General features: G+C 42.9%; 9 protein-coding genes across 18 annotated transcripts in view; 4 read left to right on the top strand and 5 right to left on the bottom strand.

Annotated features, from left to right (window-relative positions):
* Positions 1-47,488: 47,488 nt before the first annotated feature.
* On the bottom strand, positions 47,489-53,574 carry cdca8 (cell division cycle associated 8). Of its 2 annotated transcripts, none has more exons than XM_069176660.1 (11): positions 53,464-53,574; positions 53,071-53,163; positions 52,613-52,741; positions 52,221-52,270; positions 52,052-52,130; positions 51,878-51,945; positions 51,649-51,731; positions 51,450-51,548; positions 49,447-49,576; positions 49,035-49,121; positions 47,489-48,879 (listed from the first exon to the last, which is right to left on the bottom strand). In XM_069176660.1, the coding sequence occupies exons 2-11, from the start codon at positions 53,159-53,161 to the stop codon at positions 48,844-48,846; spliced, it is 852 nt and encodes a 283-aa protein (XP_069032761.1). In that variant the 5' UTR covers positions 53,162-53,163; positions 53,464-53,574; the 3' UTR covers positions 47,489-48,843. The 2 variants fall into 2 exon arrangements, with proteins under 2 accessions (XP_069032761.1, XP_069032762.1); XM_069176661.1 differs by having other exon boundaries at positions 52,052-52,127; positions 53,464-53,572.
* A 102-nt stretch (positions 53,575-53,676) lies between these two features.
* airim (AFG2 interacting ribosome maturation factor) lies at positions 53,677-55,667 on the top strand. Its single transcript, XM_069176663.1, has 4 exons — positions 53,677-54,111; positions 54,335-54,514; positions 54,605-54,723; positions 55,254-55,667. Exons 1-4 carry the CDS (start codon positions 53,804-53,806, stop codon positions 55,292-55,294), a joined length of 648 nt encoding a protein of 215 aa, XP_069032764.1. The 5' UTR covers positions 53,677-53,803; the 3' UTR covers positions 55,295-55,667.
* Positions 55,668-56,028: 361 nt separating this feature from the next.
* Positions 56,029-57,528, bottom strand: cldn35 (claudin 35). The gene has a single exon (XM_069176662.1). The coding sequence runs from the start codon at positions 56,854-56,856 to the stop codon at positions 56,167-56,169; it is 690 nt and encodes a 229-aa protein (XP_069032763.1). The 5' UTR covers positions 56,857-57,528; the 3' UTR covers positions 56,029-56,166.
* Positions 57,529-63,873: 6,345 nt separating this feature from the next.
* ago4 (argonaute RISC component 4) lies at positions 63,874-87,376 on the bottom strand. 6 transcript variants are annotated; one of them, XM_069175757.1, is made up of 20 exons: positions 87,339-87,376; positions 78,134-78,305; positions 77,816-77,936; positions 74,433-74,614; positions 73,608-73,744; positions 72,236-72,370; positions 72,137-72,148; positions 71,378-71,465; positions 71,004-71,151; positions 70,741-70,860; positions 70,453-70,614; positions 68,798-68,931; positions 67,586-67,770; positions 67,334-67,493; positions 66,751-66,922; positions 66,069-66,212; positions 65,669-65,803; positions 65,460-65,561; positions 64,711-64,910; positions 63,874-64,168 (listed from the first exon to the last, which is right to left on the bottom strand). In XM_069175757.1, exons 1-20 carry the CDS (start codon positions 87,370-87,372, stop codon positions 64,060-64,062), a joined length of 2,652 nt encoding a protein of 883 aa, XP_069031858.1. In that variant the 5' UTR covers positions 87,373-87,376; the 3' UTR covers positions 63,874-64,059. The 6 variants fall into 6 exon arrangements, with proteins under 6 accessions (XP_069031858.1, XP_069031857.1, XP_069031856.1 ...); XM_069175756.1 differs by lacking the exon at positions 87,339-87,376 and adding an exon at positions 84,800-84,975 and having other exon boundaries at positions 68,798-68,946; XM_069175755.1 differs by lacking the exon at positions 72,137-72,148 and having other exon boundaries at positions 68,798-68,946.
* LOC138214283 (claspin) lies at positions 86,277-98,578 on the top strand. The gene is made up of 24 exons (XM_069175754.1): positions 86,277-86,498; positions 87,355-87,472; positions 87,706-88,130; positions 88,555-88,707; positions 88,961-89,017; positions 89,111-89,183; positions 89,393-89,495; positions 89,651-90,231; positions 90,711-90,899; positions 91,097-91,260; positions 91,380-91,588; positions 91,743-91,795; positions 91,935-92,128; positions 92,618-93,143; positions 93,364-93,397; positions 93,614-93,698; positions 93,801-93,955; positions 94,143-94,304; positions 94,520-94,641; positions 95,037-95,167; positions 95,316-95,436; positions 96,163-96,242; positions 96,864-97,025; positions 97,841-98,578. The coding sequence occupies exons 1-24, from the start codon at positions 86,472-86,474 to the stop codon at positions 97,964-97,966; spliced, it is 4,050 nt and encodes a 1,349-aa protein (XP_069031855.1). The 5' UTR covers positions 86,277-86,471; the 3' UTR covers positions 97,967-98,578.
* A 5,837-nt stretch (positions 98,579-104,415) lies between these two features.
* Positions 104,416-108,007, top strand: LOC138214779 (UPF0500 protein C1orf216 homolog). Of its 4 annotated transcripts, none has more exons than XM_069176581.1 (2): positions 104,416-104,706; positions 106,397-108,007. In XM_069176581.1, the coding sequence occupies exon 2, from the start codon at positions 106,419-106,421 to the stop codon at positions 107,463-107,465; it is 1,047 nt and encodes a 348-aa protein (XP_069032682.1). In that variant the 5' UTR covers positions 104,416-104,706; positions 106,397-106,418; the 3' UTR covers positions 107,466-108,007. The 4 variants fall into 4 exon arrangements, with proteins under 4 accessions (XP_069032682.1, XP_069032681.1, XP_069032680.1 ...); XM_069176580.1 differs by lacking the exon at positions 104,416-104,706 and adding an exon at positions 104,723-104,846; XM_069176579.1 differs by lacking the exon at positions 104,416-104,706 and adding an exon at positions 104,857-104,885.
* A 12,891-nt stretch (positions 108,008-120,898) lies between these two features.
* Positions 120,899-124,626, bottom strand: cdca5 (cell division cycle associated 5). The gene is given in 2 exon segments (XM_069176632.1): positions 120,899-124,230; positions 124,232-124,626. Coding segments are annotated over 2 exon segments (741 nt in total). The 5' UTR covers positions 124,423-124,626; the 3' UTR covers positions 120,899-123,680.
* On the top strand, positions 124,607-135,993 carry psmb2 (proteasome 20S subunit beta 2). The gene is made up of 6 exons (XM_069176633.1): positions 124,607-124,824; positions 125,294-125,416; positions 125,565-125,635; positions 134,478-134,640; positions 135,091-135,140; positions 135,760-135,993. The coding sequence occupies exons 1-6, from the start codon at positions 124,734-124,736 to the stop codon at positions 135,859-135,861; spliced, it is 600 nt and encodes a 199-aa protein (XP_069032734.1). The 5' UTR covers positions 124,607-124,733; the 3' UTR covers positions 135,862-135,993.
* Positions 135,994-141,212: 5,219 nt separating this feature from the next.
* The window catches only part of tfap2e (transcription factor AP-2 epsilon), a 14,101-nt gene continuing 12,511 nt past the window's right edge, over positions 141,213-142,802 (bottom strand). The window contains exon 7 of the mRNA XM_069176791.1: positions 141,213-142,328. Coding sequence (XP_069032892.1) covers positions 142,067-142,328 — 262 coding nt within the window. The 3' untranslated portion in view covers positions 141,213-142,066. The remainder of the gene's footprint in view (positions 142,329-142,802) is intronic.

Raw genomic sequence — 142,802 nt, 5'->3', positions numbered from 1 at the left:
TATTCAAGTTCACCTTTGCTGCTTCACCCATTTATTTACCTCAATTACTTTTTGGTGTTCGACTTCCTTAATGCTTCTGATCCATCACATTATTTCTTACTTTTCCTCCATGTACCACCGTTTTTCTTATTTTCAACCTGCCTTCTGGTTATTTTTGTGATAAACTTCTGTGTCCATGAAAGTCACTAAGTCATGTTTTTTTTTTTTCCTACTTGCAAAGCAAATGTTCTTCTTCTGCATACTGTAGTCGGGCAGCTGAAGCTCGTGGGTATTGTAGCATTCAGAGACGGCGACGACAATCTTTCTCATACAGTATATTCTTCTTTTTTTTTGACATCCTGATTATCTATGCTGTTCTACTCATAACTTCTACTGCATGTCCATCCTGGAAGAGGAATCCCTCCTCGCTTGCTCTTTCTGAGGTTTCTTCCACCTTTTCATGAGTTTTGTTTGGGGGAGACATTTTTTCTTGTTCAAATTGTCTGTTTGATTTGACACCTCTCGGTCCTTCAGCCCAAACTTCAAATGCCATTTGACCTCCTTCCTCTGCTCCTCCTATTTTTCATGAGGAGATTTGAAAGACAAAAAAAAAAAAAAAAAAATTTAATTTGCTTCCTGCACACACACACACACACACACACGCACACACACACACGCACACACACACACAGCTTTAACATGACTGCAACTTTGATTACATCGTGTATCTACACAGGAGGAGATAAACATGACCAGGTTGCAGAATGTATGTATTCTGCAGTGAACCACTTTGACAGCGACACTATCTTCATGCTCCAGCTGAACGTAAAGACACTGATAACAACATAACGTATATCTCTATATTGTGTGCTGACCCAGACTCTATATGGAAAAGCAAATACATGTACTGTCAGGAAAAAACATGGGCGGCACATGTACTTGTGTTTCTTGTATAACATACATGCGCTTGTCGGCTGTGTGGATGTGTCTATAATCACTCGGTTACAGCAACTTGGCAGAAAAGCCACGAAAAACTAAAATGTGCCGAAAGGATCTCTTTATCTGAGGTTTGGAAGTGAGAAGAGAAACTACTTTTTAGTGTAGAATACAAATATGGAAACATGGCTCTGTTTGACATCTAACAAAGTCTAACAACACAGGCCGCTTGTGAAATCTGGAGTTGAAAATCATGTGCAATGTCGCATGTAATGTTCAGCCAGACAATAGTGTTGCATAAAAAAAAAAAAAAACAGCCTCTTTAATCATTTCAATGTGACCACAACATTGGTGAAGGATGAGGGCTTTGACAAAAGTCTGGACTTCCTGGTCCATATTTATCTTCATATTTGTACATTTAGTGGCGCACACACACACACACTTTCCTGTATTTTTTTGTTGTTGTTATTTTCTTACCATGGGTATGAAAATTCCTTTACCCCACTTTTGAGAAAACACTGATATCCGATTCAATATCACTCTCAAAACACCCAGCACATTTCAGTGTAACTTACACAAAGACGCTATTTCCCTGAATTTGGATCTTGCCTTGATATCTTATCAGGGTAAAACGCATTGTAATATGAGGTGCGCTGCGATAAGAATATGATCTGATCTCCCAGACGACCTGTGAGAGAGAATATTTGTGCCTGGCTCACACTGAGATGGGAACTCAGCCAGTAAGCCAGACGCAAATGCAATTTTACCGCAGTGCACTGTGATCACATTTGTGACACGTGCTATAGAAATCACTCACAGGTGAGACTTGTAAACTAAATGTTTATTGTCACCAAAAGACCTCCCGTCATCTATACATTTACAGAAAAAGCAATAATGCAAGAACATTCATTACATTAACATTATTGCAGCAAAAAATGTTGTCGCCTTCTCTAAAAGGAGAAGAATTACCTCCTTGTGGTTGTACGTCTCCGCCAACCCGAGTGCCAGTTTACATCCATGTCTGTTCAGACATATGTAATAAAGCCTTTGAAGATCTTTTATGTGTTCACATGCTTCGCCAATAAAGCTGATTCTGGTAAAACAAAGTTGCATCTAAGACAGTAGACAATGCTTCAAATATGGATGTTGCTGCAAAGAAGCTTAAATTTGTGACACGGTGACATTTAAAAAACAGAATCTAATCCGTTCATGATGACTTGACACCTGATTCCCTCCTTTCATAATTACTATGATTTCTGTCTTGAATTCAACAGCCCCGAATTTGCATTGCAAAAACACGAATTACTATGTCTAAGGATTGATGTAGTTTTATCACACAATTGTATTTAACACTTGACTATTTCTCAGATTGCATTGTAATTTCAACCTGATTTCAACTGCAGATCGCATTCATAACTAAGTCTCACCGTCATGCTCTTAATTACAGAGTGGCAAAATAACGGGGTGACATTTATATTTACAAAAGTCATACTTCGAGATATGCTGTAATCATGGCATAAAGCATGATCAGCTGTTTGGACGGAGCCGGCCTGCATTGCAGCGCGCTCCCTCGGGTGATTCTGGGCAGAGAAAAGTGATATGTGATGAATCTCTCGTTAAAAGGTCAATACAAAATTTCAGCAGGCCAGATTGCTCGCATTGATTTGAACTAGAATGTTTTGGAGAGAGACATTTGGCTGCAGCCAGAAGAACGACACTGATGAAATACTTTGTTGAAATGCCACAGTGACAATGATGTAGATTTCTACCAGCGAAACGGCAGTAAAAGAGTATTTTCTTGGGGAAGAGACTGTCATATTAAATTGGCATTACACTTTTCCTGCCATGTAGGCAAGGTCCAAGTACTTTTTTTTTTTTTTAGTCTGCACTGAGCTCTAAGAAGTGACCAGCACAGGTCTCGTTTAGTCTATTAAGAGGTGTCTAACCTCTCTGGCTTGTGAATCAAAAACTGTGTACTTGTGAGCCCTCATTAAAAGTTTCAACGGTCTGTGAGCTGCGAGTCTCTTAACAAAAGAGAGATTTGATTTTCAAGTCAGAAGATGTTTAATTTAATTCGTTTTACAGGCCTGAGGTGGTACCGCTTTTCTGTATTTCCCATAACAAATCTAAATTGTGAAATATTTAAAGTTTGTACACACATTTTGGATCGTTATACTTTTTTTTTTCTACAGTGTATTTTCTAGTCATGCAGTTTAACGAGCATTTCTCTTAAGTTGTTTTCATAAAAACCAAACCTTTGCCGTCAACACATTATTTATCATCCTGCAAGACTCCACTCGCTTTCAAACTAATAATGGAATCATCAGAGAAACGTTTGGAGTTTTTTCCCCCACGGAAGACCGCTGCAAACACAAATCCTGCAAGTCAAACAAAAGCTAATGTGCTCCCTTTACTAATACACCAAACAGCAACCTTTAGTGTATACAGGGTACCACACAAATGAACAGTATAGTCCATTCTTCTCTTGGTGGTGATGACTAATCATGATAGTTGTAAAAGCTTGAGCAGGTCCCAGTAGATGCCTCTGCAAACATGAATGCCTTTGCACTACTGTTGCATACGCTCTGCACTGTATGTGTCTGTGCATATATTACGGCATGTGTGAGAGCATACGAGAAAGAGGCTGGAGAAATGGAAGAAAAAAAAAATGGGTATGAATCAGTTTTGACCCCTGAACCACAGAGCAACTGATGAAATTGCTCTGGTGCTGAATATTGTTTTGAATATAGCCAACTGTGAGATGGCTTTTAGACACACATAGCTGGGCTACATGCAATCACACACAAACGCACAAACGCACACACGCGCGCGCGCACACACACACACACACACACACACACGGTGACACTTATGAAGTGCAGTTGTGAAAGAAAATGCCCAATCGCACACGAGAAAAAAAAACCTGAAGGTGGAATTTGTGGAGAAGGGGAGGGAGAAATGGAAAGAGGGAAATTGAGAGGGGGAGATAAAAGACAGAGGCAAGTACCTGAAGAGGTGAAGAGAGACGACGATGACACGTATATGAAGAAAAAGAAATGAAACAGTCATCCAAAATGAAAAGAGAGGCAAGGACAAGCAGTGAAGAGGGTGAAATAGAGTGCATCTTATTTTAATGGCTCTCAGACTCTCGTTCTCCTTCTTCCGCTTTGACTGCGCCTGAGCCTGCTAATCCATCGATCTGGGACGGGGGACCGACAGAATAGAGGACCAAGTCATTTAAAGTTTAGTCTGACTTATTGTCGCTCACAAAAGACAAGACAAGAGTTAGCTTGCTGCAATTTAGCAGTGCCCCCCCTTCCCCTGTGTCTTCTTGGCACTGATATTTTCCTGCTTTTACGTTCCTCTGTTCTTCCCCTCTCCCATCGCTCTGTCTGTTTCAGCTGCACTTGTCATTTCATCTTCAGTGATCTGAGATCTGACATTATGAGACCACGGTGGGCATCCTTGTTTTGGCCTGAAAATGTCCGTTACAAGTCTCCTGTGGCTGTATTTATTTTCAGACTGCCGCCTCTCCGAACATTTTTCCTTCTCTTGTCTATTCCGCAGCTCGTGTGTTGTTCTGCATTCACAGCATGTCATGTTTTTGGTCATAAAATGAGACCGATCGGATTCAGGGTGCATTAAAACAAAAACAAAAATGACACACGCATCATCGCTTTTATCAACTCCACAGATATGTTTAGTGAAAGCTCAAACACCTGTCTGTTTTGTTCGTGTTGTCGTTACATATTTGTCATGCTGTACAAGTTTCGGAGCTAAACTGATTAGTTAATAAATCATTGAGCAGAATGATCTGAATTTCTTCAAAAAAGCTTTCAGACATTTCTTAAACAAAGCTGCCACAAATCCTCCAGCTTCCTAATGTTTGGGTCAAAGTAGAATTTGAATACCACTACCAATGTGGCTTCAGGGTTTGGTAAATAATAATGGGCCTTGTTTCTCTATTTTCTATTTTTCAAGATAATAATCACCACAGCTTGCCCTAAAGCAGCAACATAAAACTCTGTTAAAAGCCAGTTTTCCTGAAGTATTGATACTAATTTAGTGTAATCCTGTTAAATGCAACCTGTTACAACTCAGGCAGTTAGTCTTACAGCGTCGTTGGGTCAGATTTTCATCAATTATTTACACACAAAAAAAATGCTGGATTTTCACTTCTTAGGCCAACACCTACATTTGATTACCGTTCTGTATTTGCGGCAGATTTCAGTCAAAATATCAGGTCACAGTCAACGCTTTACATATATAACCCGAGCTCGGCAGCCTTACCCGTCTTCCTGCCGGCCTGCCTGGGGACGAGAACACTCACGGCGTTGTTGAGGCATTAAGAGAACATCAAAGAGACAATGGGAACCATGGCAGGGAATCATCATTGTGTGTTTTGATGCTATCATGGCGAACGATGAAATGACACATTTTTAACCAGTTTATAATCAAAGTCTGCTTGTTTAGGAACGTTTTAAGAAAATGAAACTTCTAAGGACTCAGATTGAACCATGATTTCTTTTTTTTTTTTTTTTTTTTTTTTCAGTCTTGATGATTATGATTCTGCCCTGCAATGACTCGCCATGATCAACTACATGTTTCAATGACTTTGACAAGCTGCATGATGTGAAAGTGATCAGTCCAGATGATAGACCTCCAGGGTCAGGGATGTCAAAAATCAAGATGCAGAAGTTGCATGTTGTTGTCATCCCCCCCCTCCCCCCCGATGCTAAACATGGGGGGGGGGGGGACAACACTGTAATAAACACTGTAATACACTGTAATACACTGTAATAAAATGTCACAGCTGACACACTTTATTAGGCTGGGATATTTTCTGGCTGAAATCATGCATCATGTCGTCTCATCCCACGTTTTTATTACCTGCACGCAGCTACATGGATCCAGTATCTCTTCATCGTTTTACTGCAGATACTGTGAACAGTAACACTTTCCCCTGTTACACCTCCTCCTTATGCGTGTTTTTACTGGCGGGAGATAAAGTGGAAGTGACACTTGTGTCAGTAAGATGATATTTATGTAGCGTGCAGAGTTCATTTATTAAAAGAAAAATGGCTTATTACTAGCCCTGCATGATGACTTGATTTATTCTCTCCTAAGGTTTTTACCTGTAAAAGAAAATCCTCTCCCTGGAAAACAACTGGGATTCTCGTTTGTTTCTCTTCCCCACGTACTAAATCTATACTTTTTTTTTTACTGACTGACTCTCACCTCCCTCACACTCTCATCCTCCTCTCTCCCGCTCAGGGCTGATTAACTCAGAGGACAAATTACAGCCTTGTCTCTATTAGTGCCGTCCAGGTGCTCTGGCCTATTGAGCGATCAGAACTAAAAAGGTCTGCAAAATACACCACGCCGCCAGGCCTGTTAGATTTAGATGAAGTCTCTTTATGCACCAGAGGACAAAAGAACACGACAGTTTGGAGATTACATCATTTTGGTGGCGCACCAGCTATCTGCTCTGCAGTCAGGTTGGACGGCAGATTTACGATCTATTCATATGGCTGCTTTCTCTGTCCTTCCAAAATAAATGGCTGTGCACAGGGAGTTTCAATGAATTTGTGCCATGCTGAGTCCCCAGGAAAATTAAACGGAGTGTTTACTAGGAATAAACACAAAATGGCCACCACACAAAAGAGCGACAAACTGTTGGAGCTCTGGCTGCAAATTAATGTAAAAAGGGAACAGTGTGAGCTCCACTCTCACTCAGCTGGGGATTTGTTGGAACCAAACACTTCGTTATTCTTCCTCGTCTTGAGAACGAACGTCGTTGGATATAATGTCCTCGCCAGACTACATATGGCCGCTGTAACATAGGCTCAGAGGGATTTTTAACATTGGCTGAGTCAGTCACACTGATCTTTTCAGCAAAAATCCATCAAGTCAAATAAGAATGTTTGTTATGTATAATTGAGAGACACAAACATGTTCTGATCTGACTGACCCCCAATCAGCAAAACAATATCTGTCACAGCTGCCTTCTCAAATGATGAAGAAAGTTATTTCTGAATTGATACTTTGGCTGAGGCCTTCATCAAAAAGAAAACAAGTTAAATGTCAGACAGCAGTCTCCCTGCCAAAGTCTGACTTTTTGTTGTTGTAAAACAACTTCATCCCATTTCCTCCTTTATTCACTACAGACTGAAATCATAATTCCTCGGGCTGCTGGAGAGCTTTGTCACTTGAACTTAAACAAAAGTCATGTTATTGAACATTCGCCAAAATGAATAATGCTGTTTTTCTTGGGAGGATAATGCCACTCTGAGGGAGGGTGATAAAAATAAATAAATAAATATTCTATTGCAGAATGTGACTTTAAACTGTGATACCAACAGCATGACAGCATTTTTACTTAGAAATTAAAGTAAGAAAACCAAACTAGAAAGAAAACTGAATAGTTTTTTACTAATCCAGTAAACTCAAGGTTGTCGCCATTATTTTAGGCCATACCACCACAGATAACGCACAAGCAATATATAACAGGAAATAAATCAGTATATTGAGAAAGTAGAGCAGCTTGATTTCCTCCTGCTCTATTCTCTGTACAGCCTCAGACGTTTTAAGTAAAACCAGCGACTGAAATGTTTCACGGTCCGATTTTTGACTTGGAGGTGAAAAATCGGCATTTTATGCACTTCTCAGCTGATCACAAACAAAAGTAGAGATTTATTTTACTCCTGTGCTTAAAAGCATTCCTGCAAACAAACCATTTACTACAGATAAGTTGCCTGTTACAGTGAATTAGCGTTTCCAGGCATTTCCCTCCGTGCTTGACAACCTTATTACACTCACGTTAACATCGTAAGGAATTTGTATACTCACTAAAAGTATTATACTCACGGAAATGGTAAATGGACTGCACTTATAAAGTGCGGATTTACCTCCCCAGTTTACAAAGTGCTTTACAGTTCTTGCCTCTCATTCATCCGGTCACACACACAGAGCAACCACAGAGAACCAAGCTGTTCGCCTGTCATCGGGATAAAAGACCAGAGGTGCTATTGAGCAAATGCCACATGTTTAATGAGTGTGGTTGTGCAGGATGATATCTACTAATTAAACTGATGACAACGAGAGATGCATCAGGGTGCGAGTGGTCACCACCTCGACTAAAATAGTTCCTGGGGAAAACGCTGAGAGGACCTGGAAATCATAAATCGACAGTGAGGGCAGGTTCTGACCTTGCGCTTTGATTTTTGGTGGTGTAGGGGACCATTTTGTTTCCAAATCGTGCCTACGCTTTGCTCTGGACTAGATATATCCAAAAAGAAAACATCTTTCAAAATGGGAGTCAAGGACAGTTCTGAATATTGTTCATATCAAGAACATGACATTTACACATGCACACACTGGCACGTGTATAAAATCAGATTAGATATAGACATGGAGTTCATTCACCTGAATGCCAAATGTGGAGCTACTGAACACATCATAGACACAAAACAGAAAAGTGGAAAATCAAATTAGACGGAGGACATTTTCATAAGTGCCGTCAAACCAAATCCCGTTCACATATCTAGAAGATTAACTCCTTCAATATATTGGCTTAAGTTCACGTCTCTGAAAACACACACGCACCCTGGCGTGCATGCATGTACAAAGTCCTGGTGCTTCATTACTTATTAATGCCTTCAGACAACCTTCGTAAGTGGAGAGCTATTTCGGGGGTGCAAAATGATCTTCAAATCATCTGCCAGCGAGCCAATCTCTCCCTGTGCTCATCACTCTCCTACCAGATTTTCATCACTCCCCCAACCGCTCATCACTTCTTTCCTGAGAGCCGGAGTCTGGCTATGGACAGGGCATGACAGGTTGGAGGGTGTGTGTGTGTGTGTGTGTGTGTGTGTGTATATATATATGTGTGTGGGTGAGAGAGAGAGAGAGAGAGAGAGAGAGAGAGAGAGAGAGAGAGAGAGAGAGAGAGAGAGAGAGAGAGAGAGAAAGAGAGGCTACAGCACATTGTGTGGTTACAGAATGCCAGGTCATGCTAGTCTGACTGTGCAGCCAGAAGGCGCCCTCTATAGCTCACTAAACAAACTACATCCTGCTACTAAGGGTCAAAAAGGTCAAAGAGGAATCATGCAAACCTAAAAAAAATATATATATATATGATGTCTGCGAATTGTTTAATCTCAATCCTGAATTTCTCCAAAAAGGATGTTTTACATATACATATTCATCATGCAAGTGCAGATTTATTTTGAAGGGGAAATATTGTAAAATTGTCCGATGCCTGTGCTGCTCTATTCCACCCCATAGTCAGTAATTATCCAGTCAAATCTGTTTCATTTCAGATTGCACACACAGCTACTGAAAGAAAATATTTTTCCAAGCTTTTTTTTTCCTGCACTTGCTGATCATCTTTGAGACAATGATCCTTTTGACTGACAGTTGAAAAGGAAACATAAACAGACGAGGGAGACGTGAAAGTGCATTCCCAAGGAAAACAAGCAGGAGGACGAGATGCAGATAGAGAATTAAATGAAAGTTGAATGGGGAGAGAAGAATGAGATGAAGACGAGACAAAATGTCTTTTCAAATGAATGCAGCCCAGACACACAAATAAAATTGTTGTTAGGCAGTTATTTCTGTCGTTACATAAACTATTCTGTTGACGCATGCAAACACGCTAAAATGGGAAGAGATGGAAAGGAAGGAAGGAGGGAGGGAAGAAGGTTTAAATGAGTGTGAAGGGGTAGAAAAGGAAGGTAACACGAGGTAAAAAAAAAAAAGATGCCAGTATAAAGGAGAGTAAGGAGATCAGAGGACTGAAGAGATGTAAAATGCAATTCCATCTCTATAAAAATGCATGCAGTGTATAGAGGTGTCCGACTTTGGAAATGACGATTAAAACAATTGGACAAAACACAAAAATAATCAAACTTAATTAATTCAACTCCTGGAAAGACAAATCGAGTCAGTTTATTTGAGACTTTGCTTTTGAAATGCATCACCACAGAAAACGCCGGTTAGAGAGAGTCAAAAGGTTTCGTGTCCGGTGTCAATCATACCAGCAGAATATAAAACAGCTTTTTATGAAGCAATGCGATTAATTAGATTAGAGGGCCTTTCTCGTGTCACGGGTCGTTTCCTCCTTGTAACGTAGCATACATCACCACTTATCTGGATATTCTGTCGAGTGCATGTTTGGTCTGCGTGAATTTTTGTTCCCAAAATAATCATCGCTGTCCTAACGTGAATTGAGAAAAACACCTCAGCATTTCAGATGAAAGTCGCACTTGGCACAGACAAACTTTTATTCTGAGAGCATCAGAGTTAAGTGTACACGTCGTTCTGTGTGTATTTGTGTGTGTGTGTGTGCGTGTGTGTGCGTCATGCACACATCTGACAAAGCAGTGTACCCTTTAGTTTCTCTCGAGGCTCGCTACCACTGCACCGCAGTTTCACCTCAAATGTACACTGCATCATCGACATCTCGCACTCCCTCTCTCTCTTACACGCTCACACTTACTCATAGCTGTCGAGCTGCCTACCCACCAAGTCTCCCACAATGCAAAACAACGAGCTGTTGCTACAAAAAAAACAAAAATACCAACGAGCGTGTGATCCCCACCCCCCACCCCCTCCCACTGCTTGTTTCTACCTCCTTTGATTTGTGAAATAGAGTTTACCCAGCTTTGAAGGGACGGTATTACTCCCTCTTAGAGTGTCTCGCATGATATTGGCAGTTAAGTTCAGCATCAAAGATTTTGTGAGATCATAGCTGTACCTGTTGTTAATAGCTTTTTTTCAAATTAATGAAATAATGCCGCTTTATACGGAACTTTTTTCTTTTTTTTAGTCGTGTATTGTCGTACAGAGGGAGCAGATTCATCACCAGAGCCAGATAAAGTACAATGCATCTACTACACACGTGCTAAAAAGCTGGTAAACGCAGGTAGAATAACAGGTAGAACTGGCAGCTTGTTATATGCTAGTCTTACTTGTAAATAACACAGGAGACAAACTGATTTTGTAGCAAGAAGTGAGTATTGATTTGAATGAAGTGAACAGATAATGAGCTTCGTAATAGTTCGAGCGAACAATGTGCCGCCCTATGGGAGCTCAACGATGCACTCTAATGTGAAATTTGCACATTGAACACAGTAAATCTGGCGTCTAAGAAAACTCGGATGGTGCAGCGGAATAGCTTGAGACACTGACGAAGACGGAGAGTGACGGAGGGAGACGCGACAAAGTCCATACTGTGTCCACCTGCTTCCTGGGGGAGCAACAGCCTGTCGTCATCAAGGTCCTGCGGAAAACTTAGGAGGGCTGTCGTACTGATCACGGTGTCAGAATCAGCCGCGATGCTCATCAAACCAAGTGGCAACCACGCTCCTCTGTGAGGTTTTCATGATTGCCCCAATCCAGGCCACACTACAGGAGCTCTCCCAGCTATATGCAAGGACGACCGGGCCGGTGATTTCTGAGATGGAGGGCAAGAATCTGATGGTCAGGAGGCAGATCACCTTGATCCTCACTGCTACTTTCTTTTGTCCCAAAAAACATCTTTCCTGCAAAACTGTAATGGTCGTATTCAAGATAAAAGCATGGGCAGTCCCGTATAGGAAGTCAACACATGCAGTAAGGAATTTATTTATACAGATTGAAATTATAAAGTTGAATGATTTTCTCCTATCTGCTGAGAAACATCAAGTACATTATAATAAATTACAACGCAGATAGCATGCGAAAGGAGCCCATTTGAATTTTTCTCTTGCTTAGCCACGTTGATTTATGTTTACCAGATTTTTTTTTTCTTCTTGCAACCAATGTAAAGACAGAATTCAAATGAAACTGTTTATGCTCTATTGAATCACATCATATCATTCCACATCGTGTCACACCACACGCAGAAAATAGGCAATATCACATCACAGGCGCTTGTAAAATATATCATTCATGAACTGCATCGGTGATCATATCTTCAAATGTGTAGCATATGACTCGCATAAGGAAATATACTCATCTGTAATAAGAAACAGGCAGCAGCTAGTGCTAGGCTGAGTGGGATTTCTGTGTGAGGCCTGTCACTCAAACACACAAAAACTCTCTCAACTGTGACCATCCTATATTTATGTAACATGTTCACCAGAGAACAAGCAGTCTGGGATTTACTTTTTTAGCCTTACTAAAGGCGCAAGAGTATGCGAAGTGGTTTAAACAGTGTGTTTATCTGCTCTAACATTTAAGCTGCAATTGTTCGCATGTCCAGCTAATGAGCTTAGCCACAGCAGGTAGTAACCAAGGGTCACTAACTACCTTATTAGATTGTGGGGTAAATCCTAGTTGCTATCAGAGATTGGTCTAATGTTAGCAACTTTTGCCAAATAACAGATACCTCTTGTCCAATGTTTTCTTTTGTGACATTATCAGTAAAAAGTAAAAATAGAATAAGCTAAGCAGTGAAGCAGGGTTTTGGGATGGGAATTTTACTTTTTTTTTCTTGCTCTACTTACAAAACAAGGACCAACTAGGTATCATGTATGTAGCCATACTCATAAAAAATTTTTAAACCAGTCAGCAAGGTAATTACAGCGTTGTCAATGTTGAATTTCTTTAGCTAGATAACTGCGGCTGAGAAAATCTGAAGTTTAAATCATCAGTCACCAGCAAGAAAAAAAAACGAAGACCACTGTTGTTTACTTCTGTGCTGTTTGAAAAGCTTGCTAATAATTTCAATTTAAAGTCATTGTAAAATATTTGCAGGGAAACGGTGAAGAGCTTGGCCGGCAGCAAGGCTGCAGGGCAGAAAGCTCGTCAGTTCCGTGTGATGCATCCAGTCCTAACGGAGGTGGTCCCAAACTACAGTGTTAATATGGTCAAGGAAGTACAAGGACGGCAGTCAAAGTCTGTCAAAGGTCTGCAGCAGAAAACTAAAAGTCTTGAAGAATCTCAAACAACAATTTTCTTTTAAGAATTTGAATATGAGGAGAAACTTTGCTTTGGTAACACAAAAACTAGTTTTGAAGTTGAACTTGGGTAAACCAGGTGGAAACTTATCACATGCCTCACTCTCTCAGTGCCACTCATGAGCGGTCACAATCAATTTACAACTAGACCCTCAGCACTCTGCTAGCTGTCAGTGTGATACAAGAGGTATAAGAGCAGCGCTGGCAACCTGTCGCTTTCCTCTTTCTTCATCCTCCTCTTCTTCGACTTCTCCGCCATCAAACCGGATTGCTCCTTGCAGGGTTACCTATCGAAGCCTGTGATTAGCGAGCTATTAGGCCTCCAGTCGGAAAGAGAGAATGAGACAAGGGCAAAGAAACAGAGAGACAAAAACACACCAGCGATTGCTGCCGTATGCCGGCCTATGGCTTTTTTTTTTTCCAGTAGGTTTCTACAGTATTACAACCCTCTTAGCTGTATGAGGGCTCCAGCTTTGTTTGCTACGAGCCAACTTCATAGCCAGATCTAAAAGGGCACTGCAGGGCAACAATAAACCAAAGCGAGAGAGCGAGTTGCGCTGGGAAAGAGACGGAACAAAATGAAAAACAAGTGCGAGGCTCTCAAAAGACAGGGACAAAAGAGCTTTCCCCCTGCTGCCTGCTCCTCGGACATGACTAATAAATCACCTTCACACCATCAATCACCAGGCATCAAGTGCAAGACTCACACAATCGATCCAGATGCCTTGTACCTGAGGAAAAACAGAGTCGATACAGAGACTGGGCTCTGTCATCTGTACCGTAGCCCATACAAGAAGATCCGTGCTGAAACAGACACACATAATATAATGCACAAGTATAAGAAGCTCGTACCTGCCATTACTTATCTGAGTGTCGACAAACGAATGTGCTCCTTGTGAGACTGCGGGCGCTTTTAGACACCCACAGAGACGAGCGTCAGAAATATCCTGGGTCTTTAGTCTTCTACGTTTTTTTCTATTATCACTATTGCACACAAGAGCATCATACTCACAACTACCACTGCAAAGATTAAATTTGTCTCTTTGTTGTTGATTTTTATTTTGTATTGTTGTTGACCTTTGGTTTGGTATTAGTATGAATGTATGTACAACCCCGAACCCGTGTCTTCATGAGGTGGTTTCCCGCTCTGAAGCTGCGTTGTAGACCACTGGACTATCTTCGGCGCCGGAGAACTAGCGAGCAACTAGCAGTTTCAGCTGGTGCCGCTTAACTATAAGGGACAACAAAAATCCACCCAGAGTTGGGAGACAGAAGCTGTCACTGGTGTACACAAGGAAGATCTGGTTTAGAAAAAAAAACAAGACCATGTGGGCATAGTTTGACCTTCATAAACACAGAATACAGAACAAAGCAGAACATCTTAATCACACATGTCACAGAATATGCCGAGTGCCATGTCCAAGAAAAAAAAAAGACACAGTAGAGGACAAGAGTTTGCCTTTAAAATTCGCACACTTTAATTTGGATTATATATTTTTTAATTTATAAACAGGAGACTCTGGCTGCAGTCAGGATGTAAAAATAAATGTCATCAATACTGTATATCTCAGCTGTGATGGACACAGAGACAGTCACGTGGATTGTAGGAACCACACAACCACCCACAGGAACAAAATCCTACACACACACACACACACACACACACACACACACACACACACACACACACACACACACACACACACACACACACACACACACACACACACACACACACACACACACGAGGGCGCCAAGGAGGTAAAACAAAACATATATCACAGACGAAGCAAAATGTCTCTCCCCTTGGAGGCGGGTTTCTGTAAGATATGATCAAAATCCCTTTCCTCAGGACTATACATTCTTGCTTCAAAACTTCCCTCATAAAAAGTATGGACTTTCTTTTTTTTTTTTTAACTCTGACCTCTTGATTCTCTGAGGGAAAAACAACCAGAATTTTCTCTGTGAAATGAAGTTTCTCTTTCGTGTCGTTCTCCCTGCAGCAAGAGGGGAAGAGAAGGGCGAGCAGAAGGAGAGGACAGCGCAGCACTTTGGTGGCCTCGATGGATGTTGCCTTCAAAATGCCTCCAACCGAACGAGGCAAAAGTGCTGAGAAACATGAGAGACTTTTATTTTTAACACTGCCTTCCCTAATCTAATTACCTCAGCAATTAGACTGCACTGACATGAAAATGAACTGGCAGAAGGCCGTGCGGGAGCTGTGACATGCTCTGTTTGCCTTGGCCAGCACAAAGACGGAAAAAAACGCTTCTGAGAGTTGGCATAAAATTTCATCAGTTTTTGCGCCTGCGGCGAGTGTGTGGCCGGAGTGTGTGTGTGTCTGTGCCACTGAGTGTCTGTTAAAAAAAACGACACACATATATCGGGGTGTCTCGGACGCGCACGTCTCCTCGCCGGTTTCTCAGACGACTGATCTGCCGTGAGCTGAAAAGCGTCGTGTCTTTCCGGCGACGGCTTTAGCTCCGTCTCACAGCTCGTCGCAATCTCCATCAGGAGACACGCAGTCAGATCACGGCTAAAACAAGGCTTTCAGGAACAGATCCATACCTCCACGGTCGTTGGCAGTCACGTGTTTGGACACTGGCCTGAGCTTGTTGGCAAAAGGTAGAGTCGCACACAGATGGAGGGATGAGAGGCAGCACACGGCTCGGTTTAAATACAGGCCTGGACAAACAAGGCAGAGCAGGGTGAGGAAATGGAGGACTGAGCAGAAAATGAGAGAGGACCAAGATATGGATGTTGACGTGTGCCCAAGAGAGAATGAGAGCAAATAATGCATGGTTTTCATCATCATGTCTGTGTTTAGGTGTGTGTGTGTGTGTGTGTGTGTGTGTGTGTGTGTGTGTGTGTGTGTGTGTGTGTGTGTGTGTGTGTGCGCGCGCATCAGCTCATGTCTTTACCACCCCGTCTCACTACAAAGTCAAACCAAAACTGATTTATTATGCATTTCCCTTGATGGGACATTATGGCTGCTGATAAGCATACTGGGGCCGATCCAGGATCTCTCTCTCTCTCTCTCACTCACACACACACACACACACACACACACACACACAAGAAGCAGTACATACAAAAGACTGATTTGTTGGCGCTTGGATAATATCATCCGGGCAATAAGTATAAAAATGTTTTGTGTTCACTTAAAAATGGCATCAGAAGTGTCGTCTCAGTTAAGCTCAAATTGAAAACAATATTTCCCGGCATAACATACAACAGATGCAATTCACACACAGTGTGTATAAAGTCAAGAAAAATATTTGTACATTAAAGCCAACGGCATCACTACTGCCAGTCGCAACTGTATCAATTTTTGTTCATGGTGAATAAAGTGTTCGTGATTATCAGGACACTCATAACACACAGGAACATCCCCAACATGTAAACGTACTGCCTTCAACCACACACACAAAATTGTACCATTTCATCTACTGAGTGAGAAAAACTCACACATGACTTGTTTTCATGGAATTAAAATGTACACTTTATACACTTTTGTACAAAAAGAAGTTTACAATATAATGCAGTTCAAACAATTATATAGAAAAGATTAACAGTCTCACATTTTTATCTTTTTGTTTTGTTTTGTTATTCAACAATATCCCTAATTAAAATGACCTTCACTGTGTTCCTCCTGCAGCTCAAACAACAGGAGACAAAAGTTTAGTACACAGCGAAGTAGTTATTTAATCAAGAGTCATTATGAAGAGCGAAAAGCTCTTGAATCAAATCGTGACACCAGTAATTGGTATTAAGATTGTTTGTTATGAGTGGCAATCTCTCTAAACTGTTCAGAAGTACACTTCTTCTGTTATCATTTAGTATTAAGTATTGATTCTGCTGCTATGGTTACGCACATGTAGGTGTTTGATTGGCCATTTGCTGTGATGCACCTTCAAAGTGATATCACTGACATAACTAAATAATTAACCATGTAGTTTCTAATCCGACCACTCATCTCTGTGCCTCCAAGATTTGAATTTTGTAATTTAGCTCAAATGTGCAAATTGCACTGATGTTTCAAACCGCATGGGCAGACTTAAAAAAAAAAAAAAAAAAAAAAAAAAAAAAAAAGTCACCCAGGAGTAAAGTTTCTTTGACATTGTTGTAAATGTCGGGGCTTTCTTTTAAAAGCGGCACATAAATTAATTCAACTGCACTAACTGCTGAACAATAAAAGGTTGGTTGTTAAACTTGTATCATCCGTTAGTCTGAACCATCAAACATGTGCAGACACGGCAACAACAAAAGATTAGAGATGAGAACGTATCAGAGCGATAAATCAGCCAGGAAACGTCTTTGCCTAACACACCTGAGGGACAGAATCCCTCTGAAAACAACGCTCTTGGTCTCGATGGGACGCAACATGTGGCTGCAGCCGAGTCCCGCTCGACTGTTTCATATTCAATGAGTCTCTTGTCAGCGGTGTACGACATGAGAAATAGTGGCACAACAGAGTTTTCTGAAATGTATTCCTTCACCTCAATCACGGCTTCCTCCATCTTTTAATTAAATCAATTTTCAGCCTCCTTCTCTCTACCTCCGTCCGTCTCCTCCTCTTTCTTTCTCCTTCTTTCCGTCTCTATCGTTTTCTCCGTCTTTCTCTCCTACTCTCAATCTCGCTCGCCCGCTCGCCGCCCTGTGCGACTCCCCGGCCGACGGCTGATTGATGATGGGGAAAATCTCCCAAGGACAGGCGCCTTGTTAAAGACAGGCCAGTGTGTTCTGTCTGTGGGAGCAGACGTAGATGGAGGGGAGGGGAGGAGGGTGGGGGGTGGCGGGGTGGGGTGAGATGGGCAGATTACAAAGAAAGGATCACCCCGATAATCTCCTGCTCTATTTCATCTCTTCCTCTCCTCTCCCGTTGTTTGTCTTTTCCTCATAAACGCCTGCATCCCGCTCTTCCATGTGTTCTTCAGCTTCGTTCTCGTCTTGTTTCCAAATCCCCCCTCACTACCCGGCTTCGCTCCCGGGACCCGTTTTAGGAACTGCCTCGTCACCATAGGGACGGCACGATGGGGTGAAAGCTGTCAGGTGGAGGAGGGTAGAAGGGAAGGGGAGAGAAGAAGAGGAAAAAAATGTTGTTTTTTTTTTTAAAAAGGAGGCTCTGTGGTCTCTGCCGAGCTGCTCCGAGGCCCCTCCAGGGGGGGCCGGGGTGTGTTGGACGGGGGGCCATCCCAGAGAGAGACAAGCTGCGGTCTGATTAATGACAAGGAAGCCATCGTATTCATCACTGCCCCACATCAGCCCGGAGAGAAACACTGTTTGTTGCCAAGACTGGTGGCTTTTCTGCCTCTCGATATGTTTTTTTTTTTTTTTTTTTTTTTTTTTTTTCCCCTTCTAGTTTTCCAGCAATTAATTTAGAATGATGAGGCGAGCAGAGCCAGAATACAGTGAGGTAAATATTAGATGAATGAAGAATAAATTAAATTCAGGAAGAATGTTTCGTATTGGCTGCGTATATGACAAAGGGGGAGACAAGGATAAGAGGAGGAGGAGGAGGAGGGAGGGTGAAGAGCGATGAAGGCACAGTAATTAGATAATTGATTGGCTGGTCCAGCAACAAAACATAATCTGCAACTATTTCAATAATCAACTAATAAGTCGTTTCTCGGGCAAAAAATTATGGAAATTCCCAAGCTCATGCTTGCAAATTGTGAAGATCTGCTGCTTTTCTTTGCATATAATAATGGTAAATTAAGTATCTTTTTTTACTCTGTATACAAAATGAATAATTGGGAAAATTATCTTCCAATTAATCAACAACAAAAATAATACATACCATGACTGCGGCTCTTTGAAATGAATGAAGCGTTGAAAGGATTGTATTTGCGAAGCATGGATGATGGGAAAATCCTGTGATGCTGTTTCTGTCAACAAATGGCTGGATTCTCAAAATATATTAGAGCATTTGTAAACAAGTCTTTATCCAAACAGATTTGTGGGATTCTCCAAATATGTCACACTTCCAAGGAAGCAAAAAGAAAACCAAGATGCCACCCAGTACCGAGCTACAAGCACCTGAACAAACTGTGATAAATTGATGCCGTCCGTGGGTAAATCGGAGAGCTTGTTGTGGAATCCATGAGCTGCTGGCAAATGTAAATTAATGTAAATAGCTTTGCTTTAATTTACAAGTAGAACTTATTGAGTCTCTGAGTGCCTGATTAAACCTACAGCAAGCAGTATACAGGACATGGTCATGCAAGGCAGATCATTACTTTGATGTTTTTTCTCACAACCGTGCACGCGCGCGCGCGCGCACACACACACACACACACACACACACACACACACACACACACACACGCACACACACGCACACACACACACACATACAGCAAAGTTTCTTGAGCGCAAACGCTCATTACAGCAGTCCAACGCTGATCAAAATGAAAATCCCTTTGATTCAGGAGACACTCTGTGACTCTTACATCTCTGATGTTTCAACACATTTCAGTAATGAAAGCTAGAAGGTCATTATGAACTGAGGCCAAAATCATTTAGGAGTCTTTCAATCCCACAATGCACGCCACAGAAGTTACAGCATATGCAAACTAATGTACACGTGTTAACAACAGACTCCTTGAAGATATTAAAAGCACATTACAGCATACTTCCTGGCCTTGAATCTGTTCGGCCGAGTTTTTCCCTCTACTGCAACCTCTTCCTCCTTTTCCTCCTCCTCCTCCTCGGCATCCTTTTCCTCTGCATATTCTGTCCTCTTTCTCTCCACCTCCTCTCCTCCTGTCCTCCTCTCCTCTCCCCGAGCCCTCCACAGACTCATACAACATTTATGACTGTCTGGAACATATGCTTGCAGCAGCAAACTGAAGGGCATATATTCCTATCTTCACACCAACACTAACACAGTCGAACAGCTTATCTGGTATCTGACGGGGGGGAGAAACCCTGGTATGTTTCCGTTCACAACCGGACAGCAATACACCAATTCTCTGGCGTGAAGTGAGCGCCTTTAAACTGCCGGAGAAAATGCAGGCTGGAGTCCGAGACAAATTTCCCTACGGAGGCAACAACCTAATCTCGTCGATCGTACCTCCCATGTGGACGTAAATCAGAAAACCTCTTGTCTGCTGTGTATCACAAATACAGTACAGAGAGCACGATGTAGCGGGGAGCAACTGTGTAGCAGCAGGGCGATAACTTTGTAAAAAAGTGAGACCTCTGGGACAGCTACATCAGTACAGATAACATACTTTATCATTTTACTCTGCGGGTCTTTAAATCTTTCACTCTGTTGTTCTCACATTATTTACTTACCAGGGAATCACGTCAAAGTAGCAACGTATGACTTCTCTGATTGCTTGATGATGACGAGTTCTCAACCCCGGTGCTGCACTGAGTTCGTTGACCCATCAGATGGTTTGACCAAAAAGAGATGCAATGTTGTAAGTCAGTGATTAATTCAGTTGCTATTTGCTGAATGATAAAGTGGTTTTAATTAGGAGTGGGCATTTTAATCAGAAATACCATTCAATACTCGCTGGAAACTACTTAACCATCATTCTTCTGTTTGTACCGTAGCACAAATCTCACCGTTTTTTAATGATTATTCAAAAAGCCATAGAGCATGACCATATATATATATATATATATATAATTTCTACTGTGTTGTTTTCACTTTAGGTTCTGTGGGTTCTGCAGCACCAGCAGAGCCAAAGAAGCAAATGCCAATTTCCTACGCAGCAAAAAACAAAATGAGTCCAGACACGGTTAATAAATGTCATGGAGCGTATACAGTATGTGGTGAAAACCCTGTACTGACCTTTAACTTAACTAGGAAATGTCATTAACCGCCAAACAAACTACCCAATGAAATTCAATAACAGATTCAAAAGGATTTTCTGAGGCGCTGCTACTCAGATATACAACAGAAGAAAAGGACCTTGTAAGTTGCTATCGGTGTGCAGGGCCATCGGCTAAGAAGTCATACATCAATTTGTTTTAACAAAAGGAGACTGAAGCAGTCAAAAACTGTGCATAACATCCATACATTTGTTTCCTGCAAGTTCCTGCCACAGTTATAACAAAATCACCTGATCACAATTATTTGAGCGGACTGCAATCATTGTTCATAATTGTAAGAATCTCCATTGATGTTTATAAAAAACAGCTGAATGACACTGATATATTAGTTTATATTCACTCATATTAGTTCTGTCATATCTGCCTTGTTTACAAAGCCTAACAGGCAAACACAGGTATAATTTATATTTATATGTTCAAGTTTTCAATGTCAAAAAAAGCCTCCTTCTTTATAAGGCGCATTTGTATTATTTAACTATGTTTAGACTTAAACTATAATAATGGCATAAAATGTATGAAAAATCATGAATCGCAATTATTTGTTTGACAATTAATCGTCACTTAAAATGTTATAATTGTGACAGCCCATATTCAAAATGAAAGGGAAAGGCAGACTCTGACAACTACAATATAACCAGAGCGGCAACTACAGAATGAAATGTTGAATCGCATTTAAAAAAAATGTGGTTTCATAGACTCAAAATCGAAAGAAATATAACATTAAAAACTTAAAATTCTCGACCTCTGAGGAACACCAATGAGCCATAATGACGAACCAACGAAAATAACAGATGGAGTCACTTTCGTTGCATGAAGCAGGGTGGAAAGATTGAAATAAGTAACTACAATGGACGACTTTTACGACGGCCGTTTCATTGGACCTCACACTCTTTTTATGTGGAGCGGAGGAGTAACAGGACGCCACTGAAGTCCTAAGTGAGCACACTGGTGGTGTCGGAAAAGAGTTTAAAGGAGATTCCAGCAGTTCATATTCCAGAGCTTCTTTGATTTCACGCCTTTACCCTGCCCATTACGTTCACTCATCTGCGTTAATAATGAAATAGGTGGTTTTCTTTTGTTACTAATCTATCTTATTTGGTATTCAGCCACTTAAGGCCATTTCACTAGAACTCATATTAGAATACTGGGCCCAGTGGGCATTAATATTGGATGAAGTGGGACTATAATAATGTGAGTTCCCCTCACTGGAGGCAAACCACTCTCAATGCCTTTCTCTGGAGCGCTGCGGAAAAATATATGGAGGAATATTAATTACTGTCGAAGCATTATGGTTATTATTATGATTTCACATTATGCAGCTTCTAGGGGCAATCTGTGGTGGGATGCTAAACAGGTACGAGCCACTTAAGATGATGAGAAGTAAGAGAAGAGAAGAGGGAGAGAAAAAAAAAAAGAAACTCAGCTTCTGAAGACGAGTCATTTTTCTTTCTCGCTCTTCCTCTGCTTGTTTTTTACTCCGTTTCTGCACGTGTTTCTCTGTATAATAATGTATTATTTCTTGGCAAGCAATTCAAAACCTTTTATTTTTTGATTTTTTTTTTTTTTTTTTTTTTTTTTTCTCATATACACCTTTGTTTTCTCCACCAATCCATTTTTTTCTCCACATCTTTCCACTTTCTTTTTTCCACCCTGCTTTTTGTGCTCTTTGGTAACTTTCTCTTTAACCCCTTGCTGTCTCCTGCTCTTTGTCTATCTGTTGCTGCCTCCCTCTCCCCCTCCCTCCCTCCCAAAGGCACAGTGGATCAGAGGATTTTAGGTGATAAATACCCTGGACCAAGGGCTCACCAGCCACCGATTCCTGCCACTTTACGGTGTGACATTGTGGCCGAGGCCTCATTAAAAAGGCATTAGCCTCCTCTTGGTCCCATGATGGAGGCCGTGTCTGGCTCAGCCACTGCCGCAGGGAACTATTTAAAAGTGGCAGCAGGAATGGATAAGGAAGAGAGCGATATGGAAACAGAGAGAGAGAGACACAGAGAAGGAGAGATGGCCATGTAATGAAGGGAAGATTTGCCTAAAGAGAAGGAAGCAAGAGGTATCAACTCCATGTCTGAGGATGAGCCGAGGTCCGGGAGTCCAAGGAGGCAAAAGAGGAGGAAGCTGAGATAACTAGCTGGAGCAAGGTCCACTTATGGTTCCCCTGTGAGTTCATGTGCTTTCAGAATTTAATTGATACCGGCCAATTAAAGCCACTCAGGTTTCACCTTGAGGGGGGTCAGGAGAGGTGGAGTTAGGGGTTGAGAAGAGGATGAAGGGGGTGCTGGGGGACGAGGAGAAGGAGAGGAGCGAGGTGAAGAGTGCACGACGAAAACACAAGACTAAGCGTTTGCTGCACATCATTAGTAAATAAGTAGTCTGGAGGTGAGGAGAGCGAGGGGGGGAAAGTGGGGGAAGGACGCAGGAAAGTGGAGGAAGAGGAGGAGGGTGTTGGCGGAGAAGAGGAATTTTGTTTAAGGGGTTCGGATAAATTATGAAAGGAGAACTATCAAACATTATGGCAACATCTGATGTGTTGTAAGACAGGTGACTAAAGACTTTGTGAATCTCAAAATGAAAAAAGTTTCAAGAGATTGATATTGTGCAAATTTCTTGTTGTTCTCAAGTAAAGTTGACCATCATTCAAAACACGTTCTAATGCTTCAATTGAAGTTTCATAAACCATACGAGACACCATATAGATGGGAGTGATACTGCGAACAACATTTCAACAAAACTGACAACCCACTTCTTTCACTAGAATTAGTGAACCCAATCATGAACAACAGCTCCAGCCGTAGCCTTAACAATCAATAACCTAAACCCCAACACAACAGTTTGGTTGATTGCGCTCCATTTAGCGTTGGTGATAGCTGTCTGACTGATTAAACTCAAGGCAAGAAAGTCAAATCAAAGACTTTTGGCCTTATTGCAGCACTGAGGAAAAGTTTATTTGTGCCAGGCAAAGATAGAAATCACATCAGGCTGGGTCTGCAAGATGAACTGCTACAGTCAAGAAAACATGAAATCTCTTGACGGGAAGATAAGTAGATATAGCAGACTTCAGGTGGGCTGCAAGAAACAGAGACACAACAGTCGGCAGACAGTCGGAGAAGCTGCTTCCTTATTTATCAACAGTGCCGGTTCCTATGTAACTGCCCTCTGCGCCCTTACGGTGATGGAAAGAAGAATAAACGAGCAGAAAGCTGTCACCACTCGCCTGTGTGTCTGTCCGTCCACTGACAAGCTGAGGAAGTAAGACAAAGAAAGGGGACGGGGGTCAGGCAAGCAAGTGTTCCTCAGGTAAAGCAGAATGTAATAGCCAATAAGGAATTCTGGATAAAATAGGGAACAGACAGACAGGCGGTTGATCAGTGGAAAGTCAAGGGACAGGTGAGTTTGTCTGGTGGACAGACGGATCGACAGTGCTCGTCCTGCAGGCAGCTCCGAGAGGAGACAAGGCATCGCAAGGGTAAGGGGAAGCTCTCGTACCGATGCAGATCAAAAAGACAAGGTCAGACAGACAGGCAGGACTCAGGTGGAAGGAATGGATCTGATTTCTTTTTTTAAGCATCATTTTCTTCTTTTATACAGTAACAGACAGGTAGTAGGCCGTCAGAGGTTATTTCACAGGAAATAAAGTCTTTGTTCAGGTGATGAAGGAGACGAACGCGAAGCGAGGCAGGCTGCGCTGGACCCCTCGGACCGCAGTACAACAATGAATAATATGCCGTGAATGATGCAGGCAGCAAAGTGAAAGGAATGATGAAACCCTGCAATCTGACAGACAGATTGCATTTTGTAATGATGCAAATCAATACACCGAGAAAGATGGAACTTTGTTGTTGCTTTCCTTCTCATCTCCAACACCTTTTGTTCCATTAGGCGCTTTGTTTAGCTTGTTTTCGTCTGTGATATTTTGTTTTTATGGCAATTAATGAGTGCTTAAACATTTGGTGCCTATTGTTTTTCTTGATATTGTCATAAAAGAGTCAAAATCAGAGATGAGACCGTGTATTTTTCTGTATCTGTGCACAGAAGAAACCCCTTCAGACGACAATTTCCAACAACCACATCTGTTGTTTACCGAGCTACACTAGTATAATGATGTTAAAGTTGTATCATTGTAAGACATTTAGCTATCGCTATGAATTTTTGCACTTTAGCTGAAAGTTTTCCCCAAACTCCCACAAGCTGTCATGTCTTCTAAAAAAAAAAAAAAACTTCAGCGATTCATCCTTACTTTGTGCTTCTAACTGAATCGCACTTTGTATTTGACTCGTGTTCTTCTTAAGGGTGAATTTAGGCCAGATTGGTGCACGCAGTCCTTCATGTGTATGCTGATCAAGCCTTTTAATGCCGAGCCGTAAAACTATTGGAACGAACTCTGAGGCGATGCCGTGATCAAAAAGGAAGATTCAGCATTCTGTATTATGATTAAAATAAAAAGATAGGGAAAACAGTGGCGAGCCTGTCTCTCTTAAATCTCGGGGGCCAGACTAGGGCCAGGTGGGCCTCTCAGACAAGCCAATAAATTTCACACCGACAATTAATGATCATTTTACCTGTGGCCTGGTTCAGTAACAAATTCTGGGGGAGACAAGCCAGACACATCATCAACAAACAACCAAAAAAAAAAACACAAAAAAAAACACACACAACATTCATCAAGTAAATTTGTGAGGTACTTCTAACGGCAGTGCAAGTTGGTGGCTTGTCCCTCAAACGGTCCTCATATTGAAACTGTTTATTTGCAAAACATCAAATCCTGCTCACAGTGTGTGTGAAAGTCATTTCGTATAAATGTGTTTGCCAAGATACATACATACAGTATAGCGAAGCTTTATACTGCCATGTGCAGTAGAGAAGATTTATCAAGAGAGAGAGTGTGCCCGTTAACCTCACAAAGCATAAATGCATGTATTAAAGACACGACTTCCATTCCTTTCATCTGTATCCCCGGCACTCAAAGATGCCCCTGAAGGCCTGATTCATGTTAACTTTCCATTATAATGCTCAGCTTAACAACAAAACAAGGTCTCAAGAAACTCACAGACCTCCTTCACGAGCTCCAAACGCTGTCAAATGGTGACTGCACAACCAATGAAAGCCATTCATTTATTTATTTATTTATTTATTAACAATTTTAATAATCAAAATAACCTCAACAGCGGTGTACGCAAAAATAAACAACACAAGTTTCCGGGTTTAGCCAAACAAGGCACAGGGCGAGATTTAACCACGAATCAAACCGGCAAGACAGACGGAGAGGGGGTGCGTTTGACTTATTTTTTTGACGTTGTTCTCCTTTCTTCGTGGAGGTGAACTGTTCTCCGTCCGTGTCAGAAAATGTCCCGCTGCACTCGTCGTGAAAGCTTGTCCAAATGTCCTCCTCCTTCGCCGCCGGCTAACCCACGTTCGCGTTTACCATTGGCAACGCAGGAAAACAACCACAAACTTCGGTCTTTGTGATTACCCCCAATGTAATTCAGCACCTCTCTGACACAGGCCGAAATAAAACTGACCAGTTGAAGTTTAAATTGAATGGATGAAATATTGCATTTGATTTTACAGGTATTAATGATGATACTGCATGACCAATTCTTGTGGGTGGTCCTCACAGCCGTGGACTATAAGATAGATAGATAGTTACTTTATTAATCCCCAAGGGGAAATTGTTTCGCTACAGCAGCATTTATAGATACAGGAAAGAAATAAAATAACAGTAAAAAAAAATATTAAAGCTAAAAATGCACAGTATATACAATAAAATAAAATAAAATAGAATAGAATAATTAAATTAAAACTAACTAAACAATAGCGCAAAGTTGTTTTTTTTTTATATATATTTAAACAACCAAGAAAAACACAACCAATGGTGTTATTATTGTGTGATGGATTTTGCCAGAGGTGAGTTATTGTACAGTCTTACTGCAGTGGGCAGGAATGATCTCCTGTATCAGGAATGATCTCCTGTATCTGTCCTTGTGACAGCGGAGCTAGAGGAGTCTTTTGGAGAACGTGCTCCTCTGTCCCTGCAGCAGGTGGTGGAGAGGGTGGTCAGGATTATCCAATGTGGATAATAGTTAATATAATAATAATAATAGCGTCCTCCTCTCCATCACCTTTTCCAGGCTGTCCAGATTGCATCCGATGATGGAGCCGGCCTTCTTAACCAGTTTGTTAAGTCTGTTGGTGTCGCCGGCTCCAATGCTGCTCCCCCAGCAGACCACAGCGAAGTACAATGCACTGGTCACAACAGATGGTAGAACATCTCCAACATCTTGCTGCACACATTGAAGGATCGAAGTTTCCTGAAGAAAAAGAGTCGACTCATCCCCTTCTTGTCGACAGCGTTGATGTTGGTCTTCCAGTTCAGTCTGTTGTCGATGGAGACACCGAGGTACTTGTACTCCTCAACCATGTCCACCTCCTCTCTCAGAACTCTCAGCGGTTGTGGAGCCGTTGTCTTCCTCCTGAAGTCGACCACCATCTCTCTGGTCTTGGCCACGTTCAGAAGGAGGTGATTTCTTCCCGCCCACTCCACAAAGTCCTCCACTACTGTCCTGTACTCGTCCTCCCGTCCATCCCTTATACACCGACCACTGCAGAGTCATCAGAGAACTTCTGCAGATGGCAGGACTCTGAGTTGTACTGGAAGTCAGTGGTGTATAAGGTGAACAGGAAGGGAGACAGAACAGTTCCCTGAGGAGCTCCAGTACCACTGACCACCGTATCAGACAGCACACTGCCCAGACGGACAAACTGTGGTCTACCTGTCAGGTAGTTAGTGATCCAGGAGACGGTGGACGTGTCCATCCCCACCACCCCCACCACCCGCAGCTTCTCACTCAGCAGCAGTGGTTGGATGGTGTTAAATGCACTGGAGAAATCAAAGAAAGTGATTCTCACAGAGTCACCGGTTCCATCCAGGTGAGACTGAGCTCGTTGCAGCAGGTAGATGATGGCGTCGTCCACTCTCACATGAGGCTGGTACGTAAATTGCAGAGGGTTCAGTGAAGATTTCACCAGTGGCCTGAGGTGCCTCTCCAGCACCTTCATCACGAGATGTGAGGGCAACCGGTCGGTAGTTGTTGAGGCCAGATGGAGTCGTCTTCTTAGCCAACCAAGCCTGTACTGTAAATAACACTGTCTAAGCATGTCTTGATTGAATGATTAAATCTGTAATCTATAGTAATAGTAAATTCATCTCACCCATTAATTAACATACATGTCCTTGATCGTGGGAGAAAACCTGGAGCACCCTGTAGAAACCCACATAAACCCCAAACAGGAAGGACCTGGGACGGTTCAAACCCACAACCTTTTTGCTGTAAAGTAACAATGCTCACTGCTGTTTTATGAATTATTGTGTCCCTCTGTGTGGTTCATTTACTTTTATTTCTGTTCAAAATGGTTTTAAAAGTGTATTCTATCCCCCTCTCAGCTCATGTCTTCTCATCTCAGCCCATTTTCACTGATCTTGCACAGACTGCAGAATCTTTAAAGGGGAAAACTTATCAGGTTTATGGCAGGAGAATGGTGTATGTTTTTATCAGCCTCAGGTCCCACAGGAACTCTGAATGCATTAACTGACAAGTAAACAAAAAACATCTTTAAAACCTTTGGTGTAACTTATTCTTGTTGAAGCGAAGCATCTTTTTAATCTCCAGTAAACTTTAAACAGCAAAAGAACAGAACTTTTCAGTGTCTGGAGGAAGTTGCTGAAATAGCCGTACGGTAATGAGATGACAGCAACTCAGACAATTTGCTGATGCCTGTAGAACTCTCCAATCCAATTAATAATAAAATCCCCCCCCGCTACATCCCTCCATATTCCATCTTCTTCTTATTATGAAACTGTGTTTAATTCATGCTCAGAGGCCGTCGAGTTCCCATGAGAACGCTCCCTTCCAAAAAAAAAGGTCAAAGAAAGTTGAAAGGCCATCAGTCCCCAACCTTATTCACTCACGGATGATTTAGTTGCTGTGTTTGTGTGAGGGCACTGCTCCAGGGATCAAACTGGGACAAGGGGAAAGGTACTATGACACCAAAGTCAGGCCGGTTGTTTATTAAAATAATAAATGGCCCGGGGTCAGTGAAGGGGACCCTCCTATTGGGGTTAATGATGAGGCACAGATGGAAAAAACATACAGGAAGTGCATTCATGAATGTAGGAATGTATATGCATTTGTGTTTCTATACGATTAGATAGATATGGATTTGTGTGTGTGTGTGTGTGTGTGTGTGTGTGTGTGTGTGCTGTCGTGTCTGGGTGGAATAAGACTGATTTTTATGAATTTTTAGGGAATTGCCACCTTTTTATCACATTGCCAATAATATTGATGTTCCACATATTTTCATTTATACAGGCAGCATTTAGCTGTAAGCGATTGGGGCCTATATAGTACAGAAAAGGCTTTATTAATGTATGTCAACAATACAAAGCTATACCCCTTTCTAATTGTTCATATTTAGGAAATGAAATATGGGTTGTGACTAATTTCTGCTTCATGGCTAATACTCAGTTTACCAATCCTTTACAGGTCAGTTCAGATCAATAAGAACTAGTTTTAGGCTTTCCGATTGTTAAACATTCGGGGGGTGTTTAAACTCTAAAATTGAAATTAGAGGAAGGTACAAAACAGAAAAGTGAGAATTCTTCATTCTTTCATTATGTGGATAAAAGCAGGAAAATAGAAAATGCACTTATGTGCTTCCTTGCCGAGATTAAGATAAGAAGATCAATACCACTCTCACATCTGTTCGGTATATACAAAACTAATGCCAGCAGCCATTCAGCTCCGGTTTCCTCAAAGACAGGAAGTACAGATAAACAACAAGCCATGGTAACAAAACTCCACAGGGGTTATTTATGCTATCACACTACTTCCTGGAGTTTTCTCATCACTACGAGGGTTGAGGCAGCTGACAAAAACTCCAGGAAGTGGCTACACAACGGGCCAAGAAATAGTCCAGCACATAACCCTCACCCGATAACACAGCTTGTTGTGTCTGCAGAACATACGTGTTTCCCACAGTTTGTGTATCAGTTTTGGTATCAGTCTTCCAAACTAATTCTCAACAAGTAATAAGTAAAAAAAAAAAAAAAAAGCACCATAAAAAAGGCTTGTATGGACTTGAATCACTTCATCAAGATTGAGGCCTTGCTCAAGCAGAATCGAGAGTTTAACACTTTATGTGTCTCTAAAAAAAAAAGGAAGAGAAAGAGGAAATGACGACATGATGATTACGTCATAACGGTATTGTATATACAGTATATAACCTCCTCCAGGATGCATTTCTCTAACTTTTTACCTGCTTATTCCATCTGGACTCCTCCAACGGATAATAAGATGCTTGCCATCTGGAAAAGACCTGCATGGCATCCAGACCGAAGCCCATTTAAAAACATTAACATTTAGAGAACTCAGGACACTCTTTATTTTATGATATATGTATATCATTTGGTTATCATGTTTAAACTTTAACACAAAGTGGTACCTAAAGGTATAATTTTTTTTTTTGTCTTGGGAGCTGAAAAAGCTCTATGAATAATAACAATAATAAACGTTATTTGTATTGCACCTTTCGTACAAGAATTGCAGCTCAAAGCGCTTTACGGCAAGAAATGTAATTTATAGATATAAAACGATTTCATCTTAAAGGTCTGAAATAAATAAGTGTCTGTGTTATCTCCTCCTGGTGGATTACAAGCACTTTTTTGATGATACTTATGGTACAGATGTTCAGTAGTATGTAACCACAACATAGCTTGGATAAGCTCAAATAGCATCACCCTAATGGTGTACAAGGAGAAGGGTGCGGGAATACATACTCTGACATGGAGGTCAGTGAGCAGTGTGTGTGTGAGCGGCTGAGTGTTTAAGCACTTAGAAGGACGGATAGAAACTGCCGAGAGCGTTTGTACCATTAGAGGTGAGGAAAGGTTATATAGCCTAGTGGGCAGTAGTTTTGAGTAATGGACAATGAACTGGCCAGGGTCAAAGGTTACTAGCTCTGGGCAGTGTAACCCCTAACCTGCTCTTTGGCAGATTTGTAGGTTTGCAGAGCAGTAAAAAAAAAAAAAAGAAAAAGAAAAGAAAAAAGCGACAAAGCTTTAATACCTGCCGCCTCATAGAATCAGACGTATGATGGATCGGGACAGTGCTGAGAAGGTGACTGCCATCTGGGAAGGTGTGATATAGAGGGGAGTGATTGACTGGAGTTTAGTGGAAAGTGGCCTGACTGTGTGGTCTGACAGGGACTGATAGCCTCGCTATCATCATTCTGGGTCACAGTAGGGGGAGGTCTGCACTCTGTCCGGGAGGTCGGGAGGGAAGGACGGCAGCAGTCCAGCGGACGGCTGCTCTTAGCATGTAGAGGAGCTTTGAGCAATATAATTATGTTACTTTATTAATATTAAAAGTGGGAACGAAAATAGATTTTCCACCCAAAATGAATGAGAGTTTCTTCGTGTCGGCGCCTTCTAGTGGTCGGTCAAGAAACCACTGGACTTTAACTGGGGAGGCTGCCGTTTGTTTCCTGTTTCAAAATAATACTAAAAGGTTGTGTATTTTAATTTTTTTTACCGTGACTGTTTAATAAACTGAACAACGTGTTTATTATTGTAACCATGATGATAACCATGATGGTTCTCTATTTCATCCCAAATCTTTATCTTTCTCTGTACCTGACTAATCTGTTATGTATACTGTGCTAAGTCTTCAAACAGAGACTTAGCACAGTATATTTGCGTTGCTTTTATTGCTACCAGTTCGGGCAATTACACAGGAAATGCTCCAGCTGGGTAAATAAGAGGATACAGACATGTGACCTATGTGTTCTTTCAGGTTGGAGAACTTGTTGAAGCAAAGTGTATTTTCAATTTGACCTGAAACCTCAACTCGGAGGCATCCAGTTCTGGATTTATTGTATACACAATAGTTGTATTGATACCAAGAAAATCTTTCCCTGCAACAAACTGACCATTGGTTGATCCTAAAGCATTTTATATTTATCTCTTACAAAATAAAAGAACGAGTTCAAAGTTGAAAACAGACATACGGACAGCACAAAATAAAGCACCGAGTGCAGATTCGGGTTGCCTGTCAGTCTGACAGAAAAATTCAAGTTTTGCTTTGAGGTCACACTCTGGCAAAGTGGTGATGTAACATCAGGTATACAGAAACTAGTTATAACTGTAACAAAAATTCTAAATTGATGTTTACATTTGGTTTACAGCTCAAAGGCAAATAAACTAACTCGTGAAAAGGATCTATGAAAATACATTAAATATGTCTGTAACAGTATGACAGGACACTGAAATTATGATAAAACTTTACTCACATATTGTTGATGCTTCATGAAGAGTTAGTTGAGTTTCTGCTGTTTTAATATCTGAAAACAAGATCAAACAAGATCAAACAGTTTCTCTGGTACATAATCATCACATACGCCATAAGGTCTCTTTGTTGTCAGAGATAAAATACCTAAAAAGTATGGAACCCAAATGTCAGCTATAATATAATATACCACCACAATGTTCAAGAGATTTAATCTGTTTAATTAGCAAATTAGTAAAGAAAAAGAATAATGTGACTCATGTTCATGACTGTGAGAAAGTTCAGAGAAAGCTATGAAGTGCACTTGCTTTGTAAATGATTACTTTTCTTAATATTAGTTTATCTGATTGCTCTGCCGATGCTTGGTGATGAGCGTAGCTGCACGAGTAACACGTGAGTTGCTCATTAAAATAAAACCAGTTGTCCTTAACATCTCCACACACTGTGAGCCATCCAAACTCCTGCCCGAACAATAAACTCATTGTAAAAGTCGGCTGATGAAGGTTATAACCCTTCTCATCCGCAGATTATCTCTAACTGTGTGCACATCAAATTTAAATGAGCAAAATAGACAGATAATGTTGTTCAGCATAACCACATTAGTGCATTTAACCCAACGTGCAATTAAAAATGGGATCTGGTGTTGTGCTGCAATAAAAGTAATCAATCCAACATCAGCAATTAAACTCTGTGAATATGATGTTCATGTGGCATTTCGCTCTCGGCAATACTAATTTATAGTTGTGCCCTTTCTTTCAGTCTAAGATGTTAATCCGTTTGTAATAAAGCTAATCAATGACACAGTAACGAATGTGCGCTTGCTGTTGTCTCTGCCAGTGCAGGGATAAAGAAATTATGAACAGTCGAGATTATTATTATCTCGACTGTTTGAATCTCTGTGTTTTATTTTACTGCACTTGGTTTTTTTTTTTCCCCATCTACACCTGCATTCCTACTTCTTACTCCTTCATTTTCTCTTGCTCCATCTCTCGTGCACCTCCACCCGGTAAAGCCTATAAATCACATGGTGATAGATTGGCCCCTTTGGGAATGTCTGAACCTGAAGCTGGGAGCCACGGTAGCTCACCAGATATGACTCCTCTTTGTTCTGAAACCATATCACGGGGGGATATTTACATGAAGGGCACAGATCCCAGTTATCCCGGCTCGAAGAGGGGGAAGGAAGGGCTATATTCAGGGAAATAGTCCAAGGACAATAAAAGGCTACAATAACAGATATTTTCAAGGGACCAAATTGCAGGTTATATTTGGAGTGAGACCTCTGGTGGGACTGAACACAACCATCGTCTACATTTATATTGCAGCTTTGTGACTTCTCTGAGAATGGGCCGTCGAGGCAAAGTGTGTGTTTGAGTTGAAGAGGCGTAACTTATAAAGTGAAGCATGTTGCTGCCGTGTGGAAGACGCACCGGGCGAGCGTCGGCCTGGGGTTTGTTCGTTTCCTGCAGCTTGCATCTCTGATAAGTGGTTTATACCACGGGCCAAGAGACTCTGAGTCTTTTTACATCATCATTGCTATGTTGACAAGAGTTCAGTTTGACTCGTGTTTCACACAGTAAATTAGACACTTCAGTTTCAAATGACCTTCATCCCAACATGCTGCCTCGCTGCGTCCTCTCGCCAGCGATCCACCGTGGAAAGCTTGCGAAAATGACACGCTGCGAGGGGCTCGCACCATCCATCACACCTCGCAGGAAACGGCGAGGTGGCTGTCACACAATCCTAGACACACGTCTCACTTTTTAATGTATTTATCTCTGTGCAGGAATGCCAAATGCAACAAGGTCACCTCGCGTCATCACAATTTGCCAAAAGCTCCTCCTGCCATAAGTCAGTCATCCCAGAATTTCAACGCAGGCATCATTTCACAGTGAGATTAAATATTTATGCAACGCAGCGAGGGTTCGCAGTTATAACAGCAGGAGCAGCACAGCTTAACACAATGCCAGGAGGTGTTATCACCTCATTGTTAATGACTATAGACATTATAGACGTCAGGCTATAGACAGGTGTGGCTGTATGCACAGGACACCCAGGTGCTTCTAGGGTACAGCCAACTTTCTTTGCAAAGCTGCCAGTCTTTGTTAAATATGTACTCCGTGATCTTTCCTCACAGGTTTTGAGTTTCAAAACAACACCAGTTGGAGGCAATATTAGATCCTGTACCAAAATCAGTGAGTGGACTTTTAAACTCAGAATATAAAAGTTTGAATAGTGGGTGCCCTCCAGTGGCGGTATCAGAAATGTAATATTATGCACCTGTTTTTACCAGGATTGTCTCAGTTTTCTACCTTTGCCACGGACGTGTCTGAAGACTGTATACAAAGATGGACAAAGTCCATAGAACTGTGGCCCGTGTGGAAGTGCCCCAAAGTGCAGTACCACTGAGGGACACTGGGCGCTGGCTCCAAAAAACCTTTGGCTCCATTAGATAGAATCCAGGGATTTCCTTTCAGACCAACCCTGGGCTCCTCCCCAGCTCGTCCAAATACTGGCTCCAAAAAAAAAAACATGATGGCAGCGCCCAGAAAAAGTCCGACTCAAGGCTTCAAAACAGTAGTTTACAAACCACTCGGTGACTTCACGGTGGGTTGCCACTATGGCATGGCTCTAAACTGTTGGTCAGTCAGTAGGCCCACCTCTTTTGGTCCAATAATCCTAACTAATGTTGAATGCGTTGCCAGTCAGTTCCCATCGGATGTTTCCTGCTGACTTCGGTGACCCTGATGTTTCTTCTGAAGCCACTACAAGGTTGATATTCGTGGCTTTCAGAGACAAATGTGTGTAATTATAAACTGGATCCCTTTTGGTGATCACCTGACTTTTTATCTGGTACAATCAACTCATACTTTATATAGCACCAAATCACAACAAGTTTCATCGCAGGGAAGATGCTAGCAGAAGATAACAACTCAATTAAGATGATGAACATGACAAACATTACAGCGTGTTTAGCATTGTCAGCGCATGCAAGCATGCTAATGTTAGCATTTATCTCTTAACACTTCTGTTAGTAAGTCGAGCAGAATCGAACATACAAAGTCTACTAATAGTGGCTTTAATATCATCATTATAAACATACTGTATAGGCTATTACTTTTAAAAGGCATTTAAAATCAGAGATGTTATCGCTAAAATTATGATGAAAACATACAATAAACATGCTTACATCTGGTTCACAGATTACAAATGTAAGATGTATCCCAAAGGGGCCTGTAAATTGGATGGTGTATTTGAATGTCCCTTTGGAGTTTAAAAAAAAAATTCTCCATCTGTTCAACAAGTGGAGTTCAGGCGTACAAGAGGAGAAACATAAACATTTCACGGAGATGCTTTGAGGGAACCTATAAAAGACACGAAAGTCAGTGGAACAACAATATAGAAGGCACTTGCTCACAACTGTCCTCGACAACATGCATTAGACATCCAGGACGACTGGGGTTCTTTGATAAATAAGAACAAACAAACTCACTTCGGTAAGCCTGCCTGCAATTGCTTTCCTTTATTAAGTGGTCAAAGGCAGTACCTAATTTAGCAGCCCCGAAGATTCATCCTCCCTTTCCTCTGTGCCTTCCCTCCATTAGCCTCGAGGCCTCGTGGGAGATCATTCCCTCGGAGAAATCTGGTGCAATAATGTACAATGCACAGTGACAAGGACTACGACTTTTTAATAAACAAAAATAGGAAGAAAATCCCAGCAGGAGACGGGACCTGGAACCTTTTTGCACGCTGTCTGTTGAAAGAGTCTTGATCTGTGTTATAGTGTCGAGGTTTTTGGGGCTTTGCTCCAGATAAGGGTAAATAAAGCCTTTTATTGCCTTTGATTGCTTCAAAGATAGACTCAGCTGTGCAATATAGCCACCAAGATATCAGGGGATTGGAGCCAAATATGAATAAAAGCAAGGTAAGGAATATATCATATGAGGTTGTTTTTTATTCTTATGATAAAATTGATGCAAAGAATAGCATGGAAGCAATATTAGAATACTTTATATCACCCAAATGCAAAAATCAGCAAAATACAAGGTGTATTATCTGAACTTTAAGTTATTATAAAGGCGAATTTTCGGTGTTCATCCCTTGAGGGTTATGCTGCAGTTAATGATTACCTCTTATCTCATGACCTGCAGGCACGTTGACCTATCTAAACTCTGCTTGGTAATAAGGTCATATCTGACAGCAAACAATTTCCTTTCATCACCTCCATCTGTCACTTAATGTGCCTGTTCACATACAGTAGCCCTGACACATATCGATTCAGTATTAAAACTGCTATAGGACTCAGCCTCAAATCAATACACAAATACTCTACCAGCTCTCAGATAATTCCTCTTCTGTAACTTCAGGTCCTCAAGTGGTTTAAATAATTTCTGCCGGCACAGCTGAATGCGCCCCAAAATTACTTTTTTTTTTTTGTATTTGTGTCTTATTAGCAGTTATGTGATAATATGGCAGTGATTTATTTCTCAGCTTGGCCTTTTCACTTGTTTCACTTTTCTGTTTTTGACGCAGTGCTTTCATGCAGCAAGTGGAACGACCTGTCATTCACGAGCAAGGTCACGGAGAAATCAACGTTTGTGTCAGTTTTAGTACTTTTCCCTCGCTCACTTCCCAATCTTAGGGTGAGAGTCAGTTGCTCTCACTTCTGTCAATCCAGATAAAAATGCCATCCTCTTTTTCTATTTGCATTTATTTTTATTCATGTTTTGTTTCTTCATTTCTTCTCTCTCTGTTTGTGTCATTGCTTTGGTTGAATAATGTTTCCTGCTTTTTCCACCCAAAACTAAATCCCCACTTATTTCTTTTTGAGTTGAAAGCTTTGTAAAAAAAAGTATCTTTTTTTTTTATTATTATTTCACCCAAGATCGCATGTCAAATTGTTCTTACCAGGATGAGGAAAAACTCCCATGAAGAGCAAATTAGAAGACATCATACTTCCAGACATGTAGCATACGTTGTATGCACAAAGAAGACCAAAATAACTGTGTTCTTTCAATCAGGAATCACAGAATTACAAAATATGGAGACATAATTCATAATTAATATATGGAGAGATTATGGATATGGAACGACATCAGGCAACTTCCATGTGCCACTCGAACTGGTACAGAACCACAGCACCTGATGATATGAGCATTACAAGTGATCCCGAGTGCGGGTTGTTAGATATGTCAGGAGCTTTGAACTTCACGCCTTTGATTTTTCCAGGCTGAAGCTGTTCAGGTGAAGCTATAACGGCTCCGAGAAAAATGTCTTTGCCTGAAAAGGTACAGCCTTCTCAAATTAAAATAACAATAGCATGAGTACTGTAATACAAACGAGAACTGTGAAGTCTGCACGTCTCGCCTACAGTTGACTTTTTATTGTCAGCCAGGACATTTTTTTGTGTTATTATTGCACATCATTTATTTTTCTGAATTAATTAAGTTTGATATATTCTTTATGTTTTGTAGTTGCATTCATGTGTCGTATTCCTACCCTACAGAGTTCACCTAAACTGAGTTAATATACATTGGCAATTTTGTATTTTTCTTTGCGCACTTAGCCTTTTTAGCAAAGTATATCACCCTGTATTCCACCGCACGTGGAAGTAGCAAGTGAAAAACGAAAATTGTTCCAATATTCAATCCTGAACTTTGCCCACCGGAAAGAAAAGCAAACAAGACTCACAGTTGGGGCAATAAGACGTGGCTTTAATTACCGAAAAGCAGCTGTCCAATAAAAAAAAACAACACGTTTCAGGGAACAGACAGAAGCATGGTATGTTGTGGTGAGGTTTATTTATTGGATAATATATTTGCAGAAGGCCATATGACCGGGCATATGGCAGCACTAATCTCCTTTTGTGAATAGATGAAGTGCACGAAACAAGAAACTAAGAGTGTACTTCATTACCTCTGCCAAGGAGGTTATGTTTTTGAAGGCGTTTGTTTGCTTGTTTGTTTGTTTGACGATTTGTAAACAGGATTACAGAAAAATTTGCTGCCCGATTTTCTTGAAACTTGGGGGAAGGGTTTAGCATGGGCCAAGGAAGAACCCATTCATTAAAATCATAAATGTCAGGGTGGATAGACTTATTATTTTTCACTTTCACTGATATCACAAATCAAGTAGTTGGCAGTAAAATTTGATAGAGAAAAAAACATAGGTCATTCCAGAAATTTGATTCCTCCGTATCACAATCCAACCCTGTAACGTACCAAAGTGTATAATACATCTGTCAGTCCACAACAGCAGAGCGTGTCAGTGTCACGTTTTACCTCGTTCAGGCGTGATAAGTAAGGTGCGTTAGGTTTAGGCACCAAAAACCAAGTGGTAAAGTTTAGGAAAAGATCATGGTGAAAATTTGGGTGAAAATAAGTAGTTTTACATAAGTAACATTACATATATCACATAAGTTAATTTGCGCCTGTTACAAACGTTAAATACGTTATGTTACTTACATTACTTGACAGAAACTCTTGTTGACGTGTTTTCTCGTGAACTTGTACACCGGTCTCTGTTTGTTTTGCTCAACCTCCTCCCTGTGTGGACTTTAAAATTCTTCATATTCTTCGTCACGTGACCTCCCTCTTCGAAGGTCATACATGCATTTATTTTCACGCCCAGGTGAGGCAAAGCGTGACACTGACACGGGATGCTGTAGTGGACCGACAGGTTGACTACACAGGTTGGCGCGATACTGGGCTGCACAATTCACATTCACGGGTCCCAGTAATCATCTGGGATACACATTGTTTGAACTTAATACAGCCAGCAGTCACTGTGAAGCATTCGGGGACAGCAGTTTCATAGAAGAGAACCTGAACATAAACACAATTGTAAACATATTCAAACATAATGTATGCGGTGGTCGTGGATGTAGATTTGCATCTGAAAGAACAAGGGACTGCGGGCCCTGGTGGAGGTCCCTTTTAGTTCTTAATGTTTTCACCATCATGTATGAATTATTAGCTGTTGTTCACACTGTAGGATACAGTAGTTTTACAGTATTTGAGAGCATGCAACTATAAAACAGACAAAAACACACAATATGCTGTAAAATTTATTAAACTCTTGTATTAATTTTGTTGCTGAAGCAGCGAGATGAGCGGGAGCCACCGGAGACGCCACACTATCCTCAGTCAATTTAAATTGCATCAGTGTTCTGCAGAAGCTGTCTTTCCAAAAGCTAAATTGATATAAGAAAAAAAAAAAAGTTGTACTTTTTCTGCCGAGTTTTTTTTTATCCTTTTGGGTTCTGATGCGAGAATATAAAACTTGTTTTACATGTAACAGACCGTGTCAATGTCACTTCTTGTAAAAAAAGAGGACAAGGAAAATAAAGAAAAGAGTCTTTCAGCAGGGTCCCGGCAATAATCTGTGTTAAACCTGCTGAGCTGCTGTATTACCGAAGCTCTTGGCAGGTGCAACCACAACGTAGCCTCGCTCAGTCAGTTTGAATAAGCTCTGAGATGATCACCGTGAAACTTTAGATTAGCATGACTCGCGCTGAGACGTGCCAGGGGAACGCTGAATCTGCTCTCCTGCCACTGCAGTATCAAAAGGAAACCAATCACGATGATGCAAATGGAGAAACACTGCAGCCGTATTGTTTCTACGGAAACAGCAGGTGCGCGCGGGAGACGGGAAATCATTCCCGAGACACAAACATGAGCTAAGCATTCGCTGTACATTGTCGTGTAAAGGAATACATATTATTCATTTGTTCCATTCACTAAATCAGGATTCCCTTAATCTGTTCCATCAGCAGTAGCTGTCCTTCTAAGAGGCCACGTAGCAGAATATACTCAATTTAATGCCACTGATAATGTGGTGTACCGATTATGCAGGAGAGAAAAAAAATAAATAAATAAAAAAATCACCAATTCAGCAGCTTACTGTAGCAGCCATGATGTGCATTAACATTCTGTGTTGTTTCCAGAGGGAGTAAAAAGAGGAAATGGCCACTTGTTACCGGAGACTTTTCAGTGCCGAGCACTTAAATACACTTTGCACGTTTTTCACGTCGGTCTGGTCAGACGCAGGGGTCTGAAGGTCGACAGCTCTGTGATGCATGACAGAGGAACAAGGTTTTCTGCTAACAGCACGCCGGTGTCGCTTACAGCGAGGTCAGCATTTTACCCACTTCGCCCGAGACACAATCTTAGGATTTCTGCTCCAAAACCGCGGAGACACATCGGCAGACTGATGGGCCAGCAATCTGTTTTCACTCACTTGTGTGTGTGTGTGTGTGTGTGTGTGTGTGTGTGTGTGTGTTATGGTTGTGCATTTGTTGATGGCCGTTGGCTGTTTTGGTCAACAGGTATAGATGCTCCTGTACGTCTACCATTTAAAGAGAGCTGAGAGATGCTGTTTATTAAAATTACTTTTGACATTACCGCACTCATGCTGCATTCCCTCTCTCGAAGATAGAGACTGAATCGATGAGTGCACTATGTTCTGCTTAAAAAGTCAAGAAGTTCAACACCTCCTCCCGTCATGGGGAGAGATTTATTGACAAAAAAGACCCGCACCATAGAAGTATTTTCCAAAGGGAGGTAAGAGGAGTTTTTAAAGGTTATCTGAAGCTATTTGTCAGCCCCTCATCCCTCCAGCTTTCCCTTTATTTTGATCTCTTTCTCTGGAGTGTGACTGTTTAATGAAAAGGATCTGATGTTCTCTGGTGAATCCGTCTAGTGCTACAAATATAATGTGCTCTTAATTACATGGAATTAGATGATGGCTTATGTGGTGCTGTATTATCTCCCACTTATAAGTTTGCACTCTCTCCCTCATCGCAGTGCTGCTCATCTTTAAAATAAAGTCACACTGAACTTAAGATTTTGTTTTACTAAGAAATCAATAAAGTCGGTGCCCCCTACATTAATTGTTTTTCCTGGTAGCGAGATGAAACTGCAATTTGACTGGTGCAATATCTTGTATGGACGGGCAATAAATATAGTTTGTTGTATCGCTCCAATTCCTGGGACTTAAACAAACACGGAGTTCAGAGGAACTTCTAATGACTCCGCAGGTTAGACAAAGATAATGGAGAAATTCAGCAATATCTCGTAGGAATCCGCGTCAGTGTGCTTCTGTAGGCTAACACACTTTGATTTTCAGGGTGAAATGAAGTTCATCCGTCTAGCTATTAAGCTTTTTTTTTTTTAGAACAATATAAATGTAAGAGTCTGATGGGTCCTGACCGAGTGGCAGCACACCCACTGGCTTGTGAAATGCTGTTTTGAAGCCTCAGATCTGGCATTTTGGCTGTCACCATCTGGATGTCTTGGAGCCAGACGCAACCTATTTCGAAGAGCTGGGGAGGAACGATAGGTAGAATAATAATAATATATAATTAGTGATGGAATTATTTTCAGAAGGACGGAACACTGATCAGAAGAAATTAATTCATTTTATGACAACATAATGACTCATAGAAAAAAATTATGGACTTTGTATTTCATGAGAGAAGTTGATTCTTTTTGAAGAGAGGGAGTCTATGGAGTCGGAGGTTTATTTGGAGCCAGCCCCTTGTGGCCCTCGGGGGTATTACACGTTAAGGCACTTCCGCATCAGCTTTACTTTTCAGACCTGGGAGCCACGTCCATTTTTATAAACAGTCTATGGTCCAACCCAGTGTTAAATGTTGTAGCGGGATGTCGAAAACCAATGATGTAAGAGCTTAGTAAAGAAGAGGAGAAACATACTCCAGTCAGTTGCAGACCTTCAACGGTGACGGTGCGTCATCGCAACACCACATTTCTGTCAACTGCTGCCATAGAAACATTTCAGTTCAGGTTTAAATTTACTTGAAGGCTATTTGTTCCGTATTTTGAACCGACAATGGAAACAAGCTCTTCAATAGACTATTCGAAAGTGAAGAATTATTGGAGGTATTTAAGTCAGTGGAATATTCATTAATAAAGACAGACTATTATTTCCGTCTCTGAAATTTGCTCTATGAGTGTGTGTGTTTGTGAGAAGTGGGAAGGAGGTGAAGGATCCATATGCAGCTCTTGAAGCAGACCCCCTAATCATATCACTCATCCCCCATCTAATAAAAAGAGAGGCTGGAAATGAAGATAAATTGATCCCCCAACTTATTTTATCATGGAGGCCTGCTGCTGTGAATCCAAGAGAGACAGGTGTTTCTCAAGCGATCCAAGATCAAGTGTGTGTGTGTGTGTGTGTGTGTGTGTGTGTGTGTGTGTGTGTGTGTGTGTGTGTGTGTAACCACTTGTCTCGCAGCACCAGCATAATCACCACTAACGTCATATCTTGCATTGTTTTGTGTCCAGAATCAGAAGTACACACCTGGACAGGACAATCAGCCTCACAACATCTGCATGCAGCAGGCAAACAAACCACAGAGTGGTGACGATGCTTGTCTTTGAAGCTGACCAACTTTTCAGCCACTAGTTTACAATGCACGTGTCTTTGGAGAGAGTTAAAGACAAACATGCACCGCGTATGATTGTTTAGGTGAGGCATATGGGTTGTAAGTGCATCTCATAAAGTCGCACATGAGGGACCACTAACAGGAATGCCACAGAGCAAAAGCCGCACAGCTGGACAGCTTTATCAAGGTCTAAATGACAAGATTTTTTTTTTTTAGACATAACAGAATGAAATCTGTGAACCTTCTCCTGCATCAAAGTTAAAAAAAAAAAAAAAACATCCTAACAAAGAGCGTCGGCTCCGTTCCTTTTGATGGTTTATTTCTGAATGCACCACTGAGTGCCTCGAAAACCTAAAAAAGAAACGGTTGGCTTTTCATTTGTTTTCTTACATGTTTGACACCGCGCAAAGTGTTTCTCTCAAATTCAAAAAAATAATAAGGAGATACAAATATTTGAATTGAAACTGAAGTGACAGCACTGCTTGTGTTTTCTTCAAACTGTTATTTTTGGTAGGCCTTTAAATATTCTGAAGAGGAAGTTTGCAACACGTTGCATTAGGCCAAAGTCTCCCATCCTCCTTTGTTCACAACTGTCTGTGGACTTCCCTCTGTGCGTCAAAGAAAGTTGATATCCACACTAGGTTTGCTGAAAATCTGACCAATCAGTGATCAGTGGGAGTGGCTAAGTGCGACATCGTTGAAGTCAAAAGTTTGTTGTGAGATACAGCTCCAACAATGGCGGCAATGGAGCGATTAACAGTTGCAGCAACGCCAGCAAATACGGAGCAAAAACAATGCCTAGAACTTAAACAGTAGTCTGCAGTGGTCATTTACAGACATGGTGGTCTCAACATACATTATATGGTATAAAGCTGCATCAATAGTTTCTAAATCAACTTTTTGGATGCAACAACTGAAATTGCTCCCCAACAGACGAGCCAGACTCATTTACTTGCGTAGTGGATTTTGGTTTGGTAATAGCAGGCGAGAATCATATATTATCTCAAATGCTACAATCTGTGCTGCTCTGATTTGATTGGGTGATGTTCTCCACTTCTAATTTGATTAACATTTGGCTAATTGGAAGTTGTTGTTTTTTGGTTGGTTTTTTTTTGCATTAACCGGGGAGATCCAGTTCGCTTTCCTTCTCACACATCCTCCATTTGTAAAACCTGTAATTCCACAAATTATACGAGTCACACCAAGTGATGAAATCAGCCTTCAAACACGGTGTGTGACAAGGTGAACAGTAAGGCATCTGAACTTAAAGTAGGATTTTCTGTTGGAGGACAGAAATGGACCCTTTGTCTCCTTCCCGGTCTCCTAATGAATTGGTTTTAGTCTGTTTTGGAGCAAATTATCCTTCCCTCTCCTCCTAATTTTCCAATTTGCTGTGTCATTTATACCTAATTGAGGACTGCACTGGGCTGCATTACTCTCACAAATAGGGTGATATAGTTTATCGAAGGTCTGCTTTATACAGAGGGGCTGGTAAACCAAACATCAATTGTAGACCATACAGAAGACGGGGATTTTTCCTGGAGGCTGGGGAGCATTACAAAGAGGCTTTAATTATTTCTCAAAGGCAATCCTGGCTATTGCTCCACCACTCATTTTATGGTCATTTTCCTTTTCTTTCTTTGAAGGAGCTAATGAATGGGGTGAGAATTCACTTTATTTTATCCCTGCTCTGTCACTCTTGCTGGTATTTGCATCTCAGATTTGTCTAACCAAATAAGAAAAGCTTGTTTTCAACCTGCCCAGGCCGGGTGCAGCATAGGAATGAATAAAGGCACAGATCTCGGGTTCCGCTATTAGTACGTTTCACATTAAAACCCAGAGTGCGGTTCCTCCTGTGAGGGAAGTATAAGTTTGTGTCCTTGACTCTTAAACTGTTCTGTCAGAAAGAGCTGAAAAAGAATTACAATATTAGAAACACAGCTTGTTGGTTGTTTTTTTTTTTAAATCCGGTCGCATTGCTTAAATAGTTTTGGGAAAATAATAACCAACAATGCCCTGTTAAATCATGTATAAACTGGTGACTCTCGAAATACTTTAACAGCTTTAGATCCCACAGCAGAGCTACAGCAGAGGTTTCCAAACTGTTCAGAAAGTGTACCACAATTTACCCCCAAAAAAATTTAAAGTACCACTTTGCAATGCAGTCACGAACTATTAATATCAGAAAATAAAATTCACTATGCAATAGCCCGGAAAGGGTGAATAACAACTACGTAAGGTTACTGATTCAAAATCAACGAATATATTTAGCCGACACCTTTACTGCTGACTCAAACTCTTCAGCACTGAAAAGTACGTTGGAAGTTGAGTTAGCGCAGAAAGCAAACTGATATTTCGCATTAAATTAATTCAGAAATTATTTTTAGAATAATTGCCAGAAAACTAATAACAAGGAGTGACTTGAATGAAAAAATAAAAGAAAAATGCATTGATTATGTATTTCATGAGAAAAGTTGAGTCTATGGTAGTTAGAGGCTTTTAGGAGCCAACCCTCAGTGGCCGTCAGGTGGTATTGCATTTCAAGCCACTTCCGTATTGGCCTGGAAGATATGTGTGCACAACACGATCTGCACAAGCCCGGCAATTACGCAAATAAAAGTAAATTCGAGTACATTCCTGTGTCACAGAATAGATTTAATGTCTGTGTTGTTTTTATGCCCAGTGCAAATAAATGTCTAAATTTCAGAGCCACCAAGAGGCCTCTCAAGCAAAAGTTTGTCTCTGCAATCAGCAAATGACATTAACTCGCTGCTTCTCCTCAGAGCATCCTGATATTTTCAGGGATAATTTCCACAGGATTTTTTTTTTTTTTTTTTTTTTGCAGCAGATGTTCCTCTCCACCCCGCCCGTCCAGGGTGCCTGTGTGACATAGGGGCCGCCCATCAAAACGCCATCAGGACCCTGCTGGCCACCAGACGAACGCATGCCCAGAATGCATCATGTGGGGGCTGTTAAGTCCCATTTACCTCTTCCTCCCGTCTGCCACTTCACTTTACCATCAGCTTGCGTCCTCGTAACTCTCCATCACTGAAGCAGACAAAACAAAGCATTCAGTGACGTGGGTTTTTTTTTTTTTTCGGTCCGCGCTGACAAACCAACTTAGCAAAAGGGTGAAGTCGCGACACACACCCGTCTGGCTCGGTATGAAAGGCGGTGGCTGACGGAGGTGTGGGCACGTGAATAAATCGATTAGCGGGGCACTTGATGGATGGAATTTACAGGAGGCCTCGACACACCAGAGAATAAATCTCGCTAGGAGAACATGCCTCTGCCAGGTTCATTTGTCTTTGTGGGAAATTTGGCACTTTCCCAAGGTCTGGGGGCTCAATTAAGCAACGGCTCCAGCAGTTCAGGGAGGGAACTTTGTTGAGGGATATGCCACTTTCATGTGTCAGACACATGTTAATGATAACAGATTTGAGGAATACAAAATGAGGGAGATTGTATGGAAAGGGGAGGTTATGTGGGCGGGGTTGGGGGGGGGGGGTTGAAGGATGGGACTGATGTGGGTGGGTGGGGCTTACGGTGGAACAAAGGAACAAAAGGACAGGTGAAGGAAGCTGCTAAACGTTCATTGGGTCATTTGATATGTAGCATGCAGTTTGTCCGAACTACTTTGCTGTGCCTGGAAATGGATTTAACGAGCGAACCGACCTGTGAAAGTGAACTGAAAGGCACCAAAACGCACACACAGGGGAACCGCGCAGTCAGGTTATAATTGTTCTCACAGGACTATTAACTTTCTCCGGATTGCTTTAAAGCAGGTGAATATAAAGCCGCACAGAGTTTCTTGCCGTGTCGAAGCGTCTCTGTACCGTCTCCCTCTCACCCTCCCACAATCTCAGGTTCCAGTCCCGGGTCCCGGTCCCCCCCCCCCTCCCAAATCCCCCATCCCGAACATCTCAGCGGATGATTTATGTTGCAGTGTTGCTCTGTGACCTCAAAATCCGCCCCATCCATACCGCACCTGTCACTGCGCCGCTGCCTGCGTGCTTACTGAAAACCAAGCCATCCGTGCAAAATGGCAATTTTCCACCCACCTAGAGAATAAAAAAAAAAAAAGAGGATCCAATCCATTCAGAAGCAAAAGTAGGAAAATTCTACGATATGCAGAGCAGGTGCGTGAGGGCTCGGTGCTCCGCTAACGAGGGAGCTGATCTGCACGCACCGCTGACCGCAACATCTGTCGTTTGTGGGGATCCGGAGTTTGGTTTTCTACCTCGGCTGCACAGTTTGCACAGCGAGAGACAGCAGACGACGAAGCACAGAAGACGGATACAGATGGACGGGACCAGGCCCGGTTTGAGCCGGGGGGCAAAAGGGTTCCCGTGCTGTGACTCGGTGGCGTATGATGCATGAGAATCCGGCGGGAGCATCAAAGAGTTGCACTTGTCTGTCTGGGCCCAAGGTGAGGCCCCGACCGACCCCGTCCACCGTCCCAGGTGGAAACCCTAACGAGCTCATCAGGCCTAACGAACCTTAACAAGCCTCTAATTGGCAGCGTTATGATGTCCCCCGAAGGTCAGAGTGCAAGGTCCTGTGCCAGCAAGCGGGACAGGCTGCCACTTCCTGCCAACAGTGGGTCACGTGACTCACTAATATCCCTCTGTGTAAACAAAGTCGCCAAAGGGCAGAGGAACTTCTTGCACAAGCAAAAGCCTGGAGTTTGGTTGCTTATCGAGGACACTTTGCGGACAGCTTCGGTAGCAAAACTTGCAGCGAGTGACGCCTGAAATACTGAGAAATGTAATTTACCCGTCAATACTTTCATAAATAATGCTTAACAGAGCAACGCATCACAAGACTGCTGCGACTTTGACACCTGCAGCTTTCCATATTTCTATAAGAAACAAGAACAGTAGAGGCGGTTCTAATTCCTGACAACCGAAACATCTATGGTGAAATGCTGCCACCTACCGGTCACTATGTAAAGGTACAGTTTGATAAAAGACTTTTAATTCCAAGAAAAAAATACTTATTCCAATGAACTTGATTACAGCACATATATAATATATACACTCAAAAACCATATCATATGAAACTTAAAAGGTGCAGTCAAGATAATTTATCAATTTATGTAAAAAAAAAAAAAAAAGGTCAGCACTTTAAATGCATCAGACTTAAGCCAAAGAACAATAAATCTTTACAATGAATGTGATATCGTGTTCTCCGTTTTAATCTCTGCTTGTGGCGCATTAGTTTGTGGAGAAAAATCTCAGTTTATTTGGAGAAGAGACAAGCTGAGGATTAACTACATCAATTTACAACTGCCCAAAGATAAGCGAGCCGTAGCTTCACCAAATCCTAAAGAATATTATAATCCCGCACAGGCCCGACCTTTGGTTCACTGGTCTGATACAAGATGGAAAGATATTGAATTAAACGTGGAGGCATGGCCGTATTGCAAATAGAGAAAATGTTCAAGAAAATTGAAGAAAAGAGACGGCACGCTCAAGCATACGTTTAAACTGTGGGAACACGGGATAATTTACAGGAGAAAAACATACAAAATTCAAAATGTAAAAGATCAATTATAGACTTGAAGATCTTTCTTCTTCTTTACAGGTCAAAAATCCTTTTGAGGAGATAAAACATGCCTCCTCTGAATCACATCATTGTGACCCAGAAAAACACATCCAAGAACATTATTCCAACAGGGTTTGGTGTTGAATAAAGAAACCTCTAACACTGTACAGTAGAGATAAATAACTTCAAATCAAAACAGAAATATCTAAAGATGACTGGTAGAATATATGCAAAGTACAACAATCAACAGCTCCGAGGGAATTTTGTCAGAAAAATATTGTCAGATTTTCCATTACTCTCAAAAACTAGAAGCAGATTTTCATCTACACGTCGTGCTGGAGGTTGGCGTGATAAGCTGTAGATCACACATGTAGTCTGGGAATGTCTAAAAAATGAGAAAATATTGGAATGATGTTTGGAGAGTCCATGAAAATGTCAGGCTTTAAATGACCTCAGCCATTATGGTGCTATATTGAGGTAACCCGACGCATGGAAATGGACAACGTGAGGGCCGATAAAAAAAAGTTATTTTAGGAGCAACCAAGAAGGCAGGCATGAGTCACTGTCTGGAAATTGTTGGGAGAGATAAATGATGCAGACAAACTCGCACATGTTTGGAGAATCCAATCATATGTCATTTAATATAAAAAAGGGGGAAAATCGGACTGCCTATAAAATCAAAGGCTCTATGAAAACATTTATAGAGTGAGGAAGACATTTTCAGTTGTATCATGAAGTTTGTTTCTATTCATGACCAGTGACTAAAAACATAAACAATAAAGTATTTAAAAAAGCAGATAAAGTCTTTTTTTTTTTTTTTTGTCGGAAAAGGCAGCAGACGTTCATTTCACTCTGATGTCCCACACAACGTCTTTAAGCGATTCTGTCAGGGAGAAGAAAAACAAAACAAAAAACAAAGATGAGAATCAAAGCGTATGTAAATATTTCACAGCGATGGCTTGAATAAAAAAATCCTGTAGTAAAACAGGAACGCAGTGATACGACAGAACTGTTGTCCTACAGAGGAGATTAATGTACCTGCAGCTGCCGAATGCTCCTCAGGGCGTTCTCGTCCAGCTGTGACAGGTCCACCGAGTCCATCTGACTGGCCAGCAGCTGAATACTCTGGATCAACAAGTTACAAGACAGTTGGTAAATTCACCTGATCCAGAGGTTTGTTCGACAAATTCAGGACTCGGAAGGCGTCAAGTTCTCAAATTAAATACCGAGGTCATCGCAACATCAATGCAAACTAACACGTAGTCGACACGGTGCTGGAACATCCCAGGGACGACTGAAGGCACCTTTAGGTGAATCTCTCCCAGTCAATTTTGTTGTACTCGCTTCCCTGAATATTAAGTGGTCTTCTTCTCTTCAATGTCCTCTTTTAATAGTCAAAATACTGATCAGCGGGTTCCAGAGCTCTGAGCCCAGCTGACCGTGAGCTCACCTCTCCGTTGCCGATGGGAACGTTGATGACGATGTCCTCGTTTCCCGCTGCAATGGGAGAGCCGTTGACCGAGATGCTGTAGACCCTCTCTTTGTGGCGGGGAATTCTCACAGCGGGGGTCTTAGGAAGCCTGAGGACATAAAGCCTGAACTGTGAGCAACAAGACGCCTCCTCGCTGAAGGACTGGATAATATGGACAAAATGATGCATCGATATATTCTTGACTAAGAACCTCGATGCCAATAGAGCAAAACAAAAAAAAACTACAGGGATGACTACTGGCACGTTGCCAAAATATTTACACAATGAGATTGACGTCAGTGATGTGGATATACAGTGGGTACGGAAAGTATTCAGACCCCTTTAAATTTTTCACTCTTTGTTTCATTGCAGCCATTTGCTAAAATCAAAAAAGTTCATTTTATTTCTCATTAATGTACACTCAGCACCCCATCTTGACAGAAAAAAACAGAAATGTAGAAATTTGTGCAAATTTATTAAAAAAGAAAAACCGAAATATCACATGGTCATAAGTATTCAGACCCTTTGCTGTGACACTCATATTTAACTCACATGCTGTCCATTTCTTCTGATCCTCCTTGAGATGGTTCTACTCCTTCATTGGAGTCCAGCTGTGTTTAATTAAACTGATTGGACTTGATTAGGAAAGGCACACAGCTGTCTATATAAGACCTTACAGCTCACAGTGCATGTCAGAGCAAATGAGAATCATGAGGTCGAAGGAACTGTCCAAGGAGCTCAGAGACAGAATTGTGTCAAGGCACAGATCTGGCCAAGGTTACAAAATAATTTCTGCAGCACTCAAGGTTCCTAAGAGCACAGTGGCCTCCATAATCCTTAAATGGAAGAAGTTTGGGACGACCAGAACTCCTCCTAGACCTGGCCGTCCAGCCAAACTGAGCAATCGTGGGAGAAGAGCCTTGGTGAGAGAGGTAAAGAAGAACCCAAAGATCACTGTGGCTGAGCTCCAGAGATGCAGTAGGGAGATGGGAGAAAGTTCCACAAAGTCAACGATCACTGCAGCCCTCCACCAGTCGGGGCTTTATGGCAGAGTGGCCCGACGGAAGCCTCTCCTCAGTGCAAGACGTATGAAAGCCCGCATAGAGTTTGCCAAAAAACACATGAAGGACTCCCAGACTATGAGAAATAAGATTCTCTGGTCTGATGAGACCAAGATTGAACTTTTTGGCGTTAATTCTAAGCGGTATGTGTGGAGAAAACCAGGCACCGCTCATCACCTGCCCAATACAATCCCAACAGTGAAACATGGTGGTGGCAGCATCATGCTATGGGGGTGTTTTTCAGCTGCAGGGACAGGACGACTGGTTGCAATTGAAGGAAAGATGAATGCGGCCAAGTACAGAGATATCCTGGAAGAAAACCTCTTCCAGAATGCTCTGGACCTCAGACTGGGCCGAAGGTTCACCTTCCAACAAGACAATGACCCGAAGCACACAGCTAAAATAACAAAGGAGTGGCTTCAGAACAACTCTGTGACCATTCTTGACTGGCCCAGCCAGAGCCCTGACCTAAACCCAATTGAGCGTCTCTGGAGAGACCTGAAAATGGCTGTCCACCAATGTTCACCATCCAACCTGACGGAACTGGAGAGGATCTGCAAGGAAGAATGGCAGAGGATCCCCAAATCCAGGTGTGAAAAGCTTGTTGCATCATTCCCAAGAAGACTCATGGCTGTACTAGCTCAAAAGGGTGCTTCTACTCAATACTGAGCAAAGGGTCTGAATACTTATGACCATGTGATATTTCAGTTTTTCTTTTTTAATAAATTTGCACAAATTTCTACATTTCTGTTTTTTTCTGTCAAGATGGGGTGCTGAGTGTACATTAATGAGAAATAAAATGAACTTTTTTGATTTTAGCAAATGGCTGCAATGAAACAAAGAGTGAAAAATTTAAAGGGGTCTGAATACTTTCCGTACCCACTGTATGTGACACAGAGCAGCTTCGATTGTGAGGCTTACCTCGGGTCGAAGCGTGGGGTGATGAGAGGAGTGGGCCCCATCATCAAAGAAGAGTCCATCATGCTCCTGGCAGGAGTGACCAGAGGCTTCCTGGTCGACCTGAATCCAGACAGAGAGAGTGAGAGAGGGGGGCGCCTTAGCGTCACCGCGCCGGGCCGCTAAAACGTCAGAAAACAGAAAAGAAAAAGAACGGACTTACTGTCTGATGGCGGTGCTCCGCTTGCCGACCGTCTGCGCCTTTGCTCTTTTCGACGTGGTCGGGGGCTTTTTGGTGGCTCTCCCCTGAATCAGGAAAACACTTTATGGAGACCTGCAGCGGCTGACGTAGGAGATGAAGCACGCAGTACGTGTAGACGCGGTGTGTGTGTGTGTGTGCGTGTGTGTGTGCGTGTGCGCGTGCGTGAGACTCAATGAAAATCAGTCATTACCCTCTTCGTCGTGCTCGGAGTGTTTTCGTCCTGTGAACTGGACGCGGCTCCACTTTTTTTATTGGACGCTGCGGGTTGGACAAAAACAAACGGAATCAGAAAATAGTGCTCTGCCTCCAGAAAAGTGCTTAAAAAAAAAAGAAAGAAACCGCAAGAAGCCGGTTGGGGACGTACTCTTCATGACTGCTCTGAGAAGTGCGGCGTGGTCCTCGGCCACGATGCTTTGAACGATAGCAGCCTCCTCTTCTCTCTGCTGACAAGACGGCCGCGAAGCAACAGGTGACTCGAGGTGTTTAACGGGAGTGCGGGGCGCACGTGCGACATAAACTCGACGTCAACTCACCTTTGCATTGTTCACTTCCGAAGAACCGAGTACCTCAGAATCTACAGACTCTGCAGAAAGAGGGAGTAAATGCTTTTCTTTAAAAAAAAAAAAAAAAAAAAAGGACGAGATACACGCAGCACAATATGCAGAGCACCAGCGCAGATCGTTTGTTTCACTGGTAATGATGCAAGTGAGCATCGTTTTTTGTTTTTTTTTGGAAACGCATACAACGTGCCAAAGGAGTAATGAAATTCATTCGAGGCTGAAATACACAAATGTTCTGCTCATTAAAAACAACAACAACATCTGCAATCATGTTTTTATGTGACGAGCACTGAACTCTGCGGCACGAAGGCGTTGTTATTTGTGTTTCACAAGATTGATGCGAGATGGGGTTTGTGGGAACTTACTGAAAAACTCCAGCCAGTTCATTTGCCTGACAGCCCGGGGGAGTTTAATAACTGCCATCTCGTAGCTGTTGTCGATATCTTTCATGAGCTGGTTCATTTTCTCATTCATCTGCCCCACTCTGGTCCTCACTGTGAAAACAACAACAACAACAAGAAGAAGAAGGCTTGTTGTTGATAATGCAGAGATATAGATTGAACAGCTGGCCTGTCACAACTATTACATAATCACCTGATCACGACAATTTGAGTTGATTACAATCATTTTGTATATATATATAATTTTTTTTTTTTTTTTTAAACAGCTCGATGAAACGGATGGAAACATCATATTTCTCTCGTTATGTCCACGTCGTTTTGTTTTGTTTTTCCCCACAGGGCTGTGCTTCCGCCTGGTGCCAATCTTTCGGCAGCGTTTGGTGCCAATACGTAGAATATAAAACAACAGCAGCAATAATCACCCTCGCTGTCGAAATCCTCCAGAAAAGCTTCCAGCTTCGCCACCTTGGGGTCGTTCTTCTTCTGTTTGGTGGTTCTCTTCCTGGGAGCCATGTCTGCGTGCAGATTCATACGTTTAAACCAGACGGACAACTTGAAACGTACGCATCATGACGGCACGACGTGTATGATTTAAACAAAACAAAACAAACAACAAAAAATCTGCAGTTAAAAAAAAAAAAGAAAGAAGCTGTCGACATGTGGCGTGAAGCTAACGTTAGCAAGCTAACAGTCAGCGATGACGTCAATGTTTGTTAGTTAGTAAGTTCCGCTTACACGACTACCCGTTTAATAAAGCTCTTCAAATAAATAGTTTTATTTTTGGAATAAACATATTTCATAACGAATTACAGTACCTGGTTGTGTTTTTTTTTCTCTCGTCTTCTCGTCCTCTCGTCTCTTCCTCTATTCACGAAGCCGTTTGTTTTCAAATTTCCGCGCGGGGAGGGTCCGTCACCCCAATTCAGCCAATTAGGACGCGTACTTGCTCTGCGTCACAAGAAAATGGTTCTCGACCTATCAGAGCACCAAACGTCAGTGTTTACATTAGGAAAGCGGAAATGAGCTCGGGCAACATGGTAGAAATGTGATGATCGTAACAGCGAAGATACTTATTTTGAAATGGTTATAGAAGTCGTATTACATTTACGCTAAAAAAAAAAAAAACAACTACGAAAACAATAGAAACGTGTATTCATGTTGATGTATTTTTACATCTTAAAATCGCCACGTGAAATGTCCAAACCTGGAATAACCTCGCTTCATCAGGCGCTGAGGAGAAGCTTCGTGAGTCTTGAAAGCAATCAGAAAGTATGGGAGGGTGTGTTGACAGAGTGCAGCCCTCTCATGGTGTCTCTCGGGAATTTGGCCGAGCAGTTGAGAGCTCTGTCCAACGTCCGGATCTCCAGTACACCGCTGAGAGACTTCCCCGACCTGGAGGATCGGCTGCGTTTCAAGCTCCTACAAGCCACGGATATAGTGCTGGGCAAACTCAATGAGAAGATGTAAGTCACCCAAATTAAGACTAAAAGACTGCACGAATGTTTTACATAATGTGACTTGATTAGAAAAGCAACCAGGGCCGACTCAACCTGCTAGAGGGACCCCGGGCAAATATAATGGGGGGGGGGCCTCCTCTGACCCCTCTTTCAACCTGCCAATTCAGATGCTATTACTGCTGTTACAACACATGTTTAGCTGTCACCTCTCCCTCCCTCTTCGCCTCAGGTCCTCCCTGCAGTCCGTCAGAGATGCCATCGGTAACCAGGTCTCCGCCGTCCTCCAGCTGTACGAGCAGAACGCAGACATCATGGATCTGCTTGCAGTAACCGAGCGATCGGCCACCACCCCGTCAGTCGCCGACATGCTGGAGTGGCTTCAGGACGCCGAGCGTCACTACAGGCAACAGTATCCTTTCAGTTCAGGTCTGTGTGTGTGTGTGTGTGTGTGTGTGTTACGCTCGGGTCTTTCTTTTTTTTCTCCTTAACACGTGTCCAGATTCCTGCGGAGGAAAACTCTGCTTCAGACGCTGAGAGCAGACGACCTGTCGCTTCTGGAATCTGCCCCCAATAGATGGAAATCTTTGGAGTCTGTCAGCGCTGAAGGTCACATCACGGGTAAAATGTCTGAGATAAATGCTGACTTCACTGTAAAATTGCCCTGTTCAAACTGTGACTAATTTATCGTACGTGAAGGGTTCGTTCTCTAAAAATAGAAACACATACTGACGAGGTATCTTCCTGTGTCCTCCCTCCCATATTGTTTTTTGTAGACTTTTTTTTTGTATTGCCGTAGATAGCAGACGGAGCTGTGTGAAGTCATGTAAAGATACCGTTTGTGGAGCAGGAGTCTTCAGACAAAAGCATAAATATCATCAATATGGAGTTTAGGTGTTTGAAAAAATTATGTCATGACTTTAAACTAAGACTTTTCCCAATCAGAATGCCTTCAAATATTATTTTTATATTACTTATAATGACTGATAAAGGGACACAGCTTCGGCGGCAGGATACGTATAATTTAAAAATAACAAGAATGTTTGCCCAGTGCTCAGATACATCTACGGCTGAGTGTAATTTTCATCGTCCAGCAGTGTCAGAGATGCTAAATATCTGCAGGTAAACGTATTACTTCTGTCTTCTTTCAGATACACTTTGCAAAGTGTCCTTCTTTATGGAGTCTCAGTGAGGACAGTGGAAGACACTCGTAATCGTAAATCTGACTGGGTTTCTATGAGGAGTCTGAGAAGACTGGGAGCAGAGACACTTAAAAGTGAACTGACTAAACATACACACATGCAACTCGGGGAGCCACCTGGATGAAGGAGTGAGGACTGGATTTTTATTCCGTGAGCTGAACTTCTGACAGATCTGTTCCTGGATGGGAACTATCTGCCTTCATCAGACTGTAGCTGAAGAGGAGAACTTCCACATATCAAAAGACCGTGGCATCATTTCATACTGAAATCTCGATGCAACGAAAATGTTTGCATTTTGCCTGCTTTTGTTGCCTGTGATGGTCAAAGTGACCCAGAATAAATATAAAATCCAGCACACACAAAGAGGAAGACGGGTCCGATGTCGTTTTTAAATCACACTTTACCGAACATCTTATTTTATTTCACAATTTTAATGTATACAAACTCAGCCAAGGCGCTATGTGACCAATCGAGAGACTTTGTCAGAGGAGAACTGGTGAAATCACTGCAATACACACACACACACACACACACACACACATGCCATCATAGAAGCCATCATAAGTCCTACGTTTTTATGAATGCTGGTGTTGACGTGACAGTAAGGCAATAGGCTTTCTTCAGGCACTACTATAAGTCACAGTGCAGCAAACGTTCAAACAAACGTGACGTTTTTTGTTTTTTTTTAAATACCAAAGACAAACATGACAAAGAGATATACAAAATAAGCAAAATATATGTTGGATATATTAATAAATATATAGATTTCGATTTATAGCTTAAAATTCCCAGACTTGAAACTTGAGACGGGTTAAATGTAGGAAAGACTTTTGCCCTTCTCTCCACCGACCTGGTCTTCCCCCTACACGTACTCCTTCAGCGGTAGATTATTAGAAGTGATGGGTTTCGGGTGATCCGGTGCTGAAGCAGGTGAATTAGCAAAGCTCCGGCCTATGTAGCCCCTGCGGTACCGGCCGCCCCTCTCCATGAGGGGGCAGGTGCTGCTCAACACGGCTCCGCTGATCATTAGAATGACAGCAGACGCCCAGCCCAGATAAATCGCCTGCCCCAGCTCTCTCTTGTGCATCATGGGGACGTTGGGGTTGTAGAAGTCCTGGATGACGGTGTTGGCAGTCCAGGAGACGGGGATCAACACGCACAGGCCCGTCAGGATGAAGAGAACCCCGCCCGAGAGCGCGATGCCCGCCTTGGCCCGCCGGTCGTCCCCGGCGCAGGTGGTGCACTTCATGCCGCAGCAGGACACGGTGCAGGAGAGCCAGCCCATGAAGATGGCCAGACACATGAGGGCGCGGGCCGCCTGGATGTCCGGAGGCAGAGCCAGCATGGAGTCGTACGTCTTGCACTGCATGTGGCCCGTGGTCTGGTAGATGCAGTTCATCCAGATGCCCTCCCACTTGATCTCGGAGGTCAGGATGTTGCTGCCGATGAAGGCCGAGACCTTCCACTGAGGCAGGGCCGTGACGGCGATCGCCATGATCCAGCCGGTCACCGCGCAGGTGAAGCTGATCAGCTGCATGCCAGTGTTCACCATGATGACAACACTGCTTCGGACTCACAGCTTCCTCCGGGTTGTTTACAACTTTCTGTCTTCTTCTTTTTTTTTTTTTTTTGGCAATCTCTTATTTCTGATGCGCTCTAGTGTCCTTTTCGTGCCTGGGCGAGCTTCCTATGGTCGTTGCCCTAATGTCACTTTGTTCTTCTCTTTTTCCTTTTCCTTTTCAACATCTGCTCCCAGTTTTTCCCATTTCCACGTGTCCTCAACTATCCGCCAGTAATCGCTTTCTCCCGACACACATCCAGCTTCTGTTTTTTTTTGAGGGATCAAACGCTCGCACACTTTCTCCTCCTTTTCATTCCTGAATTTGACTCATTGCATTATTGAGTAGCCAATAGGTGCGCAGCCACCTGTGGCAGCCAGCGGACGCGGGATCGATCGGGCCTCGCAGTCCGAGCCCGGGACAACGGATGGATCTCTGCCAGGCTTTGTTTTTTTCTTTAAGTGGTTCTCTCTTCCTTCAAGTCCGGTTCAAAACCAGGAGACTGACTGTTCAGCTGCTGTTTATGTCAGTGTCACTCACCTGGTTCGGTGTAGCTTTACGTAGATGGGTCACACTGATATAACCTGATACTTGGATTCAGGGCCACTGATGCTGCTGCGAGTGGATCCAGTCACAGCAGGGCTGAAAATACTGATGCTCGATTACACAAAACGAAGAAGCTTTTTTCTTTTTTTTGTCCCCCCCCCAAAAAAAAAAACAGGTTTACAGAAGAAAACAGCCAGCAGAGCTCATCATCAGACGCCACTGCTGTCGCCGGCTGAAGTGTCTCCCTGTCGGACAATAAAACGGCGGCGGGGGTCCAAGCCTCGACGAGGCCACTTCAGACTTCAGCTGCCGCTCGGCTTCACCCTCCCCGCGGCCGCTTCCTTTGCCGTGCGACGCAGCACCAAATGGGTCAAATCCGGTACCAAAGAGGGCATAAATAACAAATCAGGGGCCGCATAGGCAAGTCTTCTGGGGAAGTAAATCATCAGTTCACTCCCCTCCCATCTCACAACCGCCACTGTCAAACCTGCGGAGAGCAACACTGAACCCCAGGAAGACAAAAAAAAAAAAAAAAAAAAAAAAAAGCAGTGCAAGGAGGGAGGGATTAGGGGTGAGACAACAAACGGAGGGAGGGATGGATGGAGTTGGTGTCTGTAGGTGGATCAGTTAACACAAAGACAACATGGGGGGGGGGGTGCTCTACAATAGGGATTACACTCAAACCTGCGTGCATTTTAAAGGAACTTTCACAAAAATGAGCTTTCCCTTTGCCCCTTTTTGTCTGTGAGAGGGAGAAAGCGGCTTCACAAAGGGGCCGCAAAGTTTTCTTTCCTCCGACAATGACAGCGGCCACAATGGCGAAAAAGACAAAAGGAAAAAAAAAATATACAAGTCGCAGGTTAACACACACACAAAAAAAGTTACTCTTCTTTTTAATATGATGAAAGCTTAACGAGGTCATTACAAAACCCTGACTTCTAGGAGTTTATTGGGTTTTTGGTTTAAATGTTTCCATTCAATTCAACACAACATTGTTATTTATATGGGTTGGTTTGAATTTATTGTTGAAAACGCAGCCAGAGGAGGAAAACAACAACAGAAGGGTCTGACAGCAGCTCTGTCTTCATCTTTTTCACTTATTTTCTTTCTCCCCGACCGCTCTCGCTCCCCCTGCACTGAACCTTAGTGGGCCATTGTGCTGATGAATTAAATATCGTGGCATCAAGATCTGTGGGTTCAGGTTTCCTTTCTTCTGTAGCCTCCCCTCTCCTTGGTAACGGTGGTCATGACAACCAGCCAGGACACAGGAAACGAGAGGAGAGGGGATGATACACAAAGAGAAGGTGACACATACCAATGATGGCAGTGAGAATGGATGAGCGGTCGTGCGTTTGTGTTTGTTTATGTTTGTTTGTGTGTGTGTTTGCATCCCTGCAGAAACATTTTGCAGGGTTGCAGTGGAATTACTCTACACTTTGATTTCTAAGGTTTTCAATTAAAAGTGTTCATCTTCATATTTTTGGGCACACAGCAGGATGATTGTGTTTTTTGCTGACTTTGACAACACTTCACCCGACATGGGAAAAAAAAAAAAAAAAAGAGAAAGAATTTGTGGGTAACCAGTTCAGAGCCCGATTCATTTTTCGTTCATTTTGATTTTCATCCCAGAGAAGTAAACCGACTACTACCTCGTTTACCTGAGCGCGCACACAGAGCAGCGCCCCTGCGTTTCCTACTTAACACAGGATGTGAACATCAAAGAACACAGCAAAAAAACACAACAACACTCAAATCTTCTTTCTGCATTTTTTTTCAGACCGAAACACCTGCGAGTTCATGGACTGATGGCAAATGTAAGAAGACAACTTACGAATGCAATCGACTTCGGTTACCCCGGAAACACCCGGAAGATATTTAATATTAAGGCACAAAGAGCACATCTCTTCTTATTTTGCCTCTTTTTCCCTGCCTTAAAGGTGCTAAACAGATGTACAACATTTACAGGTCAAGCTGCTCCAGCGGTTACCAGGTATATTAAGCAATAGGCTCAACACTACAGCACACAATACACATCTATTTGTACTAGAACCACAATATCCTGAGGGCCATTTATTGTCTGTAAAAATTTGAATGCCTTTTGTATGAATTAGGAGCTCTTGACAGAATCTACAAAAAAAAGCAGGTCTATGAGGAAAGTGAGCCTCAGTATATTCAGCTGTTCTTAGATGAGGAAATTATTGTTGTACTGTTTGTAGTTGTAGTAATCCCATTTATTTTGATAAATAATGCCATCTAGTGACTAAATAAATGCACTTAAGGCCTTTGGTGTTTAGCGGTGATACCGTATATATCAGAGCGCCTTTACAGGAGTATAAATATACCAAGTGTCAATGACGAGAACACGCAGCTACTTTATAGGCATAAAATACCAATTTATTACTTTGCACATTAACACAAGAATTCCCTGCAGGCTAAAAAAAAAAAAATTAAAAAAAAAAAAAAAAAAGTTTTTGAACATGTCACATAATAGCAATAACAGGAAGTGAATGGCCCTCTGCTCCTGTCCTCTCACAACCAATCAGAAAGGGTTCCGTTCATTCACAGAACTGGAACAGTCCATTCACGGGATTGGAACTTTCCAATTCTGCGGTTCTATTGCTATTGGACAATCACACACAGTTGCAGAGACCACTAGCAGAAAATAAAATAAACAGAGCAGAGCTATAACAAACCCCAAAAAAAAGAAAAAAGAAACCAAAGAGGGATTAACAAAATCAAATTAAAATACACAATACACAATGTCAAATTACAAATCCGTCAAGATATAACAATATATCAAAGTGAGAGGAATTAAAAAATAATTCATGCTCTCGTTCTATTGGGGCACAGAAAGAACTATGGAGGTTTGTATTTTTTTTTTTTTAAAAAGGTTAAAAAGAGGTAATCCTGCTCCTCCGATGCCACGGGTACCCCTTCACAAAGAGGAAGTGCATTTGTGTGGGGTTCAGCAGAGTTGCCATGGAAACAGGAGAGCCTCCATAAAGAGGCGTGGCCACAGGTACAAACCAGGAACGAGGAGACAAAATGGATGCTCGCTACAGTCGCCTGGCAGAGAGGAGGTGGGGTTCGCTCTTTAACGGGTCCAAGTTTGAAGAAAGTACCTCGTTTGAATTTGAACAAGACGCAAAGAGCCGCCCCCCACCCCTCTCCTCAGAGAACAGCATGTACCTCCCAAATTACTGACATTTGTGTAGGAATCTTTAAAACACATCTTAGAGAGACCGGACAAATATTGCTAGCCTAAAACAGTCCCAATAAATTGATAAACATTTACCCCCCCTACCCCTCACAAAAAAAAACAAAAAAAACAAAAAAAAAAGAGTTTATATTTTTTGTTTTCTCATAATAAATATGACTCCAAAAAGGTTTTTTCATATTTTTTTCTTTTTCTTTTAAAAAGGACAATACTCTGGCATGCAGGCGAGCAAAGTCTACATTTTGTTACTTGAAAGAAAACTGTCTAAAGCCTACATAACTATTCCACCAAATGCACATTCCCACTGATTGATACAAGCAAATCAAATTAATCAAAACAAAAAAAAAAGAAGAAAAAAAATCCAACAAAAAAATAAGTAGACACACAATAGCGAGAGTAGACCAACAAGCACAATGAGTAGAATTATAGCTTTGTTTTTCCACATTTTGAAAACTTGAACTGGGTTAATATTGCTTTGCAATGTCAGGTTACAAACAGGGGGTGTGCTCCTTGATCTGACGGGAGTTCAGTGATTAAATATTGTGATTTAAAACATCGTTGCCCAAAGAGACGCCACGTAGATGTTCAATCTTAGCCCGGCTTGACTTGGTAAGAACTAGTGCACATTTAAAAAAAACCCCGATCTAAACAAAGTTCAACTTATTGCATGCAATGCCTGGACGACACCCACCCCCCCCCTCCTCACTTCCTGCTCCGTGCCAGCGCCCACGCCTTCAACAGGAAGGTGCTCAAACTCATTCATAGTAAACCTGCTGCTTTACGGGTGGTTTATTACAAAAGGGTTTTCTCTGAGCTGCCCCCCCCTGATGAGGCGTGCACGTCGACAGTCACCTCCCAAAAAAACCCTCTCGTCCTGCATCTCTATCCGCTCGCAACCAGGGGGCACCACTTGTGCAACTCTCACCAAGGCAATGTCACTAGTTTCCATGGTAACAGCTGGCCAAGTGTTTGTACAGGGCATCCAAGGGCAGTGCTTATGCTTATTGTCAATTCTTTTGATCCAGTGTTAAAAATGCATTAAAAAATAGGAAACGAACACTGTTAAATAGAGACTTTAAGATGGGTATACTTCAAATACACACAGAGTAATAGAAACCGTTTATTTATTTTAGATTTTTTTTTTTTTTTAAAAGGTCTAAAAATTCAACCCATTGCCTATCGCAAACCGCTTTCTTTTAAACAGGTCCCTTTAATCTGGATTCACTCTGGTCGCAAGTCCCGACCGTCTCCCTCCATCTGATCAAAAACCATCCGACGGCTGCTGGGTGATGTCGACCGCGGCGGATCCGTTTTTTTTACCAGCGACACAACACCTCTAATCCGCCACCAACTACCATCAGAACTGACTGATCCAAACACGAATTCATCCATCCCGGGGGGGAGAGGGTGGGGGGGGTCTTCTCCCCACCAACCAGACTGCTACAAAATAAAAGCCAAAGCTCTACTCCTTCACCTGCAGCTCCACAACCGAACTCTATTCCTGAAGTCGCACTAATAACTATAGAACTGGCTTTGCTGCCAAACCTTAAAAATTTCATCACAATAGTAACAACATTGACAACAACGATTAACAACAACAACAACAACAACATCATCAACGGTAAACTACTAATTCTAAACAAGATAACCACAAAACATCTTATATTAAACTTTTACAAATCTGCTTTGTTGATTCGTATGTATAAATGCATAAAGGTAAGAGAGATTGAGAGTGCCCTCCGTTTGCTTGCCTAGCGCCCCGGGTCAGTGCAATGAATTGGCCAGTATTAGCAAAGGAGACCTGAAAATTAAAAAAAAAAAAAAAAGTAAAATAAATCGTTGGTTTCCGGCCCTTGAAACTACAAAAAAAAAAAAAAAAAATATCCAGCAGTGTCATTATATAATCTTTCATATAATCAGTTCCAAAAGCAAAAATAAGATCCTGCATTTCACACAGAAAACGAGGCTGATAAGACCAAACTCTGTGTTTAATTCCTTCAGCTTTTCAACAGGTCCCAAATGCTGAGCCAGACACAGGCCAGACCGCGGTCGCTACTGCTACACATCAGACCTGGCTTCCTTTACTACTTGAAATGGATCCAGTTACCGTTTTCTGTCGGGGGGGAGGAGGGGGGGGGGGGTATTCGGTGATGTTTAGAGGCACAAAAAGGAGCAGCCGTCTCTCCCCAAGGTGCAAATCCCACCGACCTCGCGCCAGCGGCGGGCTAAAACGCTCACAACGTGTAACTCGAAAGCATTTCAGTTGCCAAGCGAGCCAAGTCTGCTACAAATACCCACACCGGCCTCCAGGAGGCCTGTTTAAGTCATATGTCTCAAAGTTGCTCTATAGATGTAAATATATGCTTATATGTACTGTATGTGTGAATATAAAAACAACAAATCTGAGGCATTTACAGCAGTTATCTCCTTGATTTCCCTTTACAATTCAGTGGCCTGCCATGAAACACACATGCACACGCAAACGCACTCATACAGCAGTACATGTATATACAGAGATGCACACGCGCGCACGCACACACACACACACGCACTGGCACTCGCGCACTCACACACACATATACACACACACACACACACTCGCGTTATTCTTCGCTAAAATGGGAGGGAAAGTAGCAATGGGCATGGAACACCCAGGTCACCTCGCTTGTAAAAGACTGAAAAGGAGAAAAAGTTAAAACACACGCTCATAAAAAGGAAAAATATATATATATTTATATGTATATATATCATTCTCAAAAGGTCAACTCCCCTCCATCTCTGTCCGTGTAGAGTTCCCTCCCCGCCACCCGATAAACCCAAGACCTTGTGACAGATTTTGCCCAAAGGGGCTTTGAGGTAAAAGTAGATAAGAGTCCTGCTTAGCTGGGAGAGCTGGAGAGCCGCGGCCGAATTGTGCCGACGCGCTCCCTCGCTCAGTGTATCTTACAAACACATGAGTGCAGACATTCAAATAGAAAAAACAAAAACAAACTCAAAGATAATGGCTCAACTTGTAGTACGTGTTGTGTTGTGTGTGTGTGTGTGTGTGTTGTGTGTGTGTGTGTGTGTGTTGTGTTGTGTTGTGTGTGTGGTTTGTTTTTGTTTTTTCGTTTTCTTTTGTGCATTGGAAACCCTTCGGGGTTCGCAGTGCTTGATTGCTGGTTAAAAAAAGGCGGCTTGATTGGGAACGCTGGTTGAAGATTGTTCCTTGAAACAGCCCCCCCTCCCCTTCTCCCTCCCCCCCTCCCCTCCATTAGCCGCTTTGGTGCAGATTCAGAAAAACTTACAGTGAGTATGATGAGAAAGGTACAGACTACAAGAAGAGAGGGATGATGGAAAACATGAGAAAACTGGCAAATAAGAGATTAAAAGACAATCAAAAAAAAAAAGAAAGGGGGATCCACAGATGGACTGGCTGACATGCACGCTTAGATCAGGCAAAGTACATGGTGTGCTGGGTGTCATAGTGGATCTGAACGGCCTTGGCCAGCGCCTGGGGGTCCCGGCCGTTACTCTGGCCCGACACGTGGCTGCCTTCAGCGCTGCAGGACAGAGAGGGGAAGGATTTAGTTTGGCTGTCAGCGATGACATCACATCATTAAATGCAGGAAATAGAAGGTACAGGCATAATACACGATACAGGAGCTGTGGTCCAGTGGGCAGGTGCTTTAGTCGGTTTCCACGGGAACCAGAAGCGCCTCAACTGGTCTCGGGACAATCTAGACTGCTTTCTCTCCCGTCTCGTCTACACTGATTATGATTTTATGAATCCTTTCTTTCTTCCGTCTAAAAATTCAACCATTTTGATACCAGCTGACTTTGCTACGAGCTGATTGGCTGTTGAAAAAGGTGCCGCGCCTAACATCATAAAACTGACCACTGGAGACTTGGTGACATTGTCAGCTGGCTCGAGTCAAGTTGAGACGGGCCAGTTCACATTGCTGCAACTTTTCCCTGCAACGTTTCAAAACGGCTTCGTCTCGTCCTGAATCTTCCGTCTGATGTGAGAACATCTGGGTTCGGCCCAACGATTGGCTCGTCATCATCTCTTGAACCGAACCACAGATGTTCAGGGCCACCTCACCTGTCGTGGTCTTTGTCCACCAGGTGGTAACGGGCTCGGAAAGCCACGAGCCGGGCGTAGTAGGCCGGCGCCGGGATGGAGACGGAGCGCGTGCAGCGGACGTAGGTGTGGCACAGCTGGTAGGTGAGGAGCTGCAGTTCGTCAGCCGTGAAACAGTTGTCGTCCCACAGGACGTGGTAGTGGGAGGGACGACTGGTTCCCTGACGGACGAGGGAACGTAACATGTTTAAAGTCAACAGCCCATCGGTGATTTCCAAAAAGTTGAGAACAACACACAAATTACATCTAAAAAGTTGGTTGTCTGAAAAAGTTGGTTGTCTGAAAGTCACTCGGGCCAAAATGACAAATCTGCTCGAGGTATGTTTGTCGTTTTTTTTTTTTTTGTTTTTTTTTACTTTGTACACATAAAGTCCTTTCTGTTTAAAGAAGTGCAGCAACAGTAAGCGAGCTGAGATCCAGCAGACCAACTCGAGAGCAAAGAGGAAATGCTGTAATATGCACTAATTGCTGCAATGGTCTGTTTGTAGTTATATTTACAATTTACAGTGTTTTATACTGACGAGCAAAAAAAAAAGAAGAAAAAAAGAAGTGATGTGTCCACAGAGCAAAACTGCAACAAGCTCAAATAATGCTGCAAAAATGGGAGTCAATTTCTCACCAAGTGGAGACATTTTTATTCAGCATACAAATTTTTGGAGAACTTCACATGTAATAGTAAAATAAGAGCGTGAGCTCGTTGCGTCCCTCACCTGAATCCCAGCGTGGCTGCACAGGTAGAAGTCAAACTCGGACGGGTGTGTGATGGTGCTGTCCACCGTGGTGCCCGCTGGAACGTTACCGCTCTTCCCAACCTGCGAGACACGAGGTCATCTCTCAAGATTACAGCTTGAAGCAAAAGTGTTGCATAATTGAAACAATTCAAACGCATCCCATCATAGTGCAGTGAACTCCTACTGACCCTCTCGGCTTTGTCCGAGCAGAAGAGACGAGTGTGGTGACGTTTCTGGACCACGATGTACGTAATGCCCGGCCGGTAGTCCTCCTCCAGACTGATGCACGCCTTCCTGATGGCTATGAGCTCCGGCCATGCTACCTGAAATACAAAGAAATGCACACGCTTGCAATGCATTGACTGCAATATGCCGTTTTTCTGTTTATTTCACACAAATTTATGATTTGTGGCCTGGTCATCAATCTGGACTGAAGCTGCACGCCATCTTTAAATCAGGATTTTGACAGTCTCCCCGCATAAGTCACAGCTGCTGTTATTTTCTAGCAGATCTCGCCCAGCAAAATGGCAAAAATCCTGCCAGAAATATTCTGAAGCCGAGCATGAAAACAAACTGTCCATCTCTCACCTGTTTCATCTGTCCCTCAGACACTCCGCCACGGTAGTAGATGATGCGTGTGGGCTTGAAGCGCGTCGACTTGTAGAACTGGATGAGCAGCTCCCGCACCATGTTGGTTAAGTCTTGGATAACCTCCTGACTGAAGAGCTGCTCCTGAAGAGACAAAAAAAAAAAAAAAAAAAAAAAAAATCTGATTTAGACTCAGAGTGGAGGAAAGAACAGAGGGAGCTTCACAAAACACACAGTCAACTTTGGTTTAAACTTTAATCAGGCTATGATGGGAGAGATATGTCTATAAACCCGAGTCTAATTTCATGAACTGAATTACTTTGCTGCAAACAGAATCATGATCGAGTAATGCATTTAACCCTAAGAAACCCTCTTTCAGCGTCAATAGGGATGAGCGGTGACTTTTTCAACATTATTTAATCATAAAACAAAATCGAAGAATTTCTGAGACTACTGTCTTGTCTTTCATAATATATTTTCCCTCGTTTTTACCGGCGTCTGCTAGTAACACGTTACCGCTGTGAGAACGTGGCGGTAATGCACATAAAAGCCGTTTAGCTACCGCAACAAAAGAAGCAGAAGAAGAACGCGTCTTCAAACGACTTAGTTCCCAGTAAATATCGAAGAATATTTTTGCTTAAAATGCCCATCGCGAACAACAAGTACTGCAGCCTGAAGTTACCTGGGACATGTCTTGTCGAGACGTCTGGACTCGCACCGTCGCACAGTATCGGCTGGGGTGGCCGTCCATGCTGCCCACCACTGCCGCGATGGACGGCTTCTTCCCGTCACCTGCCGGAGGATGAGTGACGTCGGCACCCAGGAAGATGACGGGCTGCTGGAACACGGAGGGCCTGAAAACCAGACGGAAGAAAGAAAGACTGAAGTGAGTTTGGTTTCATCTTTGATTCCATAAAGAAACGGCTAACTACGAAGAAAATGACGCATGGAAAATTTGACCTTCAACACAAGAGTCCAAAAGAGATGATCATCCTGACGCGCAAGCCAAACGCCATTAGAAAGTTATACCCCGAGATTTAGAATTTAAGTAAGTAAACGCCAAGAACTGCAAAGTTTATACGTAAACGATAATGATTATTACTTCCCGCAATGTTCTGTTCCTCGTGATTACCAGGAGACCGTTTATTTTCAGAAAGCATCCGAGCAATCGTCACTCTAAGCCAAGAATCATTCCAGCCTCCCATCCATCTGCATTCCAGGAAGGAAATCACGACAACAACAACAACAACAAAAAACTCACTGACCTCTGATGAGGCACCAGGACGTTGTTGATGCCTCCCAGCTTGGCATTGATCTTGAGGCAGAGGTTGGAGAGGGTCTGAGGGGACGTCTTCACCACGTTCTTCACCTGGACGCACTGGGTGGCCATGCCGAGGAGGGTGTCGCCCACCCGCTTCACCTCCGCTGCAGAGGAGAGGACAGACGTGACCGGGGTTAGTCGCTCCGTCCACATATCCATGAAGCTTTCCCTCGTTTGATAGAATCTCGTTTCTTACCGTAGACGGGGGTTTTGCCAGGCAGGATGACCACAATCAGCTGCAGCCCTACGTAAGACATCTTGAGGTGTTTGAACATTGGCTCCACGCTGTCAGCTCCTTGGGCGTATTTACAGAAACATGGCTGCCCCTGAATGGGCATCCCAGCATCCTTTGAGATCTTCCTCAGCTGATCAGTGAAGCTCCTGTTAAAAAAAAAAAAAAAAAAAAAACATTTCAGGGCTCGTTAGAAATCCTCACTGATGTACATAATTTGCAAATCATTTGGTAACAATGTGAACACGAATGCCTATTAGATCACGGGCGAGTGATTTCTCCCCGATCAGACGCTCAGAAGCAGATAAAGCGGCGGCCTGCTGTGCCCACATCCTGCTACGTGCACACTGGTGGCTCATTAGGTCCACTAAAAAGACAGTGAGCGGTGATAGCAGCACAGCGGTAGTCCTGTAATACTGCTAAGCAAAGATGCCTTTTTGTCCACTTTCGCATTTTTAAACATGCACTCAATTTGCAGTCCAGTGTTTACAATAACACTCATGTTCGGTTACTGTTTTGTGAGCCCTTTGTGACACTGGAGGACATAAATCTACACATTAAAAATGATTTCGGTGCGGCTTGACTTGCTGCCAGTCGGCAGAATTTGATGCGGGTCCAACTGTTGCAGGATGACGATCACTTTAACCGCCTGATTAGTTATCCAACGTGATGCAGGAAGACTTGACATTTGCAACCATATTCATGCCCGTATGGAAGAGAGCAAGACGTACTCGCATCCAGTAGACCAGGAATTAAATCAAGTCTGAACTTTGACCCTCTTATGGCAGGTGTAAATCCCCTGGGTCGGAGCTGCGCTGTATTTTGTGTATATAAACACTGTAACACAGACGGAAGTTAGACGGTAACGTGTGCGTGACTGATTCAGTGGCACAAACAAGACAGAAATGTTAATAAGTAGTATAACTACAGCTTTCACTGCAGGGGCAGCCGTGACGGGTTTTGAGGGGTCGATTCTTCCAACTTCGGAAATCCGACTTTAGCCAACCGAATGCATCGTTAACTCTTATTCGGGGAACATGGTTTGTTTATGTTCTGGTTCTGTAACCGCACATCGACGGGATGCCGTTTGCATGTAGTGTTGAGCGACAAGAGCTTAAAGACTCAAAAACGTTTGATAAAATGCGGTAAAAAAACAGAGCGAAGGCTGCGACTTACTTGAGCAGGTCCTCCCGGCATTGTTTCTGTGGGGCGAAACAAGCCACGGCCCACACTTTGATCTCAATCCCGGCGTAGAACTGCTTCCCCCGCATGTCCCACACGCCCTGGTTGGGCGTCGCCACGGTTTTGTTCTGTGGAGAGTGTCCCTATTCTCTTAGTCAACCCACCGGTTGGATGAGCCAATACAAAAGATACGACAGCCCTACCCGCACCTTCAATTCTCCATCAATACAGACAAATGTGAATGTGGCAGAAATGAAATGTGCTCAAATAATATGAGCAGTTTTACTGCTGTTGTTTAGACTCATTAAATAGATTTGACATTCATAAAAACGTATCCTGGACGTTCCTTTTAGCCTCGTGAGGCTTGTTTAGAGGAGAAATGCTCAGTTTCTTCGCACATAAATATCCTGTTTTTATATTTTTCCCCTATCAGGACTCCCAACACAAGGAGAGCTGTATCTACTCAAACCGACCTCATTACAGTGCTTCTAAGTTTGAGCGTGGTCGTGAATACAAATTCAAAGAAAAGTGGCTTTCAATTAAGTTAACAGGATTTGCCAAAGGTCATTAAGAGCTTTATTCTCCAAAACAAGTGACCACACTGAACAACATTATAGAGAGGAATCCCAAGAAAAGTTCTCCATCTCTTCATAAGGTGGTTTCAAAGATATTTTATCTGATTAGCTTCAGGATTTTAAAAATGTTTATAGGTTGCTGTCAGTAATTGTAAAAAGCTTCACCATCTCAGCGCACGTTACACAAATAGACTTCACCTTTTCCCATACAAGCCTCATCAGGAAGTATTCATGTTATTTCCTGCGAGTGCTTTAATTGCGACTTTACGTCAGCCAACGTCAGCGTGCCGCTGAACAAAATGAAAGGTTCATTCATTCAGAGTGATCACAGAAATCGGGAAAGCTGTCAGTCTACACTTAAGGGCATTTCACTTGAAGCCGATTAGACTCGATTTCCCTGCTGGCAAGTGGCCAAGTCTTGCAGAGGGTGTTGTGATAGGATCTTGGGGTTTATTCACCAACATATAGTCGAGGCAGCCAGCGGCGGGATTTAAGCCTGGCACCGGGAATGTTTATTTTTGGTTTTTGGAGCAGAGAAGCAGAAAATGTAAAGAGAAAGCTAAAGCAACGTCCCCAACGGGGATCTTTAAAGTTTCATCTTATCTTAACGGCATCATTGAGCGCTGCCTCCGAATTGGCTGCTTCATTCCAGCCACTGTAGTATTTATATGAACCTCTTCATTCTCAGATTGGAGATATAAAAGTAAAATTCACTCCACAGGATCTAAAGCAGTAAAAGTGAATCTTTTATATTGATTTAACGTTACTGCTACGTAGCTGGGTCTCTTCGTCTCACTTCCTCACTCACACAGACGCTGCAGGTAAAAATCCAGGCTGTCATTTACCAGCACTATGAAGGGAAGGAGTACATGAGGGAGACTCAGACTTAGCAGACTGCTGAGAGGCACCACAGGATTATAACAAGAGGCACGTTCCAGGTCTTACAGGTCTGCATATATCAAAGCTGAATACTGTATCTATTCACCTCCTGAATTAATTGCATCAACTAAACCTCCAGTAAACTTACATTTTGAATAGTCTTTTAATTCATTTGAAATTTTCTATTGTACTCACCCTGCCACAGTCACGTCCTGTGTCGGTACTCACCCGGCCCCCATACTGAAGCATGGGTGCCGGGAGAACACGCCCTGTCACCTCCGTCATATCATTGTGCACCACAATGCCAAACTCTTTCAGGTAAGGGTCCGGGCCCCCGACCATACTGTTACTTTTGACCTGGGGAAGGATGAAGAGGAAGAGAGGAAGAGACAAGGTGTAAATGATCCACACACACACACAAAAAAAAAAGGTCTTTTTTAAAAAAAAATTTAACTCCCACCCCAAGAGGGCGTCATCACTCACCAGTCTGCTGATCTCTTCCTGTCTGTCGGGAGCCGACCGAGCTGTAGCTTTGATCATGGTGGATGTCTGGTTGTCTGTCAGTTTCTTGATGCACCGCTGGCCTGCTACGATGTTACAGACCTGCAGAGTGGGAAGAATCATTTCATTTGTTGAACAAATATCAATCACATAGGAGGAACAACAGTGGAAAATTAAAGGGGGGAAATATTGGAGGTTAAAGGCCAACAACTTTTAAAACAAATTCATAGCAGCCTCTTTCTAACCTCCAGGGGAAGGTAGGTGTGCTTCTGTTCCTGTCCTACTTGCAGACAAGGTAAATGTGGGTACTTGAGCTGGAGATTGTACTTCTGCTTGAAATACTGAGCTACTGTGCACTCCATGGCCTGGCCGTTCTCGAGCTGTAAGGGGAACCTGTGAAGAAACGTGGACGAAGTACACACTCTGCATGAGTTTGTAAAACAAAAGCACAAAATGAAAACACCACCAGAGATGGATTTATTATATATTTACGAGGCCTTGTGATATATATATATATATATATTTTTTTTTTTTTTTTTTACTTTTTCCTGCACACACAGTTTTGTACTTGCCGACGTATGAGGGTGAACAAACTGATGAGTGCAGGAATGATGCTTACGTTTGGTGGCTGGCAGGTCGGCGCGTGACATTGCACACACGATACTTCCTCTTCATCTGACCACAATGTGTGACCTCAACTTTTAAGCCTGTTCAAAGCACACAAGAAAGCATCGTTACGAAATAATTACAACAGAGCCAGGACCCCCCACCCACCAATTGCAATTTCAAATATTTAAATTCTTTTATCTTTAGCAGGTTGGAATTGTGGTCCATCGTTGTTCTACTGTTATTTTGAGGCCACCACAAAGTGGTGCTGACATGCCAGATGCACACAGCTCTCTGCAGTTTCCTATTATAGACATTTGTCACAACTCTGCTTCAGCAAAACCAGAAGGGAGACAGCAGAAGGCTTACAAGTGTCTGCAGTAGCAGAAAACATGCAGCTGAGAGTTCTTAGCTCTGAATTACAACAAATGTGAAACATGCCAGGAGCTGCTGCAAGGCTTTCTGCGGGCTCTGTTATTGCTGAGCGCGCAAAAGGTCACAGCTGCATGAAATGGCTGTACTCTTTGCATGAGAAAGATTTAAACAAAAAGCGCATCTTTATTCAGGAGATCCTTTATGAATCTCATGGACATGCTTTTTCAGATTTAAGACCCCCTCATTTCTGTTCAAATGCGGACACACAATAATTCCTCCGGGCTAAGGACAAGTGTTTAGCCTTGGTGTAGGTGGAGCTGTGTGTATTTGTGGTGCAGATACAACATGGTAATGTATCTGGAGTGAGTGTAGTTTCATTTCGTTCTCACACACTTACTTCTGGGGTGAGCTGGAAGAGAGTCATAAAAGTTTTGTTTATAATGTGTTCGTTAGATGAACGGCTTCATTGGTGCGTCTGCTGATCATAAACGCTCACCTCGTATTTCCTTGGTGAATTTGACGCGCTGCGAGTCGGTCAGCGGTTTGGTCTGTTCGTTGATGTTCTGTATATCGAGCACTTCGCACATGAACTCAATCACAGGCTGGGCGCGGTAGAAAGCGGTGGCCGACACTGGGGAGAGAAAACAGATACGCTGTTCAGATGGTTCGACGTTATTCAATCCGTCACAGAAATTAGCAAAGACGCTTCAGAATCTGTTTGTTTATGAACACATTTTACATGCAAACGATCCCAACAAGCTGCGTTTTACAGTTTCAACAGACGTTACGGGTGTTCAGACAGCAAACTGCATAAACGAAACGAGGCAGGAGGCTGCCGTCGAGTAATTTACCAGAAGTATGCAGTGATGGAAAGTAACCAAGCAGAATTTCAAGTGACGTGCTTGAGTGCAATTTTGAGGTATTTGTACTTTACTTGGGTATTTCTATTTGATGCTACTTTATGAGTCTAATCCACTAAATTGAACCTCGGAAATACTGTGGTTTTTTTCCTACACCGTATTGGTTGAGCAGCTTTAGTTACTTTGTAGATTCAAATTATTCATACAGCAAATATTCAAACTAAGAAATTATCATGTCATATCATCATCTGAAATGAGCACGTCCTACTTGTCAATTATACATATTTCAGGATTTCAATTACAAGCTACTCTTATCTGTAACAGGGTTTTCCTTTCAATCAGATGTGCGGTGAAAAAAAAACACTTGGGTGCTGCACCCAAGCCACAACAGCTTCACTAGAATTGTTGTCGCTTACTGCAAGTCGCTTTGGATAAAAGAGTCAGCTACATGAAATGTAATGTAGAAGCTTGGTTTTACCAACGTTTGGTGCATTTATAAATAAATATTCTGATGATAATAACAAAAAAAATGGAGGTGAAAATGCATAGTTTTAAATTAAATAACTGCTCACCATCCCCCACTGTTACCACAACACCTAAACCCACTGAGATAACATCACTTCAGTGACTCATTAAGACGGTTTGGAGACGAATACTCATTATTTTTTTCCGAGTTTATGTGCAGCAGAAAGAAACTGCATGTGTTTTCTCTTCTTATGCATACGGTCGTTACTTGAGAAATTCCATTTGTCTACTCAGCGTCCTTTTATGTCAGTAGATGTGTTTGGTGTTAAATGTGTACATTTTATTCGTGTAATCCAGCCTTTCAAGAAAGAAGTGGCTGACGTGGCTAAAACAGGGCAGAGACAACAGCATCAGACCGTTTATTTTTTTCAGCCAATAATCACCCACATCAAACATCAGCAAGATTCAGACTGCAGGTCCAACAATATATTAATCATAACAGTCACCGCATTAACATTCTTCATGTGTGGGATCAGGTCTTACCATCGATGTTGAGCATCATGTTCCACATGGCAGGACGGACAGACTGATGGAAACCAAACCACACCTCCCTGCCTCCACCGAGAGGATGGTAGTAACCCTCCGGAGGCGAGAAAAACGAACGCCCCACTGGAGTGTACCTGTGTGGGACCCAATCGATCAGCGTTGACGCCATAAACTCAAATTGTGACAACTGGATTATTTCTCAATAAACACATTCAGCGTGTTTATATTAGTTAAGTATGTGCAGTAAAATATTTGGGCTCAACAGGTAAATAAATTAAAAAAAATTATAAAAAAAAGATGCAGACATTAATGAAACATGGCGAGAGATCAAAATATATTCTTGTGTCTGACAAGATGATCAAAGTGCTTCTCAGATAGACGAGAATTACAATCAAATAAACAGACATAATTCTCTGAGGCTATAGTCTAAATTATTAACCATCCAACCATCTGTGTAACAGAAAATGTAAAAAAAAAATAAAATAAATAAAAAAACCCTCAGAAAAGAGATCTGGGAACATCAGACAGAGAGATTATAAATGATCAGAATAATCAGAGTCACATGTTTGGTGTGACGTGACGTCCATATCAAAGATGGAAAATTCATTAAGAAGAGAAGCACATCATTGAATATCATCACACTGTCGGGGAGTGAATTCCCTGAAAATACTGCAGGTAAATAAATCCATCCAACAAGACAGCAGGAAATTAAACTATACAGAAAAAAAAAACCCGATAAAAGCAATAACTGCCGCAGTAAATAACCAGCGGTGAACATAAATGTGTGTCTGTGAGAAGGCGGAGACGGTTGAATAGAGGTACCTCATGGAAGGCAGATGCCGCGTGATGACATCCAGAGCCTGAACGGAGTCTTCCGGGACCTCATTAAGGTGACCTGACAGGGCCTCCAGCAGCATCTGAAGACTGACCACAGACACCCACTGCAGAGACACCTTGAACGTCTGGTCCTTCCCCTCGCCAGGCAGGGTCACCTCCAGGTCCACCTGAGGACGGAGACATAGAGCGGGACGGAGACAAATGATCAGCGGAGGGAAATTGATTGAAGAGCGTCTGACAGAGGACAACGAGCGATAAATATCCAAGGGCAGAGTAGATTGAAAGAAGAGAGCAACACAGAAAGAGTCCTCGGTGAATCAATTTGTCTCTCAAACCACGAAAGATGAGTCAGCGTCCAAGCATTTCATCAGTGCGCCCGCACACGGTCAACAGGTGTAAACAAGAGGCCAAAAACTGGAGAAAATCTTAAGTCTGTTTATGGAGGGGACATAAAATCTTTTTTTTGAAGAAGCAGATTGCCTGTATTTATAATTATAACTTAGTGGGGTTTTTTTTTTTTTTATTTCACTTGGAAAAGTAAACTCAAAGTCAAAGTCAAAATGTCAAACTAAAACAAAAACAAAAAAGGTATTTGTACTCTACGTCGTATTTACTGTTCGGTTGGATTTGGTTTACATTTCAGTCTTTATTATTTTGAACGACATGAACAAAAACACAAGTGACCAAAGAGGGCAGACGCAGGGAAAAGTGGGAGTCCGAGAGGAGTTGTATCTTCCATAGATTTGAAACATGCAACTACTCACAATTTGCACTCTGCACAATTACACTATTATTTAGCTGTGTATATGTGTATATATATATATATATATACACACGCATACATACATACACACGCATACATACATACACACGCGCGCACACACACACACACACACACACACACACACACACACACACACACACACACACACACGCATACATACGCGCGCGCGCACACACACACACATTTTGTTATGTTACAGCCTTATTCCAAAATGGATTAAATTCTTTTTAATTTTTTCCTCAAAATTCTACACGCAATATCCCATAATGACAAAGTGAAAATAGTTTAAAATTTTTGCAAATCTATTAAAAATAAAGAACGAAAATATAACACGTACATAAGTATTCACAGCCTTTGCTCAATACTTTGTTGAAGCACCTTTGGCAGAAATTACAGCCTCAAGTCTTTTTGAGTATGATGCTATAAGCTCGGCACACCTATTCTTGGGCAGTTTCTCCCATTCTTCTTTGCAGGACCTCTCAAGCTCCATCAGGTTGGATGGGGAGCGTCGGTGCACAGCCATTTTCAGATTTCTCCAGAGATGTTCAATCGGGTTCAAGCCTGGGCTCTGGCTGGGCCTCTCAAAGACATTCACAGAGTTGTCCTGAAGCCACTCCTTTGTTATCTTGGCTGTGTGCTTCAGGTCGTTGTCCTGTTGGAAGATGAACCTTCGCCCCAGTCTGAGGTCCAGAGCGCTCTGGAGAAGGTTTTCATCAAGGATGTCTCTGTACATTGCTGCATTCATCTTTCCCTCCATCCTGACTAGACTCCCAGTTCCTGCCGCTGAAAAACATCCCCACAGCATGATGCTGCCACCACCATGCTTCACCGTAGAGATGGTATTGGCCAGGTGATGAGCGGTGCCTGGTTTCCTCCAAACATGACGCTTGGCATTCAGGCCAAAGAGTTCAATCTTTGTTTCATCAGACCAGAGAATTTAGTTTCTCATGGTCTGACAGTCCTTCAGGTGCCTTTTGGTAACTCCAGGTGGGCTGTCATGAGCCTTTTACTGAGGAGTGGCTTCCGTCTGGCCACTCTACCATACAGGCCTGCTTGGTGGAGAGCTGCAGAGATGGTTGTCCTTCTGGAAAGTTCTCCTCTCTTACACAGAGCAACGTTGGAGCTCTGTCAGAGTGACCATCTGGTTCTTGGTCACCTCCCTGACTAAGGCCCTTCTCCCCCGATCGCTCAGTTTGGCCGGGCGGCCGACTCTAGGAAGAGTCCTGGTGGTTCCAAACTTCTTCCATTTACGGATGATGGAGGCCACTGTGCTCATTGGGACCTTCAATGCTGCAGAAACTTTTCTGTACCCTTCCCCAGATCTCAAGGATGATCAGTGGAAACAGGATGCACCTGAGCTCAATTTTGAGTGTAATGGCAAAGGCTGTGAATACTTATGTACATGTGATTTTTTTCGTTTCTGATTTTTAATAGATTTTTCACATTGTCATTATGGGGTATTGTGTGTAGAATTTTGAGGGAAAAAATTAATTTAATCCATTTTGGAATAAGGCTGTAATATAACAAAATATGGAAAAAGTGAAGCGCTGTGAATACTTTCCAGATGCACTGTATATGCACACATATATGTCTGCGTGTGTGTGTGTGCATGTGTGAGTGTGTGTGTATGTATGCGTGTGTGTGTGTGTGTGTGTGTGTATGTATGTATATACATATATATAACAGAATATGCGTGTTCTCTACCTGAATACATGTCTATTTATGTCTGTTTCTGTATGTTGAGAACAAGTTACAACGGGAGTCAAATTCCTTGTATGTGACCAATACAGCCAATTCAGAACCTGCCAGTCTACAAACAGAAGCAACCAAACAAGATGCTCTAACATCTCCACGGCGACGACGTTTAACTGCCAGCTTTTTCAGGCCCGACGTGACTTGTAGCGTATCAAAACATAAATGACGATAGTGTGTTACTTGCAACAGTTGCATTGTTAGCGGCGATGAAAAATGTATTCAAATAAACGGTGCTTTAACAGAACACCCTTTCACAAATTTACGCTGTGAACTTGAGACAGAAGTTCTCCCGTTTTAATCTGGAGCAGCTCTGTCATTCATTAGTTGGCGTCTCCACCTCAGAAAAAGACACTATCTAGCATTCATTAATGAATGCTAATGAACAGCTGACTTTGCTACGAGCTGATTGGCTGCCGAAAGTGGAGCCCTGTCCTAAAACTGCCAACTGGCGACCAGACAAGCTAAACTGATGACTTAAGTCAAGCTGAGCCGGGGGAGGGGGTTCACACTGTTAAAACTTTTCTGTTGTCTTAAGACCCGTTTTAGTCCTTTGTTCTGAAGTGGGCTTTAGCAGCTCTCACTTAAATACCCCAAACGACAGACATCATGCCGATCTCGCACTCCTGGTCCGACACCTTCACGGACAATTCAGATGGAAATCTTCCTCTCATAAACATCTGGTTTGCCTCCTCAAACCAATCCACTAACCCCGTTTAACATGCAGGTCATTTCCCTCTTAAAATAAGGTATGCTCTTCAACACCAGATGCACAAAAAGACATGCAAATGGTGTTTACGTGCCCCTGACAAAGAGAGTTTGAAATACCAACCCTGTCCCTCCCTATTGGCAGTGGATGTGCTGTGTACATGTTCCTCTTGCCGTCGTAGCCAGGCTGTCTGTCTCCAAAGATTTGCATCTTGAAGTGCCGAACCATTGTGTCCACCACCTCCCTGGAAGACACAGGAAACCAGATGGTCAGCCATGCATTGACTAGTTAAAGAGTGTGCCTGCTTTTTTAGTTGCAAAAGAGGATTACTAGCATATAAAAGATAAACCCACCACTGGGGAGAGAAAAAAAAAAAAAAAAAAAAAAAAACCAAAACATTCCCATGCGCGTTTTGAGCCCACACCTTGTTGTTCGGTTTACCTGTTAACCCTGCGAGGCCGTTTCTCAGGCTTGATGTCGATATCATAGTGATAGACATCAATCTTGGGAATCTGCACCTGGAAGTGGTTGGCAAGGAGCCGGATGGGTTTCCCCACCGTGCCGAGGCCGGGACGCCGCGGAGGCTGAAACAGAGAGGTAGGGGCGGGCGGGCCTGAGGAGAAAGGAGAGAAGAGTCGATTATCGTTTTCACATGTCATATCGAAACAGTTACTTATTACGTTTACAAAAGGATTTTATTGACTTCGCATGAGAATATCAACAGCTTTCTATGTTTTAAACAAGAGCCAACTGAAGCTTAAAATGAAGCCCGTTTGGCATTTAAACCGAACGTAGGCCTGTTCATCTTTTTTTTTTTTTTTTATTATTATTATTATTATATGCCACGTTTGAAAGATGAATGCGTAACGCCAAGCTCGCTGCGAACTCTCATCAATGCCACCTGCTTGAATGCACTAAAATGGCCTCACAAAACCCACAGGGGCGCATGCACGCTTTGATTGATCCGCGGCTCTGGCCCCTGACCTACATGGGTCAACAAGAGGCCTCGGCGAAAACAATGACCTGCAATTATCCTTCAGCCCGCCCCACAGCTCCACCCAGACACACAAGGGCGCCCACCCCTCACGCCGAGACAAAGACCCGAGCTCCTCTCAGACAGACAGCAGCCGGGCCATATGGAGGGGTGCCACGCGGAGGGTCGGGGATTACCGTTACACGCAGTGCACGCCCCGCGTGCACACACACACACACACACACACACACACACACGACTCGCGTTAACGCATGTGCACGCGCGGTTCTCCCGACTTGAACCGCAACACAACCCCGCTGCAGGGAACGAGGGCGCAGCGGCGCTTGTGCACTTCAGACCCGAGGCCGCCGCTCGTTACAGTCAAACCTCACAGCGAGTCGTCGTCCGTCTCGGACGTCGACGTTTTACACGGGAGAAAAGGAGGCACCGCGACGCCCGCTTTGTCAAAGTCCTCCGTTGCTGCGGCTCGCCATGCATCATTTGGCACAAGAGTGTCTGCGAAATGCTCCAAGACAAAAAAAAAAAAAAAAACAACAAAAAAAAAAATCCTCTGGCACTACAGAGAGGGTGTGTTGAATGGCAAAGCGTGGAAAAGATTTGAGAGTATAATCAGAAGTCAGGAAATATATTTATGCCAAAGTTAAAACAATACACTGCTGGTGGTACTGAAGGAGGGTGGAGGAGGCTGCTTGATGCCTTTTAGCTGACAGCTACGGGACTGCGGGGGTCCTCCTGAACTCCATGCACCCGCACGCTCCAGTTAGCAACTGAAGAGCGAGAGCACGGACAATCGGGACCCTCCCCATCCCTTCCTGAAAACACGATTCACGACATGCCCTCATCTAGCCTAGGCCCCAGATCACCTCCCTCCCCCCCCCACCTCCCCCTCCCACTCCATCATTCAAACGAGCCATTCACACCCCCCCCCCCACCCCCCTCCTACTCCATCATTCAAACGAGCCATTCGCGCCCCCCACCCAACCCATTATGTTTACGATACAGTCAAATAAGCAGCCATTTGTTGCATGTCTGCTCCTCTTTGTCACGACTTGGGACTAAAGATCCTCCGATGATTCATTCCATTCTGTCCTACTGGCCTCGTTACTGATGGCAACAAAAGGCTCCGCGAGTGTTGTACTCCACGCTGGAAGCTGCCGATTGTGTTTTCGTCTCCGCATTAATGCGTCTCGAGCGCGCTCGGCGCCGTCACACGTGCGCCGTAGCTCCCTTCGCACCTCGTGGCGCATTCAATCGCGCTTCGCATTGATCTGTATGCAAACCATCAAACGGGTCTGGCCTTTCGGAGTTCACGCTGTATTCAGGGTTTGTGCAAATTGTACGTAACATTTACTACTATACCATAAATACGACACAATTATTCGGACAATTGTTGTTGTTTTTTTCAGTTCATTACTTTGTTTACAAAATGTCAGAAAATACTGAAATTTCTTTGACCTCGTGGCCTAAATCGCAAAATATTCAAGTCCTCAAATAAAAGAAACAAAAAAGGCAGAACATCTGGCATTTTTGCTAAAAAAAAAAAATGTTTTTTATTAATGTATATTCCAGCGCTTTACAGTAGTAGGGAGAGAAAATCCACTGTCGTAAGACTTATTTTCCGGCCAACACCAGGCCAGAGAAAAATGTCCTTTTATATCCGAAACTATGACACTGTACTTTTTTTTTTTTTTTCTTTTCTCGGTTTTCTGCTCACTGTGTGCATGTACAGGTGTTGCAGAAAGCATTTGAGCCACTACATGGCACACAGCGAGTTCGAGGGTTTCCTCTTCTACCAAAAGCAGAGCTGTACCTATATATAGCCTCCTCAGCTGCCACATTACTACACTTAGAAATGTGCGTCTCTCAATGTGAAATGCCTGAAGCCATCCTTCCTCCACAACTCGCCCCGTGCTTAGGAAAGTGAACACCGCCGAATCTACGACACCGAAACGCTGATGTTTAAATTTATCGGTGGACCATCTGGAAAACGTCAGAAAAATGTGCACAAAAAGCACAAGTTGATATCTGCAGATTGACTGTATCGCCTGACCGACCGTCCAAAAACCAGAATATATTCCGTTTACTGTCACATAAAACCAAGAAAAGCAACAAATTCTGACAACCAAGAAAGAAAACAATTCCTGAAATGATTGCCTAAATTATAACTCAATCATTTTTAATCCGATAAAGCGGTTATTTCAGCTCTACATGTGTTTCCAACTTGGACTAGTGAGCTGATGTTATGTCTGTAAACAAAATGGCAACAAGTGAAGAAGCAGAATTAAATAGATGTAATTGAAAGAACAACCGGTGAGAAGATACTAAATGTAAGAGGATTACTTTTACTTGTAATTAATCTACTTCGTTTGGTTAGTTAAACACCAGAAATAGTCAATCACACGTCCACAGTGACTTCTTCAAATGTTTGGTTTCTTGGACCAACAGTCTTAAACCCGAAGATTGTAGTAATAGATGGTAAAGAAAAGCAGAAAATAATGATATCCGAGTTATGGGAACTTGAGAATATTTACCCCCCCCCCACTAAATTCACTCAGAAAGTTAAAAGTTCATTATCAAAATAATATTTTCCTGTCAAGCGACAGTTCAAGTAACTTTTGCATCTCAAATCAAATGGCATTAAGAACAATGCATCTATTTGTATAACGTGTGGTCGTAATGCAGCTACGATGAGAAAAACAACAACAACAACAACAACAACATGGCCTACATTCATGCAAACGAGGATATCTTAGCGGCCCCAACCTGGACAGAACCCGTCAGGGGTAAAAGTTGTGCAGCGACAACCACAGACAAAAACAAAAACAACAACAACTTTTAGTGAGAGAAGCATCACATGACCCTGCAGGCCACCCAACATTACAGAGGAAAACTTATTCAGGAATTAAAGCGACAAATTTGCAGAACAACATTCACGTCAATCTACAAGACCTCTTTTATAATGTGACTTCTTTCCTGTATGTTTTTCTCTTCCTCGTCCATCCTTAAGAAACCTCGTCATGCGTTATTACAACAAAACACGGAGCTGACGATCTAAACCGGTCTGTGAATCATCTTCCTCTGCAAGAACAACATCAATAAAACATTTAGAGAGAGCTAGATATCACACATAGGGACACAACAGAGTCGACAAAAGTCTCACATTGAGGCCTCGATTTAACAACTCCGTCGAGCGAGCTTCCTCCACAGTTTTGTGCGTCTGCTCCGAGTGAGACGGAGCTGCATCTACATTGAGGAAGTGAAATTAGCGTCTTCTGGCAGCGAAAACGACACACGCAACCGGAGCCAAGCGAGTCCTTTCGCTCCTTACGTGCATCTTTTAGCTTTGATCCAAATGGGCATTGAACACAACGCGGTGCAAAGATTTTTTTTTTTTTTCTTTCTCTCTCCTCGCCAATCTGATGTTTGAAATCGGCACTTTCGGAGCGCGGCGCGCCACTACTGGTGCGCTGCGGAGCCCACTGATGCTATGCATGTCCCCGGTAACCACAGCGATCAAGCGGAGAGACAGCTGGGGCTTGAAATACGCACGGGGATGATGGCTCTGGCCCGGTGATGAGTCAAGAGACGAAGAGCAGCGGGCAGGGAGCGCCCACACCTACAAATCACCTGGATTAAGGAGGCAAAGTGGCGAAAGCGGACGAAAACCGAGAAACGTTTACCGACCAAGATGGAAATATCTTCTGGTCGGAGGAGGGAAGTTTAAAGTTCTCGGCTGTTCGGGCGCCGTTGGTTTTGACTTGAACTGATGAGGCAACATAATTGGTGTTATCCACATACATTTCAAATAAAGTCCGTGTTTACAGCTGCTGCTGCTGCTGGATTGCATGTTTTTTGATTGGCAGCGCAGCAGAAATACACAGTGTTTATGTAATAACTCGCACTGAAATTAATCTCCAACATTCCCACATTTTTTTTTTTTTTTTTTTACCAGAAACTGGAGTTTTCATATATTTCCCGCCCGTCTCCGCCTGTTAATTTAGTGGAATGATTCCTCTAATTTTGGAGATAATTGTGACTTTCTCGCCCAATCTGGAACATGTTCGAGTGGAGTAAACTCGCCGTTCGCACCACCTGGAGAGCAAACTCGCGACTCATCGCACCTCGCAAATTTGGGAGATGATTTACACCGGCGTTGTTGGGACACGCATTACACGATTATACCACAAGCCGTAGAAGAAGAAACGTTCCGACAACAACCAGAGGTGGTGGCTCTTTTGTTGAACCATTACTGAACAGGATATCCAGCTGTGGCACGAACTTCCAACCCCTCCAAGTGTTATTACACATCATAATCCAACTAATAATACGCGTCTTTTCTGCACGCTGCTATTGTACTGGAGGTCAAAACAACGGCAAACGATAGTAAGAATTTATTTTCCCCAATCTTAAACTGCCTTGCGTCTGTATTTTTTTTAATCTCTACAACAAAACAAGCATTTCAGCGCGGCCTGATGTGAGCTTAACAGCTCCGAAATTGAAATTTCCCAAAAGATAGTTCTCTTGGTATTTATCCCTATCAATGACTGATCTGATTGGACGTCTGCGTCTACACTGCACTGAGGAAAAGTAAACAAAACTGAAATACAACCACTATCTCAAAACAGCAGCTGGCCAGTCACATTTCAGTACAAACAAAGTACAATGAAGTCCACCAGGACACACAAAACACCCACCCCGTGGATGTTGGTGCCATATTGGTTGTCTCCAAAAGATCCCCTTCAGGAGCTTCACACCTGTCTGGTGCATCTGTTTAACATTTGAATGAATGGTGCTGCAAAGCAAATTTGCCGCTCTGAAACAAAACATCTCGGGTTTTTATTTGTATTTTTTTTTTTCCTCCAGCCACCACCTTTCGTTTAGAGCTGGTGGGACGAAGTGTGTGTCATACAGCCAGTCAACAAAATAAACCCTCTCCCGAGCTGTCGCACAAACGGTCATTTCTTCTGCAAGATGCATTCAAGTGCCTCATTTATCTACGGACGCGTTTCACAAACAAAAAGAACTGTTTGTCTATGTGGGGGGGGGGGGAGGAGGAGGAGGAGGAGAGGTTGGGGTGCGGGAGGGTGGACATTAAACTGGACATGTTTCGCAGGACGTGACAATAAGAACGCAACCGCTGGGTGTACAGGTGTGTGACTATCTTTCCTCTGCGCGCCTTATCGTTAAGATCGCTGCAGATTTGCGTTGCCTTTGTTATCATATAGGGAGACGACTATTATGGAGCTGGCCCGCAGATCTGATCGATAAAAAAAAAAAAAGCGCCATCCATCCCTGCTGTGCTCTCACGGGCGCATGGGGTTTGCTGTCCAAGGAGAGGCGCGTAAACCAATGACAGCCTCGCGTTAAAAAAAAAAAAAAAAAAAAAAAAAACAGTAAATTGCGAGCCACAAAATCCGCACGTCTGCTCATTTAACGCCAGTAACATGTGTTTTTATTGCATTCATTTTGTTTTTTTCCACCCCTCGCTGTCATCTTGGACGGGGGCAGCCCGAAGAGACCTGATGGCGATGGTGCATTATTAAAAAAAAAAAAGAAGAAAAAAAAAAAAGGTTAATCAGAAAAGAGGGGGGGGGGGGGGGGGGGGGGGGGGGATTTGATCTATCTCGACGGTATATCCGTGGTCTCCCGGTGCAAAAAAAAAAAAATAAGGTCGCGGTTACGGGGCCGAAGACAAAACACACCGAGAACAAACATCAACGTAAACACACCACGACGCGGGAAGGAAGGAGGAAGGAAGGGTCCCAGTTAAATCCCCACTCACACAATGCCAACCCCGACACGACGAGCCGTGCGTGCTTCTGAGAAATAAAACCCGCGCAGACGGTTGTCGGAAAACCCGGAAAACCGATAATACACGAGAACCGTCCTCGTGGTAACGGGGGAAACGTGGCTCTCGCTCGTTGTAAATACGGTAACGCACACATTTACGCAAACGCACGGGCTGGGCCTCGGGTTTGTTTTCCCGTCACAGCGTCGAGGCCTCGCCGCAGCCGCGGCCCCCAGTGAAGCGACGCATTTGCGCACGCCGGCCCCACACACGGCTCGCTCTCTCCGCTCCTCGCTCCTTCTCCGTTTTCTTTTATATTTCTTACCGGGTCCGAGCGCTTCCATGGCCGAGGCCTCTCTCTCCGTCTCTGTCCCGGCCTGGCGGCTCCGTACCGACGCTGAAATTGGGGGCGGTATCGCGAAGCTTAAAGTGGCTAATTTAAGAAAACGGAATATAGATAGATGCGTGGATGACTGCTGACTGGACTGACTGACCTGAGCTCCCGCTACTGGTCCTGGTTATGAGGATTTGCGCCTGCGCATGCGCGGGCTACAAGCCGTGGGGGTCGCTGTGCGCATGCGTAATTTGCTGTGCCGCAAATCGAGAAACCAGCTGCAGGACAGACAGATAAGATAGATATCTAGATATCTAGATATCTATCTGGATAGATACTTTATTAATCCCACAAGGGGATTTTTTTTTTTTTTTTTCGCTACAGCAGCGTTATAGGTACAGGAAAGCAATAAAACAACAGTAAAAGGTATTAAATATAAAAAATGCACAGTATATACAATAAATAGAATCAAATAAAATAGAATAATTAAATTGAATTAAAACTAACTAAACAATAGTGCAAAGTTGTTTTTTTTTTTATATTTAAACAAACAAGAAAATCAGACAACGGTGTTATTGTTGTGTGTGGAATGTAACTAAGTATTGTACTTAGTAAACATTTGAGGTATTTGTAGGCTGTTTTACTTGAATACTTCCATTTTATGCAACTTTACACTTCTACTCTATCTCACGAGCAAATATTGTGCATTTTACTCCAATACATTTAAGCTAAAAAAAAAAAAAAAAGGATTTTCAAACCCAATTGGATTTGCTGGAAAAGGCATTGTTTTCCTGAGTTTGTTAACTTTATAGAAATAAGTGCTTCATAAATTATACAAACATATGAAGACAGGGGAGACTAAAACAACTGCTTTGCAAGTGATGAAATATTCACAAAATAGTAATTATTCACTTTTGTTTGTTTGTTTGTTTGTTTGTTTGTTTCTTTCTCTCTTTCTTTCTTTCTTTCTTTCTTTCTTCCTTTCTTTCTTTCTTCCTTTCCTTCTTTCTTTCTTTCTTTCTTTCTTTCTTTCTTTCTCTCTTTCTTTCTTTCTTTCTTTCTTTCTTTCTTTCTTTCTTTCTTTCTTTCTTCCTTTCTTTCTTTCTTCCTTTCCTTCTTTCTCTTCTTTCTTTCTTTCTTTCTTTCTTTCTTTCTTTCTCTTCTTTCTTTCTTTCTTCCTTTCTTTCTTTCTTTCTTTCTTTCTTTCTTTCTTTCTTTCTTTCTTTCTTTCTTTCTCCTCTTTCTTTCTTTCTTTCTTTCTTTCTTTCTTTCTTTCTTTCTTTCTTTCTTTCTTTCTTCCTTATCTCCGCCCTCCCGAGGATTCGCGGTGTTTAAATGTATCCTTTAACCAGAGTGTGTCGTCACACCGGGTGGGGTGGGCGGGTACCAGCGTCCCCGATGGACCAATGGGAAAGCGAGAACGGGACGATCGACAGCTCGGCGACGGAAAAACTGCGGGCCAGCTGTCACGGCGCGCGAAAGCTCAAAACTGCTGCTCGGTGTGTGTGTGGAACAGGCGGGAGGAAGAGGAGCCCGCCCGACTTAAACGCTGACCTAAATGTTCATTAAAGTACTGAAATAAGCCGTGCTTTTCAGCGTCTTGTCGTGGCTCCGACGAAGCGTCCGTCTCTGCTGGTTTATTTCTCCGTGAAGTCGACAAAAGATGAGCCTCGTCCTTTCTCAACAACAGGTGAGGAAATGCTGAGTTCTCCAGTAGCTTAAGTTTCGTCTTTCTAAGGGCACGTTTTCAGGTGAAACCCCTTTTTTTTTTTTTTTTTTAGGGGGGGGGAGGGTAAGTTATAGGGGAAGACGAAAGGCCCCCCCAAAAAAATCAAGTGTTTCAAATTATATAAATGTGCTAATATTAGCCACTTAGCCTGCTAGGTTAGTTTAGCCAGCTGGGGTGTTTGGCCTGGTCACGTCGATTTACGCTGTCTGGCACCGTTCAGATCTTTATATCGAAATAGACTTGCGATCTGGGAGAGTACTCACGGAAAGAAGTCCCCTTTGGGCACCGTGTCTTTAAATCATAAACGTTTAATCAACTACAAAAGGTTGAAAGGAAGCTACGTCGCCAGCTAACTTGCGCGTTCATTGTTTGGTTTATTACAAGGCGCCACTATTGTAATTAATGATCCATTTAACCACCTAAAGTCACACTAATCAAACCTCCATGCTTCAAGTTACCTTTGCGAGGAAATGACTTTTTTTTTCTCCCTTGAGTGCTTTTAGGGCAAACACAGACGTACGCTTTATATTTAGTATTTTAGAAATAGTTATACAGCAAATTTTTTTTTTATTTTTTTTTTTATTTTTTTTCTACAGCTATAAACGGGTGTCGCCTGCTATTTATACCATAAAATTAACGTATAATACCATCGGATGACGTTAATGTAAGTTACAGAACACGGAGCACAAGTAAGTAACCTGAAAACTAAAATACAAAAGCAGAAGGAGCCAAGACATTAGGGTACACTTTAGCATCCCCAAACAACAACAACAACAACAAAAATGCACGAGTGTTATGTACCATTCATTATACTCAGGTTGAGGCGGTGACACATGGATCGAGGATGCCACCAGAGAGTGATTCGGACAGCGGGATGAGCTCTCCAGCAGAGGAGATGGTGACAGAGACGGCTGGCAAAAGAGACGACCTTCCAGGTAAAGACGCTGGACAAAAGATGACAGGATGTGTGCTGTGTAAATGTGGGATCAAGTGTGCAACACAAGAGTAAACAAAGCAGTCAAACTATTGTTCGGATGGCGTCCCGTGATCTGCTTCTGCACGTGTGCATTTTCATCTTCTCTTCACTTGCATACTGTTTTCCTGTGTAACCCAAAAGTCCTGATTTGATCTGGCTGTTGCTGAATAGTTGTTGTTTTTTTGCGTTCAGATTCTGATGACGACGAAGACGACATCATGGCTCACAGAAAATCTCACCGTAACGCCATCAGAGACAGCGATGAGGAGGAGGAGGAGGAGGAGGCCGCCGCGGAGAGCAGCGTAAGCACGGCGGAGGCACTGGTTTTATCCGCCTCCAGCGGAGAGGAGATGGAGACCGGAGCGGTCGAGGAGGAGAGGAAGGAGAAAGGAGTGCAGAAGAGCAAGAGAATAAGCCGCGCGCCGATGGACAGCGAGGCCGAGCCGGAGAGGAGCGGAGAAATGGAGGAGCGGCCGGCGGAGCCGAAGAAGGAAGTGAAATCGACGAAAGAACGGAAGAAGAGGGAGAAGAGCCAGAGACATCGTGAAAAAAAGGAAAAGCAAAGCAAAGCGGTGGAAAAACTGAAGAGGAAAGAGAAGTTCTCTGAAAGCAACGAAGTGAGTCGAACTCTTTTTACACGGCGTTCGATGCGTCATCGTTGTTTTCACACACATCCATTCAAAAATAACGAGTTCAGATTATGTGAAATCACTAAATTAAGGAACTAACATCTGCTGCACAAACCAAATCAAATTAGGGAGACTTGTACATAATGTCAACTGCGAAACGGCAGAAAAACAATCAAGTGACTTGACATGCGGGTTATACAACTTAAAAACAACTTTACATGTACTTTTGTATATAATATATATAGATGTATACTGTACTGTATATACTGTGCATTTTATATTATTTACTGCTATTTTATTGCTTTTCTATTATTCTATCATTATCTTATTGCTTCTGTATGCTGCTGTAGCGAAAAAAAATGTCCCCTCGGGGATTAATAAAGTAAATACCTACCTACACCGGTTTCCTCAGGAGTCGCCGCTCCCTCGGGCTCTGAATGACAGTGGATTTCCGCTGGGTGACACAGACCTGTTCGACACGGGTCTGAATGATGAGGAAGAGGAGGAAGAAGAGTCTCTGGATGCCATCCGAGCTGCAGTCAAGCAAAAGATGAAAAAACACAAGGTACCAAAAAAAAAAAAAAAAAAGATGATGTGTCGAGAAATCTCCACACGTCTCCCACCAGTATAAAATATGACTTTACATACAGTCGGTGTCATTCATGTTCGGTCTTTCTTTCATTAGAATAAAAATATGTACTGGAATTCAAGTCCTTGCTTTTTTTGATTTGATAAATGTATGGTTGAATGTTGTAGTGAAAAGACTGAGACACTTTGCAGACGTCTTTTGGTGTGATCAGTGTTAAATTTTGCTGCAGGATCATCTCCTGGATGACGAGGAAGATGAGGAGTCACCTCAGAAACCCCAGCGTGTGGTATGCAGAGACAAAACGCTCAAAAATGGATCAGTACCAAATACTTTTAATGGCTAAAATCTCTTTCTGATGGTCAATATGTGATGTTTTCAGGAGAGAAAAGCTGCACGAGCCAGCAAAGACGCGATAAAGCATCTCCACAGCGAGTCTCAGAGGCTGGTCAGAGGTCAGTTTACACGACTTTTATTGTTTTATCCATTTATCTTCCACTGCAATATGTTTGCTGCTCTTTTCTCTGTTCGGTGCAGATTATTTGGTTTTGCACAAGAAGTTTTACATTTGGACACAGATTTGAAAAGCAGATTTTAAGCGTTGTCGCATGTTTCGCGCTCTCGTGGGACGGCACCTTTCTGACGTGTCCTTCTGCCTGTGTAGAGTCAACACTGGGGCTGCCCTACCACATCCCTGAGCCCAAGACCCTCGACCAGTTCTTTAAGAAGAGAGGCAGGCCAGGGGGTCCTGCCATGGCGCTGTTGAAGTAAATACAAACATTCGACACGTATTTCGGATCAGAAATGACCCAGTTTGGAAGATTTTAGCATAAATGCGAATTGCTTATTTTCACGTGTGCAGTTCTGTAGCATTTTACTCTTATGTTTTAATAATAGTCTGCGCAAATCTTCCTCTTTTCAGGTCGACAAAGTATTCAGAAATGATGTCAGCTCCTCCTCCAGCTGTTATCCTGACCAGCGAGCCCCAACAGCCGTCCACAGAGCAGGATTGTCCCCCCTGTCTGGATCTCTCATCCACTCAGATCCAGCCGATGCTTCAACCTGCAGCGACTTCGTCTCCGCAGCAGGAGAGCTTCAGCCAGGCCAAAGAACCTCCCGTGACCTCAGATCCAGAGCAGGAATCTGGCCCGATGCTGTACCTCTCCGAGAGTCTGCAGGAGTCGGTCACATCAGACGCTGTAGAGAAACCTGCCTCTGACTCTGGAGAGGAACCCGCTGCTGCGCCTCCAGAACAAAACCAGGCCGCATCGCCGTCTGTCTCTGAAGCCCGGCGGACAGCGCCTCCATCTGGGGCTTCGGTAGACCCTCGGTCAGGGAGCGCTGATTCGGCGGCGGCAGAGCCTTCAGGGCAGCAGCCCACCAAGCCGAAGAAGGACAAACTGGCCAGACTGAAGGAGCTGGGACTGGACCCCCCACCCGTCGCCAAACTGTGTCCCGATGACGGAGCTTTTATTCAGCTCGAGCCTCCTCAGCTCAACTCTGGTGAGTCGCGATTCCTTTCGCATTCCAACATTGGATGCACAAAAAGAAAAGAGATCCGGGTGTTTTCAGGTTTGGCAGGTTTGGATCCGTGAAAACAAACTCCAGTGTGGTTCAACTGAAGTATGACTGCAGCTCGGACCAAAGATATCTAAACAGACCAAACAAAAGAGCTACTATCAATAATACTAACATTATTATTTCAGTAAAGGGAAACTAAAACAAGTCTTCTTGCAGCAGATTTTTGTTGGCGTATGCAACGGAGGAATTCCTGTTGCCCTCCAGTTAGGTTGTGGCCATATCTGTAGGCCTTTTGTTTTCAATGTTAAAAATGTCCGAGTGAACACTAAGGTAATCCAAATTAAAATGCAGCAATGTATAATTTTCTGCTTTATTCTGGACCTAAAGAACCAAACTACAAGTATAAGCATGTCATAAGTCCGATATTACCGAGTCATTTTATTTACTTCTTCTTCAATCAGGCGTGGAGGCCCTGAAGGAGCGCTACCTTCGTCACGTTCATGCACCCACACGGCCCCAGGGAGAGCGCACCATGCAGCTCAACATCATCCGCAAAGACAGCACTCCGTCTGGCCAGGAGGAGCTTCGCACGGAGTCCGTCACCGTCACCGTCAAAGAGGGAGCGGAGGAGCCGGCGACCGGCAAACCAGGTGAGGAAAAAAAAAATTCTCGGACATCACGTAGCGTTTTGAAGAGATGGGAGACCTGACGGTTGACTTAAAAAAAAAAAAAAAAAAAAATCAATAACAACAACCTGTGCAGGCACAGGGGACTCGGGTCTTGACTTTAAATTATAAGCCAGTTGCTTCCAGACACGGCTTGACCTCTCGTACGCCTCGTTGTGCAGGAGAGAAGCTGCTGACTCTGCAGCAGCGCCTGCAGCTCGCCATGGCCCAACGGAGGAAAGAGGAGAGGGCGCGCAAGGTCGAGCTGAATCGCCTCGACAACGAAGACTGCGGGGAGGACGAAGAGGAGGAGGAAGACATGACGGACGAGTCAGAGGAAGAGGAGGTAAAGGGGCGAATTTGTTACTCGTTGCTTCGGGAAGAAACGAATGACTTTTTTTTTTTTTTTTACTTCTGTTTTTTGTCCCTTTTAACTGACATCAAGGCTGCTCTTCTGTCTCCCAGGGTGTAGACGACTTACTGGGAGGTGGCGGTAGCGAAGGAGAGAAGGAGCGAGAAGAGGAGGAGGAGGAGGAAGAAGGCAGTGTGGTCCAGAGTATCAGGAGCACTTCTCCTTCTCCTTCGGCTCGGATCGGACCCTCACTGACTCCCGACCTCATTAACACAGATGGCACTCTCATGCTGTTCCCCGGCAGCTCCTGCTCTCGCACTGGGTGGGTTTGACGTTTCTTTATCCGTCTTTATGTTTTTGTAGATGACTCTCGAGTGGGCATCTTTGAAATTTTTTTATAATAATAAAAAAAAAAAAAAAAAGAAGAAGTGTGTACTGAAATGTTTACTGTTTTTGTTTACTGCGTTCCTCTTTAGCGATGGTGTCAGAAGGTCCGGAGGTTCTGGAAATGACAGCAGCAATAAGATGGGTGAGTAAAGGCGAGATGAAAGACCTCCATTGAGTTTGTCCACCTTCTTTTACACTCAAGAGAAATCACTGGTTTATCACTTCACGTAACACATCGATAACAAAGGTTTTGTCCACGTACTCGTCCCTCTGGTCTCCAGAAGAGGACGACTCTCTGTCCCTGGTGAAGGACAACAGCCACAACAGCAGCTTCGAGCTGGCGGGATCCATGATCACCTCGTACCAACCCGTCAATAACCAGCGCTCCACAGGGAAAGGCGTCTCCAGCTCCTCCATTTTCCGCTCGCCTTCGCCCTGCTTCTTCAGGCCCAGCTTCCTCGGCTCCGCCTCCAAGGTGAGATTGAGTTTTTTTGTTGTTGTTGTTGTTGTTTAATTGTCGGAGCATCAAAAGGATTTCATGTTAGGGTTTTTGAATTCCCTCGAACGTGTCCACGGTTAAATGTACGTGTTTCAGTTCAGTCAAATTAGAAAATGTACTTATGATAGAGAGGGGCACGATTTTCTGTGTCAGAAATGTATTTATTAAATAGAACCATAATAAGAGATCACATTTTTACACAAAACTTCATCATATAAATGTGTAACAATGCAGTTATAACTTTTATTTACAAGTAAACAAGAGGTTGTACGGGTGTGGCAGGAAGTTAAAAGACTTCTACTTAAAACTGAAAAGGCGAGATTAAGATGATTACAACAAATAAAAACAGAGAAAGGTAACAGCAAAACAAATCAAAAGAAAAAGAGATTTATTTTATAGTATTTATATATAAAACGTAATTTTCTTCACAATGAAGTGTTCTAATTCATTTTCTTCCCCCACCAGAGTTCAGGCAAACTCTCCGAGCCGTCCCTCTGCCTCCCTGTCGAGGACTCCCAAGACCTGTACGCACCTCCCTCCCCCGGTGCGGATTCGGGGCCCCTGGGTTCGGTTCGTTCCGGTCCTGGCGGGGACTCGCAGGGTCGTTTCTCCCTGGAAGACGACACCCATTCGCAGCTACTCGACGCAGACGGCTTCCTGAACGTGGGGCCTCGGCCGGGGGCCCCTCGCTCCCACAAGAGACAGTTGATCCTGGACAGCCTGGATGAAAACGCAATGGACGCCAACATGGGGGAGTTGTTGGGGTTGTGCTCGGGGGTTTTCGGGGCATCGCAGAGCGGCTCCGGTCGCGGCGGCGGCGGCGGCGGCGGCCTCGAGGGAACGCAGGACGACGAGCTGCTGGGGTTGTGCTCGGGAGCGTTTCCAGCAACGCAGCGTGGAGAGGAGCAGACGGAGAAGGTTAAAGACGACGCGTCTGACAATACCATGGATCAGCTGATGGGGCTGTGCTCCGGCAAATTCCCCAGTGCAGGTTAGACCGTGTGCCCTTTTCTCCAGATGAACACATTATTTACAATCATTTCAAATAGTCTGATTTATTAAAGTCATTCACAGGAACTGGAATTCATTGTCGGGATGACTGACCATTATAAATTCATATCTTCTGTTTATTTTCGGTACTTTTCAATATACGATTTAGTTGATTCCATTTACACAACATTTATATTCGTCTCCTTTGCTGCCAACTTTAGGTTCTGCTCATACGGCTTCACCGGCACAAGACAGGTACAGTATAAAGACCTCGTATATCATCATCATCATCATTACCATCATCATGAAATAAACGAGAAGGTTTTTGTTCGTTGTTTTCTTGACACGTAACACTTCTCCATCTGTGAAACCTTTTGTGATGACTCCCTTATGATAGGAATAATTAAAGGAATATGAATTGTACTATTTTTTCGCTGTGTAAGATTTTCATGGTGATTTCTCCCTATAAAGTAAAAAGAAGCCGGAGGAGGAAGAACGGGAGGATGAGGAAGATGACTGTGAGTTTCGCTTTCTGTCAGATGTGGAAAGTGAGCAGGTAAAAAAAAAAAAAGTCTGAAAGCAGAAACGTCAAATGTGTGGAGGAATATCTTTTATAATGCAAATAAGAAAATCTGACAGCTGAATTTTGGGTATGTAGGAGGACAACAATAATGATGATGGAGAGGAAAATAGCGAGGTGGGGGATGAAGCAGATATCGGTGAAGAGGAGGATAATGATGTGGAAGAGGAGGAGATGGAGGGAGTGTTCGCTCCTCTTCGGGTCAAGAAGAAGAAGAAGAAGAAGAAGAAAATGTGAGTGACGAATCAAATGTAACTTTATTAAAGCAGCACATTATTCATGCTCGTTTCTTTTCTTCTGTAAACATAAAAAGTTTAATGTTTGTTGTGTCGAAATATGATTTACTGTTATTTTCATTGACAATTCACAACGGGTTTCAATCGTTTCTTGCATCCTTTTTTTTTTTTTTTTTTTCCTCAGGCGTTTGACCGACTACTTGGACTCTGAGGCCGAGCTGTCGGGTAGCGACGCGGGCAGCGACGATGAGGACGGCGACAGAGGGAGCGAGTACGAGGAAGAGGAGCTCCTGGAAGACCTTCCCTCTGACGAAGAGCTGCAGGACCAAGTCAACAAGATCCACATGTGAGTAACGCGTTTATTAAATACCACGTCTGACATCTTTGGGCCACGGTGCATTCATGCAGGCAAAAGAGGGGAAACCGGAGACAAACCTGTTCTGGTTTGTTCTCTAAAGATGCTCCGAAAGGAAGAAAAACTTGAGATGGGTCGCTTGGATCTGCGAAATGTTTTAGAACCTGAGAGTTCGAAGTTTTAAAATGCACCCATTGATCTTAAAGGAAGCAGGTTATGGATGATGACAAGCGTCGCCTGAGGCTGTACCAGGAGCGCTACCTGGCTGACGGCGACCTTCACTCTGATGGACCCGGACGAGCTCGCCGCTTCCGTTGGAAAAACATCGGTGAGTCTACATGACGAGGGAATAAAGGAATACCCTTAAATACCAAGTTTTTGGTCATGAAGTTTGAATAAACAAAAAGATAATAAAGACCTGACCAAAAATAAGTCTTTAAGTATATTTCTGCTGAGATTCACAGCTATTTGTTTAAAGTGTTACATGTGTTTAATTACATATTATTACGTATAACTTTATTCATCCCTACAAAGGGCAATTATATTCTGCAGTTAGTCATCCACCAGTGGATAATAAAAACACAGCAAATCACAAAACTGAAGATAATCGAAGGCTAAAGTCTTAAAGTGTGTGAAATTGGAGATGAATATGGAACTAAATGACGTATATCTCGTGTCTTTAACTGTTGTCATCCAGAGTTTTATTTTTAACCTCTCGTGCAGATGATGGTTTCAACATGGACATGACGGGCGCAGAGGGGGAGGAAGACGGGGAGGAAGATGAAGATGTGGACCAGACTGAGGTCCAGAGGAGGAAGGAGAGACTGGAGAGAGAACAGTGGCTCAGAGAGCAGGTAGGATGCACAGTTTGTTCTACACGCACACACACACACACACACACACACACACACACACACACACACACAGGTTTTGCCCCACAAACTGTGTGCAGCTTGTGAATTATTTTCTCTTCACTCTTTTGTCCGTTTTTCTTCTTGGCAGTCCGAACAGAAAGCCAAGAAAGGGGAAGATTTGGAGGCTGACGATGAGAAGATCGGAGGCGAGGACAGTCACTTCATGAAGCTGGCCAAGAAACTGACGGCCAAGACTCTGCAGAGAAAAGGTCAGTTTGATACGAGGCCTCACAAGAATCCCTCAAACATCATAAAGACTCCTTCCAGAGCAAATTAAGTTTATAACTAGGGGGTGATTAAGTACTTAAATCTGCTGAAATCCCGCATCCCCATGCTTTAGTTCTGAATGTTGTCCTGCCTGAATCTGCACGGGGAGGCTGCTTTAGACGCGCGTCCCGGCGAGCTAAACTAAAGCAGACGGAGATCCTCTGATTACTAAATGCAAGTTATGCAACAGTCCTCATTTCCTGACAGACATGAAAATCTCCCGGATAAAGAAGAGATGAGAAATGAATAATACTACTGCTACGTGTTTGTTTTTGCTCTCTGCTTCACATTTAAATGACAAAGTGGGCTGAACAAAGGGACACCAATGGGATTTTAAGGGCGTTTGAGCTATTTGTTGTGTCGCACATCTTTTTAAAATGAAGGGTTGTTTTTTTTTTACTTCTCAGCCTTCATACAAATGAGATTATTGATGATAATTATTTAAAAAAAAAAAAAAAATAGAAATACAAAGTGTTTTCTGTGGGTGAATTAAGATGAAAACATTTTAGGACCGCCAATGTAAAGTAAGTTCATTTTTTTGATGGTGAGATTTGTTCAAACTGAAGTTTAATATCAGTAGATAGTTGAGAAATGATGTTTAATTTGAAGAGTGTTTTCGCGGTGGAGGATTCTCATGCCTTATTCACCAACCTCCCCGTTCAAACCAGAGCCCCCCGCGGCACCGCAGCCAGAGAAGAAGACAACATCGGCTCTCAATCCCTTCCAGAGACCCTCGCAGCCTTCACAGGTGAGTCGAACACAGACGCAGAACTCACTTCACATTTTAAACACGATTTCATTTGTTTGTTTGTTTTTGTTTTTTTCCAGCTTTTTGTGTTGTTTTCATCACATCTAGTGCAACAACGTGTGACGGATTCCTCGCTAAATAACCTGTCTTGTCTTTGATTCCGGTTTACAACCAAATCTGGTTTTTTTTAAGATCGTAAGCTCATAAAAACAGGAAGCATCTGACTTTCTAAAAATAGCACGACTTCGTCAATTGTCATTTAAAGCCTCAAGCTCCTCTTCTGGCTCCAGACAATATCTCACTGTTCTGTCAAATTAGAAAACCTCTTACGAGGGTCAGTAAAGCTACTCATTGACTGCATTATGGAATATTGATGCCATTCACAAGTTGAACTGCAGGAAACTGATGCTGGTGGATGAGAAAATAACATTTTCTGACCTGTTCTTAGTTCAAATCTAAACAAAAGCCTCTCTGGAAAATGTTCAGGGTGTTTCAGGATGAGAGTTGGTTAAATATTTAAGGCCAACAACCACTCGCACCCAAGTTCATTATCCATTCTCTGCTATCCGCGCGAGGCCGACCTAAGATTTATGTTTTATTGATTTATTGATTTTTTTTCAGGTGAAGAGAGGTTCTCTTCTGAGCCAGCCTCACGCTGTCCTCCAGAAACTGGCTTCGATCTCGGAGGGGAATCCTTTGGCCCCCAGAAACACCCGAGGGTTTCTGTTTCAGACGCTCTCTCCCGAGAAGGACGACAAAACGTCAAACGCTCCTCAGAGACAGGTGGGTGAAGGAAATTAAAAGGAATTATTATTATTATTATTATAATTATTATTATTATTAGACGCTTTTCTGTCCATCTTTATGAGGGGGTAAAAACTTCAGCGAGCCCTGTGGTATACACAGTTATAAACTTCATGAAGTAGTTCAAGTTACGATCAACATCAACACACAACAGTTACATACGTTTTTTTTTTTACACACGGACCTGAAACTTTTGGGGGTCAATGGGAGCCAAATCTGCTGAGTCGGAGTGGTCAGAAGCGATGATTGTGTTGGTGCAGATAGAACGAAGGAGGCGAGTGAGTCCCCGATTTTCAGATTGCCAGATCATTTATATTTGAAAAAAATAAACACGGACAAATAGTCCAATCTTCATATGGAGCATCTGATTGTACTGCTAACGTTTTGGGTCGGGTACAGCGCGACACTTTCGTCCTGATAAACAGGGCTTCACTTTGTCTGTTGTCTCTTTGGCTGCTCTAAAATCAACACAAAACCAAAATACTTTCCAAAGAGTCTGCTCGGGGTACGGCAGCCATGTGAACGTTGTTGGTTCTGCTGCAGTCTCAGTATGTGACACTAGGTGGAGCCAGAGTCCACACTGCTCCTATCAGAGCCCATTCACCACCGACCGGAGGAAACTGTGTGCAGCCTTCACGATTGGAGTCACATGGTTATTTAGCTTTTTGAGAAACATGCGACACACTTCTAATCATTTATTCTTTTCACCACATTAAGCCGTCGGTGATTATTTCTCATTCAGCCCCCGGTGTAGTGAAAACACTTCACCTCTGGATGCGTGTTTGATCCCTCAGGTGGTGAAGAGGAGGGGACAGGTGGAAGCAGCGAACCCGGCAGCGAAGAGGGTCTGCAGGGAGAACAAAGCTGCGGGACAGACAAAAGACTCCTCGAGAAGCATCTTCCACTACCTGGACCACTGAGGACGCGACTGAATGACGATCATCGGCATCCGGCGGCGGTTGGGAGGCGGCGTTTACCTTCCACTTCCGCTATTTCACCTGCCAGTAAGACTTGAAAAAAAAAAAAAAAAAACAAAGCCGGAGGCAAAACGATGCGTTTCCAGGCTTGTGAGGCGTCTGGGGGCTGATTTTATAAAACGCAAACAGGCGGTCAGGTGGGTTTGCATGTTTACATTGCCTTAAAACGGCGAACTAAAGCACACCACTGAAGCTCCTATCGGTGTCTCGCACACTCTCCGTTCACTAGTTCGGCCCGTGTGTCAGAGTTTTAAATCCGTGATGTCGTCAGAGGCAATCATCTGTCACATTCACTTGATGTGGGCCGCTTGATTGAGGTCAAAAATGTTTTATCATGTAAATAGGATTGATTTGGGGTTTGTTTGTTTTTTTAATAGTGGAGGATTTTTTTTTTTTGTATGATTAATAAAATGTATTTGTTTTACATTGTAAATAAAAGCGTATTTTAAGACTTTACTCTCGATTGCTTTCGTCTGCTCTCCACCTGCAGCAGGTGAGATTCACACCGTTGTGGAGAAATTGATGTTTAAATAGATATTTTAAAGTATTTTTACATTGAGCACAATACAGATCTATTTGTTGGGTTCAATAAAAAAAATAAAAAAAGTTGTCAAATAAGAACTTTTTTTTGTGTGAAATGCAGCATATAGAGCAAGAAAGTACATTTACCCAAATGGGATGCATCCGAGTTCACTCATAAAGTAGAGACATGTTTCTTTATTCTCTACTTTATTGGGCTTCTACTGTACGCCGTGTTTGTAAGGACTCTCTCAGTCGCTCCTGTCGGTGTGCGTGACGGCTCACGTGACACCTGAATAGACTGAAACCATCGGGACTGACATTAGTAACACCTGTAGGTTTTCCTCTGACGACGATCCAAACAGCTGTGAACAGGCCTCCTGTTGGCGCCGAATGTGTCCATACGGATTAGTTTTTGTGCCGCATAAGCCGCTTGTATAATTCATTGGACTTGTCAGAGTTCATCATCGTCATAATTAAAATGTACCGTGGAATCCCGTACAGCATTAAAAACAAGAAAAAAGATGTCTATATATACAGTATACTCTTAGTGACCACTTTGACTAAGAACTGTTTTCTGTAGTAACTATTTTCTCAATCGTCTTTCAACCCAACTGTTTTCTGACCTTCACGTTGGGAACCAGCAGCACAAATTGTTTAAAAAAAACAACAAAAAAACAGCTTTTCCTCAGTTAATACTTCTTATTATAGATGCAACTATCACTTTTCCTCAAATGTATAACAAACATCCTTATCAGCCCTCGCTGCCTCATTGGGCGATCACCGGTTCGTCCTGTCTGCGCGTCGAAGGGTCTTCGGGGGAGATGCTGAACCCTTCGTTGCCCTTGATGGCAGGCGAGCACCTTGCATGGCAGCTCGGCCGCCGCCGATTTTACCGTCCCGTTTTTAACCCCGCCGATGCGCGAAAATCCACGTGGTTAGGTTTACAAAAAGAAAAAAAACGCATTGGTAAATTTAGGAAAACTAGGGTTAACCGTGTGGTTTCCGGTTATGCAGAAAAACCACCTGGTTATGAAAAGAAATCCACGTAAATCTCAAACCCTGGTCCGCTGCGTGTACTTTTCACGCCGAGTCGAGGCAAAACGTGACACTGACACGCTTTCCTCTCGCGGACCGACGGGTGTATTGATGTAATACCGGCCTGCGTTTGGATAAGACACTGTTTTGTATCTCGATAGATCAACTCGGATCCTCCAGATAACTTCACCTGAAAAAATGAACTTAAAAAAAAAAAAAAAGGACATTGGAAGCTAGTGTGGAAACCATTTTGCTATCCAAAGCCAAGGAGAAATCAGTGGGTTTTTTTTAAATTTTTTATTCCACCTCCTGTATGATAGTCCGGTCCATCTCTCGCAGACCACACGTCTGTCCTCTGACTCCTCCGTTCACTTTTTCCTCCTATTTTAAAGCATAATTGCAGTTTAGAGACTAATGATTTGGTAAGTGGCTAATAATAGGCTGGCATTAAAGGGATGGTCTTCTAACGAGCCCTTTTATGTCTCTCCATCTCATTAGGAGCCACGGTGATTAGGAGGAGGTCCCGGGGTTAGAAACGGGCGCAGGAGGCCCCATTAGACATCATTAGGGGCCAATGCCAGGAGGGTCTGCAATGGGCCCCATGGTGGGGCCCGCTCGTCGCGAGCTCCTGGATCTGCAGGCGGGCCGGCTTAATCCCGGTGTTGTTACGAAAGAGATTACGTTGTTTGTTTTTTTTTTACCTTTTTCCCAGCTATTTTGTTTCAATGTTGAAAGTCTAAAAACACCTCTGTGAAATGCGAAGGGCCAAGGGGGTTAATTTGAAAGATTTTGGCATTGAGCTGCATCCATCATCATTTTTTTTTAGCCATTTCTATGCAATTAATCGAGATAAAGACTTGATTCCAGGACCTGCGGCTGGGTTGGCGGGGTCAGGAAATCACTTCTAATTAGAATTTAATAGGAATAATTTCTTTGCACGTCTTCTTGTTTCGCCGCATCAACACCAGACCCGCTCCTCTCCAAACTGAATTTCACAACTTTGTTTAACCCCCCCGAGAGGAAATTACGAGGTCAGGCCAGTAAAGCCAAACCACCCCTGAACTCCTCGTTCGTTCCACACTTGAAAGAGGGGGAAGGTTACATGTTTTGGCACCAAGGCCCGGCTTCTAAATATCTAGAGGACACGGATCGGGCTTTATTCAGATTATGAGGAGGAGAAGAGGGCACGGGGCGGAATAATTGAAGAGGAACATGAGCTGTAGCACCCAAGGGTCTGTGTGTGTGTGTGTATGTGTGTGTGTGTGTGTGTGTGTGTGTGTCCACTCACATCTATGCCTAAAAATAAAAGTGTATAATTAGTGTGCAAACTGACCCCCGTGCTGGAATAGTGCTTCAATTTAGCACGTCTGGGCTGATTACAGCTGATTTTTGGAGAGTGCTGGCTGTGAGCTGGAGGTCCAGCAGGAGCCTCTTCTTTACAGACCATCTCGGCACCGGGGATCTGACAGTGTAGCCCATGGGTGCTGCCGGACGCCCTCGGCCACTGTCACGGCCGAGACCGGTGCCGGAGCAGATGTGGAGCTGAACTGAGGGAAGTGGGTCACGGTGCTGCAGGCTGTGTACAATTCAAACAAGGCCTTATTATGCACAAGGTAAGTCATGCTCCTTTTTTTTTTTTTTTTAATATATATATATATATATATATATACTTTTTCTGTGTGTGTGTCAAAGTGGGAGAGGCTGGTTGTGTTAACATTACAATAATCTGTCTTCCCCCAGGAGGCCTCGCGGACGACCCTCGGTCCGCCGAGTTCAGCCTATCTCTCCTTCTATCAGCGTCCTCTGTAGTTGTCTTTTGTAACTTGGGGATTTTCTTTTTCTTTTTCTTTTGGAGAGAGAGAGAGAGAGAGAGATGGAAGGAGAGATGATTTTGCGTGTGACGAGGCCTTGGGCGGACGGCTGTGTTTGATGTATTTTTTATGTGCTTAGGCTACTAGTGAACGATGGGGAGGGTGAGGAGGAGGAGGAGGGAGGGAGGCAGGGAGGGAGGGAGTGAGGGAGGGAGGGAGGCAGGGAGGGAGGGAGGGAGGAAGGATGCCTGGAGCTGATGCACTTGAATGGGGATGTTGTTGAAGGAGAAAAGGGAGGGAGGAAAGGGATGGAGAAGTGTGTGTGTGTGTGTGTGTGTGTGTGTGTGTGTGTGTGTGTGTGTGTGTGTGTGTGGTGGGGAGGGAGTATTTTTTTTTCTTTTATTTTTTTTTCTGCCGCCAGCAACAACATGTCAGGAGGGGATGAGAGCAGGGAGGAGAGAGACAGGGAACACTTGTTAAGTCTGTCTGATGTAGCCGTTCTATACCCCACACACACACACACACACACACACACACACACACCTTCAGAAAACACACTTGCATGCACACACACACACACACACACACACACACACACGACTGTCATGCCGTTCTGATCTGAGACTGACAATCACGAAAGGAGTCGGTCACCAGTTTGGAGACAATATCACACTACCACAAACTCTGCTGTCCTCTTTTGTGAGCGCGGGAGGTATGACGCTGCCTGTCAGTGTTGCATTGTGGGTAACATTTTGGATACTTTAAAGACACCTGAGACTGTAGATGATTTTAAATAATAATAAAAAAAAAATTAAAAAATCTTCTGACGCTACGACGATGGTGCGTTCAATGCCTAACAAGGAGTGTTGGGATTTACCGTTGGGATTTGTCTACCTTCAATCCCCTTTAGTGACTTCCTTCATTTCCCAGAATGCTTTTGGGCCACCACCAAAGGATGGACTTGACCTGGCTCGTTTGAGTTCCTTAAGAGGAAGAGAAGCAGCGACGTTGACATCGCGATAAAAAGCTGACATTGTCCTAGAGGTGATTATTCTACTTTATGTTTATTAATAAAGTCAAAGTGGGTGGAGATGGTGGACTGGGCCGCATCATATTAAAGTATTTTATCCAAAAATAAGTCTTTGTAAAAGAAGAGTTTATGGGCAGAACTGTTGTGTTGGTTGGCACACGTGTTCTTACTAAAGTGCTCTATAAATTCATGTCATTAGTCATCAATAATGTATTGTTGGATTATATTTATTGAAGCATTAATGTGTGCATGATCTTAAAAGTTGCAGCTGGTAGAGATGGACTGATCACTTTATATACTGTAACTAGTAATAATGCATCATAATATGTTAGTTTGATCCATATTCTTGTCATCGATTCGATTCACAAAGAAACGTCGGACTAAAACTGTCAAATAAATGTATCATAGCGAAAATGAGATTATTTGCCTGTAAAAACAATTAAGTGGAGCGAAAGTATCAAGTAGCAGAAAATGGAAATACTCAAGTCAAAATTCACCCGATCCGATAAATGAACATTCAGTAAATGTTGCTTTCCACAAGTTGGATGAAGGCTGATTGCGGGAAACCTTTTTTTTTTTTTTCTTTTTTACAGACTATAATTATAACTGTAGACATTTGATGTTACACAATGTCTTCAGCTGAGTGTAAAAGTTGCTTCTACTTTTAAAGGATTTTATTTGACAGTTTTACTAGCACGGCTTTAGTAAGCATGGAGTTGGTAATTCGCTCGTCAACATTGAGCCGTGCGTCTCATTTAAAAGCATTTAGTACATTTTGATTGCTTCTTGTTACGTCACTGTGATTTTTGAGTTTCACTGAAAGTGCAGAGTTTGACACCAAAGGGCTGGAAAAGTTTCCCTCCGCTCAAATTAGATCTAAATGTATTTAATCTCAATTTCGATCTGAGTTGATGGATCCAATATGCAACTGTTTTGCACAACAAGTGCGATATTGAAATTTCAAACCTTATGAACTGACTTTTCAGTGAAGTATTAGACATGGAATGTTTTCTCAGAAGATATTTTGTGATGGAATAATTTAACTCGTTTGCTCAAAAATCATATTTTAGATAAAAACTTTAACAAGTTTTCAGACTTCTTCACCCTTCGCACACTTTGTTAATTCCAAATAAATAAAATGAACTTTGTTACCCAAACAGTCTACACTCAATAATCTTCAATGACAAAGTATAAACAGAACATTTTCTGCAAATTTAGTAAAAAAAAAAAAAAAATCAAAAATCCAATCTAAACATATATTTTGTCATTTCCAAAAGGGCGCAAAAGTACTTTACTTGTCTTTAAATGTGTCTGGAGATGACCTTAAACTTAATAGTCCATATATAGTGAAATACCAAACACGTACAGACGTCACTATACCGTAAATAAAACATTAAAAAAAAGTTCATCCATCATACACATAATACCCATAATAAATTCGGCACAAATGCACCACACAACTTAACATAAAATACAAGCGACATCGTAACATATGAGCAAACAAAAGTCTTGTGTGTGAGTGTTTTTCCATTTATTGTCATGGAAATCTATTTTTAGTCAATGAAAGTTTGGGAATTTGACCTCGAGTGGGAACACGGCGTCATTCGTTTCACCGAGACAAATTATAAAACATCTCTTTGCTCCAGAAGTGTAAAGTGTTAGTATACGGCAGCTGGTTATAAAATATATATACATTCACAACAGAGCACTGTGTTGGAGATTACCGTTGCTAATATGAAGCTACCAAAGAAACCTCCTTTTTTTTTTTTTTTTTAAATGTATTTTCTTTGACTTATTCTTGGTGTCCCATGTTGGATGATAACTTCACCGTGAGAATAATATTTACCGGTTTACGGTTCAGTGAGCTTGACCAGCCCCTGCACTTAACCTTGCCATGAGTTTTACCTCCCCACCCTCATGTGAGTGTGAGAGGCTGTGATATAAATAGGCCTGCTGCTGTACATTCAGACCCACATGATAACAAACACGTCCCGGTTACATGACGGCCGTCTCTGTCCCCACATGGTTCCTGTCCATTCTCCACCCTTTCCCTTTCCCTCCAGTCCCTCCAGTCCCAACCCAGTTTAGGAAGTCTTATCAGTCACATTTTTTTTTTCCCAGAACCACAGCAGCGAGAGGAGACGGAGGGAGGGAGGGAGGAAGAGGAAGAGGAAGATAAACATCACATTGGAGGGTCGGAGGAGGGGAGAAAAAAAAATTGGGAGGGCGCATCGTCCAGCTTTTCTACCCGAACCAGCAGGAAAAAAAAAAAAAAAAAAAAAAAGGTAAGAAAAGACTGCAACCTCATGCAAATGGATTTCACATGGGTTCGTGAAGCCGACAAATAGGAGATGAAAGGAAGGCTCTGCGGTTGTTTTTTTTTTATCTGAGAGAGGCTAGAGAGAGGAGGCAGCACTGATATGGGGTGAGCGTTACATAACGCCGCGGACATGAAATATTCCAGGTTTCTTTTTTTTTTTTCTTCTCTCATTTTCTGTCTTAATTTGATCACGTTAACAGAAAACATGAAGGCGTTTTTTTGTTTTTTTTACCTCAGTATTGCGCTGTAGATGTTTTTTTTTTTTTTTTTAGGACGTAAAGCTGTCGTGTTTTGGAGTCTTTTAAGCTGACGGTCGTCACTGAGCTGTAAATATGCAGCCACTGAGCGCCATTGGTCGCCTTTTTTACGTTTTCTGCCGTCGTCCGCTTTTAAAGATGGCAAACAGCCACCCAGCAGCAGGACTCTTGTGGTATTATTAATTTTTTTTTTTTCTTCTCTCTTTTTCATCACGTTATTGGTTGTTTTTGCACGAGACAGAAGCACACATGACGAATTGAAATCACGTCCATTCAGGCGAGGCATTATTTTTCGACGCAATATCGATTATGTTGCGTGCAAAAAAAAAATCCTCTGCAGCCAGAAAAATGTCGATTTGACACGGACTGTGGGTGTTTTTTTTATTTTATCCTCCTCGTGTTCCGTCAGAGCATCAGTGCGTGCCCGCTGCAGGCGCGCTCCCGGCAGAGCCCCAGTCGCTGTCCTTCAGCGCCGCGTGAGCGCGCGCGCGAGTGCGCGCATAGGAGAGGGAGATGGGATTGATTGACAGCAGCCCGAAGTCAGGATTAGAGAAATTTCCATTCTGAGGAGACATGTAAATGTTTGACGCTAATAGAAGTGGAGTGCGCAGACCAGCCTGTAGTTATAGACATTATAAACAAGGAGTTTGGTGCAACCCAGAAGTGTGTGTGTGTGTGTGTGTGTGTGTGTGTGTGTGTGTGTGTGTGTGTGTGTGTGTGTGTTGGGCTTTGGTGGGTTGGGGGAACTGGATTTAATTTTCTTGTTTCATTGTTGCTTTGCCTCCTCGCTCCATGTTTTAGTTCTAATGTTTTGTTCATTTTACATCTTTTTTTTTTTTTTTAATCCCAAAAATTCTTTACATTCGAATCGTTGTTTTTCAGGCTGCCGGGGACTCGTTTATGTATCTTACAGACAGATACAGATTGTTGAGCCCTGTGACGTAAATTAATACATCGGGGTTTTTTCTTTTTTTTATGATTTTGGACGGAACAAATAAATCCGATTTGACTTGACTTTAAAACTTATGCCCTTCTGTTGTTAGGGCTGAATGTCATTTCGCATTTCTGAGAGCGTACGTCACTTCGGGTGATACAACCATGCCTTTACAAAGAGGCCAAACTTACTAATAACATCCGATCATGAGCTAAAACTGAGCGAGCAGTCGATACCGGCTCACTACACTTTTAATTTTTCGTGCTCTTTGTTATGATTTATGAAGTTTGTACACGTCTGAAGTCCTTGCGAGTTGATTTTCCTCTTTTACCGAACCCTTTTTTTGCTCCTCAGAAAAAGATTTACTCGTGGTCTGCATGGGGACGTGTTTGATTTGAGGTCAAATCTAAAAACACCAGGATGGTCCTTCAGGGGCTTTAATGTTCCGTCTCCTGTCGTTTCAGTGAGGCTCAGTCGAGGTCAGTGATGCTTCAACATCAGGGCCAACCTCTGAACTCGTCACTTCGAAACAGGAAGGGCGACAAAGACGGCAACTTCAACTTCCTGCCGGGCAACGATGACGAGGGCTACACGGGCAACGCGGGAGGAGACGAGAACCGCAACCAGGTGCGTCCCCACAACCTGGGCCCGTTGGGTCGCGACCCTCCGAACTCCTCCTCGTCTCCTGGCTACCACCACAACTCGGGGGTCATGTCGCCGCGCTCCCGCCTGCCCTGCTGGAGCCCCCTGGAGCCCCTGCCCGAAATCGAGACCGGGGATGACGGGTACGGGCGAGTTCCCCCCGACGGAGCGGAGGAAAGGAGGATGGAGGAAAAGGAGGGGAGGATGACGATGAGCTACAGTGACGAGAAGCTGAGGGAGAAAGGGGAGCTGCTGAGGAGGAAGAGCAGCTCGGGATTCAGGGGACGACAGGACGAGGAAGACGCAGCGCTGGAGGACGGTGACGAATGGGGAGACAGCGACTCCGATTCCGAGGTCAGCTACCGGTCCGGCAGCAGCATGTCCTCTCTCAACTTGGAGAGCGGAGGAGAGGCGATGCTCGTGGGGGGCTGGGACTGCGTCGGAGTTGGGGAACCAAAATGGAACCTCCATGAAAGCGACCAAACCATCAGAGAGCCGGCTGCGAGACAAAAAAGCTTCAGCCGCAGGTCGCTGACGGGACGCTACCTGGGAAACCTCCTGGAGGAAGGAGCCGAAGAGCAGGACGACAACGACCAATCCTCGGACTCGGACTGCGAGGTGCCGGAGCTGATGGACGCCGTGTGGACGCTGCGGGACCGCGAGCGCTTCAAGGCCCAGGAGATGGAGAAGCACCAGGTGCAGCTGACCATGTACCGCCGCCTGGCGCTGATCCGCTGGGTGCGCACCCTGCAGGGCCGCATCCAGGAGCAGCAGAACCGCCTGCAGTCCAGCTTCGACGTCATCCTCACTCACAGGAAGGAGCTGCTGCGGATGGGCGCCGCCGCCGCCGTGGCCAACAGCGCCGCCCCCGCCGCCGTCAGCCAATCGTAAAGCGAGGAACTGAAACGGGTGGTTAAAAAAAAAAACTGCACTTTTGTTCTGTTTGCTTCTGTCCGGAAGAAGAAGAAGAAGAAGAAGAAGAAGAAGAAGAAGAAGAAGAAGAAAAAAAGACCATCTCCCATCATCCTCTCTGACATGTTCAAGCTTCACTCTCATGTTGCTGATTGTAACGACTCAAAAACTTGTGTTTTTGTTGTTTTTCTTCTCTGGTGTCTTCTACGTAATCTCATCTATAGTCAGCTGAAGTCTGGACTGTATCTAAACCAAAACCAAAACATCAAATGACTGAGGATATACTCTGGTCAAAGCAGCGACTTTATGAACACTTTACTGTGACGTTAATAGGATGTTTATATCAGAAAAAGTCCACTGTGTGTGTATGCTGTTGTTGTTTGTCTTGACCCGTGTAGAAAACATCTGATGCACCAAAAAGTATTGACAAATATAAAATATAGAGATGATTTATACCCTGAGATGCTGTATATAATTACGAGAAATTAAAAGAATAAAGTAACCTTATATCTTAACATGTTTGCTCGTGTTTTGTCATCTATAATTCACTTTTTTTTTAATAGACTAATCTGAGAGAAAGTCCACGGTGACGGCAGAAAATGTCACTTTAAGAGCGCAGAGTCTTCATTCGGTTCCAGTTCAACGCTGTGATTTGAAGGAGCAGGTTTATCAAAGTTCCCTCAGTGCAGATGTAACTAAAGAAGGGCAGTTTTTATCTTCTCGAGCTGTACTTGCTGTAGTGGAGCCCTTTGGGCAAATGACCTTTGAGCTCACAATTGCCTCTTTGTCAGCTGAACAAAGTTGTTTTGTATCTGCTCATCACGCGGGGTTGGGGGGAGTGGGTGTTCTGCAGGGAGTGTGATAGCCGTGTGAGGCTCCAGCGTCAATCTCGGCCGCTGCTGCCGCCGCGGGCGCTCCGAGATCATCTCACCTCTTTCCATGCGCCTGTGTGTGTGTGTGTGTGTGTGTGTGCGTGCGCGGCTGTGTGTGTGTGTGTGTGTGTGTGTGTGTGTGTGTGTGTGTGTGTGTGTGTGTGTGTTCAGAGAGATACCAGCCGCATTGCCACCCTGTAATCTCCATCCTGAGCGCGTCGTGGGGGCCCCCCTCGTCGCGCAGGAGGCCCCCGGGGAGCCTGTCAGTCTGCGCCCCGGGGCCCTGCTGGTCCTATCCGGCCGTGGCGAACAGACGCCGGTCCGGTTGCGCGCAGCAGCCAAAACCCCGGGGCAAGTTTTAGGATAATCCCCGGCAATGCCTCCAAACCAACTCCCCCGTTCATTTTTTTTTTTAATTTTTTGTTTTTTGAAAGCTTATCGCCTCTCTTGGACGCAGAAAGTCTGAGCTCATTTACATATTGATCTCTTGTTCGCTGGCTGAAGGTGGATGTTTGCGAGGCATCAAAGCTGAGCGGATAACGCGTTTACAGACATGTAAACATCGTCCCACAGCAAACCGCGTCTAAAAAAAAAAAGGCCATCGAGGAACAAACAAGCCTTTGATGACGATTTTGTAAACCACCGAGACGTGATTTCAAGGTAGTTAGAGTTCATAAATGAATTCACACAATGCTCACGAAACACGGAGATAAATGAAGCTGCATGGGGCGCGCAGGAAAAACGGATCACTTCCTCCTCGAGATAGAGGAGCTCTTTGAGTGCATATGACGATGTTTGAGATAAACTGTGCTTCACTATTACAATATCTGCTGTCGATGGGAACAGTTTCCTCCGGTCAGTGTGAATCAAAAAGTCCAAGTTCTCTGAAAGAATCAGTTTTAAGGCAACAAGGCAAGTTTGCTTATACAACACCTTTCAACAACAATTTAAAGTGCTTTTAGTCATGAAAATTCACGACTTAATAGGTATAAATAACGTCATTAATAAAAGGTAACTGTCTAACTAATGAAATCTGCAGCCACGAGTGTCAATAAGAAACCCGATTAATGTATTTCTCACCGTCCAATAAGCTAATTGCAAAAGGTAGTAAGTCTGTCATTTTAAATGTTAAACACTCACTCATAATACAGTTTTTAAAAATAAATTGCAAATAAACTTGACAATACGTTAAATAGATTTTGACCTTGGTGAACTTTCTCCTCAATCCCCCTGAAGCTCTGAGGTCAAACGGTCCCATGAGACGGTCTGCAGGTCAAGTACATACAAAGACTTCATAAAAGTGTCCACGCCAGAGGACGAACAAGACCACGAAGCAGCAGACAACTCGGCAACCCTGGATTTGTTCTTATGATCTGATCTACAAAGCGTCAAATATCAATTGATCAACAATATAACAAGTTTTAACCACCATAAAACGTGTCATGCTTCGAGGTGCCATCGAAATTTACGGGGTGAAACGCTATTTCTCCCCAACTGACGTGAAAACCGCTGGACGTGAACTGTCGGATTTGTACTTTCTCTATCGTAAACACGTTCCTCGGAGATGGCGTGACCGTGGGGGCTTTGGTTAGCCTCAGTCTTTCTCCGCTAACCTGCTGATACAGTCACTTAATAATAAAAAATTTTAAAAATTTTAAAAAAGAGGAAGAATACCAGACATGCAAATGAAAGGTGTGAGTTTTTTTTTGTTTTTTTTTTCAAAGTACAACTTCCTGAGGAAGAGAGAGGTGTGCACAGCTGGGCCTCGTGGCGGCATGGAGCGCCGTGAGGAGCGTCTGCATTTCTCCGTTCTGTAGTACTTTTCACCTACTTTGCCTCCAAACAACGGGAGCAGCAAACTCCAGTGTTTCAAAGTCTGACAAAGGTTTTCACTGGTTTTTTGTTTTTTTTCCTCCTCTGCAATGTGTTTATCCCACAGAGACACAAGTGTAGCCTCACACTTCTCCTTACACATGTTTTTGGGGTTTTTGTAGTCTCTAAATATCACAAAGGCAATCATATGATCTTCTTATATCTTCTTTTATTTTTTATTTTTTTTATTTGGTGCTATCTTTATAGTCCAAGAGCAGAAAATAGTTTTCTCTTAGACAAAAACTTTCTTCTAACCTCCTTCAATGCATAAAACATGTGATAGATTAATGATACGTTTTACCCTTATAGATCGTTTTTTTTATGCCCACATTCAAAGGAAGAAGCACAGTAGCAGCCGAATCTACTCACCCATTATTTGATTCTTAGAAAAACACGATAACTTTTCACGTCAGTAGAGTCATAGGGGATAAAACAACAATACCGCCTATTTTTACTGGGAGGAAAATAAAAATATAAGAAACAGCGCCACATCAACACCATTCACTTGTGCTTATTCCCTCCGTCGCTTCAGTTTGTATCTGCTGCTACACCAGCTGAAACAAAACAGGGCTGAAAAGACGCCACTTGAAGATGCTCAGTAATGTGATGAAGTCTAAGTTTGAAAGAAGATTATCTAATACTGCAGCAGAAAAAAAAAAAGGGACGTGTATTAAATCATCAGTCAATATTTAGTCAGGCGTGTGTGGGGTCTTACTAAACCAGACTTGAATGGGTTAACCCGAGAATCTGACCTTTAACCTGCAGCACTCTTTGATTTCAACCTCACTTCACCTGCACTAAAGAACAGCAACAACAGAAATATTTAAAGATGTGTGAAGCTATAAATGACCTTATGCATATTTTCACACTTTATGGACACACAAACACACACACACACACACACACACACACACACACACACACACACACACACACACACACACACACACACACACACACACACACACACACACACCTCAGCGTCTCTGCAGGAACTCCAGCGTCCACGAGGGGGAGATACTCCATCACTCACCCACTCAGATCAGACCTCCACCTCCTCCTGTTTCCGTGTTTGGACACCAGAGGGCAGCAGTGCGCGCATGGATGCACTCATCCAGCAGTGCAGTGGTGCACTTAACATGGGGGGGGGGACCACCTGGGATCTGTAAAGGAGGGTTCCCAAAGGGAGGGAAAGGTTGTTTTTCACTACATGTTGAATAATACAATTTGTTGCAAGCTGGACCAAAACAAAAACTGAGGTGTCACAGGATGAAAAGCAGGATATCTCATTTTCTAACTTTCCTCTAAATCAGTGCTTTTGTTGTGGTGAAAGGAAAAAAAAACAACCTCATGGCCAACTAGATATAAACAATGAAGAGGGGTGACAAAGACAGCCAGCTGAAGTCGTGGTTGAAAATCACTGTTTTACAATGATAGTTATAAGAACAGCCTCCCTTTCTTCCGTTTCCTCAGATTATACCAATACCTTTTAGGTTTCAACTTGCCTGAAAAGAAAGAAAAAAAATGAACATCTAAAGACATTTTAAGATATTTTATAGTCCGTTGTGAATTATAGAATTTCTCTCCATGTTTATTGAGGCTTAACAGAAAATTTAAAAAAAAAAAATCTATTTTAGGGGGAAATGTCTGATGTTAAATGTGAATCCACACAGAAAAGTTGTCCTTTTCAGCTGATATTGTGATGCTGTCCCTCTGTTGAATCCCCTTGACGTCCAGTTTTAAATAGTTCTTCGATCATTCGAAAGCAGCCATGTCGACTTTGAGGCCATTTTAAGGTTTTCACTGAGGAAAATATTTCTACACACATTTTCCGAGAACTCAAACCAACACATTTGGAAACTTTGGGATCTCCACTAAATAAACGTCTCCAGTTTTGAGTCGTATTTTCCGGAACTCACAGCAAAAGGTTAACTTTACCCAACAAATTTTTACCCTTGGTTATTATTGTTTCTATTATTATTTACCAGATCGAGAAACTGTTATTATCTACTAGCTCTTTTTAAACTTCCATACTACTATTAATTATTCTGCAGTTTTAAATTTACCGTACGCATTGTTTGATGAAGCTAACAATACATTTGTGCCGGTTTTAAAGTGAATTCTGAGCCTTTTTGTGTCAAACAATGACTCAAAATAACCACATTTCACTTGGATAAAAAAACAACAACAGTAAAGTGGAAAAAAAAAATAATAATAATAATGTGGGCTCAAACTAACCTCTTGTTTTCTCCCCAACCTGAGTGCTTAAAGTTAAATGAAAATACATTTGTGATGGTTTAAGGTCAAGCATCTTTGTGTTCAACACTGAGTCAAAATAACCAACAATATTATAAAAGATACAAAAAATTAGTCAGTTAAAAACGTACCAAGCGTGGGTCAATATATAATAGCATCGCTCCAACGCGTTAGCCAGTACCAGTGAGAGGATGGTGTCATTTTTTATATAACTATTAGATTATTTATCCAAGAAGTTTTAAATGTCACTATTTGCATTATTCTGACTAAGCAACAATATATTTGTGAAAGTTTTATGTTAAAACCTGAGCTGAAACAGACATGTCGATATTTGTTAGTGATTTACTGTTGCTGTGTACATAATGTGAGTCTGTTGTAGATTTAAATCTCATAGACACATTATCTTGTACAACTAAAAATACGTTCGTGTATCAGAGCTACCACTCAAAATAACCATATATTCGTTGAAAATAGTCGTTAGAGCGCCACCAAGGACAATTTCTAGCCCTCGTTAAAGTGACATGTTATTTATTAGTGATTTATTGTTGTTATGTAAATGTAAACACCAAGTTTTGTACAACATGAAATTAATGTGACACTTTTAAGGGAAAACCTGAGCTTGTTGTGTTTGTGTATATATATATTATATATATGTAACTAATAAGTGTGACCTATTTGGGTAAATAACACCATATTAACACAACAGTACCAGGTCAAAAAAAATAAATAATCCCCTTATTTGTTATCTTTTTACCCAAATTTAGGAGTTCTGATGATTAACTGTCTAAAAGTTCAACAATGCCGCTCTGCATCCGATCGATTTTTCCTTTGTTATCAGCACACACTGATAAAAACAAGTAAAAGATCATGTCCTTTACTTATATTCACCTCATTCCTGCTCTGATGAAAACAGTCCTGAGTATTTTGCACATTCATGGCCGTGTAAAGCTTTAATTCTTCCTCTCTGTCTACATTAGCCTCAGACTGTCACATCCTTCTGTCCCAACACTGAAAGTCCTTTCAGAATAAGATTCCTCAGGACAAAACCTGAGGTCTGCATTCGCTGCATTCAGATGCCCTTGACATGAAAAAGTTTGGGGGATTCCTTGCTGCGGCCGCGGCTTTAGCTGTTGTGTCGGGCTTTTTGAGCACAGAAATACATATATACCCTATCATGCTCTCTCTCTCCCCTTCTTCCCTCTGCCTGATGTAGTGTGACAGTGTGTTCGCCCGCAGCACTCTGCTGGCGTGGAAACAATCAGCTTTGACAGAAAGGGGGTGGTGGTGGTGCTGGGGATAGAGGGAGGTAGAGGAAGAGGGGAGGGATGAAGGGATGAAGGGAGAGGGGTGGGGTGAGGAGGGGTGAGGGCGGGCGGAGGGGAGGGGAGGCTGCGGCCCGAGGCCTGTGTATGATGAACTGGATAGAAAGACCTGTCGTCAGAAGAGAAACAACACTAAGAGACAGATAGACAGGCAAACAGTTAGTTAGTTAGATAGATAGATAGATAGATAGATAGATAGATAGATAGATAGATAGATAGATAGATAGATAGATAGATAGATAGATAGATAGATAGATAGATAGATAGATGGACGGATGGACAGACACAGACAGACACAGACAGACAGACAGTTAGATAGATGGATGGACGGATGGACGGACGGACAGATGGACGGACAGATAGACGGACGGACGGACGGACGGACAGATAGATGGACAGATAGATGGATGGATGGACGGACGGACAGATAGATGGATGGACGGACGGACAGATAGATGGATGGACGGACGGACAGATAGATGGACAGATAGATGGATGGATGGACGGACGGACAGATAGACACAGATAGATAGATAGATAGATAGATAGATAGATAGATAGATAGATAGATAGATAGATAGATAGATAGATAGATAGATAGATAGATAGATAGAGTGAAATTCAGCGTTTCTACTTGTTCTCCTTTTTTATTTATTTTTTTTATTTTTTTTTTATCTTTCTTGTACTCTTTTATAAATGTTAGTACTGTATTCACTTGTGTTCATCCAGTTATTCAAAAGATATTTTGGGCAAAATCCCCCCCCCCCCCCCAAAAAAAAAGTGATTTAGTCTCAAAAGACAAACCTGGTTAAATGATCAAATTACCAGAAATGTGTGAAGTATAATTGCCCTATGAATTAAAACAGCAGTTTAATTAAATTTCTCACTGTTTTCAACTCGGTTTTCATTTCCCATTCATTTTACTCACTCCTGCAGAGCCCAATTATTGAATTTAAATCATTTACAGCCTCGTTAACAACAGATTTAGACAATCGAATCGTTCTCGTCACCCAATCTGCTCTAAATTGACTTCATCTGACTTGATTTGAAGGCCTGACGTGAAAGCCATACAGAGAAGCTAAACATTAGTTTTAGAGTTAAACTGACAATGAACAGGTCAAATCCTCCTTCACGACGGTGTGACATTTTATTAACCAACACGCCCGATGATGTGTTATAACAACCTGTTGACAGGAACAGAGCCACACGGCATTTAAGGCCTTCATGACCTGAGTGTCACTCACCCACTTGACTCTCTTGACTCATTTAGTTGAAGCCATCAGGTCCATTATGAGGCTCCCTCTCAGGAGGCAGAGTCTTGTCACTCTCTGATTCCAGGACTTGAAGCTTGGAGTGTGCGATGAGGAGGAGGAGGAGGAGGAGGAGGAGGAAGGGTGTGTGTGTGTGTGTGTGTGGACGGTTCAGCTGCCTCGTTTGCTATAACCAGCTAATAAATATGAAAACAGCAGGTTAAAACTTTTTTATTCGTCCCGTGCCTGAAAGGATTATAGCCTTCTATAGAGTCCCGTGAAAAATCCCCCAAACCTCATAATGCCCAATGTTGTCCCATAAAACTGTGTTGAACAAAAGAAGGAGAAAGGGGGCTTTTTCACGCATAAGGGGTTTTCTCAAGAGCACATTGAGGGGAGCCCCGGCCGGGACCCGCCCATAGATTATCTGGCTGTCGGTGAAAGCCCGGCTGGGAGCGGCAGGTGCGTGTGCCAGGCGCAGGGCGCGGAGGGGGGCGGGGGGGGGGGGTCACGGGGGCCCCGGTCACCGTGCAGAGGGGTGGCGAACTATGGAGAATGCCGCGCAGCTGCCGGCAGGAATGTTTGCAGATTGTCACTTCCATTTAACTTGCTCTTTTTACTTTCTTCTCTTCCCTCCCACCTCCCGACCTAGACATGGAGCTGGTCTCCCCCCCCCCCCCCCCCCCTCACACACACACACGCACACTCCTCCTCCTCCTCCGAGCTGCAGAGATAGGCCTAAACGGTGACACCCCGTCCAACAAAAGCGACAAGCGTCTCCGCTTCAGCGCCGTGAAATCGTGGATTAAACTGATAAGCGAGAAGAATGATACAGATCCCCCATTTTTTTTTAAAGGCGTTTTATGGGACTAACGTGAATGCCATGCAGGGTTAAAACACGGTTTAACTCCGTCTCACTTTCGTCCCTAGAGGCTTCTTTCATACAGGTTATTGGATTTTGGATTTTTTTTTTTTTTTTTTAGTGCAGACTTCAACATATGGTGGCCTGTAGACGAAGCTGAAGCTCTTTAATAATGCAGCTCATGAATTTTTCTCGGTAACTTTGCCAAAATTTAACAAATTAACACACAGAGAATGCAAATTATAGACCCCGTGAATTCCCAGATTAATCTTTTGTCATGAAAGCATCACTTCTTATCTTTACTTTCATGCATTCACAATAAAGTCTATGTATTATTACCAGAATGCACTTATCAAAAAGAAAAAAAAAAAAAGATAGTCGTCCCCCACGTTGACCCACACAGGCTGCATGTTTGCCTGGAAATGGCTTTCATTGCACAGTTACCTTGGTCTCTAATCTCTGCCGTCCAAACTGTGTCCCCTTTTCCAAACTGTGGCCTGAGGCTATGTGTGGGTCCTCAGCATAATCCCCCTCAAAACTCTGCAGTGCCTGTTATTCCACTGGGGGTTTTGGCAAAAGTGTTACATGTCAGAGCGGCACAAAGCTCACTGCTTTTTCACACCACCTTCCAGCAAAAAGGGATTAATGTCCTCACCATTATGAATAATGAGAATGAATAACAAACAGCCGCCTGTTTATCCCACTCCATTAAATAAAGGAAAGAGTATCCTCGTGCTCTTTATTGAACTGTCTGAAGGAAAAACTCAACAGACCCGTGCTACCATTGATGATCCTCAAGTCGTGTATTTTTGAATTTATTGTATTTCAGTGTGGCATTTCAAGAACCCGGTCAGCCGGGTTTTGCGGTCTAATATTAAAGACATACGCACGGGTGGTATTTTACAAGTTAATGCCAATATTTTGAATGTTTAAATGACTTTGAGTCCAACAAAGTAATAACTATATTCTCGAGAACATGTAGAAGATTATCATGTTGCGGAAACAAAATGTACAGTGAGTATAAATTAACAGTTAAATGAATAATTAAAAAGGGGGAAAAATGCAGTTTATAAATGAAACGTTGAATTTATGAGCAATATACAACTTTGAGTACACTCAGAGGTTTTACTGCAGCAGCCTAACTTGGTCTGGTATGACCAAGTGGTTTAAGGTGACATATATTGCTGAGTAACAGGTAATACGGAGTTAATTCTCATACTGCCTTCAAATCGGGCCATGTTTACCCACATGATGCCTCCTTCCTGTGGTATCCACGACTTTGAAATTTTCTGAAAGCTCAAAGTTTCTCGATTTGTGCCGCGTTTTACAAGTTTTTTACGTTTTTTTTACGCGTTTTACACCGCTTCTTTTATTTTTTTATTTTTATTTTTGGGGCTTGCTAACATTAACAAATTACTCAGACGTATTATTAAATTACAAAGAAAAACTATGGAACTAAAATGACAAAAAAAAAAAAAAAATATGAGCTTCCCACCCGACGAACAAACAGCATCAAGTGGCCGTCCGCCATTTTGTTTCAGAACTTCATCCAACCCATCACAACAATGAACTCGAAGCTTTAAGAAAATCCGGAGGTCGTGAATAACACAAGTAAAAGATATTCACATGGACTCCTCTCCTTGAATACGGTAATTACGACCCAATTTGAAGGCAGCATATGCACATGTATGTTTGAGCATTGAGCATCTTTTAGCTGCCATTTCTGGCCGCAGTAGCTGGTGTTGAGTAAAAGTTAAAATGGTCTGCTGCCTTGATGTGCAACATCCTTTCCTCTTTTGCACCGCTTCCAACACACTTAATTAAAAAAAAAAAAAAAAACTGGATCATGACTTTGTGTGCTCGTCAAGAGCCACAATGGAGAGAAACACCTCAGACTCGCACTTCAATTTTGAATTCAGACATTACTCTCGTTTCTCTCAGAGAAGAAAAAAAAAATGATCAAAGACACCAAATCGGTCCGAGCAACACGAAGAAAATGATCAGTTAAAGGCACTTGCAGACCAAAGTTTCATTCGGTATCACTAACGTTTCCCTTTCTCGCATCTTTTCCTCGTTTTCTTCAGGGTTTTCCAACACATACTGGACCATACCTGCAGAAAAAAAAGAAGAGACTGCGAAGGAAAGAAGTGTGAGGATGAGTATGACTAAATAAACCCTCCAAAAAAAAAACAACACAAATTATGGCAATTTTGGTCAGAAGTTTTGACAATGTTTCCCTTCATCATCTTTAAATGCTGTCCTCTGTTTTATAGACATAATATTTCTCTGCTATTTATTTCCTCCCATGTGTTGCTCAGTATTTTTCAGAGAATCTAGTCTCCTGACAACCATGGGATGCAATGTAAATGAGCGACATTGCTTTTAGCAGAAATAATTAATGGTCAGTATGATGAAATCCCATAAAAAGTGTGAACAACAGTTCCCTTTCATGTCTCTTCTGGATCGTGGCCGTAGCATTTCTGCTTCTTGCATGTTTCCCCCTGTTTTTCTCCGAATTTTCCGACGAGCGCTGCGTCATAACTCTGTATCAACATCTGCCAAAACAGACAATGCAGCTGGGAACAAGAGCCTAGTTTACTGACGAGGATTCATGGAATAATGTATGAGAGCGACATTTCTCTTAGGAGAAATAAATGATGATCAGTGTGACAAATCAACCTTAATAAGCCAAAAAAAAAAAAAAGAGGGTGAAATACAGAACACTTTGCGGCCTGAACGACAGAACGTCTCATCTGCGTCTCCTTAAAGTGTCTCCTATGCATCGTGACCTTAACGTAATCTGCACTCCTTCCCCTCCGCACGCACTGGATCGTAACTCCGTATCCACAGCTGCCAGGACGGACAATGCTGCTCAGAATGAGAATATGAAAATGAAATATGAAACAGTGGTGTGATAAACTGGTAGATAATCATCTTTTCATTAAACTTTCATCCCCAGTGACTTAAATATTCAAGAGCCCAATTACAGAGCTTGTATCTCTCTCTCTCTCTCTCTCTCTCTCTCCCTGACTGCTCTTGTTAAGAAAAGCCAGAGTGTGGGAGAGAGAGAGAGAGAGAGAGAGAGAGAAGGGGTGAGTGGCTTTAAGGGATGAGCGAGAGCATCATTATGAAGTGGTCACGGGAGGGGGGGGGGAGGGGAGGGCGAGAGATGACCTGTCGTCCCTCACCGAGGACAGGGAGCAGCAGGCCCCGATGCGAGGCTGTCCAAATAGCGCGGATGAGGAAGAGGAGGAAGTAGAGATGGACGGAGAGAGACAGGCTGCAGACAGACGTGTAGCATGTGCAGCCATGCGGGTCTGACGGATGGAGGGACGGTGGCAGGAGACAGAAGGAGAGACAGACAGACGAGCTGAGAGAGAGAGAGAGAGAGAGAGAGAGAGAGAGAGATGAGTATAGATTTTCCAGGCAGATAGAGGAAAGATGTGTGCATCCTGATGAGTGCCACAAACAAGGGCGCATGACTCTCTTTCTCTCTCTCTCTCTCTCGTCTGCCTGTTTCTGTGTGTTGTGTGTTGTGTTGTGTTGTGTTGTGTTGTGTTGTGTTGTGTGTGTGTGTGTGTGTGTGTGTGTGTGTGTGTGTCAGTGTATTAGCAGTCAGAGCACTGAAGCCCACGGGCGATTCCTGTGTGTGCTTGCGATAAAGGGAAAAAGGGAGGAAGTATAACGGGGGAAGCGGGGTGTGGGGGTGGGGGGGATAGGGGGTGGGTGGGTGAGAGGAGAGATGAGGAAGTTGGTGATGGGGGGCGGGGGGGGGGAGGAGGTGGGAGGGTGAGGATGGTGTGTGTGTGTGTGTGTGTGTAGAGAGAGAGAGAGGGAGAGAAAGAAGAGAGAGGAAAGAGCATCCAGCAGAGTAGGGAGCTTCCTCTGTGCTGTCAAAGCCTCTGGATCATGTCCCCATTGGTCTTTCTCTCTCTCTCTCTCTCTCTCTCTCACACACACACACACACACACACACACACACATGTTCCCTCACCCAATTGCTCTCTTCTCCCTCAAACCAACCCCTCTCCTCCTCCTCCTCCTCCCCCCCTCTCATGAAAAGAGTGTCTTGGCAGGGTAATTAAGAATGGCCTCTAAACACAGGAGTATGGCAGGAACGCTCCAGATGAAAGTAAATGATTAAAATAATTACAGGCTGAGAGCTGACGAGCCGGAGTGTGGGGTGGCCGCCGGACATTTGTCGGTAATTAGATAATTAATCTGAATGCAAATGATGAGCCCTAACGAAGCAGTCAAGCTGAACCAGCGACAACTGCCGTGAGTGAAATGTAAGGGGGGGGAGGGGAGGGGGAGGGGGGGAGGGAGGAGGAGGAGGAGGAGAGGGAAGGAGAAGAGAGGAAAAAGCAGGGGAAAAGATCGGGAGGGAGAAAAAAAAAAAAAAAACATGAATATGAGTGTAAAGCCTCCCAAAAAGATCAACGTGAACACACTCAACAGCAGCAAGCAACAGCAGCAGCAGCATTGAAAATCAATAACTGTTTCTGGCAGTGACAGCTCAAAAAAAAAACACACCCTCCTCACTTCACTCTGTTAGTAACTTTCAGTGGTAATGACAAGTAGACACGAGGATCTTGTTAAAAATATACAAAAGGCGAAGCCGGCATGTGTTGTGCACTGCTAAAAAAAAAAAAAAAAAACATAAATAAATAAAAAATGTCTGAGCTGAAATGCCAAATGAAGGCTACGAACATGAAATGGCACCTGAGGAAGAAAACAGAGCACGCTTTGCACACCCTAAAATGCGTGAGCAAATTGTGGATTTACTCGCTCGCTGCAAACACACTCAAACACACACACACTCATTATTTCTGCACGCCTCCTCCTCCTCCTTCTCCTCCTCCTCCTCTTCCTCCTCCTCCTCCTCCTCCTCCTCGTACACACTCGCAGATACTGTCAGCATGCCTCGGTGCTCTAAGCAGAGGTAAACATCGAACTTCACAGCATATTCAGAGACGTTTATTTTTTTATTTGGTTCAGATGCAGATGTACTTGTCAGCATCCTGAGCAACAGTGTGGATCACCTCTTTAGATTCAAATAAAGATCGTCGGGAGTTTATTTATCACGATTCCCTACAATACTATGCTGTTAAAGCTTGAGTCGCTCTGTATTTATTGACAGATACAGTATCAGGGTCTCCCAGATCCTGCAACAACACAGCCGTGACTCCTAAATCTCATGCTGACAGTAAATAACAGAGATGCAGTTGCCACTAGAGTTTGCAAATGTCTGAAAATGTTTAACAACTGTGCAGTTTACAAAGTTTCATTACAGATAAACAAAACTATTTTCTTTCCCCTACGCTTATAAAATATTAAAATATGCAACACCCCTAAAGTTTTCAAGTTCAATAAGTTGTCTAAACTCGAGCTGGAATGATTAGCGATCGGTTAGTTGCCAGATCAAATGTTAATTGTCCACTATTTTGATAATTGATTCATTATTTTGTGTATTTTTTTTTTTATTCACAAAATCCAAAATTTCTGATTACAGATTCTTAAATGTGAGTTTTCTGGTTTCTTTAGTCCTCTGTGGTAATAATTGTGGTTGTGAACTGTCGGTCTCGACAATTTAAATTGATTAATTGATTAAGCAAGAAAATAAATGACAGATGAATCAATGAAAATAATCATAATTTGTAGCCCTAATCTAAACTCAATCAGTCGAACAAGGTTAAATAAACTAGTCTAAAATCGCCAAATTTTTGGCGTAAATCAGAGACACTGATTAACTAAAGAAGACTGAGCCGGCCTTCTATGCCAGCTTTGATGACATGACAGTTTTAAGTACTCGGGGGCTCTCCGGCCTTCGTGATGACATTTATATTATTTTACCGGAAAACGGGAAAAATACATCAAGCATGAGTTTGTCTGATAGTACGTGAGCCGCGGTGCTGCTTCGAATGTTTCAAGCTGTAAATAAGCCAACAAAAATATTTCAAATTCCAATGGAGGGACAAAATACCGTTGTGCCAAAAGAATTTCCTCATTTGAGTCAGAGAGAACTAACTCGTCTGCGTAAAACCTCCCACCGGTGATCTGTCCGGTTGCGACCTGGCGACTGTGACGGTCGTGGATTCACGTCATTTTCATCAAAAGCGAGATCTCTCCAGCTCTGTACGCAGACGTCTGTGTGTCAATGCGTTAATTGTGGGGTTGAATAAATCAATAAACCACCCTGACAGGTGATCTAAGAAGCTTCAGCCCTCCCTGCTCGTTAGTGTAAATTACACGACGCTCCTTTAAGAGGCTCTAGAGGAAAGTGTTTTACTTGTCCGCCGTTCTCATTAAATCAAGATAGCCTGCCCACCCACTTACTCAGTCCGCCTCATTATAAGCACCGCCGCCGTGCATTTAATATGCTTGGCTGGTACCTTGTTAGGACTCGTGCAGGCTAACGTAGTTCAAAAGTAGTTTCGTGAATGCCGTCACCCCACAAAAATCTCACAATAGTGCGACGAATGCGACGCTAAGGTTATCATTCTGGTGATTCATTTAAATTGGCATCACCAAAGCTATTTCATGAAAAGTGACAAAATCTCAAAAACGTGCTGTTTTTGGCAAAAAGGAAGGATCATATTTTGACCGAAACAATCTACAAGGACATCTGATTAATTAAGTCGTTCAGCATTTATTCACATGGATTTTCAAGAAAATGTAAAAAAAAAAAAAAGATTTTCTTTTTGCGTTCAAAGGTTCAGTGTCCGGGATGTAGGAGGATCGACGGGCAGAAATGGAATATAATACTCATTACCGTGTTTGATTAGCGTGTAATCGCCCGCAACTAATAGTTATTGTGTTTTCGTTAGAATGAGCCCGTCATATCTACATGGGAGGCAGGTCATCCTCCACGGACAGGCTGCACCGCCATGTTCCCACACGGCCTCTGGAGAGGGCCTTTCACATTTTTCGCAGCCACCTCTTACGCACCTGGAAGGGGACGTTCGTGCGGAGAGGGAAAATGCCACTAAATCCTGTGCACTGCTCCTTTCAGAGAGGAAGGTGAGAAAAGAGTCAACGCCGATAGGTTCTTTCTTAACGTCTTATTCTGAATTTCTAAAGTCAGTTAAATGTGGATATAAACACATAATTAAAAAGGGAAATGTCCGGGTTACAGACTTTTGAATTACTGCCAACTCTGTTGTTTTCATGCAATCATCATATAACAAACAGTCATGAAAAATGACAATTCAGTTTAGGTAGAGTCTCCTGATATATATATATATTTTTTTTTTTTTTAAAAGCCCCCTCATAGCTTCCAGATCCTACAATTCTGGCTTCAAAGTTTACAACACAAAGCTTCCTTATGTTATAAAAACGGCACAATCATCCAATTTGTGACTACAATTAGGTCAATTAAAGTCCCTTTACAAAAAAAAAACAAACTTGGTAAATGCAGTTTTGTCATTACAAATTCAACTTTAAACAAAAACTGCATGAACATATCAATTAATGTGGAAAATAATAACGCGTTTGGCAAAACTTGTATAACTACTTGGGATTTTTTTTTTGTTTTTTTTAAATAAAACCTACAATATGACTTTAAACCTCCACATTATGGCATTAACAAGCACATTATGAGCATTTATACTTCTAAAACTAAACAATCAAAACTTTACAATAAAAAGAAGTGGAAGTATATAACAAATGTTTTGAGCTTGTTGTCCTGCCAGAGTCGGTGTTTTTCAGCACGTGTGTTGACAAGACAAACATGCTTTTGGAAAAAAAAGTAGTCACAACTTTTACTCCACGATCAACTCAAACTCCTCCGCCTCCTCAAACTCCGCGTTCATCTTTGCAGCCAGAGCGTTCAGCTCCGTGGTGTCCATCTGCTGGACTTTCCTCCTCCTCCTCCTCCTCTCCTTCGCCACGGCCACTCCGGGAATGTTTGGGTCCGGTTCGGGGAAAGCCGAAGCACCGTCGTCGGCCTCAAGCAGCGACGCAAACGAGTTCAGGCCAAACAAGGACCCAGAAACCTCCAGGTTCGTCCGGGACTGCCCGCCTCTCCGGCCCCCCACCTCGGGGGTGTTCATCTTCTCAAAGCCGAAGAAATTGTCACGGGAGTCGGGGCTGCTGAGTGACTTGTCGCCGAGCCTGCTGTAGGACCGGCGCACTTTCTGGGACCACACGGCGTCCTCTGGGTGTTCTGCCGGCCGCTGAGGCTGAGAAGGCGGCGGCGGTGTGGAGGGGAGGATCGGTGAGGGCAGGACGGCCTTCTTCTTGTTCTTCTTGGCCGAGGAGGAGCCCCCTCCTCCCTGAACAGTGCCAGGAGTGGAGACCTTCGGCTTTTCCCCGCTTCGGTGTGTTCTCCTTGTTGTGTTCCGACGGCGCTGCTGTTTTTCTGGGCGCTATTTTCCTCACCGCGATGGAGCGTTTAACGGCAACAAACGCCATTTTGTTGTCGCTTTCGACGGCGGCTCGTGGAGAACTCAACCGCGGCGACCGTCGCCTCCGCGGGCCGTTCAAGTTGTCGGACTCCGTCATGATGCCGCGAGACGTACCTTCGCTCGTACTAAACTTTAAATCGTCAAACAACGAATTAGTTTTCTTTGATATCTACTTAGCAATCGACGCGGCGGATTTCACAACAGCGGCAACAGCAGCTCCGTTCAATTTGCCCGCCAGAGTCGCGCAGAAAACACGACACGGTTGTTTTCCGGTGACGTCGAACGTACTGCGACATCTCTCTCTCTCTCTCAAAACTTTTGCTGTGTAATCCGAACAGACCGGGCTTCACAAACGTCTGCTTCTGCCGACTATCTCACAACCATTTCTGCTCGTACGTGTTCTGCAGAATGGAATATTTAATCGGGATACAGGGGCAGGATTTCGTCCTCGTCGCCTCCGATAATGTCGCCGCCAGCAGCATCATCCAGATGAAACACGGTATGACAACGCATTAGCTTAGCATTAGCCACCGGAACCGTTGATTTAACCAAAAAAAATGTGTTATCGTGTGTTTGTTTTTTTAGAGTTCTTGTTCCGGTTAAAACCGACTTTCGCGACCATTAAGCAGCGCTTAAAGCTTCTTCTTGCAATATACCGACCTGCTATTTACCCCCATTATCGCAATGTACTCGCACGTTGTGGAAGTAACTTGAGCTAGTGAGGCTAATGGTAGCGAATAAATCTTTGTTAGAGTTGAGATATTTCTCTCTATATAATCTATAAAGGCACGTGACACCTGTATAATCAACGTGTTAACCCACTCTGACTCAATCAGTTATTTTATATAGTTCTTAAATAATTAAATTTAGCGTCAGCCTTCTGACAGTGAAAGTGAAAGTACTTTTTTTTGTTTTTTTAAATCATGAATATTTGTTCTTTTATGTGTTGTTGTTGTTGTTTTTCCCAGACTATGACAAGATGTTCAAGCTGAGTGAGAAGATTTTGCTGCTCTGTGTTGGAGAGGCCGGGGACACGGTGCAGTTTGCAGAGTACATCCAGAAGAACGTCCAGCTCTACAAAATGAGGAACGGTGAGGACCTCACCGGGACCTCTTCCTCAGAGGTTCCCACATTTAATCCAGAGTCTCCCTGGGAGGTCAAATGCACTCCATAAAGAAGAATACACCCAAAACTTTGAGTCTGATGGGTACAGTTTCCCCCCATCTCATCTTTTCTTAGGTTACGAACTCAGTCCGGCAGCGGCAGCGAACTTCACGCGGAAGAACCTCGCAGACTACCTGCGCAGCCGGGTAACTATCCTCGTTTATACAAAGTGCTGTCCTTTTCAATTTCATCCTTACTGAAGAGAATATCCTAAAAGTTAGTATTTATTATGAGAATTCATTCGTTTTTTTTTTTTAAATTTTAAAGCCACGTGAACTTCAAGATGTATTCGTTATTTTCAAAAGAAAAAAACATCAAAGTATGTTTAACTGGGTTGCAAACCAGCTTTTTGGGCACAGTAAATACGACAAATCGTGGTTTTCCAATGATGATGACGACACACCTGTTTGCGACATAATTCACACATACACGTATTATATAATTTTATAGGAAGGTTAATAGTTTAGATATTATACGAGGTGATGGAATCAACTCCTTGCTGTTTATTTGTGGAAGAAAGAGTTGTGTTTCGATTAAACCATCACAACCTCAGTCTCATGTTTGCGGTTATTTATTTTTTTTGTCCTGTTCTCACATCCCATAGAAATTGAACAGTGACACTGTAGTGACCTGTTTTAGACTCGCAAATAAAATGATGCTTTAAAAAAAAAAAAAGCATGAGTTTTGTAGACAAGGGGAGTAAAAGACCATGTAACAAAATGAAGGAGATGTTTTATTTGACCTCGCTTTACTTGACACGTTGATTTGAATTTTTTTTTCTAGTAATGGTTATTTTAGTTGTTTTTTGTTACGGTGAGCCCGCTCAGACTTCCTATAAAGCAGTGGTCATAGCCTTTATCGCGTGAGTATTGTTTACTTGGAAAACATTTTAATTGGCTGCTGTGAACAGTATGATGACTATAATCATAACTAAAATAGCAATTTTTCTTTTTTGAGCCTCATACTCTGGAGCATAAAGAAATTATATTTTTTTTGTATGTTAGGGTCCTCACAGTTTATATCCAGTGTAATAATGGCAACAGGTTTTTGATTAATAATTAGGTGTAAATTCTCTTGTTATACATTACAAATTGTTTTTACAAAGTAATCTTCACAAATCACACATTTTACCATCATTTTTACAGTAAGTAATACTTGTCAAAAAAAAACAACAACTCTGAAGTCGGTCAGAAAAATAATGCAACACATTGTTTTCCTGTTATTCTTAACAATGTCTTGTGCTCGTGTCATGTATGATTGTCGGCAACTGATCCTTTTAATATAAAACCAGACATTGATATTCACAGAAATCAGGCTTGCAGTGTCCCGACAAACTTAAATTCAACTTGCAAAGGCATTTTGTGTTGCCATGTATTCTCTGACCTGCTCCAGCTAGTGTACTTTTACCTGTGTGTATCTTTTCATATCAGCTGTAAAGACTTTCAACACCGGTATCTTTGTATATTTTCTCAGTTAACAGTAGCTAATTAATCCCATGTACCAGTGGTCACCCTCGGAATTAAGAATATTCATCCTGGAGTAATGAGCGAACATGCCTATAAATATTTTAATTTCTATTTTAAATTTATTACATTCCTCCGCCAGCATTTGCAATCTCATTTAGCTTCAGGGTACAAATGATAAAATCACCAACTAATTCCAGTAAGTTAAAGTCAGAGTAACCATATGTGGTAGGTTTACTCGTCCAATGTAAAAATGTCTTTTAGTTTCTGCTTCACGTTCTTTTTTTCTTTTTTTTTTCTTGTTGCTAAAATAGAAAATGAAGACGGTCTAATAGAGACCACGGTTGTCGTGGTGACGTGACGAGGTTGTGATGGCTTTAGAGAAGTTGTGCTACACTGAAGTTCAGCTGGGAATTAAGTCCCTCTTGTAATTATACATGCGTTTCTGTCATTATCAGCTCGAGACATCTAAGTTAAACGGGCAGATAGATTTTGACAGAGCCAGGTACATTTGTCAGCTTGTTGCGAACGGTACTGAGGTCTCACCATTGGATATTTCATGACAACATCTGAGCCTGCAGCCCTACCGCCCACCCTGACTGCACAGGTCCTCCTGGATGTATTATTAAATGTATTATTAGAGCACTGTTTGTTCGACCTTCAGTATTTCAATACCAAAATTTTACCAAACAAACCATGAAAAAAGAGGCAGAATGTTTCTTCATTACTTATTTAAACTGGGATTTGCTAGCCAGCAGATTAACTTGATCTGCTGCTCATATGTGCGTTTGTTTCCTTAAGGTGAACTTGTTTTGTAATGTGAAATGTTTCAGTTAAAAGTAAAGATTTTTTTTAAATATATTTATAGGGACCGGTAGTTTAACACAATAGATCTCAACCGATACTGGAATTTTTGGAATTAACACAAATATACAAATGTTAAGGAGTAAAAGAAAAATACAATATTGGTATACGATCTGAAATGCGGTTATGAAACACTTATCCCGAAGATATGTAACGGAGGCAGGGTATTTTACAGTTTAACAATAAACTGTTTTCTTCCTAGTGAACTTCACTGGGAATGTTATAATTATAAATAACATGTATGCCGATACCAATATATATCAGTGACCGGCCGATAGCGTTCACTAAAATCAGTAAACTGATCAATTAGTCAGGCTTACAAATTGGTCTTAAAGGGCTTTACCATCTTTACGGCATACAACTTCCTCTGTCTTTGGACCTGTGATATAGACACAAACCTTTAACCTAGAATAGAAGAAGCCAAACATCTTGATGAATAGGAGACTTTGTCGATCAGTGTTGTGATCAGGAAACGCCTTTTGTCCTTCTATACTAATCAAATCAATTGTCTCACTCATAAAATGTCCATCAGAAGTTCCCACAGCCATAGATGATGTCCTCGGACGACTTACTTGTCTGACAGACATTTCAAAATCGAAATAGCTGGAACTGGATTACATTTGGTGTTTTTGCTTACTTTTTTTTTTTTTTAAATTAAAACTCAAGCAAAATTTTCATTTTTCCGCTGATTGACTGATCGGTTAATTCGTTTTAACTCGTAGCATGTAGTTCATGCTTTTGTGCTCGTGTGTTTTTAGGTGCAACGCCTTCCGCTCAAGACATCTCCGCTTCCCCGTGCGTCGTATCTCGTGTGCTAATTTGTTAAGAGTAGTGCACCCGTTGCCTGTCACAATAGCAGAAGGGTGAAAATAATTACAAAAAACAATTAGTGCGGCAGAGAAGGGAATGTGGGACACATCGAACGGGGGATAGGGGTAGAGCAGGAGGAGGAGGAGGAGGAGGAGGAGGAGGAGCGGAGGTCCCAGGGGGAAACAGCCAGGCCCAGTAGACAACACCGCACAGACTGGAGTGTGAGAACGAGTAGGAGTCAACAAATACAACACGCATGCACACAGAGGAACCTATAGGATCACCATCGTCTCGTTCTGTCAAGGTTGTACGCGTTGTGCGGGATCATATTTATATTCATGCCCCGCCATAAGCTGCGAGTGTATCGTTATTTTTGTGCCTCAAGGTTATGAATTTGGTTTTATGAGTGCAGGATTTTTCTAATGCTGCGTTCTCAAGAGTGCTCAGAAACTGAAGCAATAGCACTTTCTCCTCTGCATCCCACACCTTCCTGCAGCTATGCTCCTCTCACATTCATCAACCTCCAGAGTACACGGACATGTGCAAATTATGTTGTATAAACAGGTTTTAACGGTGTTATTTTTTTTTTTCTTCGTGTATGTAGAATATGTAATGTGTCCATTTCCATTTGAGTTTGAAACGGGGGGAGGGGGGGGGGGGTCATCTGCTGAATTGGCCAACGAGTTAATACCAAATAGAAGTGACCAACAATTCGATATTTAGCATTTTTAAATTTGACTTGCCATTTATTATTTGGGACAATAATTATTTATTTAAAACGAATGCATTAAGACTGTGTCAAACAAATGTAGTCGGGACTTTAGAGCTCCAGATCATTGTTGATTAATTTCTCTCTCAATGAGTCCGCTCGTTGTTCGATCTGTAAAGTTTCACAGAGTCCAATGTAACGACCCGCAACTCAAGCATATTACATTCATAGTGATTCATTTAAAAAAAAAATTTAACACGAAAATTTGGCTTTAAAAAAAATTATTGAAACAAATAATACCGTCATCAGAACTGCTGGAAATTGATCTTTCCTCGTTCATTCTCTTCACGATTTCAAATAATAAATCGTTATAGTTAAGCAGACGTTTTTGCAGAACAATAACTCAACAACTTCGTAATGTAGTATGTTGAATAGGAAACGGATGATAGCTTTTCCGCCGCTGCCGTTATCGTCCAAAAGCTCTTGCCAGCATGCAGGATGTACATTATAGGTGAACTTTGACCCTGCAGACCGCTTTCTCAGACATGGATTCAGGCACATCGTAGACTAAAACAAAATTACATGCAGCTCAGTTGAAAAGCGCTCCTAGTCTAAGACTACGCTCAGCTCTTGTCTGGGGAACGAGCTGCATATGTTGGAATTTATTTTAATTAATCTGATTAAATCATCACAGATTAAAGTTTAGCCCAGACAGAAAGACGAGATAATGATCTACTTTCTTTCTTTTTTTTTTCCTGCCATCCTTAAATCATCTTCTTACCCCACCAAAAAAAAAAATATATATATATATATAATGTGATCCCACCGCCATGTCCAGAGCCCTAGGTTAAAAATCCACTGGCTGATAAATTAATCAGTGGTATATTGTTAATTCTGATGGCCGTATTCCTGCAGGATAAATTACAGATGAGTCCTTGAGTCTGATAGATGTCATACCCCAGTGACTGCAGACCTCCGGGAGGTGTAGTTAGCTTAAAGTCAGCAGAGCGTGTCAGCGCCGAGTAAGCAAAAAAAAAAAAAATCCGGTTCACGTAAGACTGTGCGCTCACCAGCCTGCCGTCCACAAAAACAACTCCGCTAACCTCTGGAGTACTGCATTCACTCAAGCTTTAGAGAGGAGACAAAGAAGAAGAAGAAGAAGAAGAAAAAAAAAAAAAAAGAAAAGCTAGCGGTAAGCATAATCACCTGAGGCCTCCGGTGCGCTGCGTGCATATCGGTAATGATACACATTAAAAACCACCACAGAGCAGAACAACTGCAAAGTTTTTAGGGGATGTACAAAACTCCTGCCTCTTGTTTGTTTTACCTTCCTGCTTCGTGTCTCGTAACGTATTTGCGTACGGAGAGTAAACACATTAAACTAATAAGACTTTTGAATCGACAGGTAGAGCGGCGTGGCGGTAGTGAAGGGTCGTGAGGACGCGGGAGGCTTCGTGCAACATGCAACAAAACTCGGGGAAGGCGGAGGGTTTATAAATATCATATTTGACTTTATTTTTTTTTTTTGTGTAGAGATTTGTGTAGAAGCCTGAAAGCCTTGCAGTCATCAGATTTGTGTATCTGCCACTGAGGAGGTACATTTATTTATTTATTTTTTTAAGTCTGTAAAGTTCGGGCTGTTTTATTTTTGGAGAGTTTTCTTGTGAGGCCGCTGCAACAGTTAGCCTCGGCGCTGCGCTGATCTACAGCTGGCCCCCCCCCCCCCGTATGGGTTTGAAAACTATTTTTTTTTTGAGCACGGGCACACAACGGGCACAAATAATTACTGGCGCCATATTGCACGCGGCTCCCTTGCTCCTGCACAGATGAACAATTAATACAGCAGATTGAGGAGAAATGCCAATAAAGAGAACATGGCCGGGGGAGGGGGGGGGGTGCAGAAAATAGGGAGGTGGGGGGAGGTGGGCGGGGTGGTAAGATGGCAGGCCGGGAAGGAGGCGGTGCTGGAACGAGGAAGTTTGAAGGAGTTCGGGATGATTTTCGGTGTCACGTTTTTTTTGCGCTCCGAATAGTTTTGCTTTCTCGCCGACGGTTGGAGGAGAAAGATCGACGGCCCTGTCTCGTCCCTCGTCCCTCGTCCCTCGTCTCTCGTCCCTCGTCTGTAAACATGAAGCTACCGCCGGAAGCTGGTTAACTTAGCTCAGCACAAAGGGCTGGAAACGGGTGGAAACGGCTAGCCTTGGCTGTGTGCAGTTGCAAGAAGACCTGCCTCACCAACACCTTTTGAAAGCTCACTCATTAACACCGCAGCTGCGACAATCAATTGTTCGGTGAGGCGAAAGAAAACAGTCGAGCTTCACGGGTGGCCGCTTTTTAAATACGACGATTTGCTGATTTTCCTCGCCTTTTTAAAATTAGCGTAAATTGAATAACTTTTGTGTTTTGGACTGTCGGTCAGACGTCACTCGGGCTGAATGTACGTGTAACGACCAATCAGAAAAAAACAAAAACAAAAATGAGTTATCCATAATTAAAATAGATAGTCGTGCCCCCAGTTAACGTGCGACATCTTGTTTGTTTGCGCAGACCAAATTGTAAAAGCTACATATTGTCGTTTTTAAGGGTCGTGGGGTTTACGTGTCGGGACTAAATCTTGGCCACCGTTTCTTTTCTTAAGTGTTATTCCCCCTTCGCTTCCGATCCGGAGTGCCGAGCTGAGCAGCTGCTAACTCCGGGTTTCTACCAAACATCCAACTGTTCCTTAAAACCGGGTGGAGCCGGGTTTATTTTAGTTTCGCGCGTCGGTTTCCACGTGCGGCTTTTGTTTCGCGGCGCGCCCGGTGGCCCTGTTTGGCTGCGAGCGAGAGTCGCGGGAGGGGGGGGGGGGGGGAGGTTAAAACGCGATGTGTACTGTTTGCACGTGAGCGCGGGTGAGTTCAGGTGGCAGGGTTAACAAGGTGCCTGGTTCCCTCAGAGGTGACATGGGGAGGGGAGGGAAGGTTATTTTGATGCCAAGTCCGTATTATTGTTACATTGTAACCAGTGAGACAGCTGTCTGGTGGGGGGGGGGGGGGGGGGGGTGACGCCACTGGGGTGATCGCAGGCTCACAGAGGAGTTAAAGCACACACACACACGTGTAAACACACACACATCACATTAAGATATTCATCCTGAGATTCACACCCATTGTTCACTCTCACAAACACTGTTTCTCTTTCTCACGTGTGTGTGTGTGTGTGTGTGTGTGTGTGTGTGTGTGTGTGTGTGTGTGTTCAAAAACCATCGTTAACACACACACACACACACACACCCGCACTAAAGCCTGCTCCCCGGGGAGCGCAGCGATCGTCATTGCCCTCGTGGCAAACACAGCGCGAACACACAAGTCACAGAAATAAGCAGGTCGGCTGAGAGATGAATTGAAATAAGAGGGCAGGTGTGCAGATCACAACCCCGCCTGGCGTAATTTCAATCATATTTACCTCCTTGCACGACAAGAGAAACGCTATATTATATTTTTCTTGTTGCATTTTGCATTTTAATCAAAAGGCTTCCACCTCAGTCAGGAATTTAGGCCGTAACTTGTTTTGAAATCCCCCCCCCCCCAAAAAAAAAAATTGTCTGGCTTTAAAGGGATTTTTTTTTTTTTTTTTTTTTTTTTTTTTTTTTTTTAAATGAGAAACGGGAGCTCGCAACAACGAGGATAGAAAGTTGGTGTTTTGGAGGAAGAGAAGGGAGAAGAGGCTGGAAGCGTAAAAGATGTAATTTGAAAAGAGGGGAAGAGGGGGGAGGGAGGGAGGGGGGAGAGCAAGAGAAACGACTTTAGAAGTTTTTAATGAGCCCTGGCGCTACTCCAGGGCACAGGGTGAAGGCGGCGGAGAGGGGAGGGAGGAAGGAGCGAGCGAAAGAAGGGATGAAGAGGGAAGGAGGGAGGGAGGGAGGGAGGGAGGGAGGGAGGGAGCGTCGGGGGTGCTGACACCCAGCAGATGTCACACTGCCAGTGACACCCTGAGTCTCCCCCCCCCCCTCCCACCCCGCCTTACAAACACACACACTCACCTCTGTCCTGTGACGCCCTTTCACCTTTCCTCCGCCTCCGTCGCTCTCCAGCTCGTCTCTCACACGACTGCTCGCGTCGTGTTAATGCCGCCGCCGCCGCGTGCGTCACTCCACGTCCGCGCCGAGTCGAAAAATCGGGAGTCGATAATGAGGAGCGATTTCTGTGGAAGAAGTTGTACTTTTCGAGCGGGGGGAGAAGTCGGGATGTCGCAAACTGCCCGATGATGCGGTCTGGCGAAAATATTGACGTGGCGGTGGGAACGTTGGCGCCTTTTAATTTGAAGCAAAGTATTCGCTATTTAAAGACAGACGGTGAACCGCACGCGGCGTGTTTACATTTTTCAGAAGGTCTTTTCCCTCATTCATGTGACGTTTAGAGTAGATTTCTTCAGATTCTGAAGGGGGCACTTCGTTTTTATTTTTCATTAAATACCAGCCGGCCTGTTTAAAACAGCCGTGCAACGTCTTAAGTGCTTCTGGTGGAGATTTCCAGAGTCCGAAGAAATATATCTGCTCGGCTTGAGTTGCGGATTTACACAGAAAACATTTGAAATGAGCTCCCGGCGACGAAGAAATCCAGCAAGTCCAGTCTGTGTAAAAGAAAAAAACAAAACAATTTGTGATACTCATACATGTATACATATATTAGATGGCAAATATTTGATCCTTCTCGATGAGTCTGGCTCCTTTCAGGACTTCTGTCAGTGGGAACACGGCCTGAGAACACCTGTTAAAGGCTTTTAGTAGACGTGGTGCATCATGGGAAATGTAGGATCCACTATCTTTTGAATTTGACCCACACTAATGGCTGTAATTTGGGATATCTGGGTGTTGTGGATTTTTTTTTTTTGGTGGTGGTTATTTAGTTTATTTGTTTACTGTTGATCCCACTAAAAAAAAATTAATAATAATTCTGAAAAGTTACCATGGCAACTATTTTAGTAACAATCAATTATAAAAACAAAAAACTGTACTTTACCAAATTAAGAATGATCATTTTATGAATCTGTAGCTCAGAACGAAACATGATGCAGAGGCCTGTTTTCAGTTGTTATAAATCTGAATATTAATCCTTCCCTCCCTCCTTCCCTCCCTCCCTCCCTCCTTCCCTCCGTCTCCAGACTCCTTACCATGTGAACCTGTTGCTGGCGGGCTACGATGACACAGACGGCCCGGGTCTCTACTACATGGACTACCTGTCTTCGCTCGCCAAGGCCCCCTTCGCTGCCCACGGCTACGGAGCCTTCCTCACTCTTTCCATTCTTGACCGTCACTACAGACCAGGTCAGTGCGGAGCAATGTCTCTACATGTTTTTTTTTTGTGTGTGTGTGTTTTGTTTTGTTTTTCGCTTTGTTCCTGTGAGACTGACTGGAGAGAGATAAAGAGGATGATGTAAGTATGTAGAGCATGCAACCACCGAGGTTATGCAGCTGATTCATTCTTAGGTCATGGCACAGACTCAAGGCACTGTAAATTAAATTATTTTACCTTGTGGCGCAATAATAATTACAGAAGAAGCAACACAGCAGTTTTTATGTCTAGTCCAAGGTTTGTAATGTAAACTGTGACCTTGTATGAAGCACCTTTCAATCCTTTTTTTTTTTTATTTGAAACCACACTGCAGCATCTACTCTTTTTCTCTGTAAAGTAAAGATGTTTTTCAAAGTCTATTTAAATCTAATTCGTGCCTTCTTATTCCAGCTCACTGACATTCACGTGTTTTGTTGTTGTAGATCTGACTCGAGACGAGGCTGTGGATCTGCTGAAGAAGTGCATCGAGGAGGTCAGTTCAACTTTTGCACTATTGGACCCATATTTGCATTACGTTGTCTGTTTTATTGTTGTTGTTTTTTGTTGTGGCATATTTGTGCTCTTCTTGTTTAGTCTATTTATTTTGTGAGAAACAGTTTTTCCGATCCATCTGTATGTCATATGGTGGATTGACATTAAAGAAGTTGAAGTAGTTCTATTCTTCCTTTTGTATTAGTGCAAATAAAAATATAAATAATAAGCACTTCATGTAGATCTTTATTAGGTTGTTCAGCCATTCAAATAGTAACTCCACTCCCTTGACATTTTTTCAGGATAGTCTAAGGTACCAGATTTACACGAGTTTTCATATAGGCACCACAGGAGGAGAGAAGCATTGTTTTATTTATTGGTTTTCAATGGAATGTGCATCATGGCTAAACTTTTAATCTTTACACAAACTCACAACATATAAACAGCAGATTTGTGTGATTCTTTAATTTTTGTTTTTTTAAAGAGCTGTCTGGAGATTGCGCTCAGCTCAGCAGATGTTATTTTTTTTCCCACGCTGCTTCATTTTCCTGTTTCTGCTCTACTTTCTGTTTATTTGTGCCTTAATGTTAAAATGTCTTCCCACTTTCTCCCTCTTCCAGCTGAACAAACGCTTCATCCTGAATCTCCCCTCCTTCACCGTCCGTTTGATTGACAAGGAGGGCATCCATGACCTGGAGAAGCTCACCCTCGGCGCCAAGTGACCGCTCACTGCGTAACTACCAACCCTCACGCCCTCGATTCGTTTCCCTCGTCTTCTTTTTTTTTTTTTTTTGTACCATTGACCTCCTTGCTCTTTCTGTTCCAATAAAAAGTGACACACAGTTGAGATACAAGCTCTTTGTCCCTGTGGTGCTTTCTTGTTCTCTGGACCACTCATCTGCACATAGAAAGAGAACAGCCTTCTGGCTGTGTACTTTTGCACTTGCACCGAGTGAGAGGGCATCTGGGTAATGTACACTTGCTTATGCTTGTACACGTGCAGTGGCACACACATGTACATATGGTGTTAAATAAATAAAAAAAGCATTTTCTTTTCAGAATTTTGTTGGATTTACTGTCAAGAAGAAAACACGTTTCCCTAGATAATGTTTAGGACTGAATAGCCGAGCTGTTTTTCACAAGAGTTTTCAAATAATACAACACGAGCTGTGTGGTTTACAAAGATAATTTACTATGCGAGTCACATGGTCAAAACATGACTTTTTAATGAGCTAAAATCATTTGACATTGAACCCTGATGTTATTCAGAGTAATGTGTTCGTGCGGTCGTTTAAATATGGGCTCAGAAATTACGACAGTTTGTCTTTAACACCTTTCTGACGCAATCGGCGCCAACTGCAGAACTAATGAATCAGGTTCCAGTTTACAGGTGTCCTGATTGTGAATTAGACTGCGCACCTGAGCAGACTTGTCAAAATCCAATCCAGGTTAGCTTCAGGAAATATATATATATTGTTGAATAGTGTGCTTTCTAAAATAATATTTTTTTTTTTTTTTTTTTGCCCTCTCTGTTTATTTCACCGTCAACCAAAACACAACACCCTCTGAATTTGAATGCATTTAAGATGCAGCCCTCGCTCACCCCAACACAAACCTGAGAAAGTTGTACCAAAGTTCCCCTCAAATTATGCTGTGAAATACTGCATGCCATCAGATATGTACACCTGTGACGGAAAAAAAAACACCGAACTTTGAGAAAATGCAGATAATTACAACTGTTATCATATGTTTGAAAATAATCTTCAAAAGGGGAAATTGAGCCGATTTAACACATCGAAATGATTTCAGGTCTGTGTGGCAGTTGTATAAATCCTCTTGTGACTCCAGAGGGAGCTGCAAAAAAAAATCTCAGACTGGCAAATCTGGCAAATGCCAGATCGGCCTCCTTAAGGACCTCAAGGCCTTCAGCAACAGACCTTTTCCACGGCAGAAATTTTGACTTGCCACGAGGGAAAGCACAATGTGACAGCTGAGTGTCTGGTAAGCCATAACGGTGAACTAACGTGCACGAACGCAGGAATTCCCGAAGTGGAGTGCAGCTGTCATTAATACACCTGAGCTTACCCTGCAACCACAAGTCAAAATGTCTGTGCCGTGAAAAAGGCCTGTGGGAAGAAACAATTCAAGCTGCCGGTTGGCCCGATTGGCCACCTATACTGTGAAGACAGCTGCAGTAAGTTGTCACCTCCAACCACCCATTCAAATGGGTTTGTCTTTCCATGTACTGTCATCGAATTCTTAAAGGAGAAAAGGTGTACAGAAAAAGGTTAAAACAGAAAAAGATTTTTTTAAAATCTGGAGGCTGCAATATGTTTCCACATTTAATTCACATTGTATTAAAAAAAAAAAAAAGTGTTACAGATGCCAGCGTCATGAAAATTGCAGAGCAGAACTTTTTGTCTGCCTCTTCTACCAGCGAGAATAACTACAGCGACCCTGACGTCACCTGCCTACGTCACTGGTGAAGCCATAGCCTTATGCCGTTGCTACTGTTGCAGCTGTAAAACGGTGCATAAATTGTAAATAAATGAAATAAAATGCATCACGACCCTTGTGAAAAGACTCTCGTCACTATCAGAGTTTGATTCATTTGGCCCGGTAACATTTGGAAAGTCTAAAACAGCCGCATGATTGAATGATCTTTTTTTTCCAATTCAAATTGGCATTGGGCCAAACCCGTTGTTTAATTTCTGGTGCGCATGCGCCGCGACAGATCAGTTGGGTTCGTTGGGTACCAGCGCGGGAATGTCCCGCCTGTCGACAGATGGGAAAACTCCCATTTACTGTGAGAAAAAGATTGATTTATGTGGCGGTTATAGTCTTAACCACCGCGTAAGGTCGTTTGATAACGGCTTAAAAAGTTAACACGTTTATTTATAGCCTCGGTAAATGTCTGGAGCTACAGGGTTAACAATGTACAATGATAACTAAATCCTGCGTCCATTTTTCGTTAATTATGTTATAGGGATGCAGTATTAAATCTCCTCAACTCAAGGTCCACTTACTGGCTTCTCTGGAGATTTGAACTACATTTCGCGATCTTTTTTTTTTAGTGGTTAAAGTTGCTCAGTTGTCCTTAGGTGACGTAAGTGATCATTTAGATATATTTGTGTATATATGTTTCTAATATTTGGTTACGCGATGACAACTGAGCAAATTCTGTGATGAGGACCATGAAATGCAGCGGAAAGCTCCTTTAAAAATGATATAAGTGAGGCCTTTCTTTTGTCAAAATTTATTTTTTTGCAAATTCAATAATGAATTCTCACATTTATTGTGTGTGATTTTTGGAAACTTTGTATGATATACAACAAAAAAACTAACTTCTTAGATTCAAAACAGCTTCCCGGTAACAGTAGTTTGGCAGTTCAACTGCAGTCCGAATACAACTTGTTGCCTCACATAAAAGTCACTGATAAACCACAAAAAAATAATGGAACAACCAAGAATAACTGACAAATAATTAGATCATATATTTCTGTATTACTCGTATAGACTGGGGCAAACCTTTTAATGACTCCTATTCAAAGCTTACGTTTTGTCTTTAAAAAAAATGTGATTATTAAAAGTGAGCTTTTTAATATTTTTAATTAAATGTTATACATTTTGATGCACATGAATATACTATGTAAAAAAAAAATAGCTTGAGAAGAAATGTTAATGTACATTTGGTGTTTTCCTGATATATTTATAAGGTGAAAAGCCAAACAGTAATCAAGGTACTGGCATTGTAAAGTTTTTGCCGAATGGTAAAGTTCTCCAAAATAGTTTTCCAAAAATACAAGATTTATATCAAATTTAAATTCCTTTAATGCTGAGATTTAGACAGTAATGAGCCCTTAGAGGGGTTGTAGGATCATCTCAACGCAAAAAAAAAAAAGAAAGAAAAGAAATCAACCTTGTGGTTAATTAACGAGAATAAATAAATTAAAAGTGTTTGTAAATTTTGACTGTGTATCAGAGCAGTAATTGAGCACGCTGTCCTACAGCTGGAAATGAGGAAAAAAACAAAAAAAAACAGGCCAGCATCAGCGCTGAACTGGTGTGTTAGAGAGACTGTAAGCCCATGTGTACAAGGCAGACTGTGTGTGTGTGTGTGTGTGCGCGCGCGTGTGTGTGTGTGTGTGTGTGTGTGTGTGTGTGTGTGTGTGTGGCTCTATCATCGTCTCCTCTCTCCGCCACAGACAGGTGATTAATAAACATTAAACAATCCCTCCTCTCTCAAACACACCGGAATCTGACGGGAAGAGCAGCATATGTTTGCCTGGAGGCACAGAGAGAGAGATGGAGAGCGGCCCGCCGAGTGTCAGATAGAGGGAGAGAATGGGAGGGAGGGGGATGGGGGGGAGGAGAAGGGGAGGGGGGGGGGAAGTTAGGTTACAGAGAGGGAGATGAAGGGATGGGGATGGGAGAGGGAAGGAGAAGGGGGGGGGGGGGGAGACGACGACACAGGAGGGTAATGAGATGGGAGGAGAGACAGGAAGATACGGCAGGTAGGGGATGAGTGATGTTGGAGAGTGTTACGAGCGGGCGACGAGTGTACGTGTGCGTTCCCTGGAAAGCAGTAATTGCGTCGAGAGCCTCGTCCCGGTTAAATAAAGTGAAGGACTGTGCAAGCGGAGGTGAGAGGTGGTCGGTGGGAGAAATGGTGGGGGGGGGGACCAGATGGGTTGAGGTGAGGAGGAGGAGGAGGGGGGGAGGGAGGGAGTTGTTCCCAGGTACGGCGTTCGGTTCGGGGCTGCAGCCGCCGTCTCCAATCGGGGGCCCCTGCTGGATCTCTGCACGCCGAGACGGGGCCCTGATTTATTTTGTATTTTTTTTTGTACGAGTGGCCCCTTGAGGGGTGAACACGTGAGGTTGCTGAGTCTGCGCTGGATTAAGGAATTTGTGCTCGTTTTTAGACTGGCACGACATTTTTTTTTTTTTTTTTTTTTTTTTTTTTTTTAATATTAGTATTGTATTGATGGTTAAATGTCTTTTTTTTTTTTTTTTTTTTTTTTTTTTTTATATTAGTATTGTATTGATGGTTAAATGTCTTTTTTTTTTTTTTTTTTTTTTTTTTTTTTTTTTTTTTAAGAAACCAGACATGGCTGCACCCACGCTGGCATTGCTGTAACAGGGGCTCAGTGCAAGACAGTCTTTTCCACTCGTGTTGCTCGTGGTGGACTTCAGAAAGTTGTATAAATAGAAATATTCTGCTTTTGCGGTGTCAGCAGCCGTACGTGCACGCATCTGGCCGGGGAGTGTGTTTTAACTAACGGATGCGCGCTGGTAAGACGATGCTGGCACACTGATGTTTCAAAGGTGATGCATAATAGTACTATGTTACTATCTCAGCCTAGCGTGTTAGCTACTAAGATCTGAACACCAAGAACAGCTGAGTCTGAGAGGACTATCATACATTTTTTTTTCAGGTCACAAATCAAACCATGACTTTTTCCACGTTCGTTGGTTCAGAAGATGTTGAGAAATTCACTCAATGCACAGGTGCTGGAAGAAAAGTTAGAGGATTGGTGTCCCCCGTGGGGACCATGAATGTTTAAGTCCTATGGCAACGGATCTAGTAGTAGTTTTGAATACATTTGAAGTCTGAACCGAAGCAGTCGAAAATCCCAAACATTCATTGATTTTGTTGCGGTTTTTTTTCTGTTTAATATGATTTTAAATGTAATATCTTTTTGGTTTTGGACTATTAGTCAATCAGTTTAAAAGATGGCACTTTGAGCTCCAAGACATTGCTTTGATCTAAACGATTAACTGAGTAAAATGGTAAAAAAAAAAATGGACTTGGATTATATCAATAATGAACGAAAGTTAATTGGTGGTCTTTGCGAAGATGTTTCTGTTGAAGTAACAGCAGACTTTAAATACATAAAAGTGTCATTATTGTGACAGAGTGAAAGAGAAGTGAAAGCATTAACAATAAATACACAATAAAAGCAAATAAAACCCCATGATCACTTTTGCATTTAAAAGTCGAGGGCATCAGAAGTTAACAGCGGTGCCGTTACTTTTTATCTGACGTTAAAACAGACTCATGAAACTCAACCGATCAGTTCTTAATTCTTTAATAATATATTACATTTATGCCGTAATACAATAATAATAACAACAGTAATAACATTAATAATAAACATACACAGAAAGTACAAAATGATTTGTGTAATTTTTCTTAAGTTACCAACACGCAGTACTTCAAAATAAAAGAAAACAAATCTCCTTTAGCTGCCTCTCACTCCTCCTCACCCCACCGCAAGAGAGCCCAGAGAACTCGATTTCCCATGACCACCCACGATGAAGAACTACATATGGAAGCGGTGCTTGTCCAATCAGGTGGAGATAAAAGTCTCCCAAAAAGTTCAAGAGGAGCACAGAGCAGGTTGTCATCTCCGATATGGCTTACGACGCTTCCCAGGTGAGTTCAGTCCGAACAGTGTGTGTGTGTGCGTGTGTGTGTGTGTGTGTGTGTGTGCGTGTGCGTGTGTGTGTGTGTGTGTGATGACCAGCAGGGGCTTCTAAAACACACATAAAGTTGACATGTTTACCAAAGTAAATAAAAAGAGCAGGGGGGGGGGGGTAAATGTAAGCACACTGCCATATGTGGGAACTCATCCTTGAAGAGATGCTGAGTGGACGCCATCGTGACACAAACCGGCTACTGAGAAGAGAGGTCCATGCGTCATTTTGAGTGAGGTGGTTGTGGACACACATTACAGTACAGATATCATCAAAGACCCCGCCTCCTCGACGACGAGAGGGGCCGCGGAGGTTTCTGGGAGGTAAAAGTCTCAGTTTTTATCCTGAGGGCGAAGGTAAAGACGCGGAGGGGCGCCAGTCAGTCTTTTCTCTGCCCTCCTGCCGCTCGTCCCGTTTCGTCCATCCACACCCGTTTGGCCCCCTCCCCCTCTATTTGCGGTGCTTCATCTCCTTGTCGTGGTGGCTCTTCCCTCCTCCCTCTCCTTTGTCCAGCATTTTGATCGCCTCCATCAGGTAGCTCTGGAAGGCGGAGAGCGCTGCGCAGATGGCGGGGGTACCGAAGCCGTGGGTGAGCAGGCTGAAGTGGGTGAGGCTTCCCTGCACGCCGGGCTCCAGGCAGGGAGTGGGTCGACTGCCGCCGAGCGGAGAGCGGTCCTGGGACATCAGGTCCACAAACTCTTTACAGATTTCCCTGCGAAGAAAAGAGACGAGGCATTAGGTTGCTCTTAGATATACTCAGCTACTGACAAACTAGTGGTCAGTGGTGTCCAAGTTAGCCTTTAGAAAAATAGTACACAACATGCCCGTATTTTTTTTAATGAATTTTGTCATTGCATAGTCTGGTTTTAAAATATGGATCTGGACCTTGACTTAATTTTGAGCAGCGTTTGAACACCATGTACCACATGTTGTGCCCTAAAACTCTAGAGCGACTTCATTGCACATAGCCACCCCTACTGGTCACTGATTGGTCCTCCCATCACAGTTTGCTGGGCAAACCTCAATGTAAACAGGGTTTCCAGACCTCAATGTAAACAGGGTTTCCAGACCTCAATGTAAACAGGGTTTTCAGACCTCAATGTGAACAAGGTTTCCAGACCTCAATGTAAACAGGATTTTCAGACCTCAATGTAAACAGGGTTTCCAGACCTCAATGTAAACAGGG

This window comes from Embiotoca jacksoni, unplaced genomic scaffold (genome assembly GCF_022577435.1).
Source record: "Embiotoca jacksoni isolate LCO1_2020_lvr unplaced genomic scaffold, fEmbJac1.0.p SCAF_7, whole genome shotgun sequence".
Lineage (NCBI taxonomy): Eukaryota > Metazoa > Chordata > Actinopteri > Embiotocidae > Embiotoca > Embiotoca jacksoni.
The sequence above is the reverse complement of the archived record's forward strand: the minus strand, read 5'-3'. Positions and strand labels throughout refer to the sequence as shown.

Coding starts and splice junctions, on each gene's coding strand:
- LOC138214283 (XM_069175754.1), top strand. CDS start 86,472: ATGAGCCTCGTCCTTTCTCAACAACAG. Junction 87,473..87,705: donor CAAAAGAGACGACCTTCCAG/GTAAAGACGCTG, acceptor TTTTGCGTTCAG/ATTCTGATGACGACGAAGAC. Junction 93,699..93,800: donor CAGATGTGGAAAGTGAGCAG/GTAAAAAAAAAA, acceptor TTGGGTATGTAG/GAGGACAACAATAATGATGA.
- LOC138214779 (XM_069176578.1), top strand. CDS start 105,074: ATGCAGCCACTGAGCGCCATTGGTCGCCTTTTTTACGTTTTCTGCCGT. Junction 105,172..106,396: donor CCAGCAGCAGGACTCTTGTG/GTATTATTAATT, acceptor CTGTCGTTTCAG/TGAGGCTCAGTCGAGGTCAG.
- psmb2 (XM_069176633.1), top strand. CDS start 124,734: ATGGAATATTTAATCGGGATACAGGGGCAGGATTTCGTCCTCGTCGCC. Junction 124,825..125,293: donor CATCATCCAGATGAAACACG/GTATGACAACGC, acceptor TGTTTTTCCCAG/ACTATGACAAGATGTTCAAG. Junction 125,417..125,564: donor GCTCTACAAAATGAGGAACG/GTGAGGACCTCA, acceptor ATCTTTTCTTAG/GTTACGAACTCAGTCCGGCA.
- cldn35 (XM_069176662.1), bottom strand. CDS start 56,856: ATGGTGAACACTGGCATGCAGCTGATCAGCTTCACCTGCGCGGTGACC.
- airim (XM_069176663.1), top strand. CDS start 53,804: ATGTTGATGTATTTTTACATCTTAAAATCGCCACGTGAAATGTCCAAA. Junction 54,515..54,604: donor GAGCGTCACTACAGGCAACA/GTATCCTTTCAG, acceptor ACACGTGTCCAG/ATTCCTGCGGAGGAAAACTC. Junction 54,724..55,253: donor CGCTGAAGGTCACATCACGG/GTAAAATGTCTG, acceptor GTCTTCTTTCAG/ATACACTTTGCAAAGTGTCC.
- cdca8 (XM_069176660.1), bottom strand. CDS start 53,161: ATGGCTCCCAGGAAGAGAACCACCAAACAGAAGAAGAACGACCCCAAG. Junction 52,742..53,070: donor GGAGGATTTCGACAGCGAGG/GTGATTATTGCT, acceptor TTGTTTTCACAG/TGAGGACCAGAGTGGGGCAG. Junction 48,880..49,034: donor GGAGCATTCGGCAGCTGCAG/GTACATTAATCT, acceptor TCTCCCTGACAG/AATCGCTTAAAGACGTTGTG.
- ago4 (XM_069175755.1), bottom strand. CDS start 87,372: ATGTGTCACCGCCTCAACCTGAGTATAATGAATG. Junction 77,937..78,133: donor CGGCCTCGCAGGGTTAACAG/GTAAACCGAACA, acceptor TGTGTCTTCCAG/GGAGGTGGTGGACACAATGG. Junction 72,371..73,607: donor CATGATGCTCAACATCGATG/GTAAGACCTGAT, acceptor TTCTCTCCCCAG/TGTCGGCCACCGCTTTCTAC.